At 36.7% G+C, this 105,000-nt stretch overlaps 8 protein-coding genes and 3 long non-coding RNA genes across 16 annotated transcripts; 7 read left to right on the top strand and 4 right to left on the bottom strand.

Moving 5' to 3' along the window:
• Positions 1 to 5,558: 5,558 nt before the first annotated feature.
• LOC113636338 (NACHT, LRR and PYD domains-containing protein 12-like) lies at positions 5,559 to 14,589 on the bottom strand. Its single transcript, XM_027136381.2, has 10 exons — positions 14,501 to 14,589; positions 12,362 to 12,743; positions 9,319 to 11,086; positions 8,933 to 9,100; positions 8,682 to 8,831; positions 7,694 to 7,861; positions 7,352 to 7,525; positions 6,983 to 7,138; positions 6,279 to 6,325; positions 5,559 to 6,152 (listed from the first exon to the last, which is right to left on the bottom strand). The coding sequence occupies exons 1-10, from the start codon at positions 14,507 to 14,509 to the stop codon at positions 5,605 to 5,607; spliced, it is 3,570 nt and encodes a 1,189-aa protein (XP_026992182.2). The 5' UTR covers positions 14,510 to 14,589; the 3' UTR covers positions 5,559 to 5,604.
• A 3,269-nt stretch (positions 14,590 to 17,858) lies between these two features.
• On the top strand, positions 17,859 to 29,495 carry LOC125139391. Its single transcript, XM_047803063.1, has 11 exons — positions 17,859 to 17,894; positions 18,006 to 18,069; positions 21,643 to 21,742; positions 21,932 to 22,021; positions 22,818 to 22,878; positions 22,976 to 23,087; positions 26,380 to 26,479; positions 26,669 to 26,758; positions 27,565 to 27,625; positions 27,771 to 27,834; positions 29,410 to 29,495. Exons 1-11 carry the CDS (start codon positions 17,874 to 17,876, stop codon positions 29,493 to 29,495), a joined length of 849 nt encoding a protein of 282 aa, XP_047659019.1. The 5' UTR covers positions 17,859 to 17,873.
• Positions 29,496 to 29,545: 50 nt separating this feature from the next.
• On the top strand, positions 29,546 to 38,017 carry LOC113636424 (GTPase IMAP family member 4-like). 2 transcript variants are annotated; one of them, XM_047803556.1, is made up of 6 exons: positions 29,546 to 29,606; positions 29,816 to 29,875; positions 30,782 to 30,901; positions 35,273 to 35,540; positions 35,706 to 35,787; positions 35,915 to 38,017. In XM_047803556.1, the coding sequence occupies exons 2-6, from the start codon at positions 29,838 to 29,840 to the stop codon at positions 36,829 to 36,831; spliced, it is 1,425 nt and encodes a 474-aa protein (XP_047659512.1). In that variant the 5' UTR covers positions 29,546 to 29,606; positions 29,816 to 29,837; the 3' UTR covers positions 36,832 to 38,017. The 2 variants fall into 2 exon arrangements, with proteins under 2 accessions (XP_047659512.1, XP_047659513.1); XM_047803557.1 differs by lacking the exons at positions 29,546 to 29,606; positions 30,782 to 30,901 and having other exon boundaries at positions 29,835 to 29,875.
• Positions 38,018 to 40,053: 2,036 nt separating this feature from the next.
• Positions 40,054 to 44,079, top strand: LOC125139452. The gene is made up of 4 exons (XR_007138501.1): positions 40,054 to 40,157; positions 40,356 to 40,428; positions 41,328 to 41,459; positions 43,882 to 44,079. It is a non-coding gene; the product is annotated as an uncharacterized LOC125139452 (long non-coding RNA).
• On the bottom strand, positions 43,646 to 47,680 carry LOC125139458. The gene is made up of 3 exons (XR_007138510.1): positions 47,542 to 47,680; positions 45,608 to 45,738; positions 43,646 to 45,470 (listed from the first exon to the last, which is right to left on the bottom strand). It is a non-coding gene; the product is annotated as an uncharacterized LOC125139458 (long non-coding RNA).
• On the top strand, positions 44,795 to 46,427 carry LOC125138479 (GTPase IMAP family member 7-like). Its single transcript, XM_047803597.1, has 3 exons — positions 44,795 to 44,968; positions 45,129 to 45,207; positions 45,335 to 46,427. The coding sequence occupies exons 1-3, from the start codon at positions 44,924 to 44,926 to the stop codon at positions 46,183 to 46,185; spliced, it is 975 nt and encodes a 324-aa protein (XP_047659553.1). The 5' UTR covers positions 44,795 to 44,923; the 3' UTR covers positions 46,186 to 46,427.
• LOC125139451 (guanine nucleotide-binding protein G(I)/G(S)/G(O) subunit gamma-5-like) lies at positions 47,668 to 66,207 on the top strand. 2 transcript variants are annotated; one of them, XR_007138497.1, is made up of 4 exons: positions 47,668 to 47,857; positions 49,291 to 49,417; positions 49,925 to 49,995; positions 66,167 to 66,207. XR_007138497.1 is itself a non-coding variant. In XM_047803635.1 (3 exons), exons 1-2 carry the CDS (start codon positions 47,765 to 47,767, stop codon positions 49,414 to 49,416), a joined length of 219 nt encoding a protein of 72 aa, XP_047659591.1. In that variant the 5' UTR covers positions 47,668 to 47,764; the 3' UTR covers position 49,417; positions 49,925 to 51,482. The 2 variants fall into 2 exon arrangements, 1 of the variants encoding a protein (XP_047659591.1); XM_047803635.1 differs by lacking the exon at positions 66,167 to 66,207 and having other exon boundaries at positions 49,925 to 51,482.
• Positions 51,664 to 54,518, top strand: LOC125138473 (afadin- and alpha-actinin-binding protein-like). The gene is made up of 8 exons (XM_047803617.1): positions 51,664 to 51,700; positions 51,882 to 51,945; positions 52,190 to 52,325; positions 52,530 to 52,592; positions 53,111 to 53,228; positions 53,358 to 53,436; positions 53,797 to 53,914; positions 54,336 to 54,518. Exons 1-8 carry the CDS (start codon positions 51,679 to 51,681, stop codon positions 54,501 to 54,503), a joined length of 768 nt encoding a protein of 255 aa, XP_047659573.1. The 5' UTR covers positions 51,664 to 51,678; the 3' UTR covers positions 54,504 to 54,518.
• Positions 66,208 to 69,121: 2,914 nt separating the features above from the next.
• LOC113639668 (GTPase IMAP family member 4-like) lies at positions 69,122 to 77,490 on the bottom strand. Of its 3 annotated transcripts, none has more exons than XM_047803552.1 (6): positions 77,418 to 77,490; positions 77,149 to 77,221; positions 76,144 to 76,269; positions 71,508 to 71,775; positions 71,260 to 71,341; positions 69,122 to 71,132 (listed from the first exon to the last, which is right to left on the bottom strand). In XM_047803552.1, the coding sequence occupies exons 2-6, from the start codon at positions 77,184 to 77,186 to the stop codon at positions 70,216 to 70,218; spliced, it is 1,431 nt and encodes a 476-aa protein (XP_047659508.1). In that variant the 5' UTR covers positions 77,187 to 77,221; positions 77,418 to 77,490; the 3' UTR covers positions 69,122 to 70,215. The 3 variants fall into 3 exon arrangements, with proteins under 3 accessions (XP_047659508.1, XP_047659509.1, XP_047659511.1); XM_047803553.1 differs by having other exon boundaries at positions 77,149 to 77,265; positions 77,418 to 77,487; XM_047803555.1 differs by lacking the exon at positions 76,144 to 76,269 and having other exon boundaries at positions 77,149 to 77,265; positions 77,418 to 77,489.
• Positions 77,491 to 86,970: 9,480 nt separating this feature from the next.
• Positions 86,971 to 87,706, bottom strand: LOC125139455. The gene is made up of 3 exons (XR_007138505.1): positions 87,603 to 87,706; positions 87,394 to 87,505; positions 86,971 to 87,045 (listed from the first exon to the last, which is right to left on the bottom strand). It is a non-coding gene; the product is annotated as an uncharacterized LOC125139455 (long non-coding RNA).
• A 3,166-nt stretch (positions 87,707 to 90,872) lies between these two features.
• LOC125138317 (NACHT, LRR and PYD domains-containing protein 12-like) lies at positions 90,873 to 99,898 on the top strand. Of its 2 annotated transcripts, none has more exons than XM_047803505.1 (10): positions 90,873 to 90,961; positions 92,713 to 93,094; positions 94,370 to 96,137; positions 96,356 to 96,523; positions 96,625 to 96,774; positions 97,595 to 97,762; positions 97,932 to 98,105; positions 98,319 to 98,474; positions 99,142 to 99,188; positions 99,315 to 99,898. In XM_047803505.1, exons 1-10 carry the CDS (start codon positions 90,953 to 90,955, stop codon positions 99,860 to 99,862), a joined length of 3,570 nt encoding a protein of 1,189 aa, XP_047659461.1. In that variant the 5' UTR covers positions 90,873 to 90,952; the 3' UTR covers positions 99,863 to 99,898. The 2 variants fall into 2 exon arrangements, with proteins under 2 accessions (XP_047659461.1, XP_047659462.1); XM_047803506.1 differs by having other exon boundaries at positions 99,108 to 99,188; positions 99,315 to 99,369.
• Positions 99,899 to 105,000: the final 5,102 nt, after the last annotated feature.

The following is a 105,000-nucleotide window of genomic DNA, read 5'->3' on the forward strand; positions in this document are numbered from 1 at the left end:
AGAGAGAGACGGAGAGAGAGAGCGGGAGAGGAGAGAGAGACAGAGAGTGACAGAGAGAGAGAGGAGAGAGAGAGAACGAGGAAGAGTGAAGAGAGATACAGAGAAAGGGAGAGGTAGAGAGGACGAAAGGGAGAGAGAGAGGCAGAGAGAGAAAGAGAGACAGACAGAGGGAGAGAGAGGGAGAGAGAGAGACGAGAGACAGAGAGAAGAGAGACAGAGAAAGGACAGAGATAAAGAGAGAGAGGTAGAGAGAGGACAGAGGGAGAGGAGAGAGAGAGAGAGACAGAGAAAGAGAGACAGCAAGAGAGAGAGAGAGACAGCAAGAGAGACAGAGAGACAGAGAAAGGGAGAGAGACAGAGAGAGAGAGAGAGAGAGAGAGAGAGAGAGAGAGAGAGAGAGTATACTGAATAATGTTTTACATGACAGTATCATTGACAATCTTCATATGATTAATTGAACGTCTTCCACCAATCTTCTTCAAACATGACATGGGGAAAAGTATACATTTTATCTACAGTAATAGGTTCCTTTAATGTCTCTTTCTAACGCAGAGGAATAATGTTTTTACGTGTGATTTTATTAAAAGAGTAAACACGTGTTAAAAAATAAAAGAAATAAACACAGGTCCTATGTGTAATTATAATATAAATTGAACTAAACACAAGTGAATTATTTGATTATTTTTTCTTTCGGTGTTTTTTCTTCACATTTATTCTGAGCAATTTCCTAGCCATATTAAGCAATATCTGTCTCCAATATGCCAAAGGTCAAATTCTCAGAAATTACCCCTCAAGTCAATTTACGAGCTGCGTTGAAATTCTCCTTCCAAAATATGCGTGCAAGTTTTTTCAACCATACAAGTTTGTGCACTTTTTTTTTTTACTCTCCTCTTTTATGAATTAGTCCATACTTATTCAGCAAGTAGGCTGCAGGTTGGAAAACACTCAAAACACTTGAGTCACATTTTCCCTTGTCTGGTTTGAAAGCACTTTTCAGTTACACCAATTATTTATTGTATGATGAAAGTGTTTAACAATGAGATCCCTTCTGTGTCACGATCCCAATGGACAATTCCACATCAGATCACCAGGGGTCTCATTTTAAAACTGTGCGTAGGATCTCTACTAAAAGTTTACGGGCGCCCAACAGCCAAAAATGGCGTATGCCAAAAAATATTCCGCCAAATAAAAAAAAAACCGGCGTACACAGTACGCACACATGTAAGCAATGTTCCCTTTATAAATCACAGATCACCCGCCGATGTGCGTACGTGAACCAGCCTCAAATCCCGCCCTGTACACGCCCATTTTTACACGCCCTTTACACGCTGCACAACTGCGCGGGCACGAGAGTGGACCTCGTTATAATGAGTTTCCTCTGCGCTCTGCAGGATTAAAAATGGGGTGAGGAGCCAGCGTCTCAGTCACTGTCGCCTGCAGGTTATAATTATATTACTATATAATTATATTATATAATTATAGGTTATTATATATTATGTAAATGCAACATTGTTATAATTATATTAAAAACAAAATTGTTACAGTTTTTACTTTTAAATATTGTTAAACTCACCAAGAAGCCAGCCATCACGTACTGCGCCTCCATTTAGTCTGTTCCCTACACTGCTATGTGTCAAGATAAAGGAATCATGTGTTTGAACCAGGCCAGCGTGCCACAATGTTTGTGAGGGTCATGTTGGAGTCACATATGATTTGCACATTAATAGAATGCACATGCTTTCTATTAACATAAGCAAATTCATTTGCAGATGGTGCCCTTATAGCAACATGAGTGCAGTCAATTGCGCCGATTACATTTGGGAACCAAACATTGCTGCAAATTTAATTTTAATTTCGGCACAGTGTAGGGGAACCTGATGTATCGCTACTACCCATATTAAGTATACCATTCAAAACGACAGATATTATGGCACTCAGGGACGGCTGTGATATACCAGACCTATAGGGTGAGATGATATATTCCAATTAGAATTATTTCATATACAAAAAAGGTCTTGGAGACAAAGTTGAGGATTAGGCTACTTATAGTTTTTATATATAAATAATTTAACCAGTCTGCCAATTTCCCGCTGGTAACAGCCAGTTGCAAAGAATACCATGGCCCTCTCTAATACTGGACCAATTCAGCACATAGATCCAAGAGCACAGTTCTAGGGAATCTAAATCGGCTTATTAGCCAGTCATCATCATGGGCCAGGAAATCATCCATGGTCCCTGAATACTCTTTCTCTCCTTATTCTGCCATTGGCGCAATCCTCCAACAGTGCCAGCAGGTGCCATCATGAAGCATTACATACCCTGGTGACCGGAGGATTTATATTTTTCTAGCAATTAGACTGATCGTTAACACCTTGACAAAATCACAGAATTCATTTGTGGGCGAAAATTAAGACGAAAATGTTATAACACTACTTCTCATGACGGTTTTGTAATGAACACCGTAATAGTTGGGACCGATGATGAGTAGCGATTGTGCTCATCACTGTATTTACAGACTTTGACATTTTTTGATAATATTTCGTTTTTACACTGTGTTCTGTAGTTCTCTAATAAAAGGGTATTTCATGCTATTCTGTATCACATGTAGTCGCGCCATCTCCTCCTGCGCTCCGTTGTGGAACAATGTGACTGTAAGGCAGCGCTGATTATTATTATCATTCATTTATTTTTTTTAATACATTTTGAATTACGTTTGGATTTTACTAGATGTGTATAGCCTAAAACAAACGGCACAATTAACACTGTTGGATTTACTCTTCATGATAATGTGATATAACGTTTGAAATGGAGTGAAAATTAACTGTCATTATTAATTCTTATAATCGTTCTTCCCTCATTTATTTTCTACAACCTAACTTCAGTTCACGACCTCACCATCTGTGTCGCCAATTCCCTTTGTCTCCAGAATGTGCGTACGCACGGCTCAAAGTTTGCTTAAAGGTGCGCACATTCTCCCGTCAAGTTTGTTTTTTATAGATCACAACCTTTGCGTGGGAACTGGCGTACGTACGTTTCCAGACCCGTTTTGTGTGTACGCACGCTTTATAAATGAGACCCCAGAACACAACTTTTTGCATTGTCTTCCTCTGTTGACTTTTTGCATTGTCGTCCTCTGTTATAATCGTTCTTCCTCAATTTCCCAAGTGATTATTCTCACCTGTTTCTTTTTCTTGCTCCTGTTGTCGCCGTGTATTTACTTTCCCAGCTGTAGTTTTGTATGGGATCAGAATTGTTTCGTTACTATATAACGAAATATAAACACTTGAGTTTCTTTATTTGCCCAATAGATGGCACTAAAATACAATACTATAAGGTGCAGAGGCTGTAGTTGAGTGTAATGCCCCGTTCACACTGCAGGTAAAAGTGGCCCAAATCCGATTTTTTTGGGGTCAAGTGACCAGGTCAGACTTCTTCAGGAGTAGTGTGAACACTCAAATCTGTTCCATATGTGGTCCTGAATCAGACCCAAATCTGATTTTTCACATTATAGCATTACATGAGAATCAGAATCAGCTTTATTGCCAGGCATGTTTTCACAAGCGAGGAATTTGTTTGTGACATAATCTCCACAGTGTAACAGAATGACATATGTAGTATAGATGAAATTGTATGTACACATTTACAGGTGTGAAATGTGCAGTTTAAATAAGCATGAAATATACATATGCAAATAGTATACAATATATAGAATTTGTATGTACTCAATTGTATGTACTGCAATTGTGAAATGTGCAGTTGAAGTAAACATAAACATTCAGACAATATGTATGCATGTATGTACAGAGTGCAAGTATGAATTGTGTAAATTGATGTATACATAGTGCAAATATGTGTTGTGTGTTCCATGGTGTTAAATATTCATCAGGTGGATTGCTTGAGGAAAGAAACTGTTCCTATATTTGGTCGTTCTGGAGCTCAGGGCTCTGTAGCGCCGACCAGATGGCAACAGTTCAAAGAGGGAGTGTGCTGGATGTGAGGGGTCCAGGGTGATTTTCTTTGCTCTTTTGCACAAAGGAGGAGAAGTACAGGTCTTGAAGAGTGGGGAGAGTTGTGCCAATGATTCGCTCAGCAGTCTGGTCCACCCTTCTGAGGTCGAATTTGGTGGCTGAGCTGAACCAAACAGTTACCGAGGTGCAGAGGATGGATTCGATGATGGCAGTGTAAAACTGTTTCAGCAGATCCTGTGGCAGGTTGAACTTATTCAGCTGACGAAGGAAGTACAACCTCTGCTGAGCCTTTTCCACAATGGAGTCAATGTGAATGTCCCACTTCAGGTCCTGGGAGATTGTGGTTCCCAGGAATCTGAATGACTCCACTGCTGTGACAATGCTGTCCATGATGGTTAGTGGGGGAAGAGCAGGGGGGTTTCTCCTGAAGACCACGATCAACTCCACTGTCTTGAGCGTGTTCAGCTCCAGGTTGTTAAGGCTGCACCAGACAGCCAGACGCTCAACCTCCAGTCTGTAAGCAGACTCGTCACCGTCCCGGATGAGGCCGATCAGTGTGGTGTCATCTGCAAACTTCAGGAGCTTGACAGATGGGTCATTAGAGGTGCAGTCATTCGTGTACAGGGAGAAGAGCAGTGTGGAGAGAACACAGCCCTGGGGGTGATGGGATGATGGTGTTGAAAGCAGAGCTGAAGTCCACAACAGGATCCTCACATAAGTCCCTGGTCTGTCCAGATGCTGCAGAACATAATGCAGTCCCATATTGACTGCATCATTCACAGACCTGTTTGCTCTGTAAGCAAACTGCAGAGGGTCCAGTAAGGGTCCTGTGATGTCCTTCAGATAAGCCAAAACCAGTCTTTCAAAGGATTTCATGACCACAAATGTTAGAGCCACAGGTCTGTAGTCATTAAGTCTGGTGATTTTGTGTTTCTTTGGGACGGGGATTATGGTGGAGCTTTTGAAGCATGAGGGAACTTCACACAGCTCCAGTGACGTGTTGAATATCCACGTGAAGATGGGGGCCATCTGATCAGCACAGGCTTTCAGATGATATGATATGTTTGTTGCACCAGATGATACAATACTTCCTCCATAACCTCGCCAACTTTTTAGCGCAACGGCGTGCTGCGTGTGACGTCATTGTTATTGTTCGTTTACGCATGCGGGTCAGTTCGAAACAGCAAACAGTTCACACTGGTATCTGATATAGGCCACATTTTAAAAGGTAATGTGAACAGCCAAACAAAAAAATCAGATCTGAGCAAAATATCCAAATTGAGCATTAAGACTTGCAGTGTGAACGTGGCCTAAATTGGTTGAAATTGAATATTTACTCAGAAGCTGGTTTTCAGAAGTAGAGTTTAAAAAGCTTGTATTTTCTGTGGTTATTTAATAGAAGGTAGACCTACTGTACATGTTGCTCCGACCAGTGTGACATTTCAGAGCCCCGAAAGCCATTAAAGCCATTTTTATTAAACAATTAATATATATATATATATATATATATATATATATATATATATATATATATATATATATATTATATATATATATATATATATAAAATATTATTTTATAAAATTATAAAATTAAAATAAATCCCTGTGACATTAAGACATTTTACTTTTTAGTTTCAAGAACGAATGAGAGAGATGGAGTCATTGGACAGTTTGAGTCCAAATCCTGCAAAAAGTCTTTCTGTGAATGTTGTACGAAATGTGTGTATGCGTGTTAGCTTGTGTGAGTCAGAGGAGATGGCGTAAAAGGACAGAATCCCAGCTGGGACATCCACATACACTCCTACTCTGTTAAACTGGGAATATGAACTGGGAGTGCTCTCTTTATTGTGCATTACTGAGTAAACGATATATCCCCTATTATTCCTGGACAAATCCAGGCTCCAGGACTTTTTTGAACATCCGAACACACAGTCGTTTCTGTGTCCCCTCTTACTGATAGATTTGTATGCCACAGCGATGGAGGCGTTTTGATGCCACTCTACTTCCCAGTAACAACGTCCAGACAAACTCTCTGTACTCAGCACCTGTGTCACATACTGAAATCTCAATCTGTTGTCTCGACATGGCTGATCTTCTGTCATAAGCAACATCCTGGTGTTATTATTGGTCAGTGAGAGACGTGTGTTTGCTGTGTTGGGGTCCAGCGTCAGCTTGAAGGCATCTGCACATGAGATTGTTTTCCTCAGTATTATGTACAATATGATATACAGACACTTTTCATAATGTATCAAATTGTACATATAAATTGTGTGTGTGTGTGTGTGTGTGTATGTGTGTGGAAGCTTACACTTCTTGAGTCCTTTAGCTATTCTCAACTCTCCAGAATGGTTTGTTCTAGAAGTGCAGACAACAAAAAAATATCACAGGACTGAACAGGCAGGCACACACACACACACACACACACACACACACACACACACACACAGCCAAAATGAGCCACCTTAGGTATTAGCCCAATTTTATTACTTTGATTTAAGACAGCAGGACTATTTTATTAATCAGTTTAGTCACATCAACTGTTAACCTGAAAATATTATACAGAGCTGTTTTGTTAATATTTACAATAGCTTGAGTTCCAGCATTATGATACAAATGGTGCTTAATCTTATTCTTCCTGTGCCTATATATATTCATTCATTCTCTACCACTTATCCGAACTTCTCGGGTCACAGGGAGCCTGTGCCTATCTCAGGCAGGATACACCCTGGACAGAGTGCCGAGCCATCGCAGGGCACACATACTCTTATTCACTCATAAACTCACACACTATGGACAATTTTCCAGAGATTCCAATTAACCTACTGTACCATGCATGTCTTTGGCCCGTGGGTGTACCAGGAGGAAACCCCCGAGGCACAGGGAAAACATGCAAACTCTAAACACACAAGGCGGAGGCGGGAATTGAACCCCCAACCCTGGAGGTGTGAGGTGAATATATATAAATTTGTTTTGCCTAATCTAGACAAGGTCAGATCAAAAAGCTTATCTTACCTGGTCTTCAGTTTCCTGTTCACTGAAAAAAACTGTAATTCTGAACGTCCTAGATGATTGTAGTTTAAATCCAGTTCAGTGAGGTGTGTGGGGTTTGAATGCAGAGCTAAAATGAGTGAAGAGCAACTCTGTTCTGTGAGACAACAGCCAGACAATCTAGAGATAGGAATAAAGAGAAAAAAGCTACCACCACTTAATGAACATTATACAGTATATTCAATGATTAATAATAATAAACTGTTCGAAATTTAAGGGAACACTTGTATCACACACTGGATCACGATGAAAGAAATATCTCAAGTTGAGAAGAAAATGACGTGACAATGGTTTTTCCAATGACTATTGACACATTTTTGACAACCCACTTGCCTCAGTATTTCCAGAACACATTGTGAACTCTTTAATCCACCAGACAGCACTTTGATACCAGAATCCAGCAGGTCATTATCACTTAAATCCAACTCTCTCAGGGACGAGTTAGCCTTTTTCAGAACTGAGGCGATATGAGTACAAGACTGCTCAGTGAGTTTACAGTCTGAGAGTCTAAAATCAGAAATAGGACAGAATATTTCAGTTATCTATTACATATTATAAGGAGCACAAATATTTGTTTATGCCTGGCCCCTAATGAAATACATCGATTGTATCAAACAGTGAGTCAGTATTCAGACGGTGTACATTGTGTTTACATCCTTTTTATTTGCCACTTACTTCAGTATGTTCAGATTACAGTGAGAACTCATCAGTCCATCAGATAGCAGCTTCATTCCTGTATCCTGCAGGTCATTGCAACTCAGATCCAGCTCTCTCAAAGGTGACTTTGCTAAAGCTTTGCCAATGGATTTACAAGATTCTGCAGTGAGTTTACAATCTGAGATCCTGTTAAACAAGAAAGAAATCAGACATTTACAGTAAATGGATCTATAAGAGCCTCACTGAAACAAAGGCTCTTCCAGTTTCAGTGTTTTCAGGTTTTCATTGTTGATTCAACTATAAAAAAGAGAGAAGTGTTTTACAGTAGATAGACATTATCTCCTCAAGCCTAGTGGTATTATGTATTATACTTAAACATTATAATAATATAGGTCAAATGAATCATTTGTTGCATTTGGCAGACGCTTATCCAGAGCAAATCCTTTGTAGGTTCATTACTGTGCCTATGAAACACTTACAAAATTGGTTTATATTCAGTTGCATGTAATCATATGTATATCAAATGCTTTATAACCATTGACACCACTGAGAAAACTGAGAACTTACAAGCTCGAATTTCACCTCAAATATGAATGAGTGAGAAATGTCAAAAACTGCCTTGAAGCACAAAGACCCCATTCATGATTTCTTGTTTCTAATGGATGCGTGTCTTTTTTTAAGTAGATGACCTGCACTCAATGTTCATGTTCATGGCTTGTTATTAAAAAAAAGAAAGTGTACTGCCTGAAGTGCTAATGACAACATAATGTGATGTTTTTGGTTTCAATGCTTAAGCTTAAAGGAAATGGGTTGTTGACTTGGGGAACAAGGTAGAAAAAGGTCATGAGCTGTGTACAGACCTGTAAAGACAGATTAACATAAAGATATATTGAAGTAAAAAGTTTAAGAATATTTTCTTTAATATGAGAATTTTGACCCACTGTTTGTTTAAAAAAATAATCTAATTTTGTAGAACAGAAAAAGTAATAAACATTTTGAGACCAACCTTAATGTGTCCAGTTTACAGTTTGGGCTCTTTAGTCCAGAGAGCTGATCTATCCCCTTCTGCAGGTTATTATAGCTCAGATCCAGTTTTCTCAGGGAGGAATTTCTTAAAAGTAGAGCTGACAATGTGGTCAGCTTACAATTAGAGAGTCTGTAGAAGGGAGACAACATTGTGAACAAGTTTTGCTAATTACGATTGCCTGTACTTGTTTATTAATTGTGTAGACTGTCGACAAAAGTGTGTCTCTTTACCTTAGTATCTCTAATTTACAATTCTTCAGCCCTTCATAGAGCAATTTCAGACCTGTTTCCTGTAGGTCATTGTTGCTCAGGTCAAGCTCCCTCAGGGGTGAATTTGCTGACTGTAATGCTGATGCAATGTTTTCACAGGCGTTCTCTGTGAGATTACAGTCTGCTAGACTACAGCAAGAGAAATCAGAGTTATTCATCAGGTTATTATTTCCGATCAACAATACAGTATATCCATGGTTAAACATATGAAGTATGATGCTGCGGCTGTTGGTTTTGTAAAGAGCTTTTGTAAAGTACACAATAAACCAGAATAACAAGTTGTTTCCTGAAACACAAAATATTCAAAGTAATTACTTTTCATATGTTAGTAGATATAATATACTTACATTGCCTTTTTGCAGTTCCTTAGTGCTGGAATAAGTCTTCTACGTCCCTCTTCTGTTGTGTTGTATTTTTTTAGATCCAACTCGTCCATCGCTTCTTCTGAAACTTGAAACATGTTAGCCATGGCCGAACATTGTGCAAGAGTGAGCTTTTTGGACTTTTTGTTGGACTGGAGGTAAGTCTGAATCTCTTGCTGAAGAGTGTCATCCTTCATTTCTATTAAGCAGTGTGAGAGATTGAGCCAACGCTCAGGGTTGATGTTCTTTTTCTGTCCGCGTTTCAGATTTTGCTTTATTTTTTGGACGCTCTCGGGGCTGCTCTCGGTACAGGGTAGGAGACCTTGCAGGAGTCTCTGGTTGGATTCTAAGGACAAGCCATGAAGAAAACGCAGGAAAAGGTCAAGATGTCCATTCTTGCTCTTCAAGGCTTCATCCACTGCATGCTTCATTAGCACATCCAGTGATACTTTTGTCACAACCTTGGTTTTTGGCAGAAACATCTTCACTCCTGCTGTGTTCTTGCACAGATAACAATGGAACACATAGAGAGCGGCAAAAAATTCTTGGAAGCTCAAGTGCACGAAGCAATAAACTTTTGTGCGATAAAACGGAGGTTCGATTTTAAAGATTTCCGTGCAAATCCCAGAGCATAAGAAGGATTCTTGGACATTGATTCCACACTCTTCCAGATCTTTTTTATAGAAGAGGACATTGCCATTTAGCAGCTGTCTGAACGCCAACTCGGCAAGTTTCAGAATCATGTTTTTGTTGTACTCCAGCAGTAACTTTGTGTCTGAATCATATCTCTGGTCAAACTTCTCGTTCTTCCTGTTCATCTGAACAAGTAAAAAGTAAGAGTACATTTCAGTCAATGTTGTGGGGATTTCTTTTTTGTGGTTGTGGGATAGCCATGGCTGAAGAGCAGTAACTGAAATCCAACAAAAGACCGGAATGTGGCACATAATGTGAAGACTCTTTGCTTTCTTTATGTGCAAGATGATTCTTTTGGCTTCGTCTGGATCGGTCACTCTCTGTCTAAAGTACTGCTCCTTTTGTGAGTCACTGAACCCCTGAATTTCTGTCACACGGTGAATGTACTGCGAGGGAATCTGACTGGCTGCTGCTGGTCGAGACGTTATCCATATAAGAGCAGAAGGGAGTAGCTCTCCTTTTATGAGGTTTATAATTAAGACCTCCACTTTGCATTTGGTGTGAACATCACTGACAGAAGTTTGTCTAAAGCTCAGTTGAATTCTACTCTCCTCAAGGCCATCAAATATGAATAAAATCTTCTTGTCGACATACATGTCTGAGTGACAGTCTTTAAGCTGGGGATGCAAGTGAACCAAAAGCTCATGAAGACTATAATCACCTTCGATCAGGTTTAGTTGACGAAATGGAAGTACAAACAGAAACTCCACATCTTGATTGGCTTTGTTCTCAGCCCAGTCAAGGATGAATTTCTGCACAGAGACTGTTTTTCCAATGCCAGCTACACCCTTCGTAAGAACAGTTTTGATTTCTTCTTCATTCTTACCGAAGATGTCATTGCAGTGGATTCCGGACTCGTATGAAAATTGTGAGTTATCGTTCATCAAAACCTCATGCTCATTATTTCGAGCTTCACTTTCTCCTTTTGTAATAATCAAATCTGTGTATATGTAATTAAGTGGAATCTTGTTCTTATCTTTAGCGGTCTCCTCAACAATGAAATGACTTTGATGCTTAAGCCAGTCTTTATGTTTTGTCATGACGCTCTGAAGATCTTGCGCTGTTCACAGAAAATGAAAAAAAGATACAGATTTTAGTCTCTCAATTCTTTTTGATAGCTTTCAGGGCTCTGTAAGGTCTCAGACATATTAAATATCAAATGTATCAAAAATCAAAATATGTTTTTCTACAAAATATAATTACAAGTCACATTCCTCTGACTGGGCAAACACCTGAATAACTGCCGGACTTCAGACAAAGAGACTTATAGGTTTAGGTATAGGCTATTTTAAAAATCTATTGCTGTCTTAATTTTCTTTCATGTTGTATTAGACACTGTAGTACCTGAGCTACTGTATTACACTGTCATGATTACATGTTTTTTGATACAGACTACAACGCACTTCTATAATTCGCTCTGGAATAACGGACTCTGCTGTATGCTGTTGTCACAGATTTATTATTTATTTATTTAATTATTTAAGGTTAAAGTCATCAGGAATGTGAGTCAGAGATACCTTGTGAACTAATCCTGGCTAATGCTAAACTACTGTATGTACTGTATAACTAAAATATTACAGTTTTATATTCTACAATATTTACACATTACCCTGCTGAGATGGCCTGGTGTGATTGAGACACCTGCTGGTCTTTTGTTCACACCAACTCTGTCTGAGGAACCAAACTAACATATAGTGCACCAGGGTGAGTGTATAAATAAGTATGCATTGTACAATACCGTTTGAGACTTTACCATCACGCATCCTGACGCCATGTTTTGACTTATGCCCATGACACTGTATTTTAAGCTTGTGTAAGTTATCTTCACTACTTATCTTCATTTTCTACATACGTTGTACTTGTATTCTTATGAAATAAACCAGTTAAATGTTAAACTCTACTCTAATTATTATTTGTTCCTAATGGTAAAGTATTGGTATCTTAAACACATTTTGAAGACCTCTGACTAGCTATAAAAGGCTAATAACTGCAAGTTTAAATAAAATAGAATATAATAAATATTGGCAAGGATATTGGAAAAGCTTAGGCTTGAATATCGTTATAAATCTGAGTTAATGATGTAAATATTTCTAAAATAGGCTATAAAAAATTTTCACATAAATACGACATTGCTGTTGTCTCTCTGTAACACTGGTATAATTATATTTCTAGTATTGACTATCTTATGGAGTCAGATAATTTATTAAAAACATGCATAATCCTTTAGCTGCCTCTACTTCATACTTTGGTTGTAGATGAGTAGCAGACTAAATTAAAATAGTCAGATATATTTAGTCTCACACTGTAAATGGCCACTGATGGCACACAATCTTACCTTTTTTTACACTGGCTGGTTGACACGTCTCTCTTGATTCATTGGCCAGTCTCTGCTTCTTTACAGGCACAGCAATTGAATCAGACTCTTTCCGTTTTTGTTGTATTTGCTTTTCCAATGTTCTTGCTGATTCATATTCTTTCATGTGTTTCAAAATTTTTATAGTGACTTGAAGAGCAATTTCATTCCCATATGTTTCGATCATAGTTCCAGCCACTTCTACTCTAGATTTTTTGTGCAGTTTTCTTTTCTGAATATTTTCATCATTTATATACATTTCTTTTACCCGAGAAAGAAAAAACACAAATCTCTCAAACTCATCTTCCTTTAGATCATCCAAGGCTTCAAGTGGCGTGATTGTTGATCCGATCATTGATTGATACTGGAAAAAAAAACATATTTTGGGTTTTATTAAACTGCATGTTGAAGTATACATTATTACACAGGGATTCAGGGATGAACCACCTGGTTCAGTCTGACACTTTAATAAATTACCTTTTGGTATACTTTTGTAGTGAAAACCAAGAAAACACCATCCAACACCGTACTTTACAACACGGTAATAAAACAGATTACGATGCTACACTTTGAATGTTAGCAATCACCGCATTCACAGAAAAACTTTTACATTTATTTACATTTGGGTATATTGTGTATTTGTATGTTTAAATACTCCACTGAAAATCTTGAATATTTCTACATTCTCCAGCCACGGGCTTCAACATGTGCTCGGGAGAACCCCGGCGGTCATATCCTGTTTATAATTTAATTTTGTGATGGAAATCACAATTTTAATAATTATTATTAATCATTATTAAAATGATCATTTTTATGACTCGTTCTTATATTTATTAGCTTGTTTTACTGCTCTGCTGATGTAAATCCAAACCCTGGACCTGACGTGTCCTGTCTGTTGGAATGTTCTGAAATAAAAAGCACAATGTCTTGAATCTATAGACAAACATATATGTACAGTGTAGAGTGTTTCACAAGTCCATTATTATAAATTAATATAGCTTAATCATCAAGGTTGATTCATAGATTAATCATAGGCTTAACCCTTGTATGGTGTTCGTATTTTTGTTACTCAGCCAGTGTTCGTGGGTCTGCTGGACCCGATGCATTTTGGGGTTTTTAATTCAACACAATCAAAAATTTTATGTAAAAATACCTTAAAGATGTTTACTTCATCCCAATTACAAGCAATATAAACAGCATATGGTTAATATTTGCCCTTTACCTTTATTACATCACATTTTTTAATTAAAGTGCTACTCATTTTTTGTTGTTTTTAATAAAATGTAATAAAAAAAAAAAGAAAATCAAATTTAATCAAGTTATAAGTGGAAAAAAAATCAACAAATTTACAAGGAAGCAAAGTTTTTCAAAACTATTGATGTTTATGAATATGGGTCCCACAGACCCCAACAACATACAAGGGTTAATCTAGATTACTACACATGTATCTAAGCAAAAAAAAAAACTTCATTAAACGTGTTAAACCACATTTAGTTTTGAGTGTTTGGAAATAAAAATGTTATGGAAATGTTAATAAAACGTGTTTGTTTTTTTGTTTTTCCATAATTTATTTTTCTCTTATGATCCTGGACTTAACTTTTTTTATTTAAAAAAAAATAATAATTATTTAGTTCTGTACTATAGAATCGACAGGATAATTAAAACTCATTTTGTTCACCAAGTGATTGGGTTTGTTATTAATCATTAATCACAAGTAAACACAAAGGATGAAGGAGTTGTGCTGGTTTATGATGAACACAGATCTACTCGGCATCAGGAAGTTATACAGATGCGCAATATCTCTGCACTATTTCACCTAAGGTTAAGACTAATCGCTCTTCATCAAATCACATCTTTGTGTTCATGAAGCGAATCCGTCGTTATTTTTCCGGTTATGACTCAAAAAAGTCTAGTTTATATAACTTCAGAAAGAAGGTGCGCGCGCACAATGTATGTAAACATAAACACCGCCATTTTGCAATCTTTCTGTAACTCTTTTTGTCTATTATAAACACACATATCATATCATATCCAAGCCAGAGAATAATACTGGTAGTGTATAAAGTTTGAGTCTCACAATGCTTACAATACCAAAGTAAAACAAAATAAAACACACATCACCTGTGACATGGCGGCGAAAAGTAACAGAATGAATCAGAATGAATCAAATTACTGAAGAGAAACCGAGAAGAAATTGGCGCGAATTGGCGTGTGTCTGAATCTTATTCAAAATAAAAGTCACACAATCTGAGGGAGAAATCTGTGGTACAACCTGTGATACAGCTATGAGGTGCATATTAAACTTATACCAGTTAGAGTCCTTACTGGTTCTTCACTTTTCACTATGGGAATTAAAAAATAAAGAAAGAAACTAGTTTCAACTAGTTCGAGCTTATTGTCATGTTATTGTATGCTATGAAATTTACCACAACATAAACAAAAATAATCACTTCATCTGTCAATTGAGTGTTAAAGTCAATTTACTTTTGTTATTCAATTTAATTCAAGTTTATTTGTAAGGCACTTTTTACAATTGACATTGTCTCAAAGCGGCTTTACAGAACATAAACATAGAACAAATTTTATATTTTATATTTTTACATTTTATATAAAGAATGAATATAGAACAAAAGAATTTAATATAAAGAATAATATAAAAATTAAAAAAATACAAAATTCAAGATTAATATTAATATTAGATCTATTTAAATGTGTTTGGATTTATCCCCAATGAACAAGTCTGCGGTGACTCAGGTGACTGTGGGGAGGATAAACTCCCTTGAATAGAAGGAAGGAACCTTGAGAGGAACCAGACTCAAAGCGGAACCTCATCCTCATATGGGTGACACTGGAGGGTGTGATTATATATATGTATGTATATATATAATATATATGTAAGTCTAACAGATGTATTGATGTAAAAGATCACATGGAGTTCACATCTCCTTTATATGTATTATATTGTTAGGTTTCATTATGTTGAAATAAATTTAAGTGGCTTTATCCTTTATGTATCTGCAGTGGCCTGTTGTCAGCATGGCCACTCTGACCGATCAGCAGCTATGTATCTTATTATAATAGCAAAAGGGGGAATAAATCTGGAATGTGATGCACATATATGTGCATATATATGCTTTTGGCCATATAGTCTACACAGACCAGCCATTTTATTAGGAACACCTGTACATCTGCTCATTCATGGAATGTTCCAATAAGCCAGTCATGTGGCAGCAGCACAATGAATAAAATCAAGCAGATACAAGATACCAGAGCTTCAACTAATCTTCACATCAAATTATGAACAATGTGGTCTGTCTCACATATTGCATAATTGCTGTAGGTGGGATGTTGGTACTGTACCAAATTAACTGGTCATGAACATGAAAAATTATGCAAAAAACAAAAAGCATCCAGTGCAAAGTTCTGTGGGAGGAAAGACCTTGTTTATAGATGAGTTTAGTAGAGAATGATGAGACTGGTTTAAGTTGACAGGATGTCTACGGTAACTCATTAACCACTTTTTACAGCTGTGGTGAGAAGAAAATGTCAGAACTAAGAACATGCTGAAACATCAGGCATCTGGGTTACAACAGCAGAAGATAGCATCAGGCTCCTGTCAGCTATGAATATCACCAGCTCTGGTGATTCCATGAACCCAATCTGCCTTGTTAGCTGTACAATCTGGTGGAGGTGATGTAATGGTGTCATCATTACCCATATTAGTCCACAAAATACCACTTGAGCTTAATTTAAAAGCCACAGCCTTTATGAAAAATGTTGGTGAAACATGCATGTATTTATGGCAATAGTTTCCTCCTCGTAATGTTTTCATGGACATGACTATAAGTTAACGATACTTTACATACCTTCCCAGTTATTAGAATTTAATGTGGAAGAAATCTTTTTTTTTTAAATGTGGTTTTTACAAAACATACATTTTATATTGTCTTTTATATCGAAGAACTTTATATATACTTACTTATTATAGTTGAAAAATGTCATTGCATATGCATTTATCTATGCTCCTAACTGATAAAAATAGGTATTATCTACAGTAACAATTTAGCTTTTTCGGAGTAAGTAAGCAGTTACCAAAACATTGTTCAAAAATAAAATTTGTTGACTAAAGCAGATAAGCTGAATGTAGATTCTGTGGGTTTAATATTGCTTAACTCGCAGCCTCTCATTCTTCCTTAAAAACTAGGCACTCTTCCAATTTAGTTCAGTCACTCTCTGCCCCTAGGCACTTCATCTTGGAAGAGTCCATTACAGGGGAGTACAACTGTTTGATCTAAATAGTCCAACTTCATTTCACTCAATCCAATAAAACAAAATAAAGAATAAAATAAAATAATAAAATAAAGAAGCCTGTAGGTTAAAATAACATAATTATGAAACAATGATTGACAAACAATCATTTAAGCTCCCCTGCAACTTGAAGGTTACCAAGTGGGAGTGTCTATGGGAAGTAAGTATATGGCTGAATTTGGAACGAGAAACTGAAACCACAGAGTGAACTGCTTTCAGACTTACTGTGGAAATATTTACCAGCAGCTGAAAGAAAAACAATTATATCACCAAAATGTTTCTATTATCTGAAAATCAATTTCACAAACACAGAGCATTCCCAAATTCTCAAAAGTCAATTTATGCTCTCATTAGTTTCACTTTAGTTTCACACAGTTTTTATTCTAGATTAATTAGAATGTTGATTTTTGATCTATTTTACATTAGATTCAGTCCAAAACTACTTCTGGGATCTTCAGCTATTGCGTCACAGATTTCCTGATTGAAACTAGGAAGCCTCCCAATTCAGTTCTTACTTACTTCCCCTAGGCCCTTCAGCTCAGAAGAGTCCATTATACAGGGGAGCATAGCTGATGTTTGTAAACATTAAATGACTTAAAATAATGGCAAGTGAACATTACATCATGTCTCTGTTTATCTGGAATATAATAATACATAAAGAAGATTAAAAAAGGGGTGAAACCACATGATTATTGAATACTGTTATTAAGTTGAAATCTGATCACCCCTACAAACTGGTTTCTCCAAAGTTATAGTGTCTAGGGGAAGTAAGTATGGGATTGAATTGGGTTGAGACTCCTGAAGAACATAAGCTCATAACATGCTGTACACACACAAAAAAAAACAGAAGTGATCATTGAAACCACACCAGTGATATATTCTGGTGAGTATATAAGAAAAGTTCTTTGACAAATTTCCAAAAAAAAAAAAAGTGAAAAGCTGAGTGAAGCCTGATTCGTTGGTGCATTGTTAGAGATGTAAATACTGTAGTACCGTCGTAGCATTACTGGTGGGATTTGTCGAGGGGAAATAGGTCTCACTAATAAACAATCTAAATAAAGAAAAACATTCATTCATTATCAAACTCTAATTAAAATTTTTGTTGATGGCAGAAGGAACTCGGGTGATTTCGATTCTGACCAACAATCTGGGACGGAAACCGAAAGAAACAATGTGAGAGACATAGATGTGGCTTGCATGTGGATGTGTGAGTGTGTGGATTGATATATTTTTGTAAATGAACAGTTACTGATATTGGGTTAATGTGCAGGTAAACGAGACCAAAGGATCTTCCTTAAAGTCGTGCTTGTTCTTCCAGTCTGCACTGCAGGTTTTGCTGCTGTCTTGTGCTCCGTTCTGTAAGACTTCATTTCCTCACAGAGGTATTCCATTAAATGAACACAGGTCATTGTTGGTAATGTTGATTGTGGAAAATTTGTAATTTTTTTGTGAAAACTTTTCTATTACTATTTTGATATTAGCGGAATATTTTCAGTTTCTATTATTGGTGGAATTATGTTCTATATTTTATTTGGATACATGCAAGTTCTTATTTTGTTAGATCTGACAAAAAAAATAATTCAAATACATTTACTAAAAAAAAGAATTTAACAATGTAACTAAAAAAAAAATTCATTCTAAAGCAATCATTGACAGTGATATTCTGTTTGTTTTTGTTAATCTGGGTTCTAAGATAAGACTGATTGTGATGGATGACTCTGGTTCACTTCCAGACTAGAAGCCTAAGGGATGAAGACTTAGGGACCTGAACAATACATCTCAGATTTTGAATAAAACACATGAAAAAACTACTGTTACAAACCCTTTTTGTATTTGTCTAGGGGTCAGGGGTGCAACATTAAAATATTGAACAGGTACTGGAAATAAGTAATTATTGGAAACCACCAAGTCCACATTAGTGTCTTTTATTCAAGTGAACCATCACCAACTAATCCAAACATTATATACATAAATTTACAGACTATATACAGTCGAGAACCAAACCCAAAATAATTCACATTAGAACAGGGACAAGAGAAAAGAACAAGACCGTGCCAAATCAAGGAAAGAAACAAAACAAACAATCTTACTAAACCGGAAACAAAACTTCTAATCTAACTCAACCTTCACGATAAACCATACATTAAACGAAAAGAAAAATCTTCAGCGTGCAAGACGCCCTAAATACAGTACACTTACTAGAAAAAAAAATACAAGGAGTGGCACGTGTCACTAACCTAGTGTTCTAAACAAGTAGCAGTGGCTCAGTGTTGCACATGTACATCACGTGATGTCTTACCTGGTCTATCTCTTTCCCCGTTTAATACTGTCATTTGATAATTGATCAACCAGATAACAGTCGATAGGACACACCGTGGAGCACTTTGTTTAAAAATAAAAGTTGTCTTCAAAATGTCATTGCAAATGCATTTATCTATGTTCCTAACTGATAATAATAGGTATTACCTAAAGTAACTTTAGCTTTTTCAGAGTAAGTAAGCCGTTAACATAAAATCGAATAAACATAAAATTTGTTGACTAAAGCAGATAAGCTGAATGTAGATTCTGTGGGTTTAATATTGCTTAACTCGCAGCCTCTCATTCTTCCTTAAAAACTAGGCACTCTTCCAATTTAGTTCAGTCACTCTCTGCCCCTAGGCACTTCATCTTGGAAGAGTCCATTGCAGGGGAGTACAACTGTTTGATCTAAATAGTCCAACTTCATTTCACTCAATCCAATAAAACAAATAGCTTTTTCCACAAATTTCAATGACATTAAATATAAAAAAAGAAGCCTGTAGGTCAAAATGACATAATTATGAAATAATGATTCACAAACAATCATTTGAGCTCCCCTGCAACTTGAAGGTTACCAAGTGAGAGAGTCTAGGGGAAGTAAGTATATGGCTGAATTTGGAACGAGAAACTGAAACCACAGAGTGAACTTCGTACGGACTTACTGTGGAAATATTTACCAGCAGCTGAAAGAAAAACCATTAAAACATCACCAAAATGTTTCTATTATCTGAAAATCAATTTCACAAACAGAGCATTCCCAAATTCTCAAAAGTCAATTTATACTCTCATTAATTTCTCTTAGAATTTTTGATTTCTTAGGTTTTTGATTTTTGATCTATTTTACTTTAGATTCAGTCCAAAACTACTTCTGGGCTCTTCAGCTATTGTGTCACACATTTCCTGATTGAAACTAGGAAGCCTCCCAATTCAGTTCTTACTTACTTCCCCTAGGCCCTTCAGCTCGGAAGAGTCCATTATACAGGGGAGCATAGCTGATGTTTGTAAGCATTAAATGACTTCAAATAATGGCAAGTGAACTTTACATCATGTCTCTGTTTATCTAGAATATTATAATAATACATAAAGAAGATTAAAAAAGGGGTGAAACCACATGATTATTGAATACTGTTATTAAGTTGAAATTTTATTCACCCCTACAAACTGGTTTCTCCTAAGTTATAGTGTCTAGGGGAAGTAAGAATGGGATTGAATTGGGTTGAGACTCCTGAAGAACATAAGCTCATAACATGCTGTACACACACAAAAAAAAAACAGAAGTGATCATGGAAACCACACCAGTGATATATTCTGGTGAGTATATAAGAAAATTCTTTGACAAAAATAAGACTCATGGGCCCATTTATTTAAATTTAAATTTAAATAAAAATTTAAATAAAGAAAGTCTAAATTTCCAGACTGACTGAATATTTTTATACTTATACTATACCCTATATACTTCCTGTTTTCAACAATAAAGATTAACCTAATGTGGAGAAAGTCATTTACCAACTTAATTCATAAAAGAAAAATGTTGACTCAAATGTTTCTTTTCTTTTATGCTTAAATATAATTGTTGTGTCTGTCTGTTGATCTGATCAAGAAAAGAATTTGCTTTTAAACTACAGGAAACCAGGATTTTGGTAACTGAACCTAAAAAAGTCTCTGGTATATAGATTCTGTGTTCTTGAATTTGGCTCTATAATTAATTACTTCCTATTACAAACTGAATCCTCAGAGTGAGCTGTATTCAAACTTCCTGTGGAAAAGTTTACCAGCAGCTGCAGCTAAACCCAACATCACAACATCACACCGTGTCTCTTAATTAAAAATCAATTTAGCGACCACAAAAAAATTACCTGGTTTTCAAATTTAAACTAAAATTTAGAATTTACACATTTATATCACTTTAGTTTTATAATTTTTTTTATTCTACAATGACTTATTCATAAATATGTTATGTTTGATAGTCATTATGGTTCATTTATCTACACAAAATAAGTCTTTCTTCCAGTAGTTTCAGTCCAAAATTTCGAGGCTCTTCAGCTGCTGCGTCACACATTTCCTGATTGAAACCAGGCACCCTCCCAATTCAGTTCTTGTTCACTTCCCCCTAGGCACTTCAACTCGGAAGAATCCATTATACAGGGGAGCACAGCTATCGTTTTGAAACAACCTGACTTTATATGACCCAGATGATGACAAGAGAACATTACTTCATTTGTCTGTTTATCCAATGTAGAAGAACAAATGGAGTAGAAAGTTCTTGGGGTGAAATAACATAATCATTAAACTCTCTTAACAAGCTGAAATTTGATCCCCCCCTGCAACTTGGATTCTTCTAAGTGGAAAAGTCTAGGGGAAGTAAGTATGGGGTTGAATTGGGTTAAGACTCCTAAAGATCAAAAACTTTGTTACATTCTCTACACACAAATATATAACGGAAGTGATCAAGGAAACCGCATTAGTTATATATTCTGGTGAGTATATAACACAAATTCTCAATAAAGATAAATGGCTCATGGAGCCATGAGTTTAAATTAAATTCTTTCACTGGTGTGGTGAAGCGAGTTGACGCATGTCTCTGGTTTGGTCTGCTCCAAACAGGAATCTGTCTTCTAGTCTCTCTTTATCTCTGCTATCTTTGTTCTGTTTCTAAGTTGGACAGGAAAGCTGGCAGAGAGCTTCATTTTACCCTGAGGAAAGGGAAGATCAGGAAAATGAATGTGACTCTGCAAATGAGGTCTATGCTCTGAAAAGGTTAGCCCTTATAGTTCTCCCTAAAATTTAGTTTGGTAGTTTGTTCCTGTAGCTTGTTCCTCTTTCTCTTGAATGCATTTAACTCCATCATTCCTGTTGTGAAACATTAAAAATTCTCATATGAGCTTCATGGTTTGTAATAGGCATCTTTAGTGTGTAAAGGTTCTGTGTTTCTGTGTTTAATGAAAGTGAAGAGGTTTCTCTGCTCTCATCTGATGACCATCAATCCATGGACACTCCCAACACTTTTGACAGAAATATAGTCCTCTTTTCTATTGGGTAAGCAAATTGTGTACTGTCCCTATGTACACACACACACACACACACACACAGTTTTTATTCTAGATTAATTAGAATTTTGATTTTTGATCTATTTTACTTTAGATTCAGTCCAAAACTACTTCTGGGATTTTCAGCTATTGTGTCACACATTTCCTGATTGAAACTAGGAACCCTCCCAATTCAGTTCTTACTTACTTCCCCTAGGCCCTTCAGCTCGGAAGAGTCCATTATACAGGGGAGCATAGCTGATGTTTGTAAACATTAAATGACTTCAAATAACAGCAAGTGAACTTTACATCATGTCTCTGTTTATCTAGAATATAATAATACATAAAGAAGATTAAAAAAAGGGGTGAAACCACATGATTATTGAATACTGTTATTAAATTGAAATTTGATCAACCCTACAAACTGGTTTCTCCTAAGTTATAGTGTCTAGGGGAAGTAAGTATGGGATTGAATTGGGTTGAGACTCCTGAAGAACATAAGCTCATAACATGCTGTACACACACAAAATAAAAAAACAGAAGTGATCATTGAAACCACACCAGTGATATATTCTGGTGAGTATATAAGAAAATTCTTTGACAAATTTCCAAAAAAAAAAAAAAAGTGAAAAGCTGAGTGAAGCCTGATTCGTTGGTGCATTGTTAGAGATGTAATTACTGTAGTACCGTCGTAGCATTACTGGTGGGATATGTCGAGTGGAAATAGGTCTCACTAATAAACAATCTAAATAAAGAAAAACATTAATTCATAATCAAACTCTAATTAAAATTTTTGTTGATGGCAGAAGGAACTCGGGTGATTTCGATTCTGACCAACAATCTGGGACGGAAACCGAAAGAAACAATGTGAGAGACATAGATGTGGCTTGCATGTGGATGTGTGAGTGTGTGGATTGATATATTTTTGTAAAGGAACAGTTACTGATATTGGGTTAATGTGCAGGTAAGCGAGACCAAAGGATCTTCCTTAAAGTCGTGCTTGTTCTTCCAGTCTGCACTGCAGGTTTTGCTGCTGTCTTGTGCTTCGTTCTGTAAGACTTCATTTCCTCACAGAGGTATTCCATTAAATGAACACAGGTCATTGTTGGTAATGTTGATCGTGGAAAATTTGTAATTTTTTTGTGAAAACTTTTCTATTACTATTTTGATATTAGTGGAATATTTTCAGTTTCTATTATTGGTGGAATTATGTTCTATATTTTATTTGGATACATGTAAGTTCTTATTTTGTTAGTTCTGAAAAAAATAATTCAAATACATTTACTAAAAAAAAGAATTTAACAATGTAACTAAAAAAAATTCATTCTAAAGCAATCATTGACAGTGATATTCTGTTTGTTTTTGTTAATCTGGGTTCTAAGATAAGACTGATTGTGATGGATGACTCTGGTTCACTTCCAGACTAGAAGCCTAAGGGATGAAGACTTAGGGACCTGAACAACACATCTCAGATTTTGAATAAAACACATGAAAAAACTACTGTTACAAACCCTTTTTGTATTTGTCTAGGGGTCAGGGGTGCAACATTAAAATATTGAACAGGTACTGGAAATAAGTAATTATTGGAAACCACCAAGTCCACATTAGTGTATTTTATTCAAGTGAACCATCACCAACTAATCCAAACATTATATACATAAATTTACAAACTATATACAGTCGAGAAAATTCACATTAGAACAGGGACAAGAGAAAAGAACAAGACCGTGCCAAATCAAGGAAAGAAACAAAACAAACAATCTTACTAAACCGGAAACAAAACTTCTAATCTAACTCAACCTTCACGATAAACCATACATTAAACGAAAAGAAAAATCTTCAGCGTGCAAGACGCCCTAAATACAGTACACTTACTAGAAAAAAAATTACAAGGAGTGGCACGTGTCACTAACCTAGTGTTCTAAACAAGTAGCAGTGGCTCAGTGTTGCACATGTACATCACGTGATGTCTTACCTGGTCTATCTCTTTCCCCGTTTAATACTGTCATTTGATAATTGATCAACCAGATAACAGTTGATATCACACACAGGGGAGAACTTTTTTTTTTAAATTAAAGTTGCAGTCCATTGCAGGGGAGTACAACTGTTTGATCTAAATTGTCCAACTTCATTTCACTCAATCCAACAAAACAAATAGCTTTTTCCACAAATTTCAATGACATTAAATATAAAATAAAGAAGCCTGTAGGTCAAAATGACAGGATTATGAAACAATGATTGACAAACAATCATTTGAGCTCCCCTGCAACTTGAAAGTTACCAAGTGGGAGTGTCTAGGGGAAGTAAGTATATGGCTGAATTTGGAACGAGAAACTGAAACCAGAGAGTGAACTTCGTACGGACCTACTGTGGAAATATTTACCAGCAGCTGAAGACAAACCATTACATCACCAAAATGTTTCTATTATCTGAAAATCAATTTCACAAACACAGAGCATTCCCAAATTCTCAAAAGTCAATTTAAACTCTCATTAATTTCACTTTAGTTTCACACAGTTTTTATTCTAGATTAATTAGGTTTTTGATTTTTGATCTATTTTACATTAGATTCAGTCCAAAACTACTTCTGGGCTCTTCAGCTATTGCATCACACATTTCCTGATTGAAACTAGGAACCCTCCCAATTCAGTTCTTACTTACTTCCCCTAGGCCCTTCAGCTCGGAAGAGTCCATTATACAGGGAGCATAGCTGATGTTTGTAAGCATTAAATGACTTCAAATAATGGCAAGTGAACTTTACATCATGTCTCTGTTTATCTAGAATATTATAATAATACATAACGAAGATTAAATAAGGGGTGAATCCACATGATTATTGAATACTGTTATTAAGTTGAAATTTGATCAACCCTACAAATTGGTTTCTCCTAAGTTATAGTGTCTAGGGGAAGTAAGAATGGGATTGAATTGGGTTGAGACTCCTGAAGAACATAAGCTCATAACATGCTGTGTACACACAAAAAAAAACAGAAGTGATCATGGAAACCACACCAGTGATATATTCTGGTGAGTATATAAGAAAATTCTTTGACAAAAATAAGACTCATGGGCCCATTTATTTAAATTTAAATTTAAATAAAAATTTAAATAAAGAAAGTCTAAATTTCCAGACTGACTGAATATTTTTATACTTGTACTATACCCTATATACTTCCTGTTTTCAACAATAAAGATTAACCTAATGTGGAGAAAGTCATTTACCAACTTAATTCATAAAAGAAAAATGTTGACTCAAATGTTTCTTTTCTTTTATGCTTAAATATAATTGTTGTGTCTGTCTGTTGATCTGATCAAGAATAGAATTTGCTTTTAAACTACAGGAAACCAGGATTTTGGTAAATTAACCTAAAAAAAGTCTCTGGTATATAGAATGAATTTGAATTTGGCTCTATATTTAATTACTTCCTATTACAAACTGAATCCTCAGAGTGAGCTGTGTTCAAACTTCCTGTGGAAAAGTTTACCAGCAGCTGCAGCTAAACCCAACATCATCACACCGTGTCTCTTAATTAAAAATCAATTTAGCGACCACAAAAAAATTACCTGGTTTTCAAATTTAAACTAAAATTTAGAATTTACACATTTATATCACTTTAGTTTTATAATTTTTTTTTATTCTACAATGACTTATTCATAAATATGTTATGTTTGATAGTCATTATGGTTCATTTATCTACACAAAATAAGTCTTTCTTCCAGTAGTTTCAGTCCAAAACTTCGAGGCTCTTCAGCTGCTGCGTCACACATTTCCTGATTGAAACCAGGCACCCTCCCAATTCAGTTCTTGTTCACTTCCCCCTAGGCACTTCAACTCGGAAGAATCCATTATACAGGGGAGCACAGCTATCGTTTTGAAACAACCTGACTTTATATGACCCAGATGATGACAAGAGAACATTACTTCATTTGTCTGTTTTATTCAATGTAGAAGAACAAATAGAGTAGAAAGTTTTTGGGGTGAAATAACATAATCATTAAACTCTCTTAACAAGCTGAAATTTGATCCCCCCCCTGCAACTTGGATTCTTCTAAGTGGAAAAGTCTAGGGGAAGTAAGTATGGGGTTGAATTGGGTTAAGACTCCTAAAGATCAAAAACTTTGTTACATTCTCTACACACAAATATATAACGGAAGTGATCAAGGAAACCGCATTAGTTATATATTCTGGTGAGTATATAACACAAATTCTCAATAAAGATAAATGGCTCATGGAGCCATGAGTTTAAATTAAATTCTTTCACTGGTGTGGTGAAGCGAGTTGACGCATGTCTCTGGTTTGGTCTGCTCCAAACAGGAATCTGTCTTCTAGTCTCTCTTCATCAATGCTATCTTTGTTCTGTTTCTAAGTTGGACAGGAAAGCTGGCCGAGAGCTTCATTTTACCTTGAGGAAAGGGAAGATCAGGAAAATGAATGTGACTCTGCAAATGAGGTCTATGCTCTGAAAAGGTTAGCCCTTATAGTTCTCCCTAAAATTTAGTTTGGTAGTTTGTTCCTGTAGCTTGTTCCTCTTTCTCTTGAATGCATTTAACTCCATCATTCATGTTGTGAAACATTAAAAATTCTCATATGAGCTTCATGGTTTGTAATAGGCATCTTTAGTGTGTAAAGGTTCTGTGTTTCTGTGTTTAATGAAAGTGAAGAGGTTTCTCTGCTCTCATCTGATGACCATCAATCCATGGACACTCCCAACACTTTTGAAGGAAATATAGTCCTCTTTTCTATTGGGTAAGCAAATTGTGTACTGTCCCTATGTACACACACACACACACACACACACACACACACACACACACACACGCACACACAGTTTTTATTCTAGATAAATTAGATTTTTGATTTTTAATCTATTTTACTTTAGATTCAGTCTAAAACTACTTCTGGGCTCTTCAGCTATTGCGTCACACATTTCCTGATCGATACTAGGAACCCTCCCAATTCAGTTCTTACTTACTTCCCCTGAGTCCATTATACAGGGGAGCATAGCTGATGTTTGTAAACATTAAAAGACTTCAAATAATGGCAAGTGAACTTTACATCATGTCTCTGTTTATCTAGAATAGAATAATAAATAAAGAAGATTAAAAAAGGGGTGAAACCACATGATTATTGAATACTGTTATTAAGTTGAAATTTGATCACCCCTACAAACTGGTTTCTCCTACGTTATAGTGTCTAGGGGAAGTAAGTATGGGATTGAATTGAGTTGAGACTCCTGAAGAACATAAGCTCATAACATGCTGTACACACACAAAAAAAAAAAACAGAAGTGATCATTGAAACCACACCAGTGATCTATTCTGGTGAGTATATAAGAAAAGTTCTTTGACAAATTTCCAAAAAAAAAAAAAAAGTGAAAAGCTGAGTGAAGCCTGATTCGTTGGTGCATTGTTAGAGATGTAATTACTGTAGTACCGTCGTAGCATTACTGGAGGGATTTGTCGAGGGGAAATAGGTCTCACTAATAAACAATCTAAATAAAGAAAAACATTAATTCATAATCAAACTCTAATTAAAATTTTTGTTGATGGCAGAAGGAACTCGGGTGATTTCGATTCTGACCAACAATCTGGGACGGAAACCGAAAGAAACAATGTGAGAGACATAGATGTGGCTTGCATGTGGATGTGTGAGTGTGTGGATTGATATATTTTTGTAAAGGAACAGTTACTGATATTGGGTTAATGTGCAGGTAAACGAGACCAAAGGATCTTCCTTAAAGTCGTGCTTGTTCTTCCAGTCTGCACTGCAGGTTTTGCTGCTGTCTTGTGCTCCGTTCTGTAAGACTTCATTTTTTCACAGAGGTATTCCATTAAATGAACACAGGTCATTGTTGGTAATGTTGATTGTGGAAAATTTGTAATTTTTTTGTGAAAACTTTTCTATTACTATTTTGATATTAGTGGAATATTTTCAGTTTCTATTATTGGTGGAATTATGTTCTATATTTTATTTGGATACATGCAAGTTCTTATTTTGTTAGTTCTGAAAAAAAATAATTCAAATACATTTACTAAAAAAAAAGAATTTAACAATGTAACTAAAAAAAAATTCATTCTAAAGCAATCATTGACAGTGATATTCTGTTTGTTTTTGTTAATCTGGGTTCTAAGTTAAGACTGATTGTGATGGATGACTCTGGTTCACTTCCAGACTAGAAGCCTAAGGGATGAAGAATTAGGGACCTGAACAATACATCTCAGATTTTGAATAAAACACATTAAAAACTACAAACACAAAAACAGTAAAGATTATTGTATATAAATACCAAAGCCACTGATTCTGCTACAAAACAGGACACTGGTGACAATATTGTTTTTTATAAAAAAAAATATATATATATATATATATATATATATATATATATATATATATATATATATATATATATATATATATATATATATATATATATATCCAAAAGAAATGAGACAAACTAAAACAATGTGGGTTTTTTGTTCATGTATATAATTTCTGATTTTTTAAACAATGAAAATGATAACATTGTGTATGCTGTAAAATATTTTGTTGGTGAAATGTGAAATATAAAATTAATTTTTTATTCTGCACTTTTTGAAGTTCATATTTTTCTGTGTTGGGTGACGGTTGGTGTAATCTCACCTGTGCTCTTTAGAGATTTGAGTATAATGAGCTTCCTTATGTAATAAACTTTCATAATGCAATCAAACATAAATGATATCTTCACTTACATTCATGACTTTTGACAGACACCTCATCCAGAGCAAGTTACATATTGCTTCATTTAAACAAGTAATCAGTTTGCTCAAGTGGAAGGATTTGAACACTGACGTCCTGAGCAGTAGACCACCATCTTGAAGACTGAGCTTCCAAAAACACCAGCACTGAATGTAACTGTATATTATTTTGTTAAAAGCAGCTTTATTGTACTTGGGGATCGCAGAAAAACGTTTACTTTGAAATACTCGCATACTGGCGCCCCCTACTGGTGGTAAACTTAATTAACTGCTGATTGTAGAAAGTGAAAGCTGCAAGGTTTCGCATTTCAAATGTGCCTCACATTCACAAAACAGGTGAAAAACCGCTACTTTAAAATCATCTCTGTTGGCATTTAATGGGATTTCAAGAAAAAGAGCTTTCTTTAAACAAATTTTATTTAAAAAAAAAAAAAGAATGTTAAATGTTTAAAGCCTTAAGCAATCTAACACCTTCCTCCATTTAAAACATACTAAACAACTGAAGTTGCAAAACCATGCAAAATCAAACTGAAAAAAGGAACTCAATCAAAAGAGATACATGGGGTCAGGTATGAAAATATAAAAGTCGATCGCATTGGATTTTATATCCAGAGCAGTCCTTTTTCAGCAGTCTTTACACTGTGAATTTATCTCATCTCACAGGGCAACACGTTGCTCTCACTTCCTACTTTATTCTGAGTGTCTATATGACTGACAGCCCTGAGCAGCCAATCAGAAAGCGCAACTGAATTAATATAGAAACTGACTTCCACATTACTGTCACATCAGACCAAGGAGAGAAAGCTGTAAATAACTGTAGGGTTTTCAGGTCATCCATTTACTGGGTTCATAAACAATAGGTACTTTTTTAATTATATTTTTTATATGCTTATAATATGTATTGCTCTACCTCAATATGTCGAATGCTAACATTTAAAAATATGAATTGTTTGAAAAATAAATTGCTGCTGATTCGTCCATTTTTAGTGTTTTCTTTAAACTATGTGCTTAGATTTGTTTAGGTGAAAGTTTTTTATACGTGGCTTATTGTGTTATAAATTGACACTAGACAACTATAACAGAAACTAACAATGGAGCTGAAAAGAAAAGGAGCACCGCCTTATAACAGGTAATAATCTACCACTATATAGGTTTATATATTAAGAATGCTATTTAAACTAGTATTATTTATAGTGTGTTATGTAGCAGTTTGGCGTCGTGTCTTTTTTACCGTAGAAAAGTTACTTTCGTTTTCATAAACACAGTATTTCGAAGACACTTGTTTTAAATGTGATTTCTAAATGAAATTCTAATGTGTCGTTTTAGTCATTTTGGAATACAACAGATTCGGAATTATTTCGAAAATGCTTTTGAAAAGATGTGAGAAAAGAAAAGAAAAATTAAATTGGGAAACTGCACTACCTGAAAGCTTTCAGATTTCAGGGGCTTTTAATAATCTTCCTGCTACAGAACGGTTGTCTTTATATAAGTTATAAATAAACTCATTAGAAATGAACATACATACAGCACATTTACAGTACCTACACTAAATGTTTTTACACTGTTGCAAAAAAAAATGGGGGAAATCTTTCATGTTAAACGAAAGCATTAAATTAAATAAAAATACATTTACTAATACCATCAGTTAAGAAATTGTATTGTTGTTGCAAATTTAAATATTCGCTTTTAAATACATTTTTAAAAGGTATTAAGAGACAGCGGAAATCTCTGACACCAAAATATTTCACTTATTGCTAAAATAAAAGGGACCTTTCAGCTTAGTAGACCATCAAACACATCAGATCACAGTGACCTTCTCTGTGCTCACAATATTAATACATTAATTTTACTGAGGAATCTTAAAATCACAACTTATATCAAAATAATTGGGCCAGGAGAATAATAAGTACATATTATCATGGAAATCTCTGTGTGTGTGTGTGTGTGTGTGTGTGTGTGTGTGTGTGTGTGTGTGTGTGTGTGTGTGTGTGTGTGTGTGTGTGTGTGTGTGTGTGTGTGTGTGTGTGTGAGACAGTGGCAGACAGGAACTTTGCAGACATTCAGTGACATCTTACGTGAAAATGGAGACAGATGCTTCTATGGACCTGAATTCCAGTTTTAATAAAGAAGAACCAGATCATTCCATCAGTTCACAGTAAGGGAACGGAATAATGGTACAAATCTCTGAATACAAATCTACTCTAAAACTCTACTTATGGTTGGTGTTACATGTGGGTGGTGTAATGTTGTAATGTTGTATTATACAGGGAATTTACCTGTAATATCAATCTCAAGATATTTCCAATACATTTTCTTTTGTAAAACTGCAACCATATCATCTCTCCTCATAAGAAGTTTGGTTACTCTCTGTTCAAAAATAAATGTTGAACAATATGTTTAGGTTTAGGAGTTCCCTTGGATGGTTGGTGTTAGAGTTGGTCTTGGTGTGCCATGCTAATCTTATTCAAGGTAGTGTTACAACCCAGTCCAGGATTGGGCTGCACAGAATTATAGCTCGGGCTGAATGGATAGACATACAGAAGTGTAATGATAGTTTTTGGGTGGGGCAAGGATGCATGATTTTAAAGTGGTGCAAAATAGTGCAAAACACAGAAGAAAAGTAATAGTACAGTGGTGATTATTAACACCATATCAGCTGTTCAGTGCAGAAACAGCCACAGAAAATAAGCTATTTTTCAGTCTATTTGTTCTGGCTCTGAGATAACTGTAGCGTCTGCCTGATGGGAGAAGCGTAACTGGTCCGTGGTTGGGGTGAGAGGGATCTTTGATGATGCCCCTCGCCCTTTGCAAACAGCGTTTTTTGAAAATGTTCTCCAAGGTGGGTACCACTACCAGGATTGGGGGAAAAATTAACTCTTAGATTTGCACAACAGATCACTGCACTAACATGTACTGTAATTGTTCATATTTCATAGAACAATTATTCAATTCAATTCAATTCAAGTTTATTTGTATAGCGCTTTTTACAATAGACATTGTCTCAAAGCAGCTTTACAGAACATAAACACAGAGCAGAAGGTAAACATAATTAATGATAAAGGAAATAACGAATAATAAAAGAAATAAGAATTAGCAGAATAAAAATTCTAGATTATTATTAGATATATATAGTTCACAATGTGTATGTATTTATTCCCCTATGAGCAAGTCTGAGGTGACTCAGGCAGCAGTGGCAAGGAAAAACTCCCTTAAATTGGTAAAGGAAGAAACCTTGAGAGGAACCGGACTCAAGGGGGAACCCATCCTCATATGGGTGACACTGGGGGTGTGATTGTAATATACAGTCAAACAAATGTTGTATTGGTGTAAGGATCATGGACTTTGGATCTCCTTAGTATCACAGAGTCTAACTGGAGATGTTTCAGGATTCTTAGAGTCGGCCTCGGCTCAGTGGACGTCCAAAGGCTTCGTCCCACAGAGGACGTTAGGAGCTGGTACAGTGTCTGGATGCCTTGGGATGGGTATAAAGAGAGAAGCAGTGGAAAGGGATTAACATATCTGCTGTTCATAAAAATGTGCAAGTCTGATGTACTAGTGCATGATACGATAGGATGTATTATGTGTACGCCTGACTAAAGAGATGAGTTTTTAATCTACGTTTAAACTGGGAAAGTGTGTCTGAGCCCCCAACACTATCAGGAAGACTATTCCAAAGTTTGGGAGCTAAATAAGAAAACGCTCTACCACCTTTAGTAGACTTAGATATTCTGGGAACTACCAAAAGTCCTGAGTTTTGTGATCTCGGAGAGCGTGAAGGATTGTAACGTGTTAGAAGACTAGTTAGATACATGGGAGCTAAACCAATAAGAGCCTTGTATGTAAGTAGCAGCAGTTTGTAGTCAATTCTAAACTTAACAGGTAGCCAGTGTAGAGATGATAAAATTGGGGTTATATGGTCATACTTTCTTGTCCTAGTGAGAACTCTGGCAGCTGCTTTATGGACTAACTGTAACCTATTTATTAAAGATGCAGGACAACCACCTAGTAATGCATTACAATAGTCCAGTCTAGAGGTCATGAATGCATGAATTAGCTTCTCAGCATCAGATACAGACAGGATGTTTCTCAGCTTGGCAATATTTCTAAGGTGGAGGAACGCTGTTTTGGTAGTATCAGCGATATGATTTTTAAAAGACAAGTTGCTGTCTAATATAACATTGAGGTCTTTCACTGCCGAGCTACTAGTAACAGTACATCCCTCTAAATGGGAGTTAAGTTGTGAGAGTTTCTGTGCACTGGTTTTTGGACCTATGAGTAGTATTTCTGTCTTATCGGAGTTTAACAATAGAAAGTTGCAGCTCATCCAGTCTTTTATCTCACTAAGGCATTGAGTTAATTTGGACACTGTGGCTATTTCATCTGGTTTTGATGAGATATATAACTGTTTGTCGTCAGCGTAACAATGGAAACTAATCCCATGTCTTCTAATAATGTTCCCTAATGGAAGCATGTATATAGAGAAAAGCAGAGGTCCGAGAACTGATCCTTGAGGGACCCCATAATTAACTGGTAATAAACTGTATATAAGTATGTTATTCTAATAATATATTCACTTTTAAGTGTTTTAAAAGAATTCATGTGCAGAACGATAAACACTTTATTAAGGAAGCAACCAAACAGATCCGAATAGTAAGGAAGCTCAATAAAACAGGTAAGCAGTCAGTGAGGTTAAAGTACAGAGGAGAGCAAGGCAAACAGAGAGTAATCCAATAAGATAAGATAAGATAAGATATACCTTTATTCGTCCCAGAATAGGGGAATCTCTTTGTTACAGCAGCAAAGAGAAAGAAATAAACATTAGTAATGGAAATAAACTAAAAACATACAAAGAGCACTTGGCTAAACAAAAGCTTGGTACGCACAGAGTGACAATACTTCACTGGTGTGTGAAGTGCATGCCACTTAAATACCTGGAAGGAACAAAGAAGTTAGTATTCATTGGAACATCTCCTTGGGGGAGTGGCTGGGGTTGTTCTCAAACCCATATTAAATTATATTGTAGGCTTCTATTGTCAGGGATCAGCCCGGACTTCTGGCCATGTGTTATTGTTGTTGTCACGTGTCTGCCCCCCCCCCCCCCCCCATCTGCTCCTCGCTGTTTCCACACCTAATTGTATCTCATTGTCTTTCGTATAAATGTGAGCCGCGTTGCCGTTGGCAGTGCGGAATCATTAGTTAGTTCGTCCTTTACTGTCTTTTCTTTATTGTTTATTAAACCCATTCATTTGAAGCTATCCTGTGTACGGGTCCGTCTCCTTCCTTCCCTGGTTGTGACAGAATGATTCCGCTGACAACTCGAGGAGAACGTCACCTCACTTCATCCGCGGGGGGTGTTGCAGGCCCGTGGTGGAAAATTTCTCCCACCCTCCCTCCCTTTTCCTCAGTTCGTCGAGGCGAGAGTGTGGCCGCGGTGCGTCAGGAGACGCTGCTCGGCACGTTAGCTAAGCTGTGGATGTCGCTCGTCCCTTCAGCTCGGTGGACATCACTCGGGCCTTCAGCTCTTCTGTGGACTTTGCTCGGCCCTTCAGCTCAGATGCGGACGTCGCCTCGGACCTTAAGCTTGGCTGTGGACGTCGCTCGGCCCTCTCTGGCTGCACCGCCGTGTGCCCTGCTCCCCCCACCTGCCTCGCCGTGTGCTTTGGCTCCCCTCGCCTACCTCGCCGTGTGCCTTACTTCCCCACCGGCCTCGCCGTGGTCCTTGCTCCCCTCACCTGCCTTCACCGTGGTCCTTGCTCCCCCCATCTGCCTTTGCCATGGTCCTTGCTCTCCCCATCTGCATTTGCCATGGTCCTTGCTTCCCCCATCTGCTTGCCCCCCCCCACCCCACCCTCTTCGGACCTTGTCGGGATTTGGCGTTTCGGGAGCCATGCCTCAGGGGTACTGTCAGGGATCAGCCCGGACTTCTGGCCATGTGTTATTATTATTGTTGTTGTCATGTCTCTGCCCCGCCTTCGTCTGCTCCTCCCTGTCTCCACACCTGTTCCTAATTGTATCTCATTGTCTTTTGTATAAATGTGAACCATGTTGCCGTTGGCAGCGCGGAATCATTAGTTACGTTTAGTCATTGTTACGTGTCGTCATCTATATTGCTTTGGTTCTCGTCATTTACTGTCTTTGTCTTTATCGTTTATTAAACCCCATTCATTAGAAGCTATCCTGTGTACGGGTCCGTCTTCTTCCTTCCCTGGTTGTGACATCTGTCAGTCACAGGATCAAATAAAGTCATGTACAATGTACAAAAAAGTGCAGAAGATGGAAGGCAGAGATTTGAAACAGGGATCACACGACAGGCACTGAAGGAAAATCACAAAACTTGAAAAAGAATGGGTTTTATACTGAAAAACTGTGGGATTTTACAGGGATTTAATACAGCAGTCACGCCGGTCTTCGGTGTGAAGTATCAACATTCGTTGCTTACCGAGCCGTTCATTTTTTTGCCACGTTTAAACAGGATGATGTATTTTAAATGTGAATTTACAAGTAACCAGTTATCAATTTCCAACAGAGAAAAAGAAAAGAAGATACAAAAGAAAGAAGAAGGACAGGAGAAGAAAACCATGTATTACAAGTTAAAGGAAATGAAAGAAAGCAACACCAGACTTAAGGAAATGTTGGAGGGAGTGACTACACAGTTGACTGAAAAGGAAGAGGAGAGCAATAGACTTAAGGGACAGTTACAGGAAGTGAATACACAGTTGACAAACAAGGAAAAGGAGAGCAATAGACTTAAGGAAAGGTTACAGGATGCCAATCATTACAACAGGAAATTAAAGGTTAGTATCATTTTATGGAAACCATTTTTATATCTCACATCATACTGTCTCACTGTTATAGATCAGAATGTGCTTACTACATATACCTGCCTAAACATAACTGCCTCTTAAAGGACTGGTTGTAAAATATCAATGTCTCAAAACATTTATCTGCCTATTCTGTAGAAGAACATTCATTCTTTCATTTGGCTGACCTCCGTTCTGGTTCTGGTTCCACTGGGTATTGGATTATATTTTGGTTTTAAAGGTAAATGCTGATGAAACAACAGCTACCAAATTTTAAATCCAATATTCCCACTAAAGTTATAGATTATGCTGTAGACCACAGTATTATCCATATTATCTGCTTTGTTTTGTATCAATCTGCTTTTTAGGACATGAAGTGAATCATCCTGAGCTTCGACTGATGTTAGTGGGGAAAACTGGAGCAGGAAAAAGTGCATCAGGAAACACCATCCTGCGTGAAGAAGCCTTCAGAGTCGAGGCATCTCCTGCATCTGTGACCACAATCTGTAAGGTGAAGAACAAACTCCTGGATGGAAAAAACATCACCATAATTGACACTCCTGGTGTCTTGGACACATGGCTAATTTCGAACCGAAAGGCCAATCATGCACATGATTGTATCTCCATGTTTTCTCCCAAACCTCATGTCTTCCTGCTGGTGATCAGGCTGGGAAGATTCACGGTGGAGGAGAACAATGCTGTGAAGTGGATTCAGGAGAACTTTGGAGAAGAAGCTCTGAATTTCACATTGATTCTGTTCACTGGTGGAGATCTGCTGGAAAAAAAGCCAGTGGAGAAATTCATCAGTAATAGTTATGAGCTCAGGAATCTTGTAGATACCTGCAAAGGTAGATATCATGTTTTAAACAACTATGATAAAAGTAACCACACACAAGTCACAGAGTTGTTAGAAAAGATCAATGTAATGCTACACTTGAACATGGGTTACTTTTACACAAAAGAGAGTAGTAACTTTAAGAGCAAAGAGATGGCAATCAGGCAGGAAGAGGAATTCAAGAGGAAAGCTTTGAAAGAAGAGCAAAAGAGCAAAGAAATGGCAATCAGACAGGAAGAGGAATTAAAGAGGAAAGCTTTGGAAGAAGAAATGAAAATGGAGGAGAGAAGGAAGATAAATGAGATGGCAATGAATCTGAGGGAAGAGCAGTATGAGAACAAAAATCTGAAGGCAGAGTTAGAAGGTGCATATAAGACATCTTTCTGGTTTAAGGTCTCAGCTGGCTTCATAACTCTAATATTTATCATTGTGTTTTGCAAAAAGAAGTAAACTAGTCGAAGCATTGGGGGATTTTCACAGCTAATCAGGCCATGGCTTAAAATAATAGTTTGTGTTATCTTTAAAACTAACAGCAAATTGAGTTTAAACTTACCCGTTTTCTAAGTTGTTGTTTTTTTTGTTTTGTTTTTTTCAAATACTTTACATACTATCTTACTTACAAAGGTTTTACAAATGATAATAATAATGGAGTACACAAAATGTTGTGTTGTCATGTTAGGATTTGTAGTGAATGTATTTAGATTTTTTTTTTTCATTCATTCATCTAAGTGAAAATTTCTAATTAATCAACTATGTCTTGATTTTTTTTTAATGCTTCAAGACTACTGAACCCCTGTCAATGTTCGAGAACATTGTGGCATGACCATGAAAATTCTTTTTCACATACATTTAATTTTACATTATTAAGAGCTAACACTTTTTTCCTAGTAAAAAAAGATATTTTCATGAAAGGTACTTGACAGAGAAATCTTTTGTAAGTCTTAGGGTTGAAATCAGTTATTAATTAGGATCTCACTGAAGGTTTTGCCTCTGTCCTGTGCTCCATTTTGTAAGACCATTTCCTCACAGAGGTATTCCATTAAATAAACACAGGTCATTGTTGGTAAAATTTTTTGTGAAAACTTTTCTATAACTATTTTAATATTAGTGGAATCTTTTATATTTCTATTATTTGTGAATTTATGTTCTATATTTTATTTGGATACATGTGTTTAATTTTCGTATTTTGTTAGTTCTGAAAAAGTTCATTCAAATACATTTATTAAAATATTTAACCTTTACTAAAGAATTTAACAATGTAACTAAAAAAATTCATTCTAAAGCAATCATTGACGGTGATATTCTGTTTTGTTTTTTGTTAATCTGGGTTCTAAGATGAGACTGATTGTGATGGATGACTCTGGTTCACTTCCAGACTAGGAGCCTAAGGGATGAAGAATTAGGGACCTGAACAATACATCTCAGATTTTGAATAAAACATGAAAAACTACAAACATAAAAATACTAAAGATTATTGTATATAAATACCAAAGACATTTGGTTCTGCTACAAAACAGGACACTGGTGACAATATTGTTTTTTTTTTACAAAAAAATAATTACAAAAAATATCCAAAACAAATGAGACAAACTGAAACAATGTGGGTTCAATGAGGATTGCCCAACCGCGCCCCCCCCCCAAAAAAAAAGTTATTTAAAAAAATATCGCACTCCCTATTGTGAAAAATATATGCGTGTATGCCTAAATAATTGTGTAAGTAGGAAAAAAAAAACAAAAAACGCAAAACTGCATTTAGAAACAGTAGAGTCCCCCCTCCGCTTCCTCACAATGGTTTGACACACTGCCTGCTTTCCGAGTACATCTCACATACTCTGCACACACGAGTCAGGTGTGTGGCTGCGGCTTATTATTTTATTATTATAATTGTATTATATAAATATAATAATCTTATTATTTTATTCACTTTAAATAAAGCGATTCTCTTTAATGTAGCTGATGCAGATTCATTCATAAATATGTGTGGCAAAAATGCTGATTACCGACGTCATTTTCCATGAATCTGCTGTATAAGCGATTAATATCTTACTGTATCTAGTTAACGTTAGCTTGTTTACAATAGCTTGTTGCATAGTGCACTGTAACCTTTAACCCTTTTTTAATTCCTAGTTTTTATTGTTGTGATTATTTTTATGATAATTTTACTTTCTTTGAAGAATTTTTAATGACGCAGTCTCCATGCTACAATAATAATCTTTATAAGTACAATTAGACTATTATTTGTGTCCCCCCTTCAAAAATTGCTCATGAGAAATTTTATATTTATTGTCCCCCTACTGTTAAATGAAATTTACGCCGATGTGTTCATGTATATAATTTCTGATTTTTTTAACACCATGAAAATGGTAACATTGTGTATGTCAGAAGATCATGTTGGTGAAATGCGAAATATAAAATTCAGTTTTTATTCTGCATATTTTGAAGTTTGTATTTTTTAGTGGTGTAATGAATCTCATCTGTGCTCATCAGAGATTTGAGTATAATGAGCTTCCTTATGTAACATAAAAAACTTTCGTAATGCAATCAAACTTAAATATGTTAACTTCAATTCATGACTTTTGGCAGACACCTCATCCAGAGCAAGTTACAAATTTAAACAAGTTACTCATTTAAACAAGTGAGCAGTTTGCTCAAGGGTACAGCGATTGTAGCACTTGGTGGTAGTGCTGGGATTTGAACTTGTGACCTCCTGAGCAGTAGACCACCATCTTGACGACTGAGCTTCCACTGAACCCTTTCACACACACCAGCACTGAATGTATCTTTTTTTTGTTCCAAGCAGCTTTATTGTACTTGGGGATCGCAGAAAAACGTTTACTTTGAAACGTTTACTTTTCACATACTGGCGCCCCCTACTGGTGGTATAATTAATTAACTGCTGATTGTAGAAAGTGAAAGTTGTAAGGTTTCGCAATTTAAATGTGCGTCACATTCACAAAACAGGCTAAGAACCGCTGCTTTAAAATAATCTGTTGGCATTTAGTGGGCTTTCAAGAAAAAGAGCTTTCTTTAAACAAATTCTATTTAAAAAAAACGTTAAACGATTTGATTACTGATTACAAAAATAATGCAAAAGTTTAAAGCCTTAAGCAATCTAACACTTTCCTCCATTTAAAACATAATACTAAACAACTGAAGTTGCCAAACCTTGTAAAGCAAACTGAAAAGAGGAACAGAATCAAAAGAGAAATGAAAGTATAAATTATAATAGTGTATGAAAATATAAAAGTGTCAGCGAGGCGGGGATAAAATACACCCAAATGCAGAATAGCCCAAAAATAAACAGGTTTTATTAACTAAAAAACATGTAACAAGGATGCAGCCAATACCAGACCAGACATTTACAGTTAAATACACGACACAATTAAACACATAAGGGAGAGGTGTGCAGAGGCAGAGAGGAAGAGACAAGAGCAGGGCAGACACAAACATAAACAAATGCACGTGGCCAAAGTCCGGGCTGAGACCTGACAAAAAGTTTTTATATCCAGGGCAGTCTTTTTTTTTCTAGTTATACACTGTGAATTTATCTCATCTCACAAGGCAACACGTTGCTCTCACTTCCTACTTTATTCTGCGTGTCTATATGACTGACAGCCCTGAGCAACCAATCAGAAAGCGCAACTGAAGCGCTTGCTTATTGCACGATTATTACAGAAACTGACTTCCACGTTACTGTCACATCAGACCAAGGAGAGAAAGCTGTAAATAACTGTAGGGTTTTCAGGTCATCCAGTTACTGGGTTCATAAACAATGAGTACTTTTTTTTAATATATTTTGTATATGCTAATAATATGTGTTTCTCTACCGCAATATGTCAAAAATTAATGTTTAAAAATATGAATTGTTTGAAAAATAAATTGCTGCTGATTCGTCAATTTTTAATACTTTCTTTAAAATATGTGCTTAGATTTGTTGTAAATTTTTTATACCTGGCTTGTGTTTATTGTGTTAGAAGTTGAAACTAGACAACTATAACGGAAACTAACAATGGAGCTGAACAGAGAAGGAGAAACGCTTTATAACAGGTAATAATCTACCACTATATAGGTTTATATATTAAGAATGCTATTTAAACTAGTATTATTTATAGTGTGTTATGTAGCAGTTTGGCGTCGCGTCTCTTTCAAGGTAGAAAAGTTACTTTCGTTTTCATAAACACACTATTAGGAAGACACTTCTTTTAAATGTGATTTCTAAATGAAATTCTAATGCGTCATTTTAGTCATTTTGGAATACAACAGATTCGGAATTATTTCGAAAATGCATTTGAAAAGATGTGAGAAAAGAAAAGAAAAGAAAAGAAAAGAAAAATGAAAGTGGTAAACTGCACTTCCTGAAAGCTTTCAGATTTCAGGGGCTTATCTTCCTGCTATAGAACGGTGTCTTTATATAAGTTATGAATAACTTATGAATAAACTCATTAGAAATGAACATAAATACAGCACATTTACAGTACCTACGCTAAACGTTTTTACACTGTTACAATAAAAAAATCGTTCATGTTAAACAAAATAAAAATACATTTACTAATGACATCAGTTAAGAAATTGTATTGTTGTTGCAAATTTATATATTCGCTTTTAAATACATTTTTAAGAGACAGAGGAAATCTCTGACACCAAAATATTTCACTTATTGCTGAAATAAAAGGGACATTTCAGCTTAGTAGACCATCAAACCCATCAGATCACAGTGACCTTCTCTGTGCTCACAGAATTAATAAATTCATTTTACTGAGGAATCTTAAAGTAACTGATCTTCAAATCACTACTTATATCAAAATAATTGAGCCAGGAGGATAAAAAGGACATATTATAATGGAAAGCTGTGTGTGTGTATGTGTGTGTGTGTGTGTGTGTGTGTGTGTGTGTGTGTGTGTGTGTGTGTGTGTGTGTGTGTGTGTGTGTGTGTGTGTGTGTGTTAGTGAGAGAGACAGTGACAGTCAGGAACTTCATAGTCGTTCAGTGACATCTTACGAGCGCACGGAGACAGATGCATCTATGGACCGGGACACCAGTTTTACTAAAGAAGAACCAGATCATTCCAACAGTTCACAGTAAGACTAATGCTAGGGAACAGAAGAATGGTACAAATCTCTGAATACAAATCTTTTTTTTTAGATGCAAAATACAAAGACCAACAAAACAAAACGCGCGCGTGCGTGTGTGTGTATATACATACATATATATATATACTCACATACATAAATCAAAGAGGAAAATATATTAATAATAATAATTATAATGACAATAATAACAATGAAGACAGTAATAGTATCACACAAGACAAAATGTAAATGTAAAATTGGGTATGAGGAAGGTGACAATATCAACAGTAATATCAATAATAATAATAATAATAATAATAATAATAATAATAATAATAATAATAATAATAATAATGAAAAATCTAATTAATAAGAAATAGTAATAATAGTATTAGCAGTAGTAGTAATGATAAATATATTTACAAATATACTCCTTTCATCCAGAATGAGGTGTAGGTCAAAGGATCAGGAAGAGGACAAATAGAAATGGTAGTAGTAATAGCAATAATAATACTGATACAGCCATTAATAGTAATGATAATAGTAGTAGTTATAATAGCAATAATAATAATAATAATAATAATAATAATAATAATAATAATAATAATAATAATAATAATAATATAACGGTAATATTGATACAACTATTAATGATAAGGTATTATAAAGCTGCCGCTGATAACCCTCATGGCAATGGCATAGTATAGACCCCCGCCAGCGTCATACGGCCTATCAAGGTGAGGTGCTGCGGGATCCATGGTCCCAAAATCCATACCCATCCCCAGCCGTCCCGCACATGCCACGCTTACCCTGTTTGTGTGTGTGTATGTTTTTTTGTTTGTTTGTTTGTTTGTTTGTTTTTTTGTGGAATATATATGGCTGCTTTCATTGTTATACTCATGATATGTTTGTCAACTAGTGTATAATGCATTAAAAAAGCATGGCGTGTAGCATGGAACCAGCCCAGTGCAAAGCCCAGGCCACCACACCCGCACCACACTTACCCTATGTATTTTTTTATTTTTTTATATTATTATGCTCCAAATGAATGTGTGTGCACCTCATCTAATATGTGATGCATTAAAACAGTGAGACAAGTGCTGGGCCAGCCGGAGACAAGAAATATCAGACAAAAGTACAAGCTGGAGGGTGAAACTACAATGCCCCCAGCCCCACATCACACCCACCCACAACTAATCAGAACTGCACATGGCAGGGACTAGTATGCCACAGCCAACCAGGTTCCAGAAGCAGCGAAAAAGGGAGAGAGAGAGAGAGAGAGAGAGAGAGAGAGAGAGAGAGAGAGAGAGAGAGAGAGAGAGAGAGAGAGAGAGAGAGAGAGAGAGAGAGAGAGAGAGCGAGAGAGAGAGAGAGAGAGAGAGAGAGAGAGAGAGAGAGAGAGTTTTAAATATAATATTAGAAGTATTTAATTTATATTTATTAGTCTGTGTTGCTGCCTCTTCCTGACCCTCCCTCCTCCCAATCATGTGTGATTATTGATGTGATTATTGATGGTGTATCATTGAGGATGGCTTCAGACAAAGAAGGTCAATGGATTTATGACTGTTTGAAGTTAAAGAGAGATAACCAAGACGAGTGTAATTCTGATGTATTATTTGAATACTCTGAATACAAACTCTAAAACTCTAATCATGGTTGGTGTTACATGTAGATGGTGTAACATTGTATTATACAGTGCATTTACCTGTAGTATCAATCTCAAGATATTTCCTATTTACTTGACCTTCTGACCTATTCTAGCTTTTCCACTAAACTCTACACAATACATTTTCTTTTGTAAAACTGCAACCATATCATCTCTCCTTATAAGACGTTTGGTTACTCTCTGTTCAAAAATAAATGTGGAACCATATGTTTAGGTTTAGGAGTTCCTTGGGATGGTTGGTGGTAGAGTTGGTCTTGGTGTGTAATGCTAATGTTAATCAAGGTAGACTGTGAAATGTTAAAGGTACAGATTACCAGGATTGGAAAAAATAACTTAGATTTGCACATCAGATCACTGCACTAACCTGTACTGTAATTTTTTACTAACTACAATTAATTTAAAAAGTTATATACATATGTTGTAAATGTAAAGAACATATTTCATACAACAATTATAATTATATTATTCTAATAATATATTCACATTTAAGTGTTTAAAAGCTCTTTGTAATGAAGGAGTACGGGGATTCATGTGCAGAACGATAAACAGCTTTATTTAAAGGAAAATCACAAAACTTGAAAATAATGAGTTTCATACTGAAAAATTGTGGGATTTTACAGCGATTAAAACAGCAGTCACGCCGGTCTTCAGTGTGAAGTATCAACATTCGTTGCGTATCGAGCCGTTCATTTTTTTGCCACGTTTAAACAGGATGATGTATTTTAAATGTGAAATTACAAGTAACCATTTATCAATTTCCAACAGAGAAAAAGAAAAGAAGATAAAAAAGAATGAAGAAGGACAGGAGAAGAAAAACATGTCTTACAAGTTAAAGGAAATGAAAGAAAGCAACACCAGACTTAAGGGACAGTTAGAGCAAGTGACTACACAGTTGACTGAAAAGGAAAAGGAGAGCAATAGACTTAAGGGACAGTTGGAGGAAGTGACTAGAAGGTTGACTGAGAAGGATGAGGAGAGCAATAGACTTAAGGGACAGTTAGAGGAAGTGACTAGAAAGTTGACTGAAAAGGACGAGGAGAGCAATAGACTTAAGGGACAGTTGGAGGAAGTGACTAGAAAGTTGACTGAAAAGGAAAAGGAGAGCAATAGACTTAAGGGACAGTTAAAGGAAGTGACTAGAAAGTTGACTGAAAAGGAAAAGGAGAGCAATAGACTTAAGGGACAGTTGGAGGAAGTGACTAGAAAGTTGACTGAAAAGGACGAGGAGAGCAATAGACTTAAGGGACAGTTGGAGGAAGTGACTAGAAAGTTGACTGAAAAGGACGAGGAGAGCAATAGACTTAAGGGACAGTTAGAGGAAGTGACTAGAAAGTTGACTGAAAAGGAAAAGGAGAGCAATAGACTTAAGGGACAGTTAGAGGAAGTGACTAGAAAGTTGACTGAAAAGGAAAAGGAGAGCAATAGACTTAAGGGACAGTTGGAGGAAGTGACTAGAAAGTTGACTGAAAAGGACGAGGAGAGCAATAGACTTAAGGGACAGTTGGAGGAAGTGACTAGAAAGTTGACTGAAAAGGAAAAGGAGAGCAATAGACTTAAGGGACAGTTAGAGGAAGTGACTAGAAAGTTGACTGAAAAGGAAAAGGAGAGCAATAGACTTAAGGGACAGTTGGAGGAAGTGACTAGAAAGTTGACTGAAAAGGACGAGGAGAGCAATAGACTTAAGGGACAGTTGGAGGAAGTGACTAGAAAGTTGACTGAAAAGGACGAGGAGAGCAATAGACTTAAGGGACAGTTGGAGGAAGTGACTAGAAAGTTGACTGAAAAGGAAAAGGAGAGCAATAGACTTATGGAAAGGTTACAAGAGGCAAATCATATGAACAGGAAATTAAAGGTTAGTATCATTTTATAAAAAACATTTTTACATCTCAGACCATTAGACTATGTTATAGATGAGAATGTGCTTACTACATATACCTGCTTGAACATAACATCTTAAAGGATTGGTTTGTAAAATATCAATGTCTCAAAATATTTGTCTGCCTATTCTATAGAACATTCATTCTTTCATTTGGCTGACCTCCGTTCTGGTTCTGGTTCCACTGGGTATTGGATTATATTTTGATTTTAAAGGTAAATGCTGATCAAACTACAGCTACCAAATTTCAAATCCAATATTCCCACTAAAGTTATAGATTATGCTGTAGACCACAGTATTATCCATATTATCTGCTTTGTTTTGTATCAATCTGCTTTTTAGGACATGAAGTGAATCATCCTGAGCTTCGACTGATGTTAGTGGGGAAAACTGGAGCAGGAAAGAGTGCATCAGGAAACACCATCCTGCGTGAAGAAGCCTTCAGAGTCGAGGCATCTCCTGCATCTGTGACCACAACCTGTAAGGCGAAGAACAAACTCCTGGATGGAAAAAACATCACCATAATTGACACTCCTGGTGTCTTGGACACATGGCTAATATGGAACCGAAAGGCCAGTCATGCACATGATTGTATCTCCATGTTTTCTCCCAAACCTCATGTCTTCCTGCTGGTGATCAGGCTGGGAAGATTCACGTTGGAGGAGAACAATGCTCTGAAGTGGATTCAGGAGAACTTTGGAGAAGAAGCTCTGAATTTCACCTTGATTCTGTTCACTGGTGGAGATCTGCTGGAAAAAAAGCCAGTGGAGAACTTTATCAGTAATAGTTATGAGCTCCAGAATCTTGTAGATACCTGCAAAGGTAGATATCATGTTTTAAACAACTATGATAAAAGTAACCGCACACAAGTCACAGAGTTGTTAGAAAAGATCAATTTAATGCTACACTTGAACATGGGTTACTTTTACACAAAAGAGAGTAGTAACTTTAAGAGCAAAGAGATGGCAATCAGACAGGAAGAGGAATTAAAGAGGAAAGCTTTGAAAGAAGAAATGCAAACGGAGGAGAGAAGGAAGATAAATAAGATGGCAATGAACCTGAGAGATGAGCAGTATGAGATCAAAAATCTGAAGGCAGAGTTAGAAGATGCATATCAGACATCTTTCTGGTTTAAGGTCTCAACTGGCTTCATAACTTTAATATTGATCATTGTGTTTTGCAAAAAGAAGTAAACTAGTCAAAGCATTGGGGGATTTTCACAGTTAATCAGGCCAGGGCTTAAAATAATAGTTTGTGTTATCTTTAAAACTAACAGCAAATTGAGGTTAAACTTAAACCCATTTTCTAAGTATTCTTTTTTTTAAATACTTTACATTTTATCTTACTTACAAAGGTTTTACAAATGATAATAATCATCTGGAGTTCACAAAATGTTGTGTTGTAGTGTTAGGATTTGTAGTGAATGTATTTTGATTTTTTTTTTGTTCATTCATTAAAATGAAAATTTTTAATCAATCATCTGTATCTTAATTTTATTTTAATGCTTCAAGACTACAGAACGAACCACTGTCACTGTTCAAGAACATTGTGGCATGAACATGAAATTTTAATTTCACTTAAATTTCATTTTATACTACTAAGAGCTAACACTTTTTTCTTAGTAAAAAAAAGTACCTTTTCATGAAAGGTACGTGACGGAGAAATCTTCCAAAGTCTTAGGGCTGAAATTGGTTATTAATTAAGATCTCAGATAAATACTCTAGCCGCTTATACACATCTGCCAAATTCTGTAACATGTTAAATGTATTCAAGGTCACAACAAAGTCAAATGGAAAAAGGCACTTGTAATGGGGTTAGACCCTATAACAAGAATAAAACTACTGCTAGTGGATAGGAATGACTGGGGAAAAATTCATAGTACAGGTAGATTTTGGTTCAAACAGAAGTTACAGAGGGCGAAATCTTTTGTACTCATTTCTATAATAAGGGGAATCAGTAATTGGTGCTTCCCTGCCCACTCCTCAGTACGATACAAGAACCAGAAACCGGGCAGGAAAGACACAACATCTTTCAGCTCCTCCCTTCTGGCAGAGCTACAGAACTTTGTTTACCAAAACTGCCAGACACAGGAACAGTTTCTTTCCCCAGACAATCACCCTGATTAACAACTCACCATAATTATATTCCCTGCTGCAGAGCATTATCAGAGTACTGCATTATCAGAACTGTCAGTTATCACATCATTCATATACGTTAAATTTACATTTACAATTACAGCATTTGGCAGACACCTTTATCCAGAGCGATGTAAATGCTTAAATCTCTAAAATTGAATACATTAATGCTGGCTCACTATGTTACACACCCTACTGCTACTGTATATTGTTCAAAAAGCATAATATTGCGCAATATTGTTATTTGCACTACCGTGTACTCACTCACACTTTATGTACATAACTGACCAGTCATATATTCTGTATTCATATTTAATACTCATAGTGCCTATTGTCTCACATCCTCTGTATTGTCTTGTATAGACTGTATTGTCTTGTATTGTATAGTATAGTGTTATTTATGTCTGTACTCACAAACATCTGGAACAAAATTCCTTGTGTGTCTCAACACACTTGGGAAAAAACCTGATTATGATTTCACAGGTCTATCTGGCAACCTTTTAAAGTAGGTAGGATTTCACAGATTGCCTGGCAACCTTGTTTAGTAGGCGGGCGCTGAGCAAATATTGAGCGCTTCCGGTTTTTGTTTCTTGGGCGTTTAAAATATTTTAAGTCGCGAATCTGTAACTTAGTCGTCATGTCGAACAACAACGCCACCAGTACGAGCCTGGCCGTCGCTCACAAGGCTGTGAAACAGCTGCGGCTCGAAGCCAGTGTCCGCCGAATTCATGTAAGTCCTGAACAAACCTTTATAACCGAGTGTAAGTTTTGGGGTGAATCCGAAATCACTTCGTCCTGCCTGCACATGAGCACTAGTTGTGGTGTCTTCCGCTCCCTACGTAGGGCACCACGACTATAACGTAGACTGATTTGGGACTTACCCAAAGGAGTGACACTAGTTGCTAACAGAGGAGTTTAAAATAAATTCAGATATAAAATAATGGATTGATTATTTTAAGTGTTTGAGTCTGTATATGTGGGGCTTTTTAAAAAAATATTATATATGTACATATTTATATTTCAATACATTTTTACAGCCAATTGTCTCTCATAAACTTGGAGAAAAGGCTAACGTTAGCTTAGCTGCTAGTTAGCTTAACTTCTTGTTTACTTTATCAAAAAAAACTGAAAAATCCGAATCTTTTTAAGAATAATACAGAATAAATTCACACAAAAAAAAAGCTTTATTTTATATCTTCTGGTATTCTGAGACTTGCATTTTACGTTTTTTACTTTTAAAAACTCATAAAAATTAATAAATATGCTTCGTTTTAAGAAAATGTTAGGGCAGTTTTTTGTTTTAATTAAATACGTGTTTTAAGTCAAAGCATTTCATTAATTATATTATTATTGACTCATGAAGGTGTATAAACACAATGAACACGTATTGTCCTTCTGTCCACTTTAATAGGAACAGCCAATCAGTGAGACAATGCAAAAGAAAATCAGTTAATGTTCACATCAGACACCAGAACAAAGAAAAGTCTCATCTGTGACTTGAACTGTGTCTTCATGTTGGTGGGAACTGGCATTTCCACACGAGTTTACATTAAAGTGGCCATTAAAACAATCCTAGCATTGATGTGAACCTTCACTGAAGCTCATGTATCTGCACGATTGTGTACATTGTGCTTCTGCCACATGATGGGCTGCTGAGAACTGGTATATGGATGTACAGGTGTTACTAATAAAGTGGACAGTTTGTGTATGGTCTTATAGACCTAATGTGTGTGTGAAATGTATATTTGGCAGTTATGTGGATGAACACTTGATGTGGATTTTGTGGATGTCATATTACTTGATGATAAATGTAGTGATTGATTGAGTGACTGACTGACTGACTGGTTGAGTGACTGAATGACTGGTTGAGTGACTGAATGACTGACTGATTGATTGATTGATTGATTGAGTGACTGACTGGTTGAGTGACTTGATTGATTGATTGACTGACTGACTGACTGACTGGTTGAGTGACTGACTGACTGGTTGAGTGACTGACTGACTGGTTGAGTGACTGACTGACTGGTTGAGTGACTGACTGACTGGTTGAGTGACTGGCTGATTTGATTGATTTATTGATTGAGTGATTGTTATAATGAAGCTTTGCGTTTGTATTTTTCCAAGGACTCGTTGTGCTTAATGTTAACCCTGTTGTTTGATCAGGTCTCCCAGGCAGCTACAGATCTGAAGAATTTCTGCCTCCAGAACGCTCATAAAGACCCTTTGCTGATGGGTGTCCCATCCGGCGATAACCCCTTTCGCCCTCCCAAATCATGTGGCCTGCTCTAAGGTACTCGTTCTCCAGCCGTTCATGATGTGGATTGTAATGAGAAACAGTAGCAGTAATATGTATCACTTCTTTACATGCTTTTAGTTACATTCCTGGCTTCACGCTTTCATCGTTTTCAGATTATAGGTGCAAAGTGAGGTCTGTGAACAATTAATAAGTTGTACATGACAAAATACTCCTGTGAGACTGGTCTAAGGAATCAACCATGGCAGTCACTTGTCGCGTTAATGTTTCGCACCTGATTGACATAATACTGAGACATCAGAGTTTAAATATAACCAATGTTTTCTGCTTATTGCTTGTGAACGTGGAAAAGTAATGACTGTCAGCGTACACATCTTCCTTTTAAGTGCAAAGACACCAAACATCATTTAAATAACTGAAGGGTAAAGTGAACTTGAGACATTTTATTTTGGGAAAATTTCAGCTCACATTAAATTATCTAATCAAATGTCAAACATTTTTGCTTTATTACATACACTAATTTTTTTTCTTGCTCTGGCACAGGTGATGGTCATCCAAGAAGACTCCATGGAGCAACACGTACACACCCACAAACACACACACACACACACACAGCTCTTCCTGCTGGATGTCTTGCTCCTACACTGTACATGATCCCTAAATTGCAGTATCACATTTACACTAAACAGGTCCTGAAAGAAAGGCCCACTTCCTGCCTTCTCAGTGCTTTAGACACTATAGATAACTGATTAAAAATAATTAACTTCTACTTTTAAACATGGGAGAAAAGTTATGAAAAAAGAGACCTTGGTGTTTGGGATTTAAAATGCTGAAGTGGATCATTCAGAGCAGGATTGTACTGTTACTTTTTTTTGGGGGGGGAGTTAATGTTGCCACTTCTCACTAGTATATTAAGACAGAATCCTTCCACACACTTACAGACTCTCTTTACGTACTGTAGTTGCAAGACTTCAGGTAGCTCTGAAGTTTAATGTTCATTTTGCTTGGAGAAACAAAGTTCTGCATCATTTTACGAATCTGTGTCAGGTGATTAAACTGCTAGCAAAACATGCTCTGTTATGTAATTTAACGCTTGTCCTGATACTGTAGTGTTACAGTGCTGATATCAGTTTTTCGGTCAAGTGCGTGAAATTATAAAGTCATCAGCTTTTTAATGGGTTTCTGATTGTCCACTGAAGAACATTACTATAATGTACTATAAGCGTTTCAGCTGTTATTACGTCTACCGTAAACACACTACACAGACAGAAGCTTAAATCTAGAAACATTAAGACCCAGTGTTTAATAAAGTATGAAAGAGCTACCAGTAAATCCTATCTCATCTGGAGAACACGAGAGGAAGAACATTGTTTTTAAAACAGTGTTAGGAACGAGCACATTAGTAGCGGCTTCTTCGTTGTATGAGGCGCAGCAACCTGCCTTGTGGAAGCTTTTCCACCTTTTTCATAAACTTCACCTTCTAGCATTGATATGAAGACAAATAGAAGATATTTAGATAAATGTTGGGAGAGGTTGTTAGAGGTTATTAAAGGTTTCTAACACCAGGGTGCAGATTTTCCAAAGTGATTCTTTTGATACAAATTTATTAGCAATTGATTTACATCAAAAAGATTGGAGTGTTGGTCTACTGACTTATATTAGTATTATTCTCCACATGTGTTTTGCTCATCATCATTAAACCCTAATCCACACACATTCCTGATCACATGTGCAAATTATGACACTATATATGTGCTGTGTTTTGTACACACACACTTACACATACATACTCTCTCTCTCTTTCTCTCTGGATATGCAAGCTGGATAATTACTAATCGTTGGGTAGAAAGATTTATAACACTACAGAGACTTTAACACTGCAGCATAAATTCTTTGTGTTTTGGGTGATTTTTTTTTCTTTCTAATTTAGTTTGTATTTTCACGTTCAGTAAAGTATGAAAAAGAAACTCTAATCCATTCATTGCTGAACCTTAGACCTTTTCTTAATTATTGTTTGTTTGTGTTTAGTGAGACTCTACAATCAGTGTGCCTTACAGTGTCATTGTAAATTTTTCAGTAAATCTACACACTTTACCTGTTATCTGTGTGTGACCTTATTTCTTTTTAACGTTCTGTAATTTACCTGGTGATTAAATGTAAACAATAATGTGTGTGGAGAGATCATTGCAGCTCGGTTGGTTGTGTGTGTAACTGATGAGCAGTAATAACATCCACCTGAGGCTGGGCTCACACTCTCAGGGTCAAGTCCAAATCCCAACCGAGTTTACACGTCGTTCATGCACGAGGTCACGATCACGAGTAAGGATTCTAAACCTAAAGAAAAAACATTCATTTAACTCTAGCTTTGTTTATGAGAGATAAACATCATAGTAGCTGATGTTCCTGCAAGTCATTTTAACTGGAACTTAAATGTATAAACGATGCGTTGTATATTAACACGTGCAAATGTACATTAAAACAAATCTTCATCTTTGATCAGGTTTAGATGATGTGGAAGAATGTGGTTTAGCTACGACCCTGAACATCTCCCGCTGGACTAGACAGTGAGTTAAATTAAACCTGAAGAAGGACACGTCAGCTGGTGAACGTGTCTCAGATGATCCAAGTTTGTGCATTAGAACTAGTTTAGGGTGGTGTGTGTGTGAGTGTGATTGTAAGCTTTGGGTCTGATGGCGTCCAAACAAGAAGGAAGACTGCTAACATCTCGTTACAGGGTTCACGAGACCTCAGGTGTTACTTAATTAAAGACTCATCAAAGCATCTAGTCACTAATTAATCTCACGTCAGTCAGGGTCCTGCAGTGTTCCTGGTTTTCCTTCTCTACCAGAGGTCCAGAGCACACGATCGTTGCTTCAGGTCAGTTTTCCATGCAGAGCTTCCAGCAGGATTCACAAAGGAGACTCGAAGGAACAGATCAGTTCAGGTGCAGTGAGAAGGGAAGGGAAGTGAATTAGATGTAGCTGTAAACGGATAAAAACTCTACTGTGTCGTTCATGAACGTGCGGTGGTGAACAGAATAATCACCTTTGTGGTGGTAACTCTTCGCATGTGATTTATTCCTTCTATATTAAACAGCTTTCTTTGTTCTAATGATGTGTAAAGTGACTGTGTGATTCCACCATCGCAGCTCATGGAGAGAGATCAGTTCATCACCAGGCTGCGAGATGCTCTTCAGGGTGAGAGGGAGAAGGTAAGGAGGGACTGTCTGTGTGTGTGTGTGTGTGTGTGTGTGTGTGTGTGTGTGTGTGTGTGTGTACCTGTACCTGTACACGTTGTACACTATCATATTGATACAGGAGACGTTATTTTTCATGACGCGCACACTGCCTGTAAAGCAGCACTTTAGCGCCTCCTGCTGGTGTAGTAAAGATTTGTCTAATAAGTGCTGCAAAAAATCATCTCTATATCCTGACCAAGCACCAAGAGTTAATAAAGTATTTCTGTTTCCCAGTCTCTAACATCAGTGCTATGTAGCAAGTAAACAATAATGCTAATTTTGTTCTTTTAAGAGAAACACGGGTAAATTTTTAATAATGCTTATGCAAAATTTATAACAGGATCAGTTTCCCAAGTGAAATGAATGAAGGATTGTATTATTTTAAGTGGAACATTTTTTTTTTTTTTTTTTTTACTGACTGGAAGTATAAGCCATTTCCCAAAAACATTCTCTCTCTCTCTCTCTCTCTCTCTCTCTCTCTCTCTGTGCAGACCTCCAAGCTGCAGTCTCGCAGTAACCAGCAGGCATTAGAATTAAAACGCAGAGAGCAGCTCATCAACAGGATGAAGGAGAAGCTCTCGCAGTTTACAGACAGACACCGAGGCCTGTGTAAGACGCACAGAGCCACTTTGCTCTCTGAATATTGTTGTTTATCACACTGTAAATCTACAAACAGTGATGTTCGTGTTCAGGACTGGGGTTTAGAGAATCTGTGGCTATATTTTCTCTTCCTTACAGCTATAGAGACCATAAATGCTCATCCTAAGCTGCTAGGACAGAGAGAGCCTGTGTCCCGGAGAGCACAGTCTGATGGCAGGTACAGTTTATATGTCCTGTATGCCAGCATCCTCTTATCTACACAGTTCAGCTTTTAGACTGGAAAGATAAAAGGCTGGTCTCAAAAATACATACAGACTCTACACAGAGCTCTGATTTAAAAGTCAACAAACTTTAAATCAGTCGTTTGGTTTACTGCATTGTGCAGGTCCAGACAAAGACCAGATGTAAGTTTTCCTATCTGAACAAAAAAAAAGGACAGACCCAAACAAAACAGAACTTTAGGTCCTCATTCATGTATCCCCAAATTCAGAGATTATTTGATATCCAGGGTCATGTTTCAAACTCTTGGTTTTTGTCTGTTAAATATGTTTTTTTTTATCTGTCTATCTATATGAAGGAAAGAGGAGGCTCTGAGGTTAATGCTGGAGAGGAGGGAGGCTGAACTCAGGGAAGCTATGAAGCTGCGTCACAGCCTCACGACTCTACTGCACGCGCTCAGAACTGACATGCAGCAGGTGATGAAACAGGAGCTCATATGGTTACAGGAAACAAACAATATTGGGCTAAAACTTCATGGATTCTGGCTTTTCTTGTTTCTATTACCTCCACAAACTGAGATTTCTTATCAGTTCTGTAAGTCTCTGGTTAAGGGACCGCCTGCCAAATGTCATATGTGAACATACAATTAAACATTTGATTCTTTTAAAAATAAATATTTTATCAGATATTTAACAGATTTTTCCCATTAGGTCTTAAACACTGTTTTGGTTTCCCCACATTGACAAGTTGAATCATTTTCCAAAGATTTGTTAATATGTGAGAAAATGAGACAAGATTTTTTTTTTACACCAGAGCTGATGTAGCGAGCGAGCACTGAATGAGTGACCTGAGGTTCTTCTATCTCTGAGAACTTTCACTTCTTGTTTTGTGGCTCAGACTCTAGAGGAGGTTGTGAACACCGAGGAGGAGGAAGAGGAGAAGACGGCCACGAGCAGGCTAGTCCAATCAGAGCAGTCGCTTGGTGATCATGTGACAGGTGGTGTGTTTCTGGAGTGGACACACGTACAGAAGAGGATGAGGGAGCTGCAGGCACAAAGTGTGTGAATGTGGTTTGTTGGTTGTCCTTCATTTAGAAGCAGAAATGAGGAGTGTGTTTCAGTCAGCTCTCTAGGTGGTGAATCAGTACCTGGTGTACACAAGATGCGTCTCTGGTAAAGAATCTGTCTCCCTAAAATCTGGGACACTTGTGCCTCATTTTCCTGTGAAACAACCTTCATTTCCTTGTCAGTCACTGGGATTTTAAAACAAACAAGCAAAAAAAAAACATTTCAGCTTTAAGCATCATGTAATTGCTAGTTTAATCACATTATTCTTTCATGGGGGGCTTTCTATGGCGGCAATGCAGTAAGTCGCGTTTGGCAGGGCTCCTGGCATGTTTACCTAATGTAGTGTTTTTTTCTTAAAGTGTTATTTCGAAAACTCTACGCCAGAAGTTTTAGTACTGGACCCTCTTGCTAAGTTGATTCTAAAAAACATTATTCTTTCATGGTGCCTCAAGCAGGATTGTAGGCTCACTAGTGGATTTTTAAATTGTTAAAATGTTGAGACTCAAACGAACCAATAAGATTTCATTTGAGAGCCACAACAATAACCAGGTGCTTACATTTGTAGACAAAGCTGGCTGAAAGTTTGGTTCATCTACCAAGGAAGATCATGTGTGCGCATCAGAGCTCCCTGTCTCTTGGTTGTTGTGGTGCAAATGTTCCGGTGTGCAGGAAAGACATTGTGATTGAGAGAGACCGCTCTTAAAATATCAGACTCCCTGATCAGAGCTCTGACTACTGAACTAGAGAATAGACTGAGACCCACCAGAACTTTTTTTGAGGTGTGTGTGTGTGTGTGTGTGTGTGTGTGTGTGTGTGTGTGTGTGTGTGTGTGTGTGTGTGTGTGTGTGTGTGTGTGTGTGTGTGTGTGTGTGTGTGTGTGTGTGTGTGTGTGTGTGTGTGTGTGTGTGTGTGTGTGTGTGTGTGTGTGTGTGTGTGTGTGTGTGTGTGTGTGAGATATCCGCTACAACATGGAAACTCATAATCAGAACCAGGTTTATTTTCCAAGTGTGTTTACACATACAAGGAATTTGGTTCCTCAAAAGTACAGACATAAATAACACTATACTATACAAGACAAGACAATACAGACATAAATAACACTATACTATACAAGACAAGACAACACAGACATAAATAACACTATACTATACAATACAGACATAAATAACACTATACTATACAATACAAGACAATACAGACATAATTAACACTATATTATACAATACAAGACAATACAGACATAAATAACACTATACTATACAAGACAAGACAATACACAGATAAATAACACTATACAAAGCAAGACAAGACAATACAGACATAAATAACACTATACTATACAATACAAGACAATACAGACATAAATAACACTATACTATACAATACAAGACAATACAGACATAAATAACACTATACTATACAACACAGACATAAATAACACTATACAATACAAGACAATACAGACATAATTAACACTATATTATACAAGACAAGACAATACAGACAAAAATAACACTATACTATACAAGACAAGACAAGACAATACAGACATAAATAACACTATACTATACAATACAAGACAATACAGACATAAATAACACTATACTATACAAGACAAGACAATACAGACATAAATAACACTATACAAAGCAAGACAATACAGACATAAATAACACTATACTATACAAGACAAGACAATACAGACATAAATAACACTATACAAAGCAAGACAATACAGACATAAATAACACTTTACTATACAAGACAAGACAATACAGACATAAATAACACTATACAAAGCAAGACAATACATTTACAGCATTTAGCAGATACTGTTATCCAGACTTACATTTTTATTTCAGTTTATACCCCTGAGCAATTGAGGGTTAAGAGCCTTGCTCAGAGGCCCTGCACTGGCAATTTGGTGGACTCGACCAAGTATTCGAACCAATGACCTTCCGATCAGTAGTTGAACCTTAACCTTAACCACTGAGCTACCACATCCCATATCTATACAAGACAGACATAAATAACACTATACTATACAAGACAAGACAATACAGACATAAATAACACTATACTATATAAAACAAGACAGTACAGACTATACAAGACAAGACAGACATAAATAACATTATACTATACAAGACAAGACAATACAGACATAAATAACACTATACTTTACAAGACAAGACATTACAAACTATACAAGACAATACAGACATAAATAACGCTATACCAGACAAGACAATACAGACTATACAAGACAATACAGACGATTTGATATAATATAGACAGTATGAGTATTAAATATGAATACAGAATATATGACTGATCAGTTATGTACATAAAAAGTGAGTGAGTACATGGGAGTGCAAATAACAATATTGTGCAATATTAAAACTTTTTGAACAATATACAGCATCAGTAGTGTGTAATATATATGGATGATGTGATGACTGACAGTCCTGATAATGCAGTACTTATGCTATGAAGCAGGGAATATAATTATGGTGAGTTGTTAATCAGGGTGATTGTCTGGGAAAGAAACTGTTCCTGTGTCTGACAGTTTTAGTAAACAAAGCTCTGTAGCTCTGCCAGAAGAGAGGAGCTGAAAGGTGTTGTGTCCAGGGTGGTGTGGGTCAGTAGTGATTTTTCCTGCCCGGTTTCTGGTTCTTGTATAGTACAGGGGAGTGGGCAGGGAAGCACGGATTATTTAATCCCCTTATTATAGAAATAAGTACAAAAGATTTCGCCCTCTGTAACTTGTTACAACTCGGGAAAATAGGGTATTGTATTGTGTGTTTTTGTACATGTCTGGGTGCAGGTTGATTCCAGGCCAGAGTTTGCAACCTGCCCTAGCCTGTCCTGATCCTGCCCCATATTGATGACATTATCACTAATGGTCTATATAAAGAGGAAGCAGAAGAAGAAGGAGAAGGGTGTTGTTAGTAGTGGTGGTTTGTTGTTGTGATAGTTGGATTATTGTTATTTTGAGATTGTTGTGGTATTGACTTCTGCCTGTTTTTTGACTCTGAGCTTGGTTTACCCTTTGGACTTGTTGCTGTGTTGCACTTTTGTATATATATATATATATCACTGTACAATTGTCACTGTTTCACTGGCAGTAGCGGTGTGGCTGCCTTTTTTCTTTGGGAGTGGGTTCCCTTTTTCCCCCGTGTGTGTTTGATAGGGAAGTTGATAGGGAGTTAGGGAAGTTCCCCTGTATTTTTCTTTTCTTTGTTTTCAGGTAAGCATAGTTATCTCACTGTTAGCCCTTTTTATTTATTATTTTGGCCTGGGCCCACCTTGAAGAGATGCCTGTGTACTGTTGGCTGTGTATGTGTATATATATATATATATATATATATATATATATATATATATATATATATATATATATATATATACTTTATATCTGTAAATACACTTACCTACAAATTCTACCTTGTGTGGTTTCTTGTGGTATTTTTAAAGATATCCAATCACTGAATCCCGAGCTTTAACGCTGTGCAGCCCAACCCTAGATTGGGTTGTAACAAATTTGGGGGCTCGTCCGGGATATCTTTATATTCAGTGTATAGTGTGTGCGGGTATATTGTCTGTGTGGGTCATGGCATTTGATTTAATCATGTTTACGCTTGTCCTTCATTGGAAGCTTTTGATAGGTGCAGGAAAGATGATCTGCTCCTCATTGCTGATTTTTTCAATGTGCCAGTTTGTCGGACAGCTAGCAAAAAGGTAGTCAAAGCGGAACTATATGAGGCACTGGCGGCTCAACAGGTCCTACCTGAGCGGGAAGTGCTCCCGGGAAGCACTGTACAGACTACCCAACCCCTCCAGGTTCCCAGCAGAGCGGAGGCTAGGACGGAGCTGGAGGAGGCTGAGGTAAGCTGGTGTGGTAGATCCGGGTTGGCAGCTCGCTCTAAAGGAGCTTGAAGTGGAGATTAAGAGGCAAGAGTACAACACGCAGCTCTTGATAGTCTGTGAACAGGAGTTGGATATTGAAGGGAAAAAACTTGACTTGGCAGCTCAGCGGCAGAAGCCGCTGCCGCTGCCACGAACGTTCAGTTCCTCGAAACCAACCTCCCCGTCTCCTATTGCCTCTGAATGCTCCAGGCCACCGCCTGCTACAGCTGAGTCCTCATCCGTAAGTCCGTTTGTCTTTGATGTTAGCCAACATATTGGTTTAGTGCCTGTGTTCCGTGAAGATGAGGTTGATGCCTACTTTGCAGTTTTTGAGAGAGTAGCCACTACGTTGGACTGGCCAGAAAGTTTATGGACATTGTTGCTGCAATGTAAACTGTCAGGTAAGGCACAGGAAGCATGTTCTGCTCTCACTCTTGAGCAGAGTTTGAATTATGACACAGTTAAAGCAACAGTGATCCGTGCATATGAGCGTGTGCCGGAAGCCTACGGACAAAACTTTAGGAACACTGTTAAGTCTCCTCACCAGACCTATGTTGAGTTTGCACGTGAGAAAACCACACTGCTCGATAAATGGTGTTCAGCTAGTGGGGTAAAAGATTTTGACCAGCTTAAAGAGTTGGTATTGCTGGAAGAATTTAAGTCATGTCTGCCAGAACAGTTGGTAGTGCATTTAAATGAACAGAAAATTGAAACCGTGTCTAAAGCTGCTATATTTTAAGGTGAGTTTGTATTAACTCATAAGGTTGTGTTTAGTCCACCCTCATCTCGCAAAGATGCATCGGCACATTCCTTTAAGCCTACAAATAGAACGGGAACCATGGCTAATCCCTCAGTTGGCTCTCGTACTTGTTTCTATTGTCATGAGATGGGTCATATCATTGCCAACTGTCCCGTGCTCCAGCGGAAGCAAACTAAGCAGCCAGCGGAGGTTAAAAAGGTTAATGCAGTAGCGGTTTCAAAAGGCATCTCTGAGAGTCACTGCCTCATTGAGCCAATGTTTAGATCTTTTGTATGTTCAGGATATGTCTCATTAAGTACTGAGGATATGAAACAGTCTGTAAGAGTACTGAGAGATATTGGTTCGGCACAGACATGTGTGTCGGAAAGTACACTACCGTTTTCTGAAGCCTCGTATGCAGGTAGAGATGTCTTAATTCAAGGAATTGGTATGGAGGTCATTCGTGTGCCATTATATCATGTATATTTGGAAACTGAGAATTTCTCTGGGCTGGTTAAAGTAGCTGTGCGCTCAGAGCTACCAGTCGCAGGAGTTTCAGTCATTCTAGGTAATGACATAGATGGAAATTTCGTTTTACCCGAAGTAGTTTCTGAACCAGTGACTGATACTTCTCAAGTTGGTGACCAGTATTCTTCTCTGTTCCCTGTTTGTCTTGACACGAGCCCAACAAAAGAAGTTTGGTGATGTAGTTTATTTGTCAATGTCCTTCCTATCTCAGGAGGAACCTTGTAAAAATGTTAGTGACAACATTGAGATGACAAATAAGAATATCTATCCTGGCCCTGAGGTAGATTTGCCCATGTCTCGTGATCAGTTAATGTCTGCTCAGCAATCCAACCCTTCATTAGGACAGTGTTTTGAGTCTTTCTATAATCAGTTTGATGTTCAGCAGTATCAGAGCAGGTATTTTGTGGAAGATGGAGTGTTGATTAGGAAATGGTCCCCTCCCGGGAAATGAGGATCCTTGGTTGGAAATATTCCAGGTAGTGGTTCCTAGTTCGCTGAGAAATTATGTTCTCAACTTAGCTCATGATCATCCTTGTTTTGGACATGCAGGGATCCACAAGACTCATCAACGTATCTTGTGTTATTTCTATTGGCCTGGTATAAAGAATGATGTTGTACAATATTGCCGGACTTCCCATACATGTCAGTTAGTGGGTAAACCTAATCAGGTTATTCCACCGGCTCCCCTGAAACCTATCATAGTCAGCACAGACCTGTTTGAAAGGATTATAGTGGATTGTGTTGGTCCATTGCCTAAAACCCATTCTGGTAATTCTTACCTACTGACTATAATGTGTGCTGCCACCTGTTTCCCTGAAGCATTCCCTATGCATACACTTAAGTCAAAAACAGTGGTTAAGGCCCTTATCAAGTTTTTCACCACATTTGGTCTCCCTAAGTGTATACAGACTGATCGTGGGACAAATTTTACATCACGGCTGTTCTCCCAAGTAATGGACACGTTGCAGATTTCTCACCAGCTTTCCAGTGCTTACCATCCAGAGTCACAAGGTGCATTGGTGCGCTTTCATCAAACTCTTAAAACCATGCTGCTCACATTCTGTGTAGAAGCTGGTAAGGATTGGGATGAGGGGTTCCTTTCGTACTATTTGCTATACGTGATGCGGTGCAAGAATCTCTTGGTTTTAGCCCGTCAGACCTTGTGTTTGGTCACTCTTTGAGGGGTCCCCTGAAAGCCCTGCAAGAACAGTGGTTGGCTAAGTCTTCTCCCCCTTTGGGTAAAACAATTGTGAAGGATGTTCGACTTCTTCATGAGCATTTAGAGTTAGCATGAGAGATGGCAGGAGCTGCATTGCGCTCTTCACAAGCGGCTATGAAAGAGCGGTATGACCGTAAGGCTGTTTTTCGCTCATTTTGTGTTGGTGACCAAGTGCTGGCGCTATTATCGGTGCCTGGATCCTCTCTCCAGACCCGGTTTGCTGGACCATATGAAGTGAAGCAACTAACTAAGTCCCACTAACTATGTTCTCAGTATGCCTGGTCGTAGACGATGTGTGTGTCACATTAACCTGTTAAAACAGTATCATGCTCGGCCTTCGCCAGCGGAGTCCAAACCTGCCCCAGCTGTGACATCGGTGATGACCCTCTCTGTAGGTGGGCAGATTCCTCCTGCTGAATACTCCTCTGAAGTTGATTTACAACCGTATGTCTTCCCTTCGTTTAGTGAACCCTGAAGCCTTACAGCGGCTGCCAGAAAAGTTGCCTCTATCATTCCAGGAAGACATTAAAGGATTAATAGGTAGATTTCCTAAACTGTTTGCTGATGTGCCATCGCGTACTACAGTCATTGAACATGACATTGATGTGGGTGATCATAAACCGATTAGACAACACCCATATCGGGTGAACCCTTCTAAGCGTGCAATTATGCGGCAGGAAACTGATTATTTATTGGAAAATGGGTTAGCTACGCTGAGTGTGAGCCCATGGTGTTCCCCTTGTGTGTTAGTGCCTAAAGCTGATGGCTCCTTTCGTTTCTGTACTGATTACAGAAAAGTTCACGCTGTGACAAAGCCTGATTCATTTCCTATCCCGCGAATGGAGGATTGTGTTGATTCTGTTGGGGCAGCTAGATTCACCAGTAAGTTGGACCTTCTTAAGGGTTATTGGCAAGTTCCTCTTACCCCTCGTGCCCCTGAGATCTCTGCCTTTGCTACACCTGATAATTTCCTCCAGTATACTGTTATGGTGTTTGGCCTCAGCATAATGCCACAGCAACCTTCCAGAGGCTGATGAATAGAGTTTTGGGGGATGTTCCGAACTGTGCAGCATACTTGGATGATGTGGTTGTCTTTTCGGATACTTGGAAGCAACATCTTAAACACTTAGAAAATGTTCTCAGACGCGTCCTTAGTTCTGAACTTGGATGAATGTGAGTTTGGTATAAAGGAGTTGTCTCCTATTTGGGTAAGCAGGTAGGACAAGGGGATGTCAAGCCATTAAGTGCCAAAGTTCAGGCTATATGTATGTTCCCAGCTCCTAAGACTAGGCGTGAGCTCCGTCGGTTTTTAGGTACGGCTGGTTACTACCGATGTTTTTGTAAAAACTTCTCTGATGTGGTTTCACCCTTGACTAACTTATTATGTAAGAATGTGTTGTTCAAGTGGACTCCAGAATGTCAGTCTGCCTTTGAGTCTGCTAAACTTCTCCTGACTAGCTCACCAGTTCTGTCTGCTCCAGACTTGAAAAAAATTTGTAAGTTGGAAGTTGATGCGAGTGGCACAGGTGCAGGAGCAGTGCTTCTGCAAGATGATGATTTTGGGATGGAACACCCAGTCTGTTATTTTTCAAAGAAGTTTCTAAAACACCAGCTTAACTACAGTACGATTGAAAAAGAAGCACTTGCATCGTTGTTAGCGATTCAACATTTTGAAGTTTATCTTATTGATAGCCCTATGCCGATACAAGTCTTTGTATGGTCTCTGATCATGCAAGGTTTTAATTTAGTGCTTGAGCATAAAAAGGGCAGCCAGAATGTGTTGGCTGATGCCTTATCACGGGTTTGAGGTTACGATTATTGGTTTTTTTTCTGTGTTGGTTGTGAACCAATATTAGGTTCACACTTAGATGGGGGTGTTACAACCCGTGAAAATAGGGTATTGTATTGTGTGTTTTTGTACATGTCTGTGTGCAGGTTGATTCGAGGCCAGAGTTTGCAACCTGCCCTAGCCTGTCCTGATCCTGCCCCCATATTGATGACATTATCACTAATGGTCTATATAAAGAGGAAGCAGAAGAAGAAGGAGGAGGGTGTTGTTAGTAGTGGTGGTTTGTTGTTGTGATAGTTAGATTATTGTTATTTTGTGATTGTTCTGGTATTGACTTCTGCCTGCTTTTTGACTCTGAGCTTGGTTTACCCTTTGGACTTATTGCTGTGTTGCACTTTTGTGTATGTGTGTGTGTATATATAAAATCACTGTACAATTTTCCCTGTTTCACTGGCAGTAGGGGTGTGGCTGCCCTTTTTCTTTGGGAGTGGGTTCCTTTTTCCCCCGTGTGTGTTTGGTAGGGAAGTTGATAGGGAGTTAGGGAAGTTCCCCTGTATTTCTTTTCTTTGTTTTCAGGTAAGCATAGTTATCTCACTGTTAGCCCTTTTTTTGTTTATTATTTTGGCCTGGGCCCACCTTGAAGAGATGCCTGTGTACTGTTGGCTGTGTATATATATATATATATATATATATATATATATATATATATATATATATATATATATATATATATATATATATATATATATATATAAAATACTTTATATCTGTAAATACACTTACCTACAAATTATACCTTGTGTGGTTTCTTGTGGTATTTTTAAAGATATCCAATCACTGAATCCTGAGCTTTAACGCTGTGCAGTCCAACCCTAGACTGGGTTGTAACAAACTTCTGTGTGAAACAAGTGAAAATCTACCTGTATTATGCCTTTTTCCCCTCTCATCCCTATCCACCAATGAAATGAAATGAAATTTAAGTGAAATTAAAATTTCATGGTCATGCCACAATGTTCTCGAACAGTGACAGTGGTTCAGTAGTCTTGAAGCATTAAAATAAAATTAAGACACATGATTAATTAAAAGTTTTCATTTTAATGAATGAACAAAAAAAAAATCAAAATACATTCAGTGCAAATCCTAACACTACAACATGACATTTTGTGAACTCCAGATCATTATTATCATTTGTAAAACCTTTGCAAGTAAGATAAAATGTAAAGTATTAAAAAAATGGGTAAGTTTAACCTCAATTTGCTTTTAGTTTTAAAGATAACACAAACTATTAGTTTAAGCCCTGGCCTGATTAGCTGTGAAAATCCCCCAATGCTTCCACTAGTTTACTTATTGTTGCAAAACACAATGATCAATATTAGAGCGAGAAAGCCAGTTGAGACCTTAAACCAGAAAGATTACTTATATGCATCTTCTAACTCTGCCTTCAGATTTTTGATCTCATACTGCTCGTCTCTCAGATTCATTGCCATCTCATTTATCTTCCTTCTCTCCTCCATTTGCATTTCCTCTTCCAAAGCTTTCCTCTTTAATTCCTCTTCCTGTCTGATTGCCATTTCTTTGCTCTTTTGTGCTTGCTCCAAAGTTTTCCTCTTTAATTCCTCTTTCTGTCTGATTGCCATTTCTTTGCTCTTTTGCGCTTGCTCCAAAGCTTTCCTCTTTAATTCCTCTTCCTGTCTGATTGCCATTTCTTTGTTCTTTTGCGCTTGCTCGAAAGCTTTCCTCGTTAATTCCACTTCCTGTCTGATTGCCATTTCTTTGCTCTTTTGCGCTTGCTCCAAAGCTTTCCTCTTTAATTCCTCTTCCTGTCTGATTGCCATTTCTTTGCTCTTAAAGTTACTATGTTTTTTTGTGTAAAAGTAACCCATGTTCAAGTGTAGCATTACATTGATCTTTTCTAACAACTTTGTGACTTGTGTGCGGTTACTTTTATCATAGTTGTTTAAAACATGATATCTACCTTTGCAGGTATCTACAAGATTCTGGAGCTCATAACTATTACTGATAACTGCTCACCTTCATTCACCGTCCAGTCTCGTATGCTATGCTTACTAACTCGACTCTCCCATTCTTCTTCTCAGTAGCGTTTCCAGATCCTGATCTGCACGTTACCAGATTCAACTCCTTATCGAGCGTGTGTTTATCGGAGCAAGGGCGAAGCGTCCTTCACCACGTCCCCAAGCTTTGCAGCTTTACCTCAGACCTGCACTATCAATAAACACTGGTTTTGATCTCATCTGTGCGTTCATTGTCTTCTGTACGTTACACATACTCCTTCATTACAAAGAGCTTTTAAACACTTAAATGTGAATATATTATTAGAATAATATAATTATAATTGTTGTATGAAATATGTTCTTTTCATTTAGAACATATGTACATAACTTTATTAATTAATTTTAGGTAGTAGAAAATTACAGTACAGGTTAGTGCAGTGATCTGATGTGCAAATTATTTTTTTTAAATCCTGGTAATCTGTACCTTTAACATTTTACAGTCTACCTTGAATAACATTAGCACGGCACACCAAGACCAACTCTAACACAAACCATCCAAGGGAACTCCTAAACCTAAACATATGGTTCAACATTTATTTTTGAACAGAGAGTAACCAAACTTCTTATGAGGAGAGATGATATAGTTGCAGTTTTTCAAAAGAAAATATATTGTGTAGAGTTTAGTGGAAAAGCTAGAATAGGTCAGAAGGTCAAGTAAATAGGAAATGTCTTGAGATTGATACTACAGGTAAATGCACTGTATAATACAACATTACAACAAGTCTATTGTTCTCCTCTTCCTTTTTAGTCAACTGTGTAGTCACTTCCTGTAACTGTCCCTCAAGTCTATTGTTCTCCTCTTCCTTTTTAGTCAACTGTGTAGTCTCTTCCTGTAACTGTCCCTCAAGTCTAATGTTCTCCTCTTCCTTTTTAGTCAACTGTGTAGTCACTTCCTGTAACTGTCCCTTAAGACTATCGCTCTCCTCTTCAGTCAACTGTTTATTCACTTCCTGTAACTGTCCCTTAAGTCCCTTGCTCTCCTTTTCAGTCAACTGTGTAGTCACTTCCTGTAACTGTCCCTTAAGTCCCTTGCTCTCCTTTTCGGTCAATTGTGTAGTCACTTCCTGTAACTGTCCCTCAAGTCCAATGCTCTCCTTTTCAGTCAACTGTGTAGTCACTTCCTGTAACTGTCCCTCAAGTCCATTGCTCTCCTTTTCAGTCAACTGTGTAGTCACTCCCTGTAACTGTCCCTTAAGTCTATCGCTTTCCTCTTCAGTCAACTGTGTAATCACTTCCTGTAACTGTCCCTTAAGTCTACTGTTTTCCTCTTCCTTTTTAGTCAACTGTGTAGTCACTTCCTGTAACTGTCCCTTAAGTCTATTGTTCTTCTCTTCCTTTTTAGTCAACTGTGTAGTCTCTTCCTGTAACTGTTTCACACGCACGCACGCACGCACGCACGCGCACGCACACACACACACACACACACACACACACACACACACACACACACACACACACACACACACACACACACACACAAATACAGCTTTCCATTATAATATGTCCTTTTTATCCTCCTGGGTCAATTATTTTGATATAAGTAGTGATTTGAAGATCAGTTACTTTAAGATTCCTCAGTAAAATTAATTTATTAATTCTGTGAGCACAGAGAAGGTCACTGTGATCTGATGGGTTTGATGGTCTACTAAGCTGAAATGTCCCTTTTATTTCAGCAATAAGTGGAATATTTTGGTGTCAGAGATTTCCTCTGTCTCTTAAAAATGTATTTAAAAGCGAATATATAAATTTGCAACAACAATACAATTTCTTAACTGATGTCATTAGTAAATGTATTTTTATTTTGTTTAACATGAAAGATTTTTTTATTGTAACAATGTAAAAACGTTTAGTGTAGGTACTGTAAATGTGCTGTATTTATGTTCATTTCTAATGAGTTTATTCATAACTTATATAAAGACACCGTTCTGTAGCAGGAAGATTATTAAAAGCCCCTCAAATCTGAAAACTTTCAGGAAGTGCAGTTTCCCAATTTCATTTTTCTTTTCTTTTCTTTTTTTCTATTCTTTTCTTTTCTCACATTTTTTCAAATGCATTTTTGAATTCCGAATCTGTTGTATTCCAAAATGACTAAAACAACACATTAGAATTTCATTTAGAAATCACATTTAAAACAAGTGTCTTCGAAATACTGTGTTTATGAAAACGAAAGTAACTTTACAGTAAAAGAGACGCGACGCCAAACTGCTTTGATGACCTACTTATTCAGGAAACACTTCAACTAGCACTTCTTTCCTTATCTTTTGCATAAAAAAAAACCAAAAACCAAAAACAAAAAAAAACCTTTGACACTTTTTCATTGTAACTTTGAACAAATGTTTTAAACTCATGGTATCTTAAGTATGTAACCTAGTGAACCAGCATTAATGTATTCAATGTTAGAGATTTAAGCTCTTATGTACGTCGCTCTGGATAAGGGCGTCTGCCAAATGCTGTAAATGTAAATGTAAAATGTAAATGCCACATAACAGACTATAAATAATACTAGTTTAAATAGCATTCTTAATATATAAACCTATATAGTGGTAGATTATTACCTAGATTACCTAGATTATTATTATTTGTTACATGTTTTTTAGTTAATAAAACCTGTTTATTTTTGGGCTATTCTGCATTTGGGTGTATTTTATCCCCGCCTCGCTGACACTTTTATATTTTCATACACTATTATAATTTATACTTTCATTTCTCTTTTGATTCTGTTCCTCTTTTCAGTTTGCTTTACAAGGTTTGGCAACTTCAGTTGTTTAGTATTATGTTTTAAATGGAGGAAAGTGTTAGATTGCTTAAGGCTTTAAACTTTTGCATTATTTTTGTAATCAGTAATCAAATCATTTAACGTTTTTTTTTTTTAATAGAATTTGTTTAAAGAAAGCTCTTTTTCTGGAAAGCCCACTAAATGCCAACAGATTATTTTAAAGCAGCGGTTCTTAGCCTGTTTTGTGAATGTGACGCACATTTAAATTGCGAAACCTTACAACTTTCACTTTCTACAATCAGCAGTTAATTAATTATACCACCAGTAGGGGGCGCCAGTATGTGAAAAGTAAACGTTTCAAAGTAAACGTTTTTCTGCGATCCCCAAGTACAATAAAGCTGCTTGGAACAAAAAAAAGATACATTCAGTGCTGGTGTGTGTGAAAGGGTTCAGTGGAAGCTCAGTCGTCAAGATGGTGGTCTACTGCTCAGGAGGTCACAAGTTCAAATCCCAGCACTACCACCAAGTGCTACAATCGCTGTACCCTTGAGCAAACTGCTTTAAATGAGTAACTTGTTTAAATTTGTAACTTGCTCTGGATGAGGTGTCTGCCAAAAGTCATGAATTGAAGTTAACATATTTAAGTTTGATTGCATTATGAAAGTTTTTTATGTTACATAAGGAAGCTCATTATACTCAAATCTCTGAGCACAGATGAGATTCATTACACCACTAAAAAATACAAACTTCAAAATATGCAGAATAAAAACTGAATTTTATATTTCACATTTCACCAACATGATCTTCTGACATGCACAATGTTACCATTTTCATGGTGTTAAAAAAATCAGAAATTATATACATGAACACATCGGCGTAAATTTCATTTAACAGTAGGGGGGACAATAAATATAAAATTTCTCATGAGCAATTTTTGAAGGGGGGACACAAATAATAGTCTAATTGTACTTATAAAGATTATTATTGTAGCATGGAGACTGCGTCATTAAAAATTCTTCAAAGAAAGTAAAATTATCATAAAAATAATCACAACAATAAAAACTAGGAATTAAAAAAGGGTTAAAGGTTACAGTGCACTATGCAACAAGCTATTGTAAACAAGCTAACGTTAACTAGATACAGTAAGATATTAATCGCTTATACAGCAGATTCATGGAAAATGACGTCGGTAATCAGCATTTTTGCCACACATATTTATGAATGAATCTGCATCAGCTACATTAAAGAGAATCGCTTTATTTAAAGTGAATAAAATAATAAGATTATTATATTTATATAATACAATTATAATAATAAAATAATAAGCCGCAGCCACACACCTGACTCGTGTGTGCAGAGTATGTGAGATGTACTCGGAAAGCAGGCAGTGTGTCAAACCATTGTGAGGAAGCGGAGGGGGGACTCTACTGTTTCTAAATGCAGTTTTGCGTTTTTTGTTTTTTTTTTCCTACTTACACAATTATTTAGGCATACACGCATATATTTTTCACAATAGGGAGTGCGATATTTTTTTAAATAACTTTTTTTGGGGGGGGGCGCGGTTGGGCAATCCTCATTGAACCCACATTGTTTCAGTTTGTCTCATTTGTTTTGGATATTTTTTGTAATTATTTTTTTGTAAAAAAAAAACAATATTGTCACCAGTGTCCTGTTTTGTAGCAGAACCAAATGTCTTTGGTATTTATATACAATAATCTTTAGTATTTTTATGTTTGTAGTTTTTCATGTTTTATTCAAAATCTGAGATGTATTGTTCAGGTCCCTAATTCTTCATCCCTTAGGCTCCTAGTCTGGAAGTGAACCAGAGTCATCCATCACAATCAGTCTCATCTTAGAACCCAGATTAACAAAAAACAAAACAGAATATCACCGTCAATGATTGCTTTAGAATGAATTTTTTTAGTTACATTGTTAAATTCTTTAGTAAAGGTTAAATATTTTAATAAATGTATTTGAATGAACTTTTTCAGAACTAACAAAATACGAAAATTAAACACATGTATCCAAATAAAATATAGAACATAAATTCACAAATAATAGAAATATAAAAGATTCCACTAATATTAAAATAGTTATAGAAAAGTTTTCACAAAAAATTTTACCAACAATGACCTGTGTTTATTTAATGGAATACCTCTGTGAGGAAATGGTCTTACAAAATGGAGCACAGGACAGAGGCAAAACCTTCAGTGAGATCCTAATTAATAACTGATTTCAACGCTAAGACTTACAAAAGATTTCTCTGTCAAGTACCTTTCATGAAAATATCTTTTTTTTACTAGGAAAAAAGTGTTAGCTCTTAATAATGTAAAATTAAATGTATGTGAAAAAGAATTTTCATGGTCATGCCACAATGTTCTCGAACATTGACAGGGGTTCAGTAGTCTTGAAGCATTAAAAAAAAAATCAAGACATAGTTGATTAATTAGAAATTTTCACTTAGATGAATGAATGAAAAAAAAAAATCTAAATACATTCACTACAAATCCTAACATGACAACACAACATTTTGTGTACTCCATTATTATTATCATTTGTAAAACCTTTGTAAGTAAGATAGTATGTAAAGTATTTGAAAAAAACAAAACAAAAAAAACAACAACTTAGAAAACGGGTAAGTTTAAACTCAATTTGCTGTTAGTTTTAAAGATAACACAAACTATTATTTTAAGCCATGGCCTGATTAGCTGTGAAAATCCCCCAATGCTTCGACTAGTTTACTTCTTTTTGCAAAACACAATGATAAATATTAGAGTTATGAAGCCAGCTGAGACCTTAAACCAGAAAGATGTCTTATATGCACCTTCTAACTCTGCCTTCAGATTTTTGTTCTCATACTGCTCGTCCCTCAGATTCATTGCCATCTCATTTATCTTCCTTCTCTCCTCCGTTTTCATTTCTTCTTCCAAAGCTTTCCTCTTTAATTCCTCTTCCTGTCTGATTGCCATTTCTTTGCTCTTTTGCTCTTCTTCCAAAGCTTTCCTCTTTAATTCCTCTTCCTGCCTGATTGCCATCTCTTTGCTCTTAAAGTTACTACTCTCTTTTGTGTAAAAGTAACCCATGTTCAAGTGTAGCATTACATTGATCTTTTCTAACAACTCTGTGACTTGTGTGTGGTTACTTTTATCATAGTTGTTTAAAACATGATATCTACCTTTGCAGGTATCTACAAGATTCCTGAGCTCATAACTATTACTGATGAATTTCTCCACTGGCTTTTTTTCCAGCAGATCTCCACCAGTGAACAGAATCAAGGTGAAATTCAGAGCTTCTTCTCCAAAGTTCTCCTGAATCCACTTCACAGCATTGTTCTCCTCCACCGTGAATCTTCCCAGCCTGATCACCAGCAGGAAGACATGAGGTTTGGGAGAAAACATGGAGATACAATCATGTGCATGATTGGCCTTTCGGTTCGAAATTAGCCATGTGTCCAAGACACCAGGAGTGTCAATTATGGTGATGTTTTTTCCATCCAGGAGTTTGTTCTTCACCTTACAGATTGTGGTCACAGATGCAGGAGATGCCTCGACTCTGAAGGCTTCTTCACGCAGGATGGTGTTTCCTGATGCACTTTTTCCTGCTCCAGTTTTCCCCACTAACATCAGTCGAAGCTCAGGATGATTCACTTCATGTCCTAAAAAGCAGATTGATACAAAACAAAGCAGATAATATGGATAATACTGTGGTCTACAGCATAATCTATAACTTTAGTGGGAATATTGGATTTAAAATTTGGTAGCTGTTGTTTCATCAGCATTTACCTTTAAAACCAAAATATAATCCAATACCCAGTGGAACCAGAACCAGAACGGAGGTCAGCCAAATGAAAGAATGAATATTCTTCTACAGAATAGGCAGATAAATGTTTTGAGACATTGATATTTTACAAACCAATCCTTTAAGAGGCAGTTATGTTTAGGCAGGTATATGTAGTAAGCACATTCTGATCTATAACAGTGAGACAGTATGATGTGAGATATAAAAATGGTTTCCATAAAATGATACTAACCTTTAATTTCCTGTTGTAATGATTGGCATCCTGTAACCTTTCCTTAAGTCTATTGCTCTCCTTTTCCTTGTTTGTCAACTGTGTATTCACTTCCTGTAACTGTCCCTTAAGTCTATTGCTCTCCTCTTCCTTTTCAGTCAACTGTGTAGTCACTCCCTCCAACATTTCCTTAAGTCTGGTGTTGCTTTCTTTCATTTCCTTTAACTTGTAATACATGGTTTTCTTCTCCTGTCCTTCTTCTTTCTTTTGTATCTTCTTTTCTTTTTCTCTGTTGGAAATTGATAACTGGTTACTTGTAAATTCACATTTAAAATACATCATCCTGTTTAAACGTGGCAAAAAAATGAACGGCTCGGTAAGCAACGAATGTTGATACTTCACACCGAAGACCGGCGTGACTGCTGTATTAAATCCCTGTAAAATCCCACAGTTTTTCAGTATAAAACCCATTCTTTTTCAAGTTTTGTGATTTTCCTTCAGTGCCTGTCGTGTGATCCCTGTTTCAAATCTCTGCCTTCCATCTTCTGCACTTTTTTGTACATTGTACATGACTTTATTTGATCCTGTGACTGACAGATGTCACAACCAGGGAAGGAAGAAGACGGACCCGTACACAGGATAGCTTCTAATGAATGGGGTTTAATAAACGATAAAGACAAAGACAGTAAATGACGAGAACCAAAGCAATATAGATGACGACACGTAACAATGACTAAACGTAACTAATGATTCCGCGCTGCCAACGGCAACATGGTTCACATTTATACAAAAGACAATGAGATACAATTAGGAACAGGTGTGGAGACAGGGAGGAGCAGACGAAGGCGGGGCAGAGACATGACAACAACAATAATAATAACACATGGCCAGAAGTCCGGGCTGATCCCTGACAGTACCCCTGAGGCACGGCTCCCGAAACGCCAAATCCCGACAAGGTCCGAAGAGGGTGGGGTGGGGGGCAAGCAGATGGGGGAAACAAGGACCATGGCAAATGCAGATGGGGAGAGCAAGGACCATGGCAAAGGCAGATGGGGGGAGCAAGGACCACGGTGAAGGCAGGTGAGGGGAGCAAGGACCACGGCGAGGCCGGTGGGGAAGTAAGGCACACGGCGAGGTAGGCGAGGGGAGCCAAAGCACACGGCGAGGCAGGTGGGGGGAGCAGGGCACACGGCGGCGCAGCCAGAGAGGGCCGAGCGACGTCCACAGCCAAGCTTAAGGTCCGAGGCGACGTCCGCATCTGAGCTGAAGGGCCGAGCAAAGTCCACAGAAGAGCTGAAGGCCCGAGTGATGTCCACCGAGCTGAAGGGACGAGCGACATCCACAGCTTAGCTAACGTGCCGAGCAGCGTCTCCTGACGCACCGCGGCCACACTCTCGCCTCGACGAACTGAGGAAAAGGGAGGGAGGGTGGGAGAAATTTTCCACCACGGGCCTGCAACACCCCCCGCGGATGAAGTGAGGTGACGTTCTCCTCGAGTTGTCAGCGGAATCATTCTGTCACAACCAGGGAAGGAAGGAGACGGACCCGTACACAGGATAGCTTCAAATGAATGGGTTTAATAAACAATAAAGAAAAGACAGTAAAGGACGAACTAACTAATGATTCCGCACTGCCAACGGCAACGCGGCTCACATTTATACGAAAGACAATGAGATACAATTAGGTGTGGAAACAGCGAGGAGCAGATGGGGGGGGGGGCAGACACGTGACAACAACAATAACACATGGCCAGAAGTCCGGGCTGATCCCTGACAATAGAAGCCTACAATATAATTTAATATGGGTTTGAGAACAACCCCAGCCACTCCCCCAAGGAGATGTTCCAATGAATACTAACTTCTTTGTTCCTTCCAGGTATTTAAGTGGCATGCACTTCACACACCAGTGAAGTATTGTCACTCTGTGCGTACCAAGCTTTTGTTTAGCCAAGTGCTCTTTGTATGTTTTTAGTTTATTTCCATTACTAATGTTTATTTCTTTCTCTTTGCTGCTGTAACAAAGAGATTTCCCTATTCTGGGACGAATAAAGGTATATCTTATCTTATCTTATCTTATTGGATTACTCTCTGTTTGCCTTGCTCTCCTCTGTACTTTAACCTCACTGACTGCTTACCTGTTTTATTGAGCTTCCTTACTATTCGGATCTGTTTGGTTGCTTCCTTAATAAAGTGTTTATCGTTCTGCACATGAATTCTTTTAAAACACTTAAAAGTGAATATATTATTAGAATAACATACTTATACTTATATACAGTTTATTACCAGTTAATTATGGGGTCCCTCAAGGATCAGTTCTCGGACCTCTGCTTTTCTCTATATACATGCTTCCATTAGGGAACATTATTAGAAGACATGGGATTAGTTTCCATTGTTACGCTGACGACAAACAGTTATATATCTCATCAAAACCAGATGAAATAGCCACAGTGTCCAAATTAACTCAATGCCTTAGTGAGATAAAAGACTGGATGAGCTGCAACTTTCTATTGTTAAACTCCGATAAGACAGAAATACTACTCATAGGTCCAAAAACCAGTGCACAGAAACTCTCACAACTTAACTCCCATTTAGAGGGATGTACTGTTACTAGTAGCTCGGCAGTGAAAGACCTCAATGTTATATTAGACAGCAACTTGTCTTTTAAAAATCATATCGCTGATACTACCAAAACAGCGTTCCTCCACCTTAGAAATATTGCCAAGCTGAGAAACATCCTGTCTGTATCTGATGCTGAGAAGCTAATTCATGCATTCATGACCTCTAGACTGGACTATTGTAATGCATTACTAGGTGGTTGTCCTGCATCTTTAATAAATAGGTTACAGTTAGTCCATAAAGCAGCTGCCAGAGTTCTCACTAGGACAAGAAAGTATGACCATATAACCCCAATTTTATCATCTCTACACTGGCTACCTGTTAAGTTTAGAATTGACTACAAACTGCTGCTACTTACATACAAGGCTCTTATTGGTTTAGCTCCCATGTATCTAACTAGTCTTCTAACACGTTACAATCCTTCACGCTCTCCGAGATCACAAAACTCAGGACTTTTGGTAGTTCCCAGAATATCTAAGTCTACTAAAGGTGGTAGAGCGTTTTCTTATTTAGCTCCCAAACTTTGGAATAGTCTTCCTGATAGTGTTGGGGGCTCAGACACACTTTCCCAGTTTAAACGTAGATTAAAAACTCATCTCTTTAGTCAGGCGTACACATAATACATCCTATCGTATCATGCACTAGTACATCAGACTTGCACATTTTTATGAACAGCAGATATGTTAATCCCTTTCCACTGCTTCTCTCTTTATACCCATCCCAAGGCATCCAGACACTGTACCAGCTCCTAACGTCCTCTGTGGGACGAAGCCTTTGGACGTCCACTGAGCCGAGGCCGACTCTAAGAATCCTGAAACATCTCCAGTTAGACTCTGTGATACTAAGGAGATCCAAAGTCCATGATCCTTACACCAATACAACATTTGTTTGACTGTATATTACAATCACACCCCCAGTGTCACCCATATGAGGATGGGTTCCCCCTTGAGTCCGGTTCCTCTCAAGGTTTCTTCCTTTACCAATTTAAGGGAGTTTTTCCTTGCCACTGCTGCCTGAGTCACCTCAGACTTGCTCATAGGGGAATAAATACATACACATTGTGAACTATATATATCTAATAATAATCTAGAATTTTTATTCTGCTAATTCTTATTTCTTTTATTATTCGTTATTTCCTTTATCATTAATTATGTTTACCTTCTGCTCTGTGTTTATGTTCTGTAAAGCTGCTTTGAGACAATGTCTATTGTAAAAAGCGCTATACAAATAAACTTGAATTGAATTGAATTGAATAATTGTTCTATGAAATATGAACAATTACAGTACATGTTAGTGCAGTGATCTGTTGTGCAAATCTAAGAGTTAATTTTTCCCCCAATCCTGGTAGTGGTACCCACCTTGGAGAACATTTTCAAAAAACGCTGTTTGCAAAGGGCGAGGGGCATCATCAAAGATCCCTCTCACCCCAACCACGGACCAGTTACGCTTCTCCCATCAGGCAGACGCTACAGTTATCTCAGAGCCAGAACAAATAGACTGAAAAATAGCTTATTTTCTGTGGCTGTTTCTGCACTGAACAGCTGATATGGTGTTAATAATCACCACTGTACTATTACTTTTCTTCTGTGTTTTGCACTATTTTGCACCACTTTAAAATCATGCATCCTTGCCCCACCCAAAAACTATCATTACACTTCTGTATGTCTATCCATTCAGCCCGAGCTATAATTCTGTGCAGCCCAATCCTGGACTGGGTTGTAACACTACCTTGAATAAGATTAGCATGGCACACCAAGACCAACTCTAACACCAACCATCCAAGGGAACTCCTAAACCTAAACATATTGTTCAACATTTATTTTTGAACAGAGAGTAACCAAACTTCTTATGAGGAGAGATGATATGGTTGCAGTTTTACAAAAGAAAATGTATTGGAAATATCTTGAGATTGATATTACAGGTAAATTCCCTGTATAATACAACATTACAACATTACACCACCCACATGTAACACCAACCATAAGTAGAGTTTTAGAGTAGATTTGTATTCAGAGATTTGTACCATTATTCCGTTCCCTTACTGTGAACTGATGGAATGATCTGGTTCTTCTTTATTAAAACTGAAATTCAGGTCCATAGAAGCATCTGTCTCCATTTTCACGTAAGATGTCACTGAATGTCTGCAAAGTTCCTGTCTGCCACTGTCACTGTCTCACACACACACACACACACACACACACACACACACACACACACACACACACACACACACACACACACACACACAGAGATTTCCATGATAATATGTACTTATTATTCTCCTGGCCCAATTATTTTGATATAAGTAGTGATTTTAAGATTCCTCAGTAAAATTAATGTATTAATATTGTGAGCACAGAGAAGGTCACTGTGATCTGATGTGTTTGATGGTCTACTAAGCTGAAAGGTCCCTTTTATTTTAGCAATAAGTGAAATATTTTGGTGTCAGAGATTTCCGCTGTCTCTTAATACCTTTTAAAAATGTATTTAAAAGCGAATATTTAAATTTGCAACAACAATACAATTTCTTAACTGATGGTATTAGTAAATGTATTTTTATTTAATTTAATGCTTTCGTTTAACATGAAAGATTTCCCCCATTTTTTTTTGCAACAGTGTAAAAACATTTAGTGTAGGTACTGTAAATGTGCTGTATGTATGTTCATTTCTAATGAGTTTATTTATAACTTATATAAAGACACCGTTCTGTAGCAGGAAGATTATTAAAAGCCCCTGAAATCTGAAAGCTTTCAGGTAGTGCAGTTTCCCAATTTAATTTTTCTTTTCTTTTCTCACATCTTTTCAAAAGCATTTTCGAAATAATTCCGAATCTGTTGTATTCCAAAATGACTAAAACGACACATTAGAATTTCATTTAGAAATCACATTTAAAACAAGTGTCTTCGAAATACTGTGTTTATGAAAACGAAAGTAACTTTTCTACGGTAAAAAAGACACGACGCCAAACTGCTACATAACACACTATAAATAATACTAGTTTAAATAGCATTCTTAATATATAAACCTATATAGTGGTAGATTATTACCTGTTATAAGGCGGTGCTCCTTTTCTTTTCAGCTCCATTGTTAGTTTCTGTTATAGTTGTCTAGTGTCAATTTCTAACACAATAAGCCACGTATAAAAAACTTTCACCTAAACAAATCTAAGCACATAGTTTAAAGAAAACACTAAAAATGGACGAATCAGCAGCAATTTATTTTTCAAACAATTCATATTTTTAAATGTTAGCATTCGACATATTGAGGTAGAGCAATACATATTATAAGCATATAAAAAATATAATTAAAAAAGTACCTATTGTTTATGAACCCAGTAAATGGATGACCTGAAAACCCTACAGTTATTTACAGCTTTCTCTCCATGGTCTGATGTGACAGTAACGTGGAAGTCAGTTTCTATATTAATTCAGTTGCGCTTTCTGATTGGCTGCTCAGGGCTGTCAGTCATATAGACACTCAGAATAAAGTAGGAAGTGAGAGCAACGTGTTGCCCTGTGAGATGAGATAAATTCACAGTGTAAAGACTGCTGAAAAAAGGACTGCTCTGGATATAAAATCCAATGCGATCGACTTTTATATTTTCATACCTGACCCCATGTATCTCTTTTGATTGAGTTCCTTTTTTCAGTTTGATTTTGCATGGTTTTGCAACTTCAGTTGTTTAGTATGTTTTAAATGGAGGAAGGTGTTAGATTGCTTAAGGCTTTAAACATTTAACATTCTTTTTTTTTTTTTTTTAAATAAAATTTGTTTAAAGAAAGCTCTTTTTCTTGAAATCCCATTAAATGCCAACAGAGATGATTTTAAAGTAGCGGTTTTTCACCTGTTTTGTGAATGTGAGGCACATTTGAAATGCGAAACCTTGCAGCTTTCACTTTCTACAATCAGCAGTTAATTAAGTTTACCACCAGTAGGGGGCGCCAGTATGCGAGTATTTCAAAGTAAACGTTTTTCTGCGATCCCCAAGTACAATAAAGCTGCTTTTAACAAAATAATATACAGTTACATTCAGTGCTGGTGTCTTTGGAAGCTCAGTCTTCAAGATGGTGGTCTACTGCTCAGGACGTCAGTGTTCAAATCCTTCCACTTGAGCAAACTGATTACTTGTTTAAATGAAGCAATATGTAACTTGCTCTGAATGAGGTGTCTGTCAAAAGTCATGAATGTAAGTGAAGATATCATTTATGTTTGATTGCATTATGAAAGTTTATTACATAAGGAAGCTCATTATACTCAAATCTCTAAAGAGCACAGGTGAGATTACACCAACCGTCACCCAACACAGAAAAATATGAACTTCAAAAGGTGCAGAATAAAAAATTAATTTTATATTTCACATTTCACCAACAAAATATTTTACAGCATACACAATGTTATCATTTTCATTGTTTAAAAAATCAGAAATTATATACATGAACAAAAAACCCACATTGTTTTAGTTTGTCTCATTTCTTTTGGATATATATATATATATATATATATATATATTTTTTTTTTTTTATAAAAAACAATATTGTCACCAGTGTCCTGTTTTGTAGCAGAATCAGTGGCTTTGGTATTTATATACAATAATCTTTACTGTTTTTGTGTTTGTAGTTTTTAATGTGTTTTATTCAAAATCTGAGATGTATTGTTCAGGTCCCTAATTCTTCATCCCTTAGGCTTCTAGTCTGGAAGTGAACCAGAGTCATCCATCACAATCAGTCTTAACTTAGAACCCAGATTAACAAAAACAAACAGAATATCACTGTCAATGATTGCTTTAGAATGAATTTTTTTTTAGTTACATTGTTAAATTCTTTTTTTTTAGTAAATGTATTTGAATTATTTTTTTTCAGAACTAACAAAATAAGAACTTGCATGTATCCAAATAAAATATAGAACATAATTCCACCAATAATAGAAACTGAAAATATTCCACTAATATCAAAATAGTAATAGAAAAGTTTTCACAAAAAAATTACAAATTTTCCACAATCAACATTACCAACAATGACCTGTGTTCATTTAATGGAATACCTCTGTGAGGAAATGAAGTCTTACAGAACGGAGCACAAGACAGCAGCAAAACCTGCAGTGCAGACTGGAAGAACAAGCACGACTTTAAGGAAGATCCTTTGGTCTCATTTACCTGCACATTAACCCAATATCAGTAACTGTTCCTTTACAAAAATATATCAATCCACACACTCACACATCCACATGCAAGCCATATCTATGTCTCTCACATTGTTTCTTTCGGTTTCCGTCCCAGATTGTTGGTCAGAATCGAAATCACCCGAGTTCCTTCTGCCATCAACAAAAATTTTAATTAGAGTTTGATAATGAATGAATGTTTTTCTTTATTTAGATTGTTTATTAGTGAGACCTATTTCCCCTCGACAAATCCCTCCAGTAATGCTACGACGGTACTACAGTAATTACATCTCTAACAATGCACCAACGAATCAGGCTTCACTCAGCTTTTCACTTTTTTTTTTTTTGGAAATTTGTCAAAGAACTTTTCTTATATACTCACCAGAATAGATCACTGGTGTGGTTTCAATGATCACTTCTGTTTTTTTTTTTTTGTGTGTGTACAGCATGTTATGAGCTTATGTTCTTCAGGAGTCTCAACTCAATTCAATCCCATACTTACTTCCCCTAGACACTATAACGTAGGAGAAACCAGTTTGTAGGGGTGATCAAATTTCAACTTAATAACAGTATTCAATAATCATGTGGTTTCACCCCTTTTTTAATCTTCTTTATTTATTATTCTATTCTAGATAAACAGAGACATGATGTAAAGTTCACTTGCCATTATTTGAAGTCATTTAATGTTTACAAACATCAGCTATGCTCCCCTGTATAATGGACTCGTCCGAGCTGAAGAGCCTAGGGGAAGTAAGTAAGAACTGAATTGGGAGGGTTCCTAGTATCGATCAGGAAATGTGTGACGCAATAGCTGAAGAGCCCAGAAGTAGTTTTAGACTGAATCTAAAGTAAAATAGATTAAAAATCAAAAATCTAATTTATCTAGAATAAAAACTGTGTGTGCGTGTGTGTGTGTGTGTACATAGGGACAGTACACAATTTGCTTACCCAATAGAAAAGAGGACTATATTTCCTTCAAAAGTGTTGGGAGTGTCCATGGATTGATGGTCATCAGATGAGAGCAGAGAAACCTCTTCACTTTCATTAAACACAGAAACACAGAACCTTTACACACTAAAGATGCCTATTACAAACCATGAAGCTCATATGAGAATTTTTAATGTTTCACAACATGAATGATGGAGTTAAATGCATTCAAGAGAAAGAGGAACAAGCTACAGGAACAAACTACCAAACTAAATTTTAGGGAGAACTATAAGGGCTAACCTTTTCAGAGCGTAGACCTCATTTGCAGAGTCACATTCATTTTCCTGATCTTCCCTTTCCTCAGGGTAAAATGAAGCTCTCCGCCAGCTTTCCTGTCCAACTTACAAACAGAACAAAGATAGCATTGATGAAGAGAGACTAGAAGACAGATTCCTGTTTGGAGCAGACCAAACCAGAGACATGCGTCAACTCGCTTCACCACACCAGTGAAAGAATTTAATTTAAACTCATGGCTCCATGAGCCATTTATCTTTATTGAGAATTTGTGTTATATACTCACCAGAATATATAACTAATGCGGTTTCCTTGATCACTTCCGTTATATATTTGTGTGTAGAGAATGTAACAAAGTTTTTGATCTTTAGGAGTCTTAACCCAATTCAACCCCATACTTACTTCCCCTAGACTTTTCCACTTAGAAGAATCCAAGTTGCAGGGGGGGGATCAAATTTCAGCTTGTTAAGAGAGTTTAATGATTATGTTATTTCACCCCAAAAACTTTCTACTCTATTTGTTCGTCTACATTGAATAAAACAGACAAATGAAGTAATGTTCTCTTGTCATCATCTGGGTCATATAAAGTCAGGTTGTTTCAAAACGATAGCTGTGCTCCCCTGTATAATGGATTCTTCCGAGTTGAAGTGCCTAGGGGGAAGTGAACAAGAACTGAATTGGGAGGGTGCCTGGTTTCAATCAGGAAATGTGTGACGCAGTAGCTGAAGAGCCTCGAAGTTTTGGACTGAAACTACTGGAAGAAAGACTTATTTTGTGTAGATAAATGAACCATAATGACTATCAAACATAACATATTTATGAATAAGTCATTGTAGAATAAAAAAAATTATAAAACTAAAGTGATATAAATGTGTAAATTCTAAATTTTAGTTTAAATTTGAAAACCAGGTAATTTTTTTGTGGTCGCTAAATTGATTTTTAATTAAGAGACACGGTGTAATGATGTTGGGTTTAGCTGCAGCTGCTGGTAAACTTTTCCACAGGAAGTTTGAACACAGCTCACTCTGAGGATTCAGTTTGTAATAGGAAGTAATTAAATATAGAGCCAAATTCAAGAACACAGAATCTATATACCAGAGACTTTTTTTAGGTTAATTTACCAAAATCCTGGTTTCCTGTAGTTTAAAAGCAAATTCTATTCTTGATCAGATCAACAGACAGACACAACAATTATATTTAAGCATAAAAGAAAAGAAACATTTGAGTCAACATTTTTCTTTTATGAATTAAGTTGGTAAATGACTTTCTCCACATTAGGTTAATCTTTATTGTTGAAAACAGGAAGTATATAGGGTATAGTACAAGTATAAAAATATTCAGTCAGTCTGGAAATTTAGACTTTCTTTATTTAAATTTTTATTTAAATTTAAATTTAAATAAATTGGCCCATGAGTCTTATTTTTGTCAAAGAACTTTCTTATATACTCACCAGAATATATCACTGGTGTGGTTTCCATGATCACTTCTGTTTTTTTTTGTGTGTGTACAGCATGTTATGAGCTTATGTTCTTCAGGAGTCTCAACCCAATTCAATCCCATTCTTACTTCCCCTAGACACTATAACTTAGGAGAAACCAATTTGTAGGGTTGATCAAATTTCAACTTAATAACAGTATTCAATAATCATGTGGATTCACCCCTTATTTAATCTTCGTTATGTATTATTATAATATTCTAGATAAACAGAGACATGATGTAAAGTTCACTTGCCATTATTTGAAGTCATTTAATGCTTACAAACATCAGCTATGCTCCCTGTATAATGGACTCTTCCGAGCTGAAGGGCCTAGGGGAAGTAAGTAAGAACTGAATTGGGAGGGTTCCTAGTTTCAATCAGGAAATGTGTGATGCAATAGCTGAAGAGCCCAGAAGTAGTTTTGGACTGAATCTAAAGTAAAATAGATCAAAAATCAAAAACCTAATTAATCTAGAATAAAAACTGTGTGAAACTAAAGTGAAATTAATGAGAGTTTAAATTGACTTTTGAGAATTTGGGAATGCTCTGTGTTTGTGAAATTGATTTTCAGATAATAGAAACATTTTGGTGATGTTGTAATGGTTTGTCTTCAGCTGCTGGTAAATATTTCCACAGTAGGTCCGTACGAAGTTCACTCTCTGGTTTCAGTTTCTCGTTCCAAATTCAGCCATATACTTACTTCCCCTAGACACTCCCACTTGGTAACTTTCAAGTTGCAGGGGAGCTCAAATGATTGTCAATCATTGTTTCATAATCCTGTCATTTTGACCTACAGGCTTCTTTATTTTATATTTAATGTCATTGAACTTTGTGGAAAAAGCTATTTGTTTTGTTGGATTGAGTGAAATGAAGTTGGACAATTTAGATCAAACAGTTGTACTCCCCTGCAATGGACTGCAACTTTAATTAAAAAAAAAAAGTTCTCCCCTGTGTGTGATATCAACTGTTATCTGTTTTTTTATTTTGTGTGTGTACAGCATGTTATGAGCTTATGTTCTTCAGGAGTCTCAACCCAATTCAATCCCATACTTACTTCCCCTAGACACTATAACTTAGGAGAAACCAGTTTGTAGGGTTGATCAAATTTCAATTTAATAACAGTATTCAATAATCATGTGGTTTCACCCCTTTTTTTTAATCTTCTTTATGTATTATTATATTCTAGATAAACAGAGACATGATGTAAAGTTCACTTGCTGTTATTTGAAGTCATTTAATGTTTACAAACATCAGCTATGCTCCCTGTATAATGGACTCTTCCGAGCTGAAGGGCCTAGGGGAAGTAAGTAAGAACTGAATTGGGAGGGTTCCTAGTTTCAATCAGGAAATGTGTGACACAATAGCTGAAGATCCCAGAAGTAGTTTTGGACTGAATCTAAAGTAAAATAGATCAAAAATCAAAATTCTAATTAATCTAGAATAAAAACTGTGTGTGTGTGTGTGTGTGTGTGTGTGTGTGTACATAGGGACAGTACACAATTTGCTTACCCAATAGAAAAGAGGACTATATTTCCTTCAAAAGTGTTGGGAGTGTCCATGGATTGATGGTCATCAGATGAGAGCAGAGAAACCTCTTCACTTTCATTAAACACAGAAACACAGAACCTTTACACACTAAAGATGCCTATTACAAACCATTATGCTCATATGAGAATTTTTAATGTTTCACAACATGAATGATGGAGTTAAATGCATTCAAGAGAAAGAGGAACAAGCTACAGGAACAAACTACCAAACTAAATTTTAGGGAGAACTATAAGGGCTAACCTTTTCAGAGCATAGACCTCATTTGCAGAGTCACATTCATTTTCCTGATCTTCCCTTTCCTCAGGGTAAAATGAAGCTCTCCGCCAGCTTTCCTGTCCAACTTAGAAACAGAACAAAGATAGCAGAGATAAAGAGAGACTAGAAGACAGATTCCTGTTTGGAGCAGACCAAACCAGAGACATGCGTCAACTCGCTTCACCACACCAGTGAAAGAATTTAATTTAAACTCATGGCTCCATGAGCCATTTATCTTTATTGAGAATTTGTGTTATATACTCACCAGAATATATAACTAATGCGGTTTCCTTGATCACTTCCGTTATATATTTGTGTGTAGAGAATGTAACAAAGTTTTTGATCTTTAGGAGTCTTAACCCAATTCAACCCCATACTTACTTCCCCTAGACTTTTCCACTTAGAAGAATCCAAGTTGCAGGGGGGGATCAAATTTCAGCTTGTTAAGAGAGTTTAATGATTATGTTATTTCACCCCAAGAACTTTCTACTCTATTTGTTCTTCTACATTGAATGTTCTCTTGTCATCATCTGGGTCATATAAAGTCAGGTTGTTTCAAAACGATAGCTGTGCTCCCCTGTATAATGGATTCTTCCGAGTTGAAGTGCCTAGGGGGAAGTGAACAAGAACTGAATTGGGAGGGTGCCTGGTTTCAATCAGGAAATGTGTGACGCAGCAGCTGAAGAGCCTCGAAATTTTGGACTGAAACTACTGGAAGAAAGACTTATTTTGTGTAGATAAATGAACCATAATGACTATCAAACATAACATATTTATGAATAAGTCATTGTAGAATAAAAAAAATTATAAAACTAAAGTGATATAAATGTGTAAATTCTAAATTTTAGTTTAAATTTGAAAACCAGGTAATTTTTTTGTGGTCGCTAAATTGATTTTTAATTAAGAGACACGGTGTGATGTTGTGATGTTGGGTTTAGCTGCAGCTGCTGGTAAACTTTTCCACAGGAAGTTTGAATACAGCTCACTCTGAGGATTCAGTTTGTAATAGGAAGTAATTAATTATAGAGCCAAATTCAAGAACACAGAATCTATATACCAGAGACTTTTTTAGGTTCAGTTACCAAAATCCTGGTTTCCTGTAGTTTAAAAGCAAATTCTTTTCTTGATCAGATCAACAGACAGACACAACAATTATATTGAAGCATAAAAGAAAAGAAACATTTGAGTCAACATTTTTCTTTTATGAATTAAGTTGGTAAATGACTTTCTCCACATTAGGTTAATCTTTATTGTTGAAAACAGGAAGTATATAGGGTATAGTATAAGTATAAAAATATTCAGTCAGTCTGGAAATTTAGACTTTCTTTATTTAAATTTTTATTTAAATTTAAATTTAAATAAATTGGCCCATGAGTCTTATTTTTGTCAAAGAATTTTCTTATATACTCACCAGAATATATCACTGGTGTGGTTTCCATGATCACTTCTGTTTTTTTTTTGTGTGTGTACAGCATGTTATGAGCTTATGTTCTTCAGGAGTCTCAACCCAATTCAATCCCATTCTTACTTCCCCTAGACACTATAACTTAGGAGAAACCAGTTTGTAGGGGTGAATAAAATTTCAACTTAATAACAGTATTCAATAATCATGTGGTTTCACCCCTTTTTTAATCTTCTTTATGTATTATTATAATATTCTAGATAAACAGAGACATGATGTAAAGTTCACTTGCCATTATTTGAAGTCATTTAATGCTTACAAACATCAGCTATGCTCCCCTGTATAATGGACTCTTCCGAGCTGAAGGGCCTAGGGGAAGTAAGTAAGAACTGAATTGGGAGGCTTCCTAGTTTCAATCAGGAAATGTGTGACACAATAGCTGAAGAGCCCAGAAGTAGTTTTGGACTGAATCTAAAGTAAAATAGATCAAAAATCAAAAACCTAAGAAATCAAAATTCTAAGAGAAATTAATGAGAGTATAAATTGACTTTTGAGAATTTGGGAATGCTCTGTTTGTGAAATTGATTTTCAGATAATAGAAACATTTTGGTGATGTTTTAATGGTTTTTCTTTCAGCTGCTGGTAAATATTTCCACAGTAAGTCCGTACGAAGTTCACTCTGTGGTTTCAGTTTCTCGTTCCAAATTCAGCCATATACTTACTTCCCCTAGACTCTCTCACTTGGTAACCTTCAAGTTGCAGGGGAGCGCAAATGATTGTTTGTGAATCATTATTTCATAATTATGTCATTTTGACCTACAGGCTTCTTTTTTTATATTTAATGTCATTGAAATTTGTGGAAAAAGCTATTTGTTTTATTGGATTGAGTGAAATGAAGTTGGACTATTTAGATCAAACAGTTGTACTCCCCTGCAATGGACTCTTCCAAGATGAAGTGCCTAGGGGCAGAGAGTGACTGAACTAAATTGGAAGAGTGCCTAGTTTTTAAGGAAGAATGAGAGGCTGCGAGTTAAGCAATATTAAACCCACAGAATCTACATTCAGCTTATCTGCTTTAGTCAACAAATTTTATGTTTATTCGATTTTATGTTAACGGCTTACTTACTCTGAAAAAGCTAAAGTTACTTTAGGTAATACCTATTATTATCAGTTAGGAACATAGATAAATGCATTTGCAATGACATTTTGAAGACAACTTTTATTTTTAAACAAAGTGCTCCACGGTGTGTCCTATCGACTGTTATCTGGTTGATCAATTATCAAATGACAGTATTAAACGGGGAAAGAGATAGACCAGGTAAGACATCACGTGATGTACATGTGCAACACTGAGCCACTGCTACTTGTTTAGAACACTAGGTTAGTGACACGTGCCACTCCTTGTAATTTTTTTTCTAGTAAGTGTACTGTATTTAGGGCGTCTTGCACGCTGAAGATTTTTCTTTTCGTTTAATGTATGGTTTATCGTGAAGGTTGAGTTAGATTAGAAGTTTTGTTTCCGGTTTAGTAAGATTGTTTGTTTTGTTTCTTTCCTTGATTTGGCACGGTCTTGTTCTTTTCTCTTGTCCCTGTTCTAATGTGAATTATTTTGGGTTTGGTTCTCGACTGTATATAGTCTGTAAATTTATGTATATAATGTTTGGATTAGTTGGTGATGGTTCACTTGAATAAAAGACACTAATGTGGACTTGGTGGTTTCCAATAATTACTTATTTCCAGTACCTGTTCAATATTTTAATGTTGCACCCCTGACCCCTAGACAAATACAAAAAGGGTTTGTAACAGTAGTTTTTTCATGTGTTTTATTCAAAATCTGAGATGTATTGTTCAGGTCCCTAAGTCTTCATCCCTTAGGCTTCTAGTCTGGAAGTGAACCAGAGTCATCCATCACAATCAGTCTTATCTTAGAACCCAGATTAACAAAAACAAACAGAATATCACTGTCAATGATTGCTTTAGAATGAATTTTTTTTTTAGTTACATTGTTAAATTCTTTTTTTTAGTAAATGTATTTGAATTATTTTTTTCAGATCTAACAAAATAAGAACTTGCATGTATCCAAATAAAATATAGAACATAATTCCACCAATAATAGAAACTGAAAATATTCCGCTAATATCAAAATAGTAATAGAAAAGTTTTCACAAAAAAATTACAAATTTTCCACAATCAACATTACCAACAATGACCTGTGTTCATTTAATGGAATACCTCTGTGAGGAAATGAAGTCTTACAGAACGGAGCACAAGACAGCAGCAAAACCTGCAGTGCAGACTGGAAGAACAAGCACGACTTTAAGGAAGATCCTTTGGTCTCGTTTACCTGCATATTAACCCAATATCAGTAACTGTTCATTTACAAAAATATATCAATCCACACACTCACACATCCACATGCAAGCCATATCTATGTCTCTCACATTGTTTCTTTCGGTTTCCGTCCCAGATTGTTGGTCAGAATCGAAATCACCCGAGTTCCTTCTGCCATCAACAAAAATTTTAATTAGAGTTTGATAATGAATGAATGTTTTTCTTTATTTAGATTGTTTATTAGTGAGACCTATTTCCCCTCGACAAATCCCACCAGTAATGCTACGACGGTACTACAGTATTTACATCTCTAACAATGCACCAACGAATCAGGCTTCACTCAGCTTTTCACTTTTTTTTTTTTTGGAAATTTGTCAAAGAACTTTTCTTATATACTCACCAGAATATATCACTGGTGTGGTTTCAATGATCACTTCTGTTTTTTTTTGTGTGTGTACAGCATGTTATGAGCTTATGTTCTTCAGGAGTCTCAACCCAATTCAATCCCATACTTACTTCCCCTAGACACTATAACTTTGGAGAAACCAGTTTGTAGGGGTGATCAGATTTCAACTTAATAACAGTATTCAATAATCATGTGGTTTCACCCCTTTTTTAATCTTCTTTATGTATTATTATATTCTAGATAAACAGAGACATGATGTAATGTTCACTTGCCATTATTTTAAGTCATTTAATGTTTACAAACATCAGCTATGCTCCCCTGTATAATGGACTCTTCCGAGCTGAAGGGCCTAGGGGAAGTAAGTAAGAACTGAATTGGGAGGCTTCCTAGTTTCAATCAGGAAATCTGTGACGCAATAGCTGAAGATCCCAGAAGTAGTTTTGGACTGAATCTAATGTAAAATAGATCAAAAATCAACATTCTAATTAATCTAGAATAAAAACTGTGTGAAACTAAAGTGAAACTAATGAGAGCATAAATTGACTTTTGAGAATTTGGGAATGCTCTGTGTTTGTGAAATTGATTTTCAGATAATAGAAACATTTTGGTGATATAATTGTTTTTCTTTCAGCTGCTGGTAAATATTTCCACAGTAAGTCTGAAAGCAGTTCACTCTGTGGTTTCAGTTTCTCGTTCCAAATTCAGCCATATACTTACTTCCCATAGACACTCCCACTTGGTAACCTTCAAGTTGCAGGGGAGCTTAAATGATTGTTTGTCAATCATTGTTTCATAATTATGTTATTTTAACCTACAGGCTTCTTTATTTTATTATTTTATTTTATTCTTTATTTTGTTTTATTGGATTGAGTGAAATGAAGTTGGACTATTTAGATCAAACAGTTGTACTCCCCTGTAATGGACTCTTCCAAGATGAAGTGCCTAGGGGCAGAGAGTGACTGAACTAAATTGGAAGAGTGCCTAGTTTTTAAGGAAGAATGAGAGGCTGCGAGTTAAGCAATATTAAACCCACAGAATCTACATTCAGCTTATCTGCTTTAGTCAACAAATTTTATTTTTGAACAATGTTTTGGTAACTGCTTACTTACTCCGAAAAAGCTAAATTGTTACTGTAGATAATACCTATTTTTATCAGTTAGGAGCATAGATAAATGCATATGCAATGACATTTTTCAACTATAATAAGTAAGTATATATAAAGTTCTTCGATATAAAAGACAATATAAAATGTATGTTTTGTAAAAACCACATTTAAAAAAAAAGATTTCTTCCACATTAAATTCTAATAACTGGGAAGGTATGTAAAGTATCGTTAACTTATAGTCATGTCCATGAAAACATTACGAGGAGGAAACTATTGCCATAAATACATGCATGTTTCACCAACATTTTTCATAAAGGCTGTGGCTTTTAAATTAAGCTCAAGTGGTATTTTGTGGACTAATATGGGTAATGATGACACCATTACATCACCTCCACCAGATTGTACAGCTAACAAGGCAGATTGGGTTCATGGAATCACCAGAGCTGGTGATATTCATAGCTGACAGGAGCCTGATGCTATCTTCTGCTGTTGTAACCCAGATGCCTGATGTTTCAGCATGTTCTTAGTTCTGACATTTTCTTCTCACCACAGCTGTAAAAAGTGGTTAATGAGTTACCGTAGACATCCTGTCAACTTAAACCAGTCTCATCATTCTCTACTAAACTCATCTATAAACAAGGTCTTTCCTCCCACAGAACTTTGCACTGGATGCTTTTTGTTTTTTGCATAATTTTTCATGTTCATGACCAGTTAATTTGGTACAGTACCAACATCCCACCTACAGCAATTATGCAATATGTGAGACAGACCACATTGTTCATAATTTGATGTGAAGATTAGTTGAAGCTCTGGTATCTTGTATCTGCTTGATTTTATTCATTGTGCTGCTGCCACATGACTGGCTTATTGGAACATTCCATGAATGAGCAGATGTACAGGTGTTCCTAATAAAATGGCTGGTCTGTGTAGACTATATGGCCAAAAGCATATATATGCACATATATGTGCATCACATTCCAGATTTATTCCCCCTTTTGCTATTATAATAAGATACATAGCTGCTGACCGGTCAGAGTGGCCATGCTGACAACAGGCCACTGCAGATACATAAAGGATAAAGCCACTTAAATTTATTTCAACATAATGAAACCTAACAATATAATACATATAAAGGAGATGTGAACTCCATGTGATCTTTTACATCAATACATCTGTTAGACTTACATATATATTATATATATACATACATATATATAATCACACCCTCCAGTGTCACCCATATGAGGATGAGGTTCCGCTTTGAGTCTGGTTCCTCTCAAGGTTCCTTCCTTCTATTCAAGGGAGTTTATCCTCCCCACAGTCACCTGAGTCACCGCAGACTTGTTCATTGGGGATAAATCCAAACACATTTAAATAGATCTAATATTAATATTAATCTTGAATTTTGTATTTTTTTAAATTTTATATTATTCTTTATATTAAATTCTTTTGTTCTATATTCATTCTTTATATAAAATGTAAAAATATAAAATATAAAATTTGTTCTATGTTTATGTTCTGTAAAGCCGCTTTGAGACAATGTCAATTGTAAAAAGTGCCTTACAAATAAACTTGAATTAAATTGAATAACAAAAGTAAATTGACTTTAACACTCAATTGACAGATGAAGTGATTATTTTTGTTTATGTTGTGGTAAATTTCATAGCATACAATAACATGACAATAAGCTCGAACTAGTTGAAAATAGTTTCTTTCTTTATTTTTTAATTCCCATAGTGAAAAGTGAAGAACCAGTAAGGACTCTAACTGGTATAAGTTTAATATGCACCTCATAGCTGTATCACAGGTTGTACCACAGATTTCTCCCTCAGATTGTGTGACTTTTATTTTGAATAAGATTCAGACACACGCCAATTCGCGCCAATTTCTTCTCGGTTTCTCTTCAGTAATTTGATTCATTCTGATTCATTCTGTTACTTTTCGCCGCCATGTCACAGGTGATGTGTGTTTTATTTTGTTTTACTTTGGTATTGTAAGCATTGTGAGACTCAAACTTTATACACTACCAGTATTATTCTCTGGCTTGGATATGATATGATATGTGTGTTTATAATAGACAAAAAGAGTTACAGAAAGATTGCAAAATGGCGGTGTTTATGTTTACATACATTGTGCGCGCGCACCTTCTTTCTGAAGTTATATAAACTAGACTTTTTTGAGTCATAACCGGAAAAATAACGACGGATTCGCTTCATGAACACAAAGATGTGATTTGATGAAGAGCGATTAGTCTTAACTTTAGGTGAAATAGTGCAGATATATTGCGCATCTGTATAACTTCCTGATGCCGAGTAGATCTGTGTTCATCATAAACCAGCACAACTCCTTCATCCTTTGTGTTTACTTGTGATTAATGATTAATAACAAACCCAATCACTTGGTGAACAAAATGAGTTTTAATTATCCTGTCGATTCTATAGTACAGAACTAAATAATTTTTTTTTTAAATAAAAAAAGTTAAGTCCAGGATCATAAGAGAAAAATAAATTATGGAAAAACAAAAAAACAAACACGTTTTATTAACATTTCCATAACATTTTTATTTCCAAACACTCAAAACTAAATGTGGTTTAACACGTTTAATGAAGTTTTTTTTTTGCTTAGATACATGTGTAGTAATCTAGATTAACCCTTGTATGTTGTTGGGGTCTGTGGGACCCATATTCATAAACATCAATAGTTTTGAAAAACTTTGCTTCCTTGTAAATTTGTTGATTTTTTTTCCACTTATAACTTGATTAAATTTGATTTTCTTTTTTTTTTTATTACATTTTATTAAAAACAACAAAAAATGAGTAGCACTTTAATTAAAAAATGTGATGTAATAAAGGTAAAGGGCAAATATTAACCATATGCTGTTTATATTGCTTGTAATTGGGATGAAGTAAACATCTTTAAGGTATTTTTACATAAAATTTTTGATTGTGTTGAATTAAAAACCCCAAAATGCATCGGGTCCAGCAGACCCACGAACACTGGCTGAGTAACAAAAATACGAACACCATACAAGGGTTAAGCCTATGATTAATCTATGAATCAACCTTGATGATTAAGCTATATTAATTTATAATAATGGACTTGTGAAACACTCTACACTGTACATATATGTTTGTCTATAGATTCAAGACATTGTGCTTTTTATTTCAGAACATTCCAACAGACAGGACACGTCAGGTCCAGGGTTTGGATTTACATCAGCAGAGCAGTAAAACAAGCTAATAAATATAAGAACGAGTCATAAAAATGATCATTTTAATAATGATTAATAATAATTATTAAAATTGTGATTTCCATCACAAAATTAAATTATAAACAGGATATGACCGCCGGGGTTCTCCCGAGCACATGTTGAAGCCCGTGGCTGGAGAATGTAGAAATATTCAAGATTTTCAGTGGAGTATTTAAACATACAAATACACAATATACCCAAATGTAAATAAATGTAAAAGTTTTTCTGTGAATGCGGTGATTGCTAACATTCAAAGTGTAGCATCGTAATCTGTTTTATTACCGTGTTGTAAAGTACGGTGTTGGATGGTGTTTTCTTGGTTTTCACTACAAAAGTATACCAAAAGGTAATTTATTAAAGTGTCAGACTGAACCAGGTGGTTCATCCCTGAATCCCTGTGTAATAATGTATACTTCAACATGCAGTTTAATAAAACCCAAAATATGTTTTTTTTTCCAGTATCAATCAATGATCGGATCAACAATCACGCCACTTGAAGCCTTGGATGATCTAAAGGAAGATGAGTTTGAGAGATTTGTGTTTTTTCTTTCTCGGGTAAAAGAAATGTATATAAATGATGAAAATATTCAGAAAAGAAAACTGCACAAAAAATCTAGAGTAGAAGTGGCTGGAACTATGATCGAAACATATGGGAATGAAATTGCTCTTCAAGTCACTATAAAAATTTTGAAACACATGAAAGAATATGAATCAGCAAGAACATTGGAAAAGCAAATACAACAAAAACGGAAAGAGTCTGATTCAATTGCTGTGCCTGTAAAGAAGCAGAGACTGGCCAATGAATCAAGAGAGACGTGTCAACCAGCCAGTGTAAAAAAAGGTAAGATTGTGTGCCATCAGTGGCCATTTACAGTGTAAGACTAAATATATCTGACTATTTTAATTTAGTCTGCTACTCATCTACAACCAAAGTATGAAGTAGAGGCAGCTAAAGGATTATGCATGTTTTTAATAAATTATCTGACTCCATAAGATAGTCAATACTAGAAATATAATTATACCAGTGTTACAGAGAGACAACAGCAATGTCGTATTTATGTGAAAATTTTTTATAGCCTATTTTAGAAATATTTACATCATTAACTCAGATTTATAACGATATTCAAGCCTAAGCTTTTCCAATATCCTTGCCAATATTTATTATATTCTATTTTATTTAAACTTGCAGTTATTAGCCTTTTATAGCTAGTCAGAGGTCTTCAAAATGTGTTTAAGATACCAATACTTTACCATTAGGAACAAATAATAATTAGAGTAGAGTTTAACATTTAACTGGTTTATTTCATAAGAATACAAGTACAACGTATGTAGAAAATGAAGATAAGTAGTGAAGATAACTTACACAAGCTTAAAATACAGTGTCATGGGCATAAGTCAAAACATGGCGTCAGGATGCGTGATGGTAAAGTCTCAAACGGTATTGTACAATGCATACTTATTTATACACTCACCCTGGTGCACTATATGTTAGTTTGGTTCCTCAGACAGAGTTGGTGTGAACAAAAGACCAGCAGGTGTCTCAATCACACCAGGCCATCTCAGCAGGGTAATGTGTAAATATTGTAGAATATAAAACTGTAATATTTTAGTTATACAGTACATACAGTAGTTTAGCATTAGCCAGGATTAGTTCACAAGGTATCTCTGACTCACATTCCTGATGACTTTAACCTTAAATAATTAAATAAATAAATAATAAATCTGTGACAACAGCATACAGCAGAGTCCGTTATTCCAGAGCGAATTATAGAAGTGCGTTGTAGTCTGTATCAAAAAACATGTAATCATGACAGTGTAATACAGTAGCTCAGGTACTACAGTGTCTAATACAACATGAAAGAAAATTAAGACAGCAATAGATTTTTAAAATAGCCTATACCTAAACCTATAAGTCTCTTTGTCTGAAGTCCGGCAGTTATTCAGGTGTTTGCCCAGTCAGAGGAATGTGACTTGTAATTATATTTTGTAGAAAAACATATTTTGATTTTTGATACATTTGATATTTAATATGTCTGAGACCTTACAGAGCCCTGAAAGCTATCAAAAAGAATTGAGAGACTAAAATCTGTATCTTTTTTTCATTTTCTGTGAACAGCGCAAGATCTTCAGAGCGTCATGACAAAACATAAAGACTGGCTTAAGCATCAAAGTCATTTCATTGTTGAGGAGACCGCTAAAGATAAGAACAAGATTCCACTTAATTACATATACACAGATTTGATTATTACAAAAGGAGAAAGTGAAGCTCGAAATAATGAGCATGAGGTTTTGATGAACGATAACTCACAATTTTCATACGAGTCCGGAATCCACTGCAATGACATCTTCGGTAAGAATGAAGAAGAAATCAAAACTGTTCTTACGAAGGGTGTAGCTGGCATTGGAAAAACAGTCTCTGTGCAGAAATTCATCCTTGACTGGGCTGAGAACAAAGCCAATCAAGATGTGGAGTTTCTGTTTGTACTTCCATTTCGTCAACTAAACCTGATCGAAGGTGATTATAGTCTTCATGAGCTTTTGGTTCACTTGCATCCCCAGCTTAAAGACTGTCACTCAGACATGTATGTCGACAAGAAGATTTTATTCATATTTGATGGCCTTGAGGAGAGTAGAATTCAACTGAGCTTTAGACAAACTTCTGTCAGTGATGTTCACACCAAATGCAAAGTGGAGGTCTTAATTATAAACCTCATAAAAGGAGAGCTACTCCCTTCTGCTCTTATATGGATAACGTCTCGACCAGCAGCAGCCAGTCAGATTCCCTCGCAGTACATTCACCGTGTGACAGAAATTCAGGGGTTCAGTGACTCACAAAAGGAGCAGTACTTTAGAAAGAGAGTGACCGATCCAGACGAAGCCAAAAGAATCATCTTGCACATAAAGAAAGCAAAGAGTCTTCACATTATGTGCCACATTCCGGTCTTTTGTTGGATTTCAGTTACTGCTCTTCAGCCATGGCTATCCCACAACCACAAAAAAGAAATCCCCACAACATTGACTGAAATGTACTCTTACTTTTTACTTGTTCAGATGAACAGGAAGAACGAGAAGTTTGACCAGAGCCATGACTCAGACACAAAGTTACTGCTGGAGTACAACAAAAACATGATTCTGAAACTTGCCGAGTTGGCGTTCAGACAGCTGCTAAATGGCAATGTCCTTTTCTATAAAAAAGATCTGGAAGAGTGTGGAATCAATGTCCAAGAATCCTTCTTATACTCTGGGATTTGCACGGAAATCTTTAAAATCGAACCTCCGTTTTATCGCACAAAAGTTTATTGCTTCGTGCACTTGAGCTTCCAAGAATTTTTTGCCGCTCTCTATGTGTTCCATTGTTATCTGTGCAAGAACACAGCAGGAGTGAAGATGTTTCTGCCAAAAACCAAGGTTGTGACAAAAGTATCACTGGATGTGCTAATGAAGCATGCAGTGGATGAAGCCTTGAAGAGCAAGAATGGACATCTTGACCTTTTCCTGCGTTTTCTTCATGGCTTGTCCTTAGAATCCAACCAGAGACTCCTGCAAGGTCTCCTACCCTGTACCGAGAGCAGCCCCGAGAGCGTCCAAAAAATAAAGCAAAATCTGAAACGCGGACAGAAAAAGAACATCAACCCTGAGCGTTGGCTCAATCTCTCACACTGCTTAATAGAAATGAAGGATGACACTCTTCAGCAAGAGATTCAGACTTACCTCCAGTCCAACAAAAAGTCCAAAAAGCTCACTCTTGCACAATGTTCGGCCATGGCTAACATGTTTCAAGTTTCAGAAGAAGCGATGGACGAGTTGGATCTAAAAAAATACAACACAACAGAAGAGGGACGTAGAAGACTTATTCCAGCACTAAGGAACTGCAAAAAGGCAATGTAAGTATATTATATCTACTAACATATGAAAAGTAATTACTTTGAATATTTTGTGTTTCAGGAAACAACTTGTTATTCTGGTTTATTGTGTACTTTACAAAAGCTCTTTACAAAACCAACAGCCGCAGCATCATACTTCATATGTTTAACCATGGATATACTGTATTGTTGATCGGAAATAATAACCTGATGAATAACTCTGATTTCTCTTGCTGTAGTCTAGCAGACTGTAATCTCACAGAGAACGCCTGTGAAAACATTGCATCAGCATTACAGTCAGCAAATTCACCCCTGAGGGAGCTTGACCTGAGCAACAATGACCTACAGGAAACAGGTCTGAAATTGCTCTATGAAGGGCTGAAGAATTGTAAATTAGAGATACTAAGGTAAAGAGACACACTTTTGTCGACAGTCTACACAATTAATAAACAAGTACAGGCAATCGTAATTAGCAAAACTTGTTCACAATGATGTCTCCCTTCTACAGACTCTCTAATTGTAAGCTGACCACATTGTCAGCTCTACTTTTAAGAAATTCCTCCCTGAGAAAACTGGATCTGAGCTATAATAACCTGCAGAAGGGGATAGATCAGCTCTCTGGACTAAAGAGCCCAAACTGTAAACTGGACACATTAAGGTTGGTCTCAAAATGTTTGTTAATTTTTCTGTTCTACAAAATTAGATTATTTTTTTAAACAAACAGTGGGTCAAAATTCTCATATTAAAGAAAATATTCTTAAACTTTTTACTTCAATATATCTTTATGTTAATCTGTCTTTACAGGTCTGTACACAGCTCATGACCTTTTTCTACCTTGTTCCCCAAGTCAACAACCCATTTCCTTTAAGCTTAAGCATTGAAACCAAAAACATCACATTATGTTGTCATTAGCACTTCAGGCAGTACACTTTCTTTTTTTTAATAACAAGCCATGAACATGAACATTGAGTGCAGGTCATCTACTTAAAAAAAGACACGCATCCATTAGAAACAAGAAATCATGAATGGGGTCTTTGTGCTTCAAGGCAGTTTTTGACATTTCTCACTCATTCATATTTGAGGTGAAATTCGAGCTTGTAAGTTCTCAGTTTTCTCAGTGGTGTCAATGGTTATAAAGCATTTGATATACATATGATTACATGCAACTGAATATAAACCAATTTTGTAAGTGTTTCATAGGCACAGTAATGAACCTACAAAGGATTTGCTCTGGATAAGCGTCTGCCAAATGCAACAAATGATTCATTTGACCTATATTATTATAATGTTTAAGTATAATACATAATACCACTAGGCTTGAGGAGATAATGTCTATCTACTGTAAAACACTTCTCTCTTTTTTATAGTTGAATCAACAATGAAAACCTGAAAACACTGAAACTGGAAGAGCCTTTGTTTCAGTGAGGCTCTTATAAATCCATTTACTGTAAATGTCTGATTTCTTTCTTGTTTAACAGGATCTCAGATTGTAAACTCACTGCAGAATCTTGTAAATCCATTGGCAAAGCTTTAGCAAAGTCACCTTTGAGAGAGCTGGATCTGAGTTGCAATGACCTGCAGGATACAGGAATGAAGCTGCTATCTGATGGACTGATGAGTTCTCACTGTAATCTGAACATACTGAAGTAAGTGGCAAATAAAAAAGGATGTAAACACAATGTACACCGTCTGAATACTGACTCACTGTTTGATACAATCGATGTATTTCATTAGGGGCCAGGCATAAACAAATATTTGTGCTCCTTATAATATGTAATAGATAACTGAAATATTCTGTCCTATTTCTGATTTTAGACTCTCAGACTGTAAACTCACTGAACAGTCTTGTACTCATATCGCCTCAGTTCTGAAAAAGGCTAACTCGTCCCTGAGAGAGTTGGATTTAAGTGATAATGACCTGCTGGATTCTGGTATCAAAGTGCTGTCTGGTGGATTAAAGAGTTCACAATGTGTTCTGGAAATACTGAGGCAAGTGGGTTGTCAGAAATGTGTCAATAGTCATTGGAAAAACCATTGTCACGTCATTTTCTTCTCAACTTGAGATATTTCTTTCATCGTGATCCAGTGTGTGATACAAGTGTTCCCTTAAATTTCGAACAGTTTATTATTATTAATCATTGAATATACTGTATAATGTTCATTAAGTGGTGGTAGCTTTTTTCTCTTTATTCCTATCTCTAGATTGTCTGGCTGTTGTCTCACAGAACAGAGTTGCTCTTCACTCATTTTAGCTCTGCATTCAAACCCCACACACCTCACTGAACTGGATTTAAACTACAATCATCTAGGACGTTCAGAATTACAGTTTTTTTCAGTGAACAGGAAACTGAAGACCAGGTAAGATAAGCTTTTTGATCTGACCTTGTCTAGATTAGGCAAAACAAATTTATATATATTCACCTCACACCTCCAGGGTTGGGGGTTCAATTCCCGCCTCCGCCTTGTGTGTTTAGAGTTTGCATGTTTTCCCTGTGCCTCGGGGGTTTCCTCCTGGTACACCCACGGGCCAAAGACATGCATGGTACAGTAGGTTAATTGGAATCTCTGGAAAATTGTCCATAGTGTGTGAGTTTATGAGTGAATAAGAGTATGTGTGCCCTGCGATGGCTCGGCACTCTGTCCAGGGTGTATCCTGCCTGAGATAGGCACAGGCTCCCTGTGACCCGAGAAGTTCGGATAAGTGGTAGAGAATGAATGAATATATATAGGCACAGGAAGAATAAGATTAAGCACCATTTGTATCATAATGCTGGAACTCAAGCTATTGTAAATATTAACAAAACAGCTCTGTATAATATTTTCAGGTTAACAGTTGATGTGACTAAACTGATTAATAAAATAGTCCTGCTGTCTTAAATCAAAGTAATAAAATTGGGCTAATACCTAAGGTGGCTCATTTTGGCTGTGTGTGTGTGTGTGTGTGTGTGTGTGTGTGTGTGTGTGTGTGTGTGTGTGTGCCTGCCTGTTCAGTCCTGTGATATTTTTTTGTTGTCTGCACTTCTAGAACGAACCATTCTGGAGAGTTGAGAATAGCTAAAGGACTCAAGAAGTGTAAGCTTCCACACACATACACACACACACACACACACACAATTTATATGTACAATTTGATACATTATGAAAAGTGTCTGTATATCATATTGTACATAATACTGAGGAAAACAATCTCATGTGCAGATGCCTTCAAGCTGACGCTGGACCCCAACACAGCAAACACACGTCTCTCACTGACCAATAATAACACCAGGATGTTGCTTATGAAAGAAGATCAGCCATGTCGAGACAACAGATTGAGATTTCAGTATGTGACACAGGTGCTGAGTACAGAGAGTTTGTCTGGACGTTGTTACTGGGAAGTAGAGTGGCATCAAAACGCCTCCATCGCTGTGGCATACAAATCTATCAGTAAGAGGGGACACAGAAACGACTGTGTGTTCGGATGTTCAAAAAAGTCCTGGAGCCTGGATTTGTCCAGGAATAATAGGGGATATAACGTTTACTCAGTAATGCACAATAAAGAGAGCACTCCCAGTTCATATTCTCAGTTTAACAGAGTAGGAGTGTATGTGGATGTCCCAGCTGGGATTCTGTCCTTTTACGCCATCTCCTCTGACTCACACAAGCTAACACGCATACACACATTTCGTACAACATTCACAGAAAGACTTTTTGCAGGATTTGGACTCAAACTGTCCAATGACTCCATCTCTCTCATTCGTTCTTGAAACTAAAAAGTAAAATGTCTTAATGTCACAGGGATTTATTTTAATTTTATAATTTTATAAAATAATATTATATATATATATATATATATATATATATATATATATATATATATATATATATATATATATATATATATATATATATATATTAATTGTTTAATAAAAATGGCTTTAATGGCTTTCGGGGCTCTGAAATGTCACACTGGTCGGAGCAACATGTACAGTAGGTCTACCTTCTATTAAATAACCACAGAAAATACAAGCTTTTTAAACTCTACTTCTGAAAACCAGCTTCTGAGTAAATATTCAATTTCAACCAATTTAGGCCACGTTCACACTGCAAGTCTTAATGCTCAATTTGGATATTTTGCTCAGATCTGATTTTTTTGTTTGGCTGTTCACATTACCTTTTAAAATGTGGCCTATATCAGATACCAGTGTGAACTGTTTGCTGTTTCGAACTGACCCGCATGCGTAAACGAACAATAACAATGACGTCACACGCAGCACGCCGTTGCGCTAAAAAGTTGGCGAGGTTATGGAGGAAGTATTGTATCATCTGGTGCAACAAACATATCATATCATCTGAAAGCCTGTGCTGATCAGATGGCCCCCATCTTCACGTGGATATTCAACACGTCACTGGAGCTGTGTGAAGTTCCCTCATGCTTCAAAAGCTCCACCATAATCCCCGTCCCAAAGAAACACAAAATCACCAGACTTAATGACTACAGACCTGTGGCTCTAACATTTGTGGTCATGAAATCCTTTGAAAGACTGGTTTTGGCTTATCTGAAGGACATCACAGGACCCTTACTGGACCCTCTGCAGTTTGCTTACAGAGCAAACAGGTCTGTGAATGATGCAGTCAATATGGGACTGCATTATGTTCTGCAGCATCTGGACAGACCAGGGACTTATGTGAGGATCCTGTTTGTGGACTTCAGCTCTGCTTTCAACACCATCATCCCATCACCCCCAGGGCTGTGTTCTCTCCACACTGCTCTTCTCCCTGTACACGAATGACTGCACCTCTAATGACCCATCTGTCAAGCTCCTGAAGTTTGCAGATGACACCACACTGATCGGCCTCATCCGGGACGGTGACGAGTCTGCTTACAGACTGGAGGTTGAGCGTCTGGCTGTCTGGTGCAGCCTTAACAACCTGGAGCTGAACACGCTCAAGACAGTGGAGTTGATCGTGGTCTTCAGGAGAAACCCCCCTGCTCTTCCCCCACTAACCATCATGGACAGCATTGTCACAGCAGTGGAGTCATTCAGATTCCTGGGAACCACAATCTCCCAGGACCTGAAGTGGGACATTCACATTGACTCCATTGTGGAAAAGGCTCAGCAGAGGTTGTACTTCCTTCGTCAGCTGAATAAGTTCAACCTGCCACAGGATCTGCTGAAACAGTTTTACACTGCCATCATCGAATCCATCCTCTGCACCTCGGTAACTGTTTGGTTCAGCTCAGCCACCAAATTCGACCTCAGAAGGGTGGACCAGACTGCTGAGCGAATCATTGGCACAACTCTCCCCACTCTTCAAGACCTGTACTTCTCCTCCTTTGTGCAAAAGAGCAAAGAAAATCACCCTGGACCCCTCACATCCAGCACACTCCCTCTTTGAACTGTTGCCATCTGGTCGGCGCTACAGAGCCCTGAGCTCCAGAACGACCAAATATAGGAACAGTTTCTTTCCTCAAGCAATCCACCTGATGAATATTTAACACCATGGAACACACAACACATATTTGCACTATGTATACATCAATTTACACAATTCATACTTGCACTCTGTACATACATGCATACATATTGTCTGAATGTTTATGTTTACTTCAACTGCACATTTCACAATTGCAGTACATACAATTGAGTACATACAAATTCTATATATTGTATACTATTTGCATATGTATATTTCATGCTTATTTAAACTGCACATTTCACACCTGTAAATGTGTACATACAATTTCATCTATACTACATATGTCATTCTGTTACACTGTGGAGATTATGTCACAAACAAATTCCTCGCTTGTGAAAACATGCCTGGCAATAAAGCTGATTCTGATTCTCATGTAATGCTATAATGTGAAAAATCAGATTTGGGTCTGATTCAGGACCACATATGGAACAGATTTGAGTGTTCACACTACTCCTGAAGAAGTCTGACCTGGTCACTTGACCCCAAAAAAATCGGATTTGGGCCACTTTTACCTGCAGTGTGAACGGGGCATTACACTCAACTACAGCCTCTGCACCTTATAGTATTGTATTTTAGTGCCATCTATTGGGCAAATAAAGAAACTCAAGTGTTTATATTTCGTTATATAGTAACGAAACAATTCTGATCCCATACAAAACTACAGCTGGGAAAGTAAATACACGGCGACATCAACAGGAGCAAGAAAAAGAAACAGGTGAGAATAATCACTTGGGAAATTGAGGAAGAACGATTATAACAGAGGACGACAATGCAAAAAGTCAACAGAGGAAGACAATGCAAAAAGTTGTGTTCTGGGGTCTCATTTATAAAGCGTGCGTACACACAAAACGGGTCTGGAAACGTACGTACGCCAGTTCCCACGCAAAGGTTGTGATCTATAAAAAACAAACTTGACGGGAGAATGTGCGCACCTTTAAGCAAACTTTGAGCCGTGCGTACGCACATTCTGGAGACAAAGGGAATTGGCGACACAGATGGTGAGGTCGTGAACTGAAGTTAGGTTGTAGAAAATAAATGAGGGAAGAACGATTATAAGAATTAATAATGACAGTTAATTTTCACTCCATTTCAAACGTTATATCACATTATCATGAAGAGTAAATCCAACAGTGTTAATTGTGCCGTTTGTTTTAGGCTATACACATCTAGTAAAATCCAAACGTAATTCAAAATGTATTAAAAAAAATAAATGAATGATAATAATAATCAGCGCTGCCTTACAGTCACATTGTCCACAACGGGAGCGCAGGAGGAGATGGCGCGACTACATGTGATACAGAATAGCATGAAATACCCTTTTATTAGAGAACTACAGAACACAGTGTAAAAACGAAATATTATCAAAAAATGTCAAAGTCTGTAAATACAGTGATGAAGCACAATCGCTACTCATCATCGGTCCCAACTATTACGGTGTTCATTACAAAACCGTCATGAAGAAGTATGTGTTATAACATTTTCGTCTTAAATTTTCGCCCACAAATGAATTCTGTGATTTTGTCAAGGTGTTAACGATCAGTCTAATTGCTAGAAAAATATAAATCCTCCGGTCACCAGGGTATGTAATGCTTCATGATGGCACTGCTGGCACTGTTGGAGGATTGCGCCAATGGCAGAATAAGGAGAGAACGAGTATTCAGGGACCATGATGATTTCCTGGCCCATGATGATGACTGGCTAATAAGCCGATTTAGATTCCCTAGAACTGTGCTCTTGGATCTATGTGCTGAATTGGGTCCAGTATTAGAGAGGGCCATGGTATTCTTTGCAACTGGCTGTTACCAGCGGGAATTGGCAGACTGGTAAATTATTTATATATAAAAACTATAAGTAGCCTAATCCTCAACTTTGTCTCCAAGACCTTTTTTGTATATGAAATAATTCTATTGGAATATATCATCTCACCCTATAGGTCTGGTATATCACAGCCGTCCCTGAGTGCCATAATATCTGTCGTTTTGAATGGTATACTTAATATGGGTAGTCGATACATCAGGTTCCCCTACACTGTGCCGAAATTAAAATTAAATTTGCAGCAATGTTTGGTTCCCAAATGTAATCGGCGCAATTGACTGCACTCATGTTGCTATAAGGGCACCATCTGCAAATGAATTTGCTTATGTTAATAGAAAGCATGTGCATTCTATTAATGTGCAAATCATATGTGACTCCAACATGACCCTCACAAACATTGTGGCACGCTGGCCTGGTTCAACACATGATTCCTTTATCTTGACACATAGCAGTGTAGGGAACAGACTAAATGGAGGCGCAGTACGTGATGGCTGGCTTCTTGGTGAGTTTAACAATATTTAAAAGTAAAAACTGTAACAATTTTGTTTTTAATATAATTATAACAATGTTGCATTTACATAATATATAATAACCTATAATTATATAATATAATTATATAGTAATATAATTATAACCTGCAGGCGACAGTGACTGAGACGCTGGCTCCTCACCCCATTTTTAATCCTGCAGAGCGCAGAGGAAACTCATTATAACGAGGTCCACTCTCGTGCCCGCGCAGTTGTGCAGCGTGTAAAGGGCGTGTAAAAATGGGCGTGTACAGGGCGGGATTTGAGGCTGGTTCACGTACGCACATCGGCGGGTGATCTGTGATTTATAAAGGGAACATTGCTTACATGTGTGCGTACTGTGTACGCCGGTTTTTTTTTATTTGGCGGAATATTTTTTGGCATACGCCATTTTTGGCTGTTGGGCGCCCGTAAACTTTTAGTAGAGATCCTACGCACAGTTTTAAAATGAGACCCCTGGTGATCTGAAGTGGAATTGTCCATTGGGATCGTGACACAGAAGGGATCTCATTGTTAAACACTTTCATCATACAATAAATAATTGGTGTAACTGAAAAGTGTTTCCACCAGACAAGGGAAAATGTTGACTCAAGTGTTTTGAGTGTTTTCCAACCTGCAGCCTACTTGCTGAATAAGGATGGACTAATTCATAAAAAAGAGGAAGAGTAAAAAAAAAAAGTGCACAAACTTGTATGGAAAAAACTTGCACCATATTTTGAAGAAATTTCAACGCAGCTCGTAAGATTGACTTGAGGGGTAATTTCTGAGAATTTGACCTTTGGCATATTGGAGACAGATATTGCTTAATATGGCTAGGAAATTGCTCAGAATAAATGTGAAGAAACACCGAAAGAAAAAATAATCAAATAATTCACTTGTGTTTAGTTCAAATTTATATTATAATTACACATAGGACCTGTGTTTATTTCTTTATTTTTTACACGTGTTACTCATTTTATAAAATCACACGTAAAAACATTATTCCTCTGCGTTTAGAAAGAGACATTAAAGGAACCTTATTACTGTAGATAAAATGTATACAGACTTTTCCCCATGTCATGTTTGAAGAAGATTGGTGGAAG

Source organism: Tachysurus fulvidraco, chromosome 18 (assembly GCF_022655615.1).
Source record: "Tachysurus fulvidraco isolate hzauxx_2018 chromosome 18, HZAU_PFXX_2.0, whole genome shotgun sequence".
Classification (NCBI taxonomy): domain Eukaryota; kingdom Metazoa; phylum Chordata; class Actinopteri; order Siluriformes; family Bagridae; genus Tachysurus; species Tachysurus fulvidraco.

What these genes read in the sequence shown, in the direction of transcription:
- LOC113636338 (XM_027136381.2), bottom strand. An exon ending in ACCAGCCAGTGTAAAAAAAG is followed by an intron (nt 11,087 to 12,361) that starts GTAAGATTGTGT and finishes TTCTGTGAACAG; the next exon opens with CGCAAGATCTTCAGAGCGTC. An exon ending in AGCTAAAGGACTCAAGAAGT is followed by an intron (nt 6,153 to 6,278) that starts GTAAGCTTCCAC and finishes TCTCATGTGCAG; the next exon opens with ATGCCTTCAAGCTGACGCTG.
- LOC125139391 (XM_047803063.1), top strand. Translation starts at nt 17,874, where the DNA reads ATGTGGCTTGCATGTGGATGT. An exon ending in GAGGTCTATGCTCTGAAAAG is followed by an intron (nt 26,480 to 26,668) that starts GTTAGCCCTTAT and finishes GTTTAATGAAAG; the next exon opens with TGAAGAGGTTTCTCTGCTCT. An exon ending in GACTTCATTTTTTCACAGAG is followed by an intron (nt 27,835 to 29,409) that starts GTATTCCATTAA and finishes CTCATCTCACAG; the next exon opens with GGCAACACGTTGCTCTCACT.
- LOC113636424 (XM_047803556.1), top strand. Translation starts at nt 29,838, where the DNA reads ATGGAGCTGAAAAGAAAAGGAGCACCGCCTTATAACAG. An exon ending in GGAGCACCGCCTTATAACAG is followed by an intron (nt 29,876 to 30,781) that starts GTAATAATCTAC and finishes TGTGTGAGACAG; the next exon opens with TGGCAGACAGGAACTTTGCA. An exon ending in ATTACAACAGGAAATTAAAG is followed by an intron (nt 35,541 to 35,705) that starts GTTAGTATCATT and finishes CCTATTCTGTAG; the next exon opens with AAGAACATTCATTCTTTCAT.
- LOC125138479 (XM_047803597.1), top strand. Translation starts at nt 44,924, where the DNA reads ATGGAAAGGTTACAAGAGGCAAATCATATGAACAGGAAATTAAAG. An exon ending in ATATGAACAGGAAATTAAAG is followed by an intron (nt 44,969 to 45,128) that starts GTTAGTATCATT and finishes CCTATTCTATAG; the next exon opens with AACATTCATTCTTTCATTTG. An exon ending in ATTATATTTTGATTTTAAAG is followed by an intron (nt 45,208 to 45,334) that starts GTAAATGCTGAT and finishes TCTGCTTTTTAG; the next exon opens with GACATGAAGTGAATCATCCT.
- LOC125139451 (XM_047803635.1), top strand. Translation starts at nt 47,765, where the DNA reads ATGTCGAACAACAACGCCACCAGTACGAGCCTGGCCGTCGCTCACAAG. An exon ending in CCAGTGTCCGCCGAATTCAT is followed by an intron (nt 47,858 to 49,290) that starts GTAAGTCCTGAA and finishes TTGTTTGATCAG; the next exon opens with GTCTCCCAGGCAGCTACAGA.
- LOC125138473 (XM_047803617.1), top strand. Translation starts at nt 51,679, where the DNA reads ATGCACGAGGTCACGATCACGA. An exon ending in GAAGGAACAGATCAGTTCAG is followed by an intron (nt 52,326 to 52,529) that starts GTGCAGTGAGAA and finishes CCACCATCGCAG; the next exon opens with CTCATGGAGAGAGATCAGTT. An exon ending in AGACAGACACCGAGGCCTGT is followed by an intron (nt 53,229 to 53,357) that starts GTAAGACGCACA and finishes TCTTCCTTACAG; the next exon opens with CTATAGAGACCATAAATGCT.
- LOC113639668 (XM_047803552.1), bottom strand. Translation starts at nt 77,186, where the DNA reads ATGGAGCTGAAAAGAAAAGGAGCACCGCCTTATAACAG. An exon ending in GGAGCACCGCCTTATAACAG is followed by an intron (nt 76,270 to 77,148) that starts GTAATAATCTAC and finishes TGTGTGAGACAG; the next exon opens with TGACAGTGGCAGACAGGAAC. An exon ending in GATCATTCCATCAGTTCACA is followed by an intron (nt 71,776 to 76,143) that starts GTAAGGGAACGG and finishes AATTTCCAACAG; the next exon opens with AGAAAAAGAAAAGAAGATAC.
- LOC125138317 (XM_047803505.1), top strand. An exon ending in TGTAAATTAGAGATACTAAG is followed by an intron (nt 96,524 to 96,624) that starts GTAAAGAGACAC and finishes TCCCTTCTACAG; the next exon opens with ACTCTCTAATTGTAAGCTGA. An exon ending in AGCTAAAGGACTCAAGAAGT is followed by an intron (nt 99,189 to 99,314) that starts GTAAGCTTCCAC and finishes TCTCATGTGCAG; the next exon opens with ATGCCTTCAAGCTGACGCTG.